Source organism: Cyprinodon tularosa, unplaced genomic scaffold (genome assembly GCF_016077235.1).
Source record: "Cyprinodon tularosa strain WSP-4 unplaced genomic scaffold, ASM1607723v1 ctg107, whole genome shotgun sequence".
Lineage (NCBI taxonomy): Eukaryota > Metazoa > Chordata > Actinopteri > Cyprinodontiformes > Cyprinodontidae > Cyprinodon > Cyprinodon tularosa.
The window spans coordinates 3,119,480-3,263,658 of NW_024037860.1; the positions used below are offsets into that span (position 1 = coordinate 3,119,480).

At 39.8% G+C, this 144,179-nt stretch overlaps 2 protein-coding genes across 3 annotated transcripts; one reads left to right on the forward strand and one right to left on the reverse strand.

The window, feature by feature from the left end:
- Window positions 1-21,018: 21,018 nt before the first annotated feature.
- Window positions 21,019-69,809, reverse strand: LOC119786225 (teashirt homolog 1-like). Of its 2 annotated transcripts, XM_038289442.1 has the most exons (4): window positions 69,661-69,809; window positions 67,419-67,529; window positions 66,663-67,204; window positions 21,019-25,854 (listed from the first exon to the last, which is right to left on the reverse strand). In XM_038289442.1, the coding sequence occupies exons 3-4, from the start codon at window positions 66,700-66,702 to the stop codon at window positions 22,319-22,321; spliced, it is 3,576 nt and encodes a 1,191-aa protein (XP_038145370.1). In that variant the 5' UTR covers window positions 66,703-67,204; window positions 67,419-67,529; window positions 69,661-69,809; the 3' UTR covers window positions 21,019-22,318. The 2 variants fall into 2 exon arrangements, with proteins under 2 accessions (XP_038145370.1, XP_038145361.1); XM_038289433.1 differs by lacking the exon at window positions 69,661-69,809 and having other exon boundaries at window positions 67,419-67,784.
- Window positions 68,935-73,186, forward strand: LOC119786237 (prostaglandin reductase 3-like). The gene is made up of 2 exons (XM_038289453.1): window positions 68,935-69,572; window positions 72,121-73,186. Exons 1-2 carry the CDS (start codon window positions 69,283-69,285, stop codon window positions 73,052-73,054), a joined length of 1,224 nt encoding a protein of 407 aa, XP_038145381.1. The 5' UTR covers window positions 68,935-69,282; the 3' UTR covers window positions 73,055-73,186.
- Window positions 73,187-144,179: the final 70,993 nt, after the last annotated feature.

The following is a 144,179-nucleotide window of genomic DNA, read 5'->3' on the forward strand; positions in this document are numbered from 1 at the left end:
AATTATCTTGGTGAGGTGACAAGGGAAGTGACAGGCTGTCCATTAACTCAACACCCAACTGCAGCTTCCTACCTTAGTATTGCTATGCTGGTCATTAACTGGGGTGACTGCCAATCTGTTTTCTCCACACCAAAGCTTTCACTCATCCCTCCTTCAGCAAAAGCAATGAGGAATTTTAGGTGTACATCATAAACACTAACTCTCCTCCAAGATTAGATGGCCAGAATACAATCTTTTCTATACAAAGGGAATAGGACAAGTTTTATCTAAGTATGCATAAATATTTGTGTTTTTTGTTTTTTTCTTCTTTAGCACATAGCCTTGCACATTTTCACCTCATCTGTATTTTGTTTCTGCATATTTACAAGCTTATTTATTTTATTAATATTTTATTTGGTGTAAAATTTGAGTAGGAATCAGATTAATTGTGAAAGAAATTCCAACATAATATACATACATTTTCTTTATCTAAATGACTATAAACTGATGTCTGTGTTTAAGTTGAGTTAAATTTTTGATTTTTTTTTTAACGGACACCTTTCTCTTCCTTAAAGCTTCAAGTCTGTTAACATATGTCTGTCCCAGCTTTGCTCATCTAAAGACTAAGGCCGTTTCTCAATAAGTTTACTTGTGTGTTTTCATGTTCTCAGCCCTAATACTGTTCAAATTCACAAGAACACAAGGCAGAGAACGGACAAAGTCCTCAGATGTTGTTCTCGTCCCTCCCTCTTTAAAGAACATGCATCAGAGCAGACTTTCCGTTGTCGAGATTGACAGCTGTCCCAGCATGCACTGCAGCAGCTTCCAGGGGAGTTTTTACAGAGCTCAGAGTATTAAGTTAAAAATAACTTTTAAATATCATTTGAGGTGAGAACATTAAACCTTTAGGCGTCACTATATGGTCCATTTACCGATTTAGTACGTACATTTAAAAAAAGTTCTGATGTTGAAAGGACCGTGGTAACCAGCGGACCTCCGAGGCTATCCACAGCCAGGGCCCGACTGCAGCAGCCCTCTCTCAGCAGAGCCATGTGTGAAGTACTGCTGGCTCTGATGGAGGTTTTGTGTTTTGTGTTAGGATTTGTGTTTATCTGACTGTGTTAGTTATTATTCCCCTACTAAATGAAAAAAGTAAGAATTTATTATTATCTAGAGAATATTAATAACAAGAGGTGAAATGCAGCTCCAGATGAGCCGAGCGTGTGGTGAAGTCACGAGTACGCTTCTGTTCCAATTGACCAATATTTATGCTGCATGCTCCTGTTCTCCTTAAAAGGCTGGTTATACTTCAGTGTGTCGCAGTGGGCTTGTCGCAGGTATGACGCAGACATTTTTGATTTATGTTCAATATTGAAGCGTGTTCTGCGTTATATTTATTCCACACCACAACGCAAAAGGGTAAAATCATGCTGTGGGTCTAGATACGGCCGAGGTGGTGAGGAAGTGGGGTTAAGAGGCATGTGAGGGTGAAAAAAAGCGGGGATCCAGGTGGAAACAGGGTCCCAGCGTTCTCGTGCACCCCGCTCTTGTAGCTAGTCCAAATTCACGAGTCGTTTTCCACAATGGCCGTCATACAAAAAAAAAAACAAGCCGCTAAGGTACCAAACAGGAGACGCTTAGCGTGGAGAGGATAAAGATTTGACCAATCAGAGGCCTCCTGTCTGCGGCACTGTCTAAGGTCACCTACATTTTGGGAGAGGTGCAGCAGAGTGTCTGTGGAGGGGGCGGGGACATCTCTGGGATCACCTCAACACCTACACAGACGACCTGGTTTCGAAGTATAAATCATCCTTAAGTCCATACTTTCTTACTTGGTGAGGACACAAGTCCATACTCGCATTCTTGTGAATTGAGAAATGGCCAAAGGTTTTTGCCTCTTTTTTCTTTTTGCAGTGTAGTTTAATCAGAGGAGTGTATCTGTTGACATTAGCCATCAAGTCTAGTTATAGGAATCACTTATCGACTTCGATTAGGCCATTCGTATCCCGTAGGATTTTTAAATCCTAAAATATATATATTTTTCATCCTAAACCTTTCAATGTCTTAACAACTGTTTCCCTGACTTGTCTGTCCTGTTTCTTGCTCTTCGTGAAGCTGTTTGTTTACTGATATCCTCTAACAAACCTCGGAGGCCGTCACTGAACAGCTGGATTTATACTGACATTAAATTACACCCAGCTGGACTTTGTTTATCAGTTAGACACGCAACACATTTGGTTATACTAAACTTTATTTACCTCGGAAGGGGGCTGAATACATATGCAAAATATTTTTGATATTTTGCTGTCTCACATAAATAAACAAAAATAGATCATTTTTCTTTTATTTCACAACTTTGCAAAAACTTTATGTTGGTTTTTCGCCCTGTATCTAAGTTTGTGGTTGTGACATGGTTAAAAGCTGGGGGAGAGTTGAGTGGTGATTACTACCTTAGCAAGGCACAGTATGAATGCAGACTTTATTTCTTTTTTTAAATCAGCTTTACCAGAATGTATGGTTGACTTTTTCATTCAGAACTAATTACAGCAGAATTATTCCAGAAAATAGGCAGAGTTAAAAAAAAACGCCTTTTTGTAAAATTTATTTCTGTTTATAATTCCGTGGGCACATGTAAAAAACAAGTTGATAGATTAATGTTAATAAGGATCACAAGGGAGCAGTAACTGAGCTGGAAAATGAAAGAACCCATGGTTGAATATGAATATGGGTGACTGAAAAATCCCCTCTGTGTTATCATTATTGTAGCAATCAGGAAAGACATTTTGATTGGTTGTGGTGAGGGGGGAAATAAATTGAGGTCTAATAAACATCAGAATGTCTCTACTTTAGAGCCATGCAAGTTACTGTGTTAATGTTTTTGCACAGGAATCTCTACTTTGATGTTTTGGCATAGGCGGTGCAGTGGTTAGTGCACACGACTCATGTATGCAGGCCTTAGTCCTCAACGCAGGCGACCTGGGTTCAAATCTGACCTGTGGTCCTTTCCCGCATGTCTCCCCCCCTCTCTCATACCACCTTTCCTGTCAGCCTACTATCGGAAAAAAAACGAGCCACTAATGCCGTAAAAACTCAAAAAAATAAAAATAAAAAATACCGTCATTCCTGTTTCAATTTGAAGCTGAATGTTTAAAGGTCTATCAATCCATATCACAAGCAAAGCATCTTTGGTTAATTATTTTACACACTTTGGATAAAGAAAACATTTGTTGCAGAAAATTATCTTTTCCTCTCCAGAATCCTAGCGGGTGGAATAACTTCTATTCCTACCATCACAGATAAAATAACAGGATTTAGGGGCTTGAAAAGGAACATCACGCTTTTGCAGGCAGTTTAAAATCCTTCAGATAGGTTTGGCATCAAAAAATGATTAATATATTAAAATCACCTATTTTTAGGTATGGTAAGGGATCTGTTATGCTATGGGCCTCTCATTAGGAACTCTTTGTTAACATGCTGGGGAATTTCAGATCAGAATCTGAAGGAAAAATGTGTTAAACTATGAAGATTGATTACATATCTTAACAATGGTGCGAATAAATGTATATTTCTAAATGTTTTAGACATTTGAAAGAATATTGCTTAGATTATAAAACACAGTTGATCTGGGGCTGAAGGTATAAGAAGCATGACTTATCTGAAATAATGTGTCCTCCTTTTTTTACTTTCATAAACTTACAGGAGCATCACTGTTTTGCAAAAAAGGAGAAAAGGAGAAATGAAATTACTTCTGTAACGTCTGTCTAAAATGTTTCCACCTTAACCCACCATAACCAAGTCATGAAAGCCTGGTTTAAAGTAACAAATGTGAGGAGGTTGATTCAGGTGCTGCTCCATCCCTCCTCCTCTCACTGTGGGTCCACCCTCCTGTTTTACTGGACATCACAAAGGTTATTAGCCAAACTAAGAAGAAAATGGAAAGCTGGAAAATTTGGATGATGAAATATTCAGAGAAGATAAAACAAAGTATCCAGATTCTATTATGCCACTTTTTTGTATTGGTGTATTTTCTTTTGTTTTCTTTCTTTCTTATGGTGTATGTACTGTATGTGGACTGAGTACTGAACTGCCCACTTTATTGCTTCATTTTAAATGACCTGAATTCATACACTGACAAACACAAAACATGGCAGTTAAGGAGTATATGTGAGAGGAAGAAGCTGGATTTGCACCTTCAACCTTCTTGCTTTACAACAGCATTGTAGTTGTATTGTTTTCCCACTTCTGTCTAGTTTTCTCTAAATCTTTTTTATTGGGACTTTCTTTGAGAAAATGAAACCTCTAAAGTCAACCTCATTGTCTTCTGATGGTATCAAAATTTATTATAGTATTGGTGCTCGTACTTCAAAATAAGAAAAAACTTTTGTTAAAGAGATTAGGCATTGACGCTACGGATAATCAGGGTCTCTATACTGATATCTTTCAAACCTACAGTATTTGTTTACTTCCGCTGTAAGATTTTGTTCAAAAATGTTGTAATAGTTGCAGTGTCCAAAGGGTGCCAAATTCAGCTAAGAAGATCCTAAATATGGCAAAAGGAGTGCTCAGCTAAACAAGTTGAAACATCCCTCACAAAAATTATGGTTCCTGCTTCGCTTTGTTTTTAAATTGTGACTCTTTGAACTTATATTTGTAGATCAGAGGAACCAGTCAGGATAAACAGAAATAGGCGAGGAAAACCCCATCTGCTCTGAGAGTTTTGATCGCTAGCACCAAAAGCTATTTCTTTTTTGATTATTAAATGTCTAGTCCACCAGAACTTCTTGATTTGTGAAATATTAATCTAAGAGCAGAACTGGCCTAAAATTAATGATGTATAATCAAAACTATAATAGAAATTGTTCCTTGCTGTTTTTTGAAGTCAAAAGTTGCCAAAGTTGCAGGACGGAATGATCCATACATTTGTGACTGCAAATCATTTGTTTTATTTTTCTGTGGCATCATTATGTTTCCACGACCATACAGAATGAAACTCTCCCCTAAAGACCTCTAAAAGATGCTCCTCTTTTTCTGATTGTTTAGTTGTAATGGCAAAATAATTTGCTTCAGGAAAACTGCCACCACTGCCGTTAACAATTGCAGTGAATGTCTATTCATAATTCAGCTCAGACTTATTAAAATACACTCAATGAGATCCAGAATATTATTGCTTGTCTGGGTGGATATTTCCTCATATGATTGGGTATCATTATCTGCAACATAATTATTCAATTCCTTATAAATGTACACGTTCACCTCTGAATGTTTACCCTCGCTCTCTTTCTCAGATAAACCTTGGGACTGAAACTCATATTTTCTGTTAGACACCAGCACCAGAGTGGTAATATAACTGGACAGGTGACCTACGGGGCCTTCAGGACCTCCTGCCTGTCTGCCCCACAGTGAGGGCTTGTCCAGGAAAATAAAAAGGCCTCGAGGGCCTGCACTGTACATCACAGTCACGTTTAATCTGGTTACCATGGAAACAACAGGGATTAGGGACTGTGATAAGGGGGGGGGGCTTCTAACAGACTAGTCATATGCATAATTCATGTAAACGAGTCAGGCTGGGGATGTGGATGGGGGGGGGATAAAGGAGAATTTGATGGTTGATGAGAACATTCAAAGACACGCACCTAAATGCTTTTTACCAATAAGGCGCATGTTTACACACAAGTTGAATGCGCTCGTCTCCTAATTTGTAAATGCTGCCACAGTACATAACCTTGTGCTGATGTGGCTATTTGTGGTGCGGCTTTTATGGCTAAACAGTATAAACACCACTACATGTTCAATTGCTGTGCTGATTAAGTGAAGCCAAAGTAAAGCGGGGCTTGATGAGACGTAGTGTCGATGGAGCAGCTCTAACGACGCGCCGCAGCTGACGCCTGGAAAACAGTCCCATCCAATGGAATGACACAGGGTCATTTGAACAATATTAGTCATTTTCACTCATGAACAGATGTCTTAAGGGACAAGATTATCGCTGCGATTTCAAGATGGCTCAATGTGCATGTCAGCAAAGCGTGAACGGGGGCCTGTGTCTTTATGTGATAGAGAGATAGAGACAGTCTGGCTGTCTGCATTAGTGGATTTGAATGCACTTGTTTATGTATATGTTGCTTCTCAGTGGACATGACAAACGTGTCGCCCCCTTCAGCGTGTGCTACACCAAGACGATGCTTCAAACCCCCCACCACCACCACCACCACCAACAGGCACAGTACAACACAAGCCACCTCTTCGCCCTCGCTCTCCTCCTGCCCTGATACTCCACCCCCCCCCCCAAACCACCCACCTGCATAATAACCGCCCCTTCTGTCTTCCCCTGCCAGAGCGCCCATGTCCAAACCAAACACAACAGATCAACAACTCGACATGCAGATCGTGTCACGGGATAAATTATGCGCGGCGTGTCAGCTTCATACGTGGGCTCTTGGCTGGCTGTCCGTGACATGTGTCACGGTGCCCCTGCATCTCCGCCATGCAACGCTAATGAAGGGATGCCGGGTTAGCCTCCACCCCGGCTTTTTGCATGCCCCTACAACCCCAACCCCTCTACCAACCCCCCCACCCAACCCATCATCTGTGATAAGACAGTGTGTCACCTCCAAGAAGGGCAGAAGATTCGAATGAAAAAAAAAGGAGAAAAAAATAATGCAGGTTTTAAAAGAGTAAAGAGGGAAAACAGAGTGGGGCCCTATGTGTGTGTTTGAGTTGGGGCCTTTCAACAACTTTGTTTGATGTAAAAATTGAGAAAAAATGGACATTATTCACTTGCTTTGCAATATCAGATGTCCTAATTGAAGCTCAATTTATGTTCCTGATTTATAATAATTTATGCTTACAGTTTCCAATTGTTTACCACTAAATGGCAACAACACAAAAGTTTTAATCATGACCATCAATGTTTATTTAGTGATTTTATTTGATTCACTAACAGATTTCTCATTAATGGTGAAGACAGAAGGAAAGCTATGCCTTTCAAAATGTTAATAAACGTCTCTATTATTCTGCTTGTTTAGTACTCTTCAGTCTTTTTCGTTAGTTTTACAAATAACTGAGTGTTCAGTCTGTAAACATCAGGGGTCAACTATTACCATTATCGGTTTATTCAGGTCAGCCATTCAGTGAATGCTCTGATTGAAATTATCCGGATATTTGTTAAGGATTGTTTACCTTTTAAAACATGCTAGTTGTCTTCCAGGATGATCCTGTTGTTACCTCCACCCCCTTCCTATTATTGATGAGCTTCCCTCTCTATGCTGAAGACAGTCATCCCCTCAGCATAATGATTACACCTTCATGTTTCACAGTAGCCTCTCAGGCGGATGTATAGTGTTAACTTTCTATCACTTTTCTATGTACGGTTTTACTTTTGTTCTCTTCTGACAGGAACATCTTGCATTTGTTTGCTTTATTACTGAAATGCTTAAGCACAAAGTGCAATGAGGAAGTAGAAAACATGGATGCCTCATTTTTTGGTTTCTGATCAGGATCTAATCACTTCATATCTATGTGCTACTTTGAGTTTGCGTTTCACAAAAACATCCAGAGGTAATTTATAGAAAATTGCAGTTAAACATAATAACATTAAAGGTCAAGAACTAGTAACACTTGTAGAAGTTACTTTATAATAGTATATTTATTTATATAAAATGAGATAAGTAATATGTTTATATTTTTAGAGTTTACCGGTATTCCTTACCTTCCTATGCTCTTTTCTTGCCCAAGATAGTGCATTTTTTATTTATGCCCTCTTTTTGTGGTACTCTTTGTATGCAAATCCTGTCTGACTTGTCTGAATTATGTGTGTCTGTCCGGGAGCTTTGGTGATTTGGAGTGACTGAGGATTGCACACACGGTGATTGCATCCACTGGGCCCACTCTGAGCCTTGCATAAGTAATTGAGATGTCAGTATGTGTTCTCATATTCTCACAACAAAACTCCACGAAAACATGCACTGTTGAAGGTCATTTGAATAATTCCTTAATGGAAGGCAGGCCTTGTTTTTTTCCCCTTTTTTTCGGGATGCATGAAAAAGCAAATGTCAATGATCAAAATCGAGCAGCATCATATCTCACCAAGGCAGCACTGATTCCTGGAGCACTTCACCCTCCATCTATCTCTCTCCCTCTCTCTTATTCTCTCTGAAAAGATAGATAAGGGATAAGTGTCTTTTTTCATATCAAACGCAGCACAAGCCACTATTTCTCAAGGGTCTTTTTGAAACACAAATTGGTTTTGAGACATTTTCTGCGTTGACCTCTTTGATTCAAAATAGGAAATGACAGGAACATGGTAGTTGTTCTCTTACACAAAAGAAAAAAAAAATCCCTGAGAGGTCAATGATTAAATCATGCAGACACACATACATATACAGACAGCATTTGGGGGGAAATATATCATTAATCTTTCATGTGTGCATTATTACTGTGGCTATAGGCATGTCCCCAGGTGAGCAGACAAATAGAGATGGATTAGCTGCAATACAGGTCTACAAAGAAAATCACATACAGTAAGGAGGCACAAGAATTGTACGAAAACTTTTGACTATCTATCTATCTATCTATCTATCTATCTACTGTATCTATCTATCTACTGTATCTATCTATCTATCTATCTATCTATCTATCTAAGAAAGGAATAAAAACGTCGTACCCCCACTGCTGTTAAACATAGCATATGCTGCAGTTACAGTATATTAGGGTTTTTTAGGATAATAATTACTTAATGTAACAAATCAATGCAATCAAATAGCATTTATTCTTTTATTTAGATTTATGAATTTAAAACATCAAATTTATATTTGGTAGAATACTATACTTCTTTTAACCACCTTAACTGGTTAGCTGTTCAGGGAGATTTCTCTCTGTTGAGTATACAGCTCAAAGATGCTTTTTTAAATTAAGCAATAAGGGTTTCTTCTTAAATTTTAACAACATGCCTGTCTATGGGCCGGATTTATCAAAGGTTTGCGTGTATTAAAACGTGAGCTATTTCACTGCGCACGCTAAAAAATGTACAAACTGATCTATCAACAGCGTGCTAAAAGGATTTGGTCTTTAAAACGTGCTATAGCGCCTCTTATCCATTTAGTACTTTTTCTGCAATGAATATGCAATATGGGGCGTTTACACGCAAAAGTGCGTCTTGTGGGAGGAGAACATGTAAATATATTAATTTAGCACTCGCAAAGTGATTTATCAAACCTGAAAGCAATTTTGCTAACGGTATCTGACTCTATATTTAACACGTTTCAAAAGAAGGTGCAAATGGTCTGTATGCGTAATTGCGCACACATGGCAGCGGTTATTGTCGCAAGAAGGAGACATCGAAATGAAGCAAGGAGACGCAGAGAACGCATTTTTTCCACATTTATCCAGCATTGCCATTTTGGAGCTGCAATTCCAGTGATTTGCTCCTCACAGAGCGTCAGCTGTACTTGTTCCTCAATGCTGGTCAGAGGCATCTCATCTACTGTGCCCCCTCCTCTTTTGTTCGCAGATGTTTTGTTATATGCCAGTTTTTCTTTGGTTCACCTTCTAATATCCTGGTATCTTCTTTTTACTTCATCCACTGTTCGCAAGGTTTCACCAACAGCGTTTACTTTATTACAGATTTGTTCACAAATAGCGTTCCATTTCCATGGGGTCGAATTTCCTTTTGCGCCTTCTGCTGTCCAAACTCGCCATGCCGCAAACCACAAAACGCGCAAAACCATAATTTAAATAGGGCGTCTCCAACAGTTTTGCACCTGCCACCAGTTACGCAATCGGTCTTGTTAAATCACCCGCAAATCATGGTTCAGCCCCTCGCGCAAAATTCCAGTTTGCGAGCGCAAATTACTGCACGCAAAATTGGATCTTGATAAATCCGGCCCTATGTGTTTTATATATCCGGAAATATATCCAAACACCTACATTTGTTTAACTTTTTTAAACTAAAAACAGTCATGGGAGACGTTTCTTTAAAGTTTATTAACACTGAGAGGTCTAATGTTTGGCAGTGTTTCAATTAAAGTGATGGTAAATAGGTAGGATTTGGACGTTTTTCAAGGTTTATTTGTTTAACAATAGCTATGTGTCTCCATGCATGAATGCCAGACGCTAATGATCCGACAGACTTTTTTTTGTTTTAGAAAACATTTTATGAGGCTAAATATGTTGCCTCCTGTTTATTTTTCTCTGAAGGAATATAAGAAAAATGTTAAGAGAACAATTATACCCCTATTTAATTAAAATTACTGAGACTGTGATAGGTACAATTCTGATTTATGTGCCTGACTGTATTGGATTAGCTTTTGCTTGTTTACATCATGTGGTGTACATGTTAAAATCTACATGAAAAGCTTTCAAAGCAGAAAAAATATTTTAAAGAAAATATATGCAATCAATATGTAAATAACACTGAAATGTTAAAATATGCATTATCACAGTGTAAATAACAGCTTTTATAGAAAAGGTTCCTCTTTATTTTATTTTAATGTTTTAAAAGTATTTCCCTTCTTTTTAAATAATAAATAAGGGCCTAAGAATATGCATTTTTAAAAATGCTTAAATTTTTTAGACATTGTTGCTAATAAAAATCGATTGTTAGCTTAAAAAGTGTCATAGCTGTCAATTATTTTTGTTTGTTTTTTATCTCTGCTTTTGCCAATGCAGCGCTGAAAGAAGATGTCCCAGAGTTAGACGATAGCAGAGCTGATTTGCTTTCACAAGCAGACCCTTATAACTGTGGCCATAAGGTTCTACTCTGCACTTGTATATGAAACTTTATTGAAAATTATTTAGGAAGAAGAATTCTTTCCAATGGACACAGAGACCGAAAGGGAGGAAGAGAGAGATATAAGAACTAAGGGGAGAGACAGAAAGATATGCAGGAAAGACAGCATGACAAGATGAAAAACAAAACAAAACAGCAAAAGTAGACCACACAGAAGATATACAGTAAATCCTACAAGTCTGCTTCCAAACCTGTTTGAGACCTGTGTGAGAACAGAGAACATTACAACAGCAAAAAGAAGAGAACAAACAACCAAGGTATACATAAAAAAAGCTTCAAAAGCAGCAGTTATCACTTAGATATTTATGTGTGTAGAGGCAGCACCTATAGTGATTACACAATATAATTAAAGGTAGTGTATATCTGTAGTTGCAACTTAGTATTTAGTATTAGTGTGTATCCATGAACACCTGGAACCAAACGCCTGTATTATGCATTGGAATTCTCATTTATAAAGGATTTATAACGCTTTTCAGAAGGAAAATATGCTCAAGAGTAGGTGTGGGCGGCTCCAGACTTGCTCGACAGCATCCAGGGTCAATAAAGATATGATGCCAGTCCCAGATAGCCAAAGGCTGCCAGGCAAATGCAACCCAGGGAGTCCACCCAACTAGGCAAAATACAGCACGCCAGCCACCTGAGCCCAGGCTGCAGACACCCCCCAGCACCTGGGTTCACCCAACTGCAGGCACAGCTCACGTGCAGGGTTAGAGCAGGCAGCTGGGAAGTGATCACAAGGTAAGGTGCATCCAGGCACAGTGGTTGTTTCCCACCTGCTGTAGAGCCACACCATCCAGCCGATCTCAGTAAGGATGGGGCTAAAATCATCCAATGTGCGAGACCCCGCCTAATGCCAGGAACCGGTATTCTCCATTCCAGGGGATGGACAGGACATGGGAACCATGTTGGTCCTAGGAGCACCAGAAACCCCGGCCAAGCAATGACCAACCCCAAAGGCCACCCCCATCCGAAGGCAGAATGGAGAGAACAGAGGTGCTAAAGATCCAAAGTCAGCCCCCCTACTGCTTGGGTGTAGTGTTGTTTCCTGCAGGACTGCTGTGTATTAAAAACGGGGTAGGGTAGCTCTCCCACCCTAAACCTAAGTGTCTAAGTGCAAGCCTAAGTGTCTAAATTCCAATAACCACAGGTGGGCGTGCTCATTGTAAGCACTGCCAGAAGGGTTGATCCACCTTCAGGGCCCCAAATATGTCAACCCTGATACCCTTCATATGTATTTCTTGGAAATGTTATACATGATGCTGACTAGGGTTTTCATTAAAAGTGGGGTATAAGCCACCACCAGTATGAGAGCACCCACCCTGGTAATGTTGTCTTCCCAAAGATCCTACCTGTGTGGTAGTGGGATAGAGCAGGTGAGGGGAAGCTTCTGAGATGGTGAGCAAAGAACTGGGGAACAGGGTTCTCTAAGCAGTACCACCACCACTCGCCAACCATGAAGGAGAGCCAGTCCCTGGAAAAATGGAAAGCAAAGGACAGGGTGCACAGGCGGTAGAGCACAAGGCCCACCAACGCAGAGACAGCATGATGCAATCTTACCGCCAGCCCGGGTACAGCATCAGAGTCAACCCCCAGCCCAGACCAGGGCCCGCCACAGCCTGAGCAGGAAACAATTAGAGCAAGACCCGCACCTATGCCAAGGCAGATGGCATGCCACACCCCACCCATGACTGTCGGCCAATCAGATTGCCAGCAGCCACACACACACACACACAGACACACACCCACACACACACACACACACCCATCCAAAACCCAGGGGTAAATAGACACAGGCAAAACTCTGGCCACTATACCTTTTTCACTAACATCTTATTAAAATATTTGTGAACACATTCTAAATTATAATTTCAGCATTTTTCTAATTTAGTTTTTTTTTTAAGAAACAAAGAGTAACTCGTCAAAAAAACAGATTCAGATTATGCCCATCATTTATCTATTGTACTCCCCCCTCCGTGCCTCCCAAAAAAAGAAAAATGACAGGGCAAGAATAGAATGGATAGGTATCCTATCTTGTTTTGCAAAACCACATCCCTCATCCGCCAGTACGGAAGAAACATTTCATTCCCACATGCTTTGTCCGGACATGTGATGGATGAAGGGCCTGGCGACACACACCTGCAGATCGCACCCAGCACCACATCATAACTAAAGCCTCTGCAAACTGAGAGGATCTCCTACATCCGTTAGCCTGCCGCCGTCAAACACCATCATTCTCTAAAGACAACTCTGTCACATCAGCCATCCCACAGCAAGATGAACTCAACTTGATGAAAGACTGCTGCATGTCTATCAAAAAAGAAAAGGATGAAAAAAATACACTGCGACTGACAACAGCTGCTGTATGAGGATCAGTGTGTGCTGCCTTGAACAATGTGGCATGGCTCTGATGAAAGGAGGAATATTTTTCATTTAAAATAAAATCCATTTAATTAAATCTATTCTATGAGCAAAGGAAAGTTAATTATGAGCTGAAGCTATACCACAAAGGAAAAAAATCAGATTTGAAACATGATTTTATTTTGAAAATGTAAAATTAGACTATTAAGGGAGGGTAAACCCACTATTATCTTTGTCGTCGTTTTTTCTTAAAAAATGAACAGCTGTTCTTGGAAGCTGTGAGAAGCAGAAAAAATAAATAAGTTTAAAATAATTTCTTGAAGAACTGTAACAGAGCATTAATTAAAGAGAGTGTCTGTTATGGCATACTAATAAATCCTGAGGTATCCGTCCAAATTCTTAGTTTATGCTGTTGTTATAGATCAGAATCATATGTAAAGCTTTATAATTCTGCTAATGCTATTAAATTCTCTTTTTTTACTTTGGGTCATATAAAGGACACATTTGTTTAACTTCAGGACATTAAAGCCTTTTAGTTGCTAATTAGTGAAAGAAAGCTATATAGTAATTATTGTTAACATTCACATCATATTCAAAAGCTTGTTCTTTAAGTCATTACTTACCGGGTTTCTGCAGGGCGCGGAAAAATATAGATACTAATCTGTACATTTGTCAACTTAGAAAATAAGAAGTTTTCTGCATTTATTTTCTTAGTGGGTTGTAGCTCTGGTCGGTGCTGCAATGCTGTGATAAAACAACAAACCCCATGATGCAGTGCAACAGACAGCCCTGTTTCATGGGCTTTATGGCTGGACATTCAGGAATCCCCATACTCTTATATAACAACACTGCTGCTAAACCTGCTCTATTGAAAATTGTTTTGGAAAATTTAATCCATGACAACTCTTCTTAGTAATAATAATAGTGATAATCTTATTATTATTTATTTTCTTTTCGTCTGATTGCAGAGGTTTCAGTAAATAACTTAACCTGCTGTCAAACACTCTTTTAGACTTATACCTTTGTCTTACTATGGTGTATCATCCCTGAATTCAAATACTGTTGGAAGCCATGATTAAATAACAAAATCTAACTGCTTGATCATCACATAATGCACCATCGTCATTTCTAAATTGATCCCCAAAAATTTGCCATATGACTGCCTCAGCTTTTAGATGTAATATAGACCACATATACACAACACTGTTACAGTAAATAATCAACAGGACTGTGATGATAACATAAAAAAGTTGCTCTCTCTATATGCTATTATAACAGTATATAAGTATTTGGTTCTACTTACTAACCATGATCACAACAACTGAATATTTTCCCAAATAGTGTAAAATTGAAAAAAAAGTATTTAGTAATATGCAAATTCTGATGTTTCAAAGAATAAGCCAAAAAATAAAAATATAACATACAATAAATACCTAAATGAAAATATGTAGGTAGAAAGAAACACTCTTCAAAATATTTTTTTTTATTTTTTGACCTAAAAAACTTTGAAAATCTAGAGTATATAGAGTATATGTAACAAAGGGTTAAATTACAGTATACTGTTTACTGTATTTTTCCTCAACCTCCAAATAACAGACTTGAGTAGAAGATAGAAAATAATATTTAACCAATACGCCTCACAATAGATGGAGTAGCCAGACAAGTGATTCAAGCAAGAGTAGAGATATGTTTTCATATTTTTACGAAGAAAAAGTAAAGAAGAAATAAAATGCTGTAAGTTTTTCTCCCTTTAAACCTAGAGGTTCTGTATGGAGCTACATTGGTGAAGTGCAGGGTTAACCAAATAAAGAAAATCAGTAAATATTCAGAGACATTTTTAATTATAATCCGTTACTTTAAACAAAATTTAACACTGAAATAAAATGCAGGTGTTTATGTATCCATGTTATACATTGAATTTTAATATAAAAAATATAAAATTAGAAAGTTTTTCCATTTTAAAATCTAAATTGTTTTTGACGTAGAGAACAACAGTCCTTCAGTTTGGTATATAAAAAATTTCATGACTCCTGTTTTTTTTTTTATGGTTCAATGAGAGAAGTGGGCTTTAGGCTGCCCTGCAAGGCTTTAAAACTGGGTTTTAATGGGAACAAAGCCATTCTCAAGCACATATCAAGGTGTTCATTTTGAGCCTGGACCCATATTTATTTCTGATTCTGTTCATGGTGGAGAATCCTGCTTCACAGCAGCTGGTTGAGCCAAACATACTCAAAATGTTCAGGGTCATCTTTGAGCACGCCATTTCCCTTTCTTTCACCATTCACCATGGTTCTTCCAGACTTCCACACTTTCTCTGCTCTCTTTTTCTCATTTCCTTCTATATCTTTCCCATCAGCCGGCTTGCCACAGGTTTTCTTAATGTGTCTAAAAGTAGCAGCAGCAGCAACCCAGACTGACAGCTCATTGGTTAATTTGTATAACGTGTAGCCTGGTGCCCGGACACTGTGCATGGCTTTACCGTACAAACAGGGAAGCAGCGACACTGTCATCGGACAACATGCAGTAATTTATAAATGTTTTAAATCAGGTTGGATCCGGATAAGCAAGCAGGTGGGTCCGGATCCGGACCCTGGTCCGCTAATCTGTGACCTCTGGTGTAGTGTGTACCCCATGCTTACTTCCTGGTTCCTGAGCCAATCATATGACAATTAAAAACAAAGTACAGCATATCATATTTTATGTTGGTGAAAGAGCAGCAACTTCCAAACATAGCAGCCAGAGAGAAGCAGACTAGAAATTGTCTCATTAATACCCAAGAAGCCTCGGCATCTTCCAGAAGTATTTACACGACAACCTTCTGTGGCTGAATCAACACTCACTGTGTTACGTCCTCGTCTCCCATGACTTGGCAACCTGCAAACAACTTTCCAAAAGAGGGTTTTTTGTTCTGATTTAAGACAGTAGATATCATTAATATTTATTCTTCCTGAATTATCAAATAATTGTAAGAAAATTTAAACTAGCGTTTAAGTCTTGAAAAATTAAATATCAATTTACACATATTGGTTTCAATTTGTGTACCAGGGGTGCTCAAGTCCAGTCCTCAAGAGCTACTATGCTGCAACTTTTTGATGCAGCCTATTTTTAACACACCTGAATCAAATGAGTGGCTCGTTACCATGTCTCTGCTGGGCTAAATTGAGTCTTTTAATTCAGGTGTGTTAGAGAAGAGCTGCATCTAAAAGTTACAGGATGGTAGCTCTTGAGGACTGGACTTGAGCACCCCTGGTGTGCATGGATTTTATCATTCATTTTCTGGTCTCTGCAAGTGTCTTTCATGCACACATCAGGTTTATCAAATTAAAACATTAAACCGATGATATTAAGGTTTGACAAACTCATGTAACAAATATGATCAGAGCTCAGAAAAGACTTAAGATTCCAAGAAATCCCTTCATTTCTTAACACTAAGTTTAAATGCTCTAAATTCAAATTCAAGGGCCAAAAAAAAATAAAAACGAATGGAAAAAGGCATATTTTGTTTCCTTAACTTTCAGGCTATGTTAAATGCAAATTTTATAAATAAATAATAATAGTTTTAATAGTTTAAAATAGTTTAAAATAGTTTTAATAAATAATAGTTTTGTACTCAACAAAGTAAGAAGTCTTCTAAAATTGTCACTAAGGATCTCTTTATTAATTATGTTTTCAATGCTGAGAAACAACAAAAGTAATTAATTCTAACAGATATTTCTTGCTTGGGTTTTTATTTTCACTGATCCATCTTTGTTATTTTTCTTTTATCCCACTCTGGTAACTTTAATGTTAAACTTTACTCAACTGAAGCTTTTGAAGGCAATTTTGAGTGTTTTAAAATTGAACCTTTAATCAAACCCCGTTGTTTTAAATCAAACCAGGACTTCATCAGTCCATGTCTGACTGGGTCATAAAAAAAAAGAAAATTTTTTTTAAACCTGTAATTTTTGTGGTAGAAGTAGAAGTGGTGGATTATATATAATGTAGCAAATTTAATGTATTTTTAAAAATCTGACTATTTCAAAACAAACTGAAAGAGGATTCTGTTACCAAACATGGCTGCTGACACCTGCTTTCTCTAAAAGGTGATTTCCACAATGAGACATTTTATCAGGAGCAAAACAGATTTGTTCAACTTTAGTTTCTGATCCGGAACAAAGGCTCTGTTTCTCTGTACTTCTGTATGTTGACTCTGTCAGGCGTTGTTTAGTCTGAGATACTTTGAAAGGGTATTAACCCGTACCTCGGAGCTCTGCTGCAAAGTTGCAAGCTCTAAAGACACGGAACAAGCTTTTGTCTTTCAGGTTTACAATGATTTTCAGGCCGTTATCAAATACAAGCCATGAATAACAACCAAAAGCATAAAAAAAAAAATACGACTAAAGATATTACAGGGGAAGGCACAGGTGTGTTTTCCATAACCATTCATCTTTTTTTAGGTAAACCCACACCTTGAAGTTTTAAAGAGGGACCTCCGAGGGGAGATCAGACATCACAAGATAGACACACCCTCTCCTCTTTTATCCTCTGTGAGCCTGAGCTGTAAGGTGACACCTCTCCATCACTGCCTTCAACAGATAACACCTGTTCTCGGTGTAATGTAGTGAATCAGAGTGCACGCATAAACATAACCCTGTTCTACCTCAGCATAAGCAACTTATGGAGGTTAATGCTCCCACCAGTCTGGGTGATTTTGTTATTCCGTTTGTGCCCTCTGCCTACTGCCGCCCCTGTCTGTTGAACATAATGGTCCCAGCCCAGGGAGGAAGCAGGCATTTACTTATACAAAACCTAGAGGAAATCCCTACCAATCCTCAGGGCTCACGTTCAGAGGCACCCAAAACACAAAGGCTATGCAAATCTGCCCAGCCTGCGTTTATCTACCCTCGGTTTCCGTTTGCACCACGGGAACCAGCATTGTGCCGTGCGTGGCGATTATCGCATGTAATTTACATAGAATACGTGCAGGAAACAGGGCGCTGATCTCTAACAATGCAGGGGGAAAAAGGAGCCTCTATCGGCTCAGGAGCTATCTGACGGCGCAGCAAAATTACAGGTTTTAGCTGTGGGGTATTAAACCTACAAGTTTTTTTTTTGCTGTCTTGGGAACACTATCTCTTCCAAATGTTGCTTGTTTATCTGCCTTGTTTGTTTTAGAACCCAAGACGGGCGGCCCCTCCGTTCCAGGAAGGCTGCATCTTCAGCTGGGCTAATCTGCCCTCTGCCTGTGTTTCCTTTGTCACCGAAGCCATGTATCAACACAGCGAGGTGCAGCCAGATTGAGGAGGTGTTCGGAGCGGCATAAAGACTCATGCTAGTGTAGTTGTGTGTGTTTGAGTGCGTGACTGACCCAGCTGACATGAGACATATTGTGCGAGGAAAAGCAGTCATAACACTGCAGCATGGCTTCATCCATACAAAGGCCAGCACTGTAAGTTCTCCATCAGGAACTTGAGACATGAGGGTGGGATGAGAGATCAAATTGCTGATGTGGAGGCTTCACCTGCAGGGCCGCCTTGAGGAAGAGGAGAAAACGGCCGCTTTCCTCTGGACAGGGATCAGATAGAGGTCACTGTACATAATGAGCTAACACATCAGCTGAATGTTAACATGCCAGCAAGAATCTAATCCATTCAGGCCTGTGAAATTATAAATAAAATAAAGCTGCCAAATATATATAAAAAAAAAACACTCAGGCTGTAACATAGAGAGTGCTCATGTTTGTGAAAATCTGATAAAATGAATGCATGCAAACATTTATCTATGTTTGCATAGTTTCCTCCCAATTAAGTGCAAAGGATTGATCTTAATCTGGAATTTGGGGGGAAATTTTCTAACAAGCTCTTATAGTTGGATTTTTCAGATATTTAATCAGATTAATAATTATAGTATAAAATCGCATACCGTTCAGATAAAAGTATTAACACCCCTGATAAAGATGGGGAGGGTGGTTTAAAATAATATTTATTACATGATCCTACAGAGATAATTCTTGAATTATCAAACCTTTCATTTAACAATGTTTAGAGTGATTGATATATATATATATATATATATATATATATATATATATATATATATAGTCAAGCTTTCCCAGCCATAAGAGATTTTTCTGTATGGGTCTTGCACTATTAATTCTTCTTTCGTTTAGAGAAATATAAAAGATGGTAAATAAGTATATCTTAAAGGTTCCTTGATCCAGTTATTGTACCAGAGGATATATATCCCTAATCTTTATCTGATTCTGTTTACGTTTTGACACATTTAGAGAATAAATGAAAATGTTTTCAGGATTTACCCATCTGAGATTAGATGTAGTAAAGGATGAGTTGGCAGAATGTGACCAATGGCAGATTAAGTATCCAGTTAGCCTCTCTGCTAAAAAAAAAAAACACTTCTAACAAACTACACTGAAGCATTTTTAAAATCTCTTTTAAAGTTGATCAGTGTTCCTTGGAACCTTTATCAGCAATTCACGATTTCCCTTTTCTCTGTGGTTAATCATGTGACACAGAGGTCAATTATCTTGTCACCTAACACAAGACTAAGCATCACATGTAATTATAAGGATGATAATAAAGGTAAAACTATATCTAAAGCAAATTACAGACAGTCCTCAAGGCCCCTGTCCTGCAGGTTTTAGAGGTTTCTCTGCTTCAGCACAGCTGGTTATAATGATTGCAGTAGACCAAAAGCCTGTTAATCAGCTTTCAATTAAAATCAGCTGTGCTAGAGCAAGGAAACCTCTAAAACCTGCAGGACAGGGGGCCTCGAGGACCGAGTTTGGGGATGCCTGGGATAGTGTAATCTTGCAGTTTTTGTAACGATGATTAAATGCTATCTGTATACAAAGAGCTTGTTTGGAAGTGGGGCCAGAAAAAGAGGAAATAGACTTCTACCCTTCCTTTTACTACTGTTAAGTATGGTGGAGGATCTGTAAGCCTTGTTTCCACTCTTAAACTCATGAAATCTCATCGAACAAATAAAAATCCACAAGAAAAATAAATAAATTAGGAAAAATTAGGTGGCCTAAAAGCAAACTGAAGATGTTCCTTTTTTCCTTGTGTTTTCTTTACACTAAGTATTAATTAACATAGGAAAAAAAACACCTAAATTCTTCTCCAGACTCAACTTTTCATGGGAATCTCAGTCCCCAGACCTGAATCCAACAAACTACATGAGCGTTTAAGAGATCCTAAGAGCAGGACCTGTAGAGGTTGGTCAAACATCCTCCTCCACATTAAACTTATTTCAATTTTTTGTGTGTAATTATGTTGCACTAAATAAATAAATCTATGTATGATTTAACTTTTGTCTTTACCAGGACTCCCAACTAATATGGCTGTTTTTTATTATTTTGTTCGATAACCTCCTTACTGCCAAGTATGTCTTAAGCTGACACCAATCTGAATCTATTCTGAGAAGAAAGGCAAAAGTACACAGCTTTCATTAATCTAACACTGATTCATTCAGAGTGGCCCTCTCAAAGCCAGTCACAAGCTTAGCATGGGTTTCTCACAATACAATAGGCCCCCTTAGAGGCTTATAATTCCCGTCATCTTTATCATCATAATCATTGGTGGTATGATGCAGCTCTGTCATCAGTTAGAAGTATGACACTACCAACTTCCCCCTTTTGCATTGTTTTTTTATATAAAATTTTTGATCTGGCTAAAAGTTAAAAGCGGGGCAAAATGTGGGAAAAACTAAATATTCTAAATGGCACCTCTACAATACCCTTGTTTAAAATAACCATGAAAAGAAATCCGGTTACACTGGGTAAGGATTTGACATGGATGTGAATGCTTTCATTTGCCTGAGAGCAAATTTTTTAAAAGCTTAGATTTATACATGAAGTGTTTCCTGCACCACCGTAACGAAAGAACACACAACCACAAATATGACCGTTAACAACTGCTTTGGGGTTTATTTTACAATTGAGAAAGAAAAGGAAACAAACTAACTGGTGCTAAAAAGTTTGATTTGTTTCTTATTTTTTACAATATCGTCAATAAAACATCAAAATGTATAGTCATTGTGCATCGCTTATTTATTTTTCCACACCATTTCATGCATCAAATCGGATGCAAGTATAATTAAAATCATTTCTGTAAACCGAGCCAAAGTAGCTTAATTTGTATTTTTCTTTAAAAAATGACATTTTGTAGCTCTACAGCATATATTTATGTACACCATCTGTTTTTATGTTATTTTTTCAATCATTTTCCTATATAAAATGACAATATAAAAGTTAGAGAATGCACACACCTTAAGATACAAAGAATGTTGAGCCTTTTTAAATGGTATAAGATATGTCTCATGGAGCACTGACAGTTCACTGGTGGTCATTTACATGTAACGGACTGTTCTCTTTACAGCTGAAGAAAGCGACACAATTTAGAAAGAGAAAGTTGTAACAAACCATACAACTGGAAAACTGCTATAAAGTGATACTTCACAGCAAGGAAAGTTTCTTTTTTTGACAGCAAACTTGCATACTGATGGCTGTTCACTTGTAACCAAGAAGCAGCATTTTAGTCTTCCAAATAATTTTCTTTAAATACACCAACAGATTTGTGAGCAGGCTATCCATTGTTTTCAAAAAAGTGGGAAAATAATAATATAAATGAGACAAACTGGAAAGGTGGGAATGATAATCCTAAGATCTTTCAAAATCAGATTTTAAGAATTGTAAGATACTTGAAAACACGTCTTCTTCACAAATTCAACTGTCTAAGGTGCTACTGTACTTCAGTCTTTCAGAGTATCCTTTTTTCCTTAGTTTGGTTTTACACATTTAATTCATTTTCTTGATATCAAGTCTTAAACAGTCCTAACTTATACCAATTTATGCCACTTTAACCATTGAAGCAGTAGTTGCATTTTTGCCATAAAAGGATTCATATGTCGTGTTTCACTAAAATACATGCACAGGTCAGACAAACAGCATATAAATATTTTACAAAATAAGTGTAAAAAAGCTTGGCAAAACAAAAGAAACAACATTGAAAGAAATGGTCCAGTCAGGCAGTCGTCACAACTAAAAAGAGTAAGACTGATTTTTTTACTTTTTTTTTTTCTTCTGGCGGCTCAGTTCGGCCCAGTGCAGTAACTGTGAACAATGTCATTTTAGTGCAATGAAATTCTAGTCAGTTCCACAGCTGTCAGTCTTTTCCCTCAGCAGCTCACAGATTGGCTTGGTTAAACTTTCTCCATTTTGTCGAGCTTCTCCAGTTTCTCCAGAGCAGTGACAAATACCAGGTGGTCCTCTGGAGACTTGCCATGGGTCTTACTGAGGTGCAGTTTGACTGCGTGTTTGCTGACGAATGTCCGATTGCAAAGTCTGCACTGGTACACAGAGCCCGTGTCGTCCTCCTGCGTGGTCAAGGCTGACAGTGGGCTAGCGAATGTCATTTTGTCTGTGATCACCTTTGAGGCAGCCTGCTGCTCCCGTAGGTGCTCCGTTGACAGTTTGGACAGGTCCTTCAGGCTAAAGCCCAGGTGAGACTCCAGGTGGTTGATGTAGGAGGAAGGAGTCCTGAACTGAGAGGCACAGTCACCACAGAGGAACACAGGCTGGCATGAGTCCATGTTCTTGAGAAACTTGGTGCCCCCGGTCCGTCTCAGCTGATATTTCACGTTTGCCAACCAGTGAGATATAGTTGTCATCGAGAGTCCTGTAAATTTACAGATGTGAACCCTTTCCTGTGGGCCAAGGTCAGTCATTGCGTAACGGCCCTCCGGGGTCTCCCTCAGGCTAGAGGCAAACTGTGCTTGCAGGATGAGAAGATGCTGAGGGTTCCAATTGGACTGCCTCCCTTTCCTCTTCTGTACCGGTGAGAGGTCCTCCAGGGCATCCTCAAATGCGCTACCATCAGCATCAGACTTTTCTGAGATAGAAGAAGGAGTTGACGATTTAGGTGTCAGTCTTCCTGTGAGGTTTTTTACCATATCGGAAATGTCCATCAGAGCATTCTCTCTCAGAGGAGAGGAGACAGATTCTGAGAGGGATATGAGGGGTTTGTTGCCATTTACACTATTGTTGGTCAACTGTATACTGCCGCTGTTGCCATTGTTACTGTTATTAGTGGTGGACTTATTCTTACTCAGATCTATGGGCTGGTCGTTGCTTTCATACAGCTGAAAGTGGTTAATAGGTTCAGTTGGCTTGCCCTGAGAATTTGGAGTGAAGGCTGGTTTTTCCATCATGCTGTTGCTGATTTTGTAAAGCATAGACAGCGGATCTGCTGTTGGACTCACAGGTTTGGAGGCCTTTCCCAAATGTGTGTTCATAATTGACTGGAGTGCACTAAGAGGGTTAATAAAAGGACTCTCGGGTGAGTGATCAGTGATGATGCCAAGACTGTTACCATTTGTTATTGGAGATTGGGATGCCTCTGAGCCATTTTTTGAAGGGTTGCTGTGGCCATCCAATAGAGTCTCTTTGGGCTCCTTCTTACAGATAACTTCTGAGTCTACGCTACCTGGACTGATACTTCTCATTCCAGATGGTTTACCCACAGAAAGGTCATTTGGAGATGGCAATTGCTCTCTCTGCTCTCTAAGAGCAGGAGAGGGAGATTTCACTAATGATGGTGGTCTACATCGCTCCAGGCTGACCTGCTTCTCCTCCTTTTCTTTCTTCACAGTGGCAGCCTTTCCTGTTACTTTCTCAACAAGCTCCTCCATGGCAGTGACATTGCTCCTGAGGGGAGTAGGGGAGGAAGGACTCCGAGGGGAGTGGATGACGGAGTTGGGGTCACTCACAAGACCTCGTAGCCCACTGTTAAATATTGGCTGCATCTGGACACTCTGGACCGTTGGAGGAAGAGCAGTAGCTGAACTTTTCATAGCACCTTGCAGCTGGTAGGCAGCGTGAATGCTAGGATAGCCACCCCATGTGGGTGTACCTGTCTGGGCCTTACTGATGGCACTGGATACAGTGTTTTCAAGAGATTTAAGTATATCTAAACCCTCTTTAGGTGTTTCCTCTAGGTCTTCTTCTCTAAGGTATTTATAAGATGTAGTGTCTGTTTCTGATTTTTCACTTGAGTCATCTTTCTCCTCCTTTATTTTTTTCACAACAGGCTCACAGCCATCCACTTTTTCATCCTCTAACACCTCCCTCTTATCCTCTGAACCAGAGGAGAGGGCAGGTGATACTGGTTGGGATTTGACAGTAGTGGGTAGAGGGAGTCTGGTTGTGGTTGGGGGTAGTGGGATTGACTGAATCTTTTCTTCTACAACTGGATCGAAAACCAACTGTTTACCCTTCTTAGATGCAGAGTTTGTAACCTTCAAAAAGTGACCTGTAACCATCATGTGGGCAGTAAGCTGTTGTAGTGTGTCATGCGAGCTCCCACACTCCATGCATTTAAGAATCTGAGCTTTACGAGCCTCAAACTGCCATGTGTAGCTGGCACCATTTTGGTAGCCATAGCGGTTGTTTGGTGTTACATAGGGGTTAGCTGCAGCTTTTGAATCTTTGCCCATATCCACAAGAGACACAGAACCACCACCACCAATGCCAGCGTGGATTGAGTCTGGGGAGCAAGGAGAGACTATAACATCTTGGAGAGCTCGTTTTTTAGCTGTAGTTGGCACCAGTTTAGTAGCCAGGGCTGGTACTGGTTCTTTGAGAGGCACTTTCTGGTAATGCTTGGTCTTAATCATATGTACGCTGAGATCTTGTAGAGATTCAAATGAGTGGCCGCAGTACATGCACTTCAGTACTTTCTGGGCATCCTCCTTCCCCTCCATCTCCATTAGGGAACGCTTGCGAGGTTTGGACCAGCGCTTCCCCTGGTCCTCCTCTTTATCCTTGTTGTCGTCTCGATAGTGGCCCGTCTCGTTCATGTGGACCGTTAGGCCCACCAGTGTGTCATATGCAGCACTGCAGTCTTTGCAGCGAAATTTGCTTGCACCGGTAAAAACAGAGCCATAGAGCTTGTTGTTCTGCCGGTAAAGCTGCACTGTGCTGAAGAGACTAGGCTCAGGTAAAAGGTGGTATGGGGTCTGCTGAAGGGTTTTAGCAAGTGCTGCCTGGTGCCAGTCATAGGCTACACCACTTCCATTGCTGACCCCACCAGCGCTGCTTCCACTGCTACTAGTTGCACTGTGACTGCTTACAGAGCTAGTTGTTGTACCATTGGCGTTAGCACTCACGCTACTTGCGTGGTTGACAGTGTTGGTGGAGCTTCTACCATTGTGGTGACTGTTAGCCATGTTCACCGCATTGCTTTTGGTTGTGGTCGTAGTTGGTGAGACCGAGACAGCAGAGACGGGCTCTGGAGTCATGAGAGCAGTATTAACACTGCCAGCTGCAGCAGGCTTCGATTTCATAATGTCCATTGTGATGCTAGACCAAGAGGCATCTGAGATGAGGTTTGCATAGACAGCTTTCATCTGTGCCAGGCTATCCTGGAAAGACAGGCCGTTGTTGGGACGAAAGGGCAGAGCAGAGCCTTCTCTCTCCTGACCATCCCTTGAAGAAGTGCTCTTGATATCTGCAAGTCGGTCGCTGGCATCGCTGAGTGGAGACCCATATCCAGCATCCGGGTTAGTACCATTGCTGAGTGGAGAGTCTCTGTAGCTGGGTGGCTGGCCCCCATCAACATCTTCTTCTTCATCATTGCACAAGAACTCTGTGTCCTGTCCATCTAAGGAGAGGCCGTCATCCTGCAGGTGCTCTTCCTCATCGTGACTGGCTGCCTTCAGTTCATCCTCTGGCATGTATGCTGGAATGTGGAAAAGATGAAAAAAAGGCGTCAGTTTGGTGGAATTAAAAAATAAATCCACAGTAATGAGGGCACTGACAGAATAACAAGGAATAAATACTCAATGATGGAAAATGCAAGCTTTTATTCTAATCCTGTGTGTATCAATATAAATGCACGCATGAGCTTCTGGGTATTTTACACACATGTGGTTCTGAGTGGCAGTGATGAAAAAAGCCTCAAAGGGGGAAATAAATCGCAGAGATTCTGACAGTTGTCCTTTTGCTTTCTGGGCTATCTATTCTTCCACACAGGCCTCATGTTCCCCAGGAAATCACTGGCAGTTTGGCTTTGTTAACCCAGCTGCATGCTTGCATGCTCAATTTTCCTGTTTTCCCCCGTTTCTCTCTTTTCAAATCTTAACTTCTTTACATATATCGGTCTCCATTAAGTTTATGTTCTAAAACATGCAATTTAATTATTTTGTAAATCACACTAGAATTGAAAGCAGTTTTAAAAGATGTATGAAGAAATCAGCTATTGAACAGAACTGGAAAATGTTCTGTTTGATTGAAACTGACCGGTGACCTATACAGACCTTTTCTTAAACATCTCAATGGATATCAGGAGGGCTTATTTCATTACACATAGCTTATTTCATTACATAAGTTGTTTCTGTAAGCAGGAAAAATTTAAGATTTTCTGAGAAGTCAGATATTGGCCAAAATCTGACAATATTTCAGACATTTCATCATAAAGATAGACAGACAGACATAAAGACTTGTAATTGGCAGGACAAACCTTAACAAAACTGGACATTGATAATTGATCAAAACACTCTGATTGATACACCCTTTGAAAAGATATGTGCATCTGCATGCTTGTGGTAGATGGACAAGCATCAGTAAACCAAAGAGTGGGAAAAATCGAGGAATATGGAAAGGTTAAGTGAATGAAAAAATGTTGGGAAGAAAGGAAAAGCATACAGGAGGTGGTGGTGAAGAGAAGAGGTGTAGGTGGAAAAAAATAGGGAGCGGAGTAAGTGAGTGAAGCAGGGAGACAGGAAAGACAGCCCCCTAGCTTCTTCCTTTATCTCCTTCCTGCATGGTGAGATGTGCGTCCTAGATGCCAGTATCAGTCTCTCCTGATGAAACAGATGTGCTGTCAACTTCAAACGGCACGCTAACCTGTCACATCATAATCTAAGTGGACATAATACCTGATATATATACACTGGCACCATTTACTGCTGCCTGAGAGGAGATGGGTGGAGGAAGGTGAGCAGCTGCACCATCAACTGTGACTGCATGATGATGATGCGCATGTGTGCGTGCGTCTTTGTGTGTGCTAGTTTGGCCGTACGCTTACCTTGCCGTGCATTTTCTGTGTATGCACTTTCTACAGCTCAAGCATTCGCTTGTAGAGCGTGAACCTGCAGCCACCAGTCATTATGTTGGCTATAAGTCTGATTTTGCCGGATACCCACTGATACATCCTTCCCCAAATGAGCAGCCCCCCCATCACATGACAAGATTTTTGTGAAATGAGAGCACTACAGGAGAACCTGGCTGCGCTTCAATCCAACTGACAGACTTAGACGGAGACAGTTTCTAAAACTCCTGAAAATCCCTAACACAGCAGATTAGCATTATGCGCTGTTCTCCCTATAACACATCTGCAGAGTGTCTTCTGTTACAGCGCCTCTCCTCTACCTAACACGCTGCCAGAGAAGTGGGCTATCAATACGCATCAGCCGTTTAAAACAAAAACACAAACGAACCCAGAAAACGGCTATCCGCTCTCCTCAAGCACGTCGGCACAGTGCAAACAAACAGCAGGAATTACCTACATAAGGAATTCATGTCTGCTGTAGCCAAAAAAAAAAAAAAAATAGAGAGAGGGAGAGCTAAAGCCCAATATTTGGCAGTGTTTAACACAAACAGGCTCAAACACTGAGCACACAGAACAGGTTGAGAGGCGACGGATCAGAAATATCCCTGGGTGAGTGACAAAAAGCAGAATGCAGCAGGGAGGGGCTTCCAGCGATGAGCGGGTCGCCAGGGAACCCTTTGACGATCCCTGTCAATCAATTCCTGTCCTGCCATGTTGTCATGGAAACAACAAAGAGGGGAGATATCAAAAGCACACAGACAAAAGACTGGCAGAAACTGACATCTGTAAGAATCACAGGCAGCAAAGTGATCGGCTTCGCACGCTATCTACGTGCAATATTAGTGATGAACTACTGTTAGTGTGAGTCTGATCGCTTCATCCGTTCGGACAGGATGCTAAAAAGTGATGTCTGATGAAGAGAGAAAATAAAAAGCTACACATCAGCTCAATCACTGCAACTTGAAGATACATGCTACTGACTGGCAAGGAGGCTAACCCCCCCCATGCTCTGGTAGGGGCAGGGGCTGGCACACCGTCCCTGGCGGTTTGCTTTGCAGAGTGGGTGATGCCTGTGAGCAGGGCCATCTGCACAGGCGCCAAAGCGCCTGTCACTTTTGCTCGGGGACGTGCCGCCATCAAGGAGACAGGCGGCAGCGTGGCCAGAACGGGACCGCAGACTCGCTGTCAGAAGCGGCAGCGATCAAGGCCGCCACCAGCCAAGCCAGATCACAACCACCACATATCTGCACCAAAATATAAATTATATCACCACCCGTCTGTTACTGATAACTTATTAATGTAATATTGATAAAAGGGAACATGAAATACAGGATATAACAAGATAAGATTGTAGATGATATTTAGAAACTCTAGAAACAACTAGCACATTCTGTTGTGCTTTTTTTAAATGTCAAAAACGGCCATTACCTTAAATAGACCAACCTTACAATGAAACGTGGTGGTGGCAGAATCATGCTGTGGGGGAAACTTTCTTCAACAGAAGAAGTGAAGGTGCTCAAAGTTTATAAATGCAAGGCAGCTCTGAGGACAGAACCTATAAGAATGTATAAACTTATTCTGGGTTGGAGGTCCACCCTCCAGTAGGACTAAAACCCAAAACTACAGCCTGAGCTGCAAGGCAAGGGTTTACAGGAGAGCATAAACTGTGTTAGGATTGGTCCATATATACAACGGACCTAAATCCTATTTAAACCCAGAGGCAAAAATGAAAAATTGATATTCCCAGATGTTCTCCATCCAATCTGAATTAGCTGTTTTGCAAAGAAAGCCGAGTGAAGACGAATGAATGAACAAATTAATCAACTTTACTTCAGACAATCCAGTAATGTTACAAATCTAACACATACCAACATTATGTATAACTAATGATACATATATAATTAAATTCTATGTAAAATTAGCTAATTTCTGAAAAGGGCTTTGAATGAGTGCAGCTCTCATAGTCATTATAGGTAGTTTCACAATTACTGTTTCATGGAAACTGAGCAAACATTAACAACAGGCTTTAAGATATTTACTTTTAAGGAAAAGTAAAACAAAGTTACATAATCTTTCTTCCACTATACAGTTCTTGCATTCGCTCTACTGTTTGTTACATAAAACCTCCATATCCCCCTAACTGTCCTGTCCTGTTCATGATCGCATGGGGGGCTCCAAATCTGCACCTCACACCGCCTCATTAAGGCTACTATCCACCATTACGATTTTATACAGCGGGCTAGACCCTACCGAGGGTTAAAGAACAGCAGCTTATCTAATATAAGCTTTTCCAGGTGTTTCAAACACGTTTTGGGGGATTCTGATGTGGCTACTTAACAAGTCAAAACATATTGAGGTTTACAATAAAGGTAAAGACTTCTGTAAATGTTTAAATGGAGCAACTGATGGGAAAATAGCTAAATGACCAATAATGTGGATAGGGAAGTCCTGATCTGATATTGATGTTGGAGATCGTTCGGATATAAACCCATAATCAAATACCGGAATACATCGGCTTGCATCTAAACTCTCAGATAGAAACATTTAGCTTATTTCTGCTTCTGTTTAAACTATAAGTTACTTACATGGTTTATAAAAATGGTTAAATTGTTCTTATACCTATTGTTTTTAACTGTGGTTCTCTGTTTTAATGTCCCTTCCTAAAGCCTCTTCTAACATTTCACTCCATAAACATGTATTAAAAATACGTATGATTCATGTTTTGGAAATCAACAAGTTATATCAAGATATATCTAAATGATGACTGTGGCCTTTGCTATCAAAGGTTTATATGCCTCAACCAACACAGTATAATAAAGCAACAGCCACATATTTTACTCTATCTACAAACTTTAAAGGAAATACAGTAGGTACATAGTCTCTTCTGACTTCTTTATTATCGTCATTCAAATAAAATGTCTTCCTGGAGAGGAACTCAAATGATGTCAAAGCTCTTGATTCCACTTGGACCAAATATACGAAACTTTACAGAATTTTAGAGGATTCTGTACTCTGGACGTCAATATTAAGAAACTGCAGTAAAGCGAAACCAGTACAGCTTTTATAAAAATGCAATTCACTACCTTGCAAAAAAATTCAAACCTCTTGAAGTTTTTTTTAACATTTCAACATCAGACTTTTATGTATTTTTGGCAATAATTGTGAAGTCAAAAGACAAAGAGATTTAGTTTTTAAAATCAGTCCTAATAAATATGCTGTAATTATTTAAGTACTAAACTGACTGTCATTTGGCTTAAATTGTTATACATGTAAAACCTCTATTCTATGTTAGCTCTGGCTGTATAGTTCTAGGCTCATTGTTTTGCTGTGGGGTAAAGATCTGCCCCAGTCTTAAATCTTTTACAGCGTTGAACAGCTTTTCTTCCAGAACTGCCCAGAATTCGGCCAGATCCATCTTTGCATCGACCCTGACCTGGTTTACTTGTCCATGCGGTAGAAGATCATTCCACGGCATGATGCTGCCACTACCATGTTCCACAGAGAAGATGGAGTTAGTTTTTAGACACACGTACAGTAGCATGTTGTCAACGGTGTCCGTCTGTTCTCATGTAACCAGAGCACTTTTAGTGCATCTTAGCAGTATTTAACTAGAGTGGCCAACAAACTAATCCACTCCACTCTTATATTTTCATTGGGTAAGTTTTCTGAAAATAATGTTTACGCTTTCTTTAGCAAATACTATCAAGTTTATTAACAAACATGTAGAAAAGCTCACCATTTTTTTAATCACTATATTTGTGAAGCACTGAAGACATGTTTTTATTATTTTTTTTATAAAGATAAAATGGGGAAAGCTATGGCTCTTTCCTTAAACTAACATTGAATCCCACACCACAACACGGTCGTGTACAGGTCACCTCTGTGACATTCCTCCTCATATGCAACGTATAAACATGCCAAATGAAACGCAATCAGCAGACAGGTCAGTATTTTGGCGTCGAAAGGGAAAAGAAACAAATCAGTCCTGTTCAAAACTTTGCTATCCTCCCGCCCTACCCGCTTTTTTTGGGTTCTTTTGCCTTTTTTTGCCTTCTTCCTTTTCTTTGCAGAAAGTCTGCTGGTTGTTAAATCAATATAACTCTCTGTCAGGCCCGAGGAGCTTCACCATTTGGCCGCTGTCAAAGCCAAACAAACCAGATAAGAAAGGCAGAAAGGCGATGAGATGGGAGAGGGAGGGAGAGAAGGAGAGTGCAAAGATGGGGATGAAAGGATTCAGCTTCCCCTCACCACCGGCCCCAATTCTCCAACACCCCTCTTTCTATTTATTTACACACATTTCTTTATTTATTTGATGTGGGTTTGGGAAGAGGGGGCAATCACTGCAGTCATTTGTGGTACTAATGTCCAATCACGCACCCCTTCACTCATGTGATTTAGGCAGTGCAGGAGTCGGTCGGTGTCAGGGAATAGTGGGTTAGGTGGTGGGCATGGAGGAGGGGGTGAGGCCATTTAGGCCGGCTCCTAATAGGAAACTGGCAGTCTTATTCCTTCCCCAGATTCTGTTTGTCACCCCGCTCTCCGTTACGTGCCTCTCAGCCCTGATGGCTTTGGACAGGAGCTGATCAAAAAGCCATCGCTTGACCTACACGCCTTGGCAGAACGCGGCTGGCGCCCCGCGCAGGCACAGGACGAGATGAGACTGAGGTGGGAGGGGGGGGGGGGGGGGGGGTGTCAGCGCATGGTGCAGAGCAGAGCAGAGCAGAGGGGGTGGGGGTTGGGGCAGCTGATAGCTCTCGGGCTGGGACAAGAGGGCTGTAAATAAAATGACATTATTATTTCCTCTGTCCCGTCATGTAGAAAAGCCAATTATGGTAATGCTGCTGCCGGCGTGTCAGAGGGAATGCTGGGATGTGCTTCCCGTGAAGCAGCTAACATGAGAGCAATGCCCTGATCAGGAAAGCGGGCCTCATCCTGACAAGACACAGAGCAGATAGGAGGAAGAAAAAAGCTAGAAAAGGAGGAAATAAAGAGAAGGGGGAAAGAGATATGAATCAAAGTGCAAAAAGCCGTGTGTGGGCCTTGTTTTCCGAACGGATAAATATTGAGCTATCTGCAGCAGAGAGCTGTTTAGTCTGAGGATTCAGAGTCAAAGGAGAGTAGTTTATTGTGTATTCACATCGTCCTAGTCATCATTCCGATAAAATCACTTTATTTTTCTTACAAAGTGAAAAGAGGTCTTGCAAAACCAACAAGTGAACAAAAAGTCCTCGAGGAAGCATTTTGTCTGGATGATTTTCTTTTTTTTTCAGATGATAGGAAAAACACAAAAGTTTAGGAATTATACTCTGTGCCACCTCCTATTTTGACATGATGAATCATGCAGAGACAACGACGACGAGAGAGCCGGATATTGAGAGTGAAGGTGATCATTCACTTTACGAGCTAATTCATTCTCAGTCTCATCTGAAGGCTTCTCCTGCAATTCCCCTTCTTAAAATTCCTCCTGCGCTTGATAGGAGAGGCTCTTCTCAAAATAATTCCTCAACTACCTTCCTCCTTTTCACTCCCCTCCATTACCCCCACCTCCCCTTGCTTCAGCTTCACTCACACGCCCACATGAGCCCCTCCCAAGCGGAATAATGGGAGCATATGGCCTAGGCAGCACCTACAGGGCCTTAAATAACTGCTGCAGCATTCCAGCTTCGCTGTACCAATTTTATCCCCCCCACCCCACCTCGATGCCACGTTTGCAAACACTCCTAGCCTGAGTTTGAGTCAGTGAGACGGAGCTGGATGGGACTCATTGCTCTTTAGACACATAGCTACAATTATGGACTGACGCGTAGAGTGGTGTGAAAGTGAATAAGTGCTGTGCAAACAGGATTAGTGTGGAAATGCTATTTTATTGGCAGATATTCCATGAGTTAACCGCCGGCTTTCCTGGTAATCGTTTGCGCTTGGTGGCTGAATGCAAAAGCTTCAAGTCATGTTGTGTTACACTGGGTCTGTGGCATTATGTCTCGTCATACCGCGGATGCCTCTGACAGCAGGCTGTTGGTGTGTTTTCCCTTGCAAGCAGCAGGGTGTCAATGGGCTAAAGCCGGGCTGCGAGCCTCTAAAACTTTTCCCCATATCGCGAGCAGCAGTCGCAAGCAATGCAAAGAAACTCGAGATAGATGTTGACATTGGCTGAATTATACAAATGTCACAGAAAGGATTCAGGTTGTTTGAAGGTTTAAGTCCTTTTACAATATTGTGGACAGACAGAGTCCCTAAATTATTTATAAGCCTTGAACTTTTCTCTCACTACAAATTTAACATGCAAGAGGAAGTACGTGATTATGAGGTCTGAATTCATAATCACACACTTCCTTTTATTTTTATGGAAACAAAGATTGGAAAAACACACTTTCTTTTCTTTCAGTTGCATAACTGTGCACTACTTTTTCTTCGTCTATTACAAACACTCTCTGATTTTTGGGAATGTGAGGAGACATGATTGGTTAAAAGAGATGGATTTCATTTTAAACAAAGTGTCAGACAATCTGAACAATGCTGGTGTGCGTCATGCAGTCATGTAAATATGTCAATAAGCCCTCAGACTTTCTTCTTTGTGACCTTTACAGGGTGATGCACGGATGAACTGCAGATTATAGATGGGAGTATTTGTCTACATGATTGCGTCCGGACAGGTGTGAAATCCATGAGGCAAAAAGCCTGGACTCGATGCGTGTGTTTTAGTGTGTGTGTGTGTTTTAGAAAGAGAGAGAGAGAGAGTGTGTAAAAGGTGCTGCTGTTTTATTTATAGAGAGAGCGCTATTTATACTCAACTCAAAGATCAGTTCAGAGAAGCTAGTCATGGGCCACAGCCAAGATCACTCTCCATTACAGAGCAACCCACACACTAATGCTCTCACACACACTCTTTTAGCCTATATGCAAGCTGCAGCCTCTGCATCTAAGAAATGTCCACAATGACGGCTGGGAGAAACAAAACACGCAGCGTACACAGCGTAAGCATGTGTTAATAGGTGGAGGGCTTTCTGACTGAGAGTGCAGGGAGTACAGCAGGCTTTAACATGTTCAGGAATCAATAGAGTGAACCAGCTCCAATCGATTGCAATTCATCTGTCTCTATTTATTTATTTTTCATATTTCATTCTCTCACGCTGCACAGTGAGCTGCAGCTGTCCTGCAGGGCAATACATAAATAAGCGGACACGGATTTGCATACATAAGGGTGCACAACCATGCAATACACAAACACCTGAGGGGGGGTGTACAAACAGCACCCTCTTGAAAAAAAAAAAAAAGCGTTGTTCAATAAACCCCGTATGGAATTTATTTATTTTTATTGAGCATATCACCTTATCCTGGTCCTCTCTGCATAACAAGGCTCATATAATTAAACCATAAATTTCAGCTCGCTCCTTTAATTACCACAGACAATGTCAGGAGGCAGCAGAGTAAACAAATGGCTTTGAAGTGAGCAAGAAAAAAAAAAAAAACAACTACAAAAAAAAAAAAAAAACTCTCCGACAAAGCAATGGAGAAGCTGTTCATTTTTGGTTCGATTCTTGTTAAACTTGAAAAGTATGAAATGTTCAAAAGGACGGGGGGGGGGTTCACAGTCTATAGTTTTTCTCCTTTGGCTTTATCTATGCTTTTGAGGGATGCAGTTATGCCTCGGCGTGAAGGGAGGAGTAATCAGCGTATCAGTGCAGACGTGACAATGTGGAAACATTCATACGTGGATGGGACTGGAGTGCACCTCTAATAAATATGTGTGAGAGTGCGCCATCTTTTTTTTCTCCCCTCCTCAGCATGCTGAACCCCTGTTTGTGTTTGCATGTAATTTAAATCGACTCTTGTCCCACTTGAAGACTACTGCCATGCCTTGTAAAGTGTTTGTCTGATTTAATATATGTGAGCCTGTGTGTACATTGTTTGCGCATTTGTACGTTTTAGGTCAAAGTCAACACACGGGCCCCGCTTCTCAGCAGCTTAGCTAATTACACAAGAGCCCCGAAGGCCACTTAGAACAGGTTAGCTAATTAACAAACAGCCTGATTGCAGATTAATTGAGAGGTGTTCTTAATCTTCACCCCTAAATGCAATGACAAATGCTAACTGGCGCTAATTAGGCTGGTATGGGGAGCAGGGAGTGGAGGTTGTATTTACAGTTGCTGCGGCTCGTATGGCTATGATCGGCTCCCCCCATCAGATCACTGACAAGTTAAAGGTTTAAAAAGTCAAGATGAAACAGCTTTGTGATGTTATTTAATAGTTGTTTAATAAAGGGTTAGAATTTATTGTTGATACTGGTAACTATCAACAATAAAATGAGCCTAAGGTAACTGTACCTTAGGCTCTTCACTATGTTATGAGACATGACATCGGATAAAATCAATATATATATATATAAAATATATCTTTAAAAAGTTTGATTTCTGCCTTATATTGCAAACTTTTCTAAAAATAAACAAAAAAAAGTCTGTATCAATGCATACTGAACCAATCCAAGTTTTATTAGTCAATATATATGTCTTTATGCTTTCATAATTTCATCGTATGTGAAAATATTAGAGATGTTCACTTTGTGTGTTTTTTTTCTTCAAAATAGCAAAAAAAAGTGAATCTTGATCAGTAAAAAAAATAAAAATCTCTACTCAAAACGAAAAGCTCATTACCACGTATCTTTCCTATTATGACTTCCACCTCAGATTTACACCTTTATTCACAGAACCATTCAAACAAATTCCTGGAATTCCTGGAGATTCCTGGATGGTGATCCGAATCCTCACTAACCTTTCACCAGGTGTTGCCACACACAATACACAGTTTCTCTAAAAACTTCAGCATAAACTATCTTTAACTTTTTTTTTTTACGTATTTTGAAAACCAGCAATCAAACAGACTGAGGTTGATGAAAACACAACCTCCTCAGCAGCGGCAATAAAGTAATCAGCTTTGAAATATCAGAGGATCAAATGTAATCCAGACTTATAATAAAACTTTGGTAACCTGTTTAAGCTTAGCATGGCAGATTCTTAGCAGCTAACTTATAGATCCGTCCTAACCTGTCAGTTGTCACTACAGGTGCTGGTCATAAAATTAGAATATCATGAAAAAGTAGATTGATTTCAGTAATTCCATTTAAAAAGTGAAACTTGTATATTATATTCATACATTACATACAAACTCATATATTTCAGATGTTTATTTTGTTTAATTTTGATGATTACAAATGACAACAAATGAAAATCTCAAATTCATCATATCAGAAAATTAGAATATTACTGAAGACCAATAAAAACAAAGGATTTATAGAAATGTTGGCCAACTGAAAAGTATGAACATGAAAAGTATGAGCATGTACAGCACTCAGTATTTAGTTGGGCCTCCTTTGGCCTGTATTACTGCAGCAATGCGGCGTGGCATCGAGTCGATCAGTCTGTGGCACTGCTCAGGTGTTATGATAGCCCAGGTTGCTCTAATAGTGGCTTTTAGCTCTTCTGAATTGTTGGGTCTGGTGTATTGCATCTTCTTCTTCACAATACCCCATAGATTTTCTATGGGGTTAAGGTCAGGAGAGTTTGCTGGCCAATTAAGAACAGGGATACCATGGTCCTTCAACCAGGTACTGGTAGCTTTGGCACTGTGTGCAGGTGCCAAGTCCTGTTGGAAAATGAAATCTGCATCTCCAAAAAGTTGGTCAGCTGCAGGAAGCATGAAGTGCTCTAAAACTTCCTGGTATGTGGCTGCGTTGACCCTGGACCTCAGAAAACACAATGGACCAACACCAGCAGATGACATGGCACCCCAAACCATCACTGACTGTGGAAACTTTACACTGGACTTCAAGCAACGTGGATGAAGTGCCTCTCTTCTTTTCCTCCAGACTCTGGGACCTTGATTTCCAAAGGAAATGCAAAATTTACTTTCATCAGAGAACATGACTTTGGACCACTCACCAGCAGTCCAGTCCTGTTTCTCTTTAGCCCAGGCAAGACGCTTCTGACGCTGTCTGTGGTTCAAGAGTGGCTTGACACAAGGAATGCGACAGCAGAAACCCATGTCTTTCATACGTCTGTGTGTGGTGGTTCTTGAAGCACTCACTCCAGCTGCAGTCCACTCTTTGTGAATCTCCCCCACATTTTTGAATGGGTTTTGTTTCACAATCCTCTCCAGGGTGCGGTTATCTCTCTTGCTTGTACACTTTTTTCGACCACATCTTTTCCTTCCCTTCGCCTCTCTATTAATGTGCTTGGACACTGAGCTCTGTGAACAGCCAGCCTCTTTAGCGATGACCTTTTGTGTCTTGCCCTCCTTGTGCAAGGTGTCGATGGTCGTCTTTTGGACAACTGTCAAGTCAGCAGTCTTCCCCATGATTGTGTAGCCTATAGAACTAGACTGAAAGACCATTTAAAGGCTTTTGCAGGTGGTTTGAGTTAATTAGCTGATTAGAGTGTGGCACCAGGGGCCATCAATTTTGAACCTTTTCACAATATTCTAATTTTCTGATATGATGAATTTGAGATTTTCATTTGTTGTCATTTGTAATCATCAAAATTAAACAAAATAAACATCTGAAATATATGAGTTTGTATGTAATGTATGAATATAATATACAAGTTTCACTTTTTAAATGGAATTACTGAAATCAATCTACTTTTTCATGATATTCTAATTTTATGACCAGCACCTGTATGTCAAGTTTCTACTGAGGAGCCAAAAATCCTATACAAACAATTTAAAAATGCTGAAATGATCCTTCATGTTCGGATCTCCCAGCCAGACGGTCTCTTTTTATAGCAACAACTAAAGATCTACTTCCTTTCTTCCTTTAAAGTAAATCCCTGACATAAATACAATGAAATAAAACATTTTACCTCCTTCACCAGGTGATGTCATATGATGTCTCTGAGTAGACAGACTAGAGCTAACCTGATGGGGAATACTGGGCTGTGTTAATGCACTGAGATCTTGTTACGGCTCTAGGAGCCTAAATAGGAGAGAATTGTTCTATTTGTTGTTTGCCATCTGAGCGGAACATGATCCCACCTTTCTTTCAAACCCTCTGAAAACCTTCATCCAGGTTACAATTTCCTTCCTTTTTTAAAACGTCCTCACTGATTCCCAGTGAAAGCGGACTGTTAAGGGCCTGTTTGCAGCCAACCTTTCAATGAGTGTGTGTGTGTGTGTGTGTGTGTGTGTGTGTGTAAGGGGTACTGACGTCGGCAGCATTATGAATGTTTTTTGTCAAACAGGAAACCCGATACGGTATCAACCCAACGGGTTTCGCCGGATTACAATGGCCAAATGAAGAGGAATGGGCCCCTCGGCAGGGATCTGAACCAACACCCATCTGTGGATGATCAAATGCCAGTAGGAAATACGACTTGCTCTCTCACAAACACACACACATAAAGAGAGAAACCAAATCTTGTAATTTTCACTGCCATGCAAACTACTCCCCCAAGAATCGACTTCTTCACACTTCCATCTGCTTGGATGAATTTATCACCCGACCTCCCCGTCTATCACCACACCTGAGCCTCATAAGCCGCCCCCTCCCTACCCATCCCAAAAAGAACACACACTCAGACTCCACCTGGCCTCTTTCAACCTCTGACCCCACCCTCACCAGCGTCTGCCTCCTTCTGATTATCCTTACCTCCATTGACTAACCGTTGTGTTGCTTCTACCACCTGTGCTTTTAAATCCCTGAATCAAGGCAAACACACTGCCAATAAATACACCGCACGTAATAACCCCGTGCACACATCCCTACTCACGTCCCATGAAAGACACATAAACACAGGTATGTACAAATACACACAGAGACCGTCCCCGACGAGACAACAGCCAGCAGCAGCTGCTTCCATCTCCTAGCAACAGCAAGCCTGATAGATGACCCTACGATGGATAATTACCGTAAATCACCACAGCTCACATACTAAAGGCGGGAGAGGGCAGAGAGAGCTCCACAATAAGGTAAGAGGCAGAGAGAGAGAGAGAGAGTAAAGACAAAAAAAGATCAGAGCTGGAGGGCTGGGACTTGTCATGCGTACTCTAATGCACTTTGATGAGCTGGTTTTCAGCTGTCTTTTAAAGCTCACAGATGCTAAGTGTTGACTGCACAAATGCACATATTCCTGCATGCTTACATGTATGACTGTTTTTCACACTGAAAATAAAGGTAGTGGTTAGAAACCTGTTTTTCTACACATTATTTACACTAAAATATAGGTAAACATCTATATAACCATAGACAGTATCTTCACAGGTATTGGTACCCAAGGAAAAAATTAGTAATATAATCTCACACAGATAAAAAAAAAAAGATGAACCTAAACCTCTAATAAATCCCGTCCATAAATGCATCTGAAAATTCATCTAATAGGTATTCTGTCACTCATCTGTGGGACACAAATACGAAATGACGATGTCAAAATGGGAAAAAAAAAAATAAAGAGAAAGAACACACGATTCGACTGAAGTAGATGTGTGTTCTTCATAAGTCATGAGATCACAGAAAGGAAACTGTCACGGTTCTAAAATCGTCCCCAATCAATTTTCAGATAATTGGAACATTTAAAACAACTACTGTTACTGAAGCCATGGAAAGACGGCAAGTTTTATTTGCCATCAACCAGAGCATGTGGTTTACTGAGGAACACGGTGAAGAATGTGAAATAATCTCTGCAGCTCACAGTTAGAGAACAGCAGCATTTATTACAGATGAGATTAAACCACTCTGATCTATAGTAGTATTTTATAAAGATATTAAGAAAGAAAGGGTGCTGCATAAATGTATTTAGTCACAACAAGGTATTTAAACAGTTCACTTTGGGTTAATAAAAGAAAAAATACATAAACTGGAAAGTGGAGCTGAAGAGTATTACCAAAACCGTTTTTTTTTTTCAAGTTTCTTTTTTATTTGTTAACATTAAGATCATAAACATGAACTAAAAAAAAGTTTAGAAATAATACCACCATACATAGCTGTATTTCCTATGTGAACTGGGAGTAATATATGCATTAATATTATATTGAAATAGTAAAAAAAACATTTTTATTTCATTAGCATATATGAAAGTCTACTAAAAATAAAATAAAGAACATTTTAGCAGAGTTGCAGGTTCAAGAGACATTATGTGTATTTACTTATAAAATCTTTAAAATAGCCTTTTTATTTGATCATTTACGATTAAAACATCGTTTGAAAAGCCGACTCAGTAGTATGACCCTGTAGCCTATTTTCCTTCATGTACTTTGGATCAGAAATTCCGGCTCTGTTCGTGTGGATCAAGCGCATCTATGTTAAAAAGGTTCAACCATTGCAAACAATCCAAGTGTTATATTCAAGATGGATTCTGTGGATACTCAGAAGTGACCGCCATCGAGCTCAACTCAGACTCGACAACTCCAGGTAAGGTACGATCATGAGCCACGAGAATGCGCAGATGAGCATGCAATTCTATATTTTGACCACAGGTGGCAGCATCATCAGAACACTCTGTAATGCCTGTTTAACAGTGAGGCAGTCAACGTTTTCTCACATTTTTTTTTATCACTCATTTGTATTTTATCAGTCACTCTTACAGATTTCCACTGCAAAATCATAATGCTTCCACACAACATAAGTCTAGGAAACAGTTTTTAACTTGTGTCAAGTAAATTTCTCCACCGTGAGATCATTAAAATCTATCTTATCTTCACTTGTGGTTAGCCAGTCAGAATACTACTTTGATTGCTCATAGATTCACAGTAATCCACAATTTACACTGTTGATAGTTTATTTTTTTCTATCAATGGTGTCAAATATAAAAACTTTAGGTATGAATAGATTTAGATATGAAGCTACATGACACAGGGTGAAAAGATTTGTTTCTTTTCAAATTAGAGGCACATGTTGGCCACCAGACCATGTGATTAAAAGACAGTGTTAAATCTGCTCTACAAACAAAATTGCCAGACATCAAGCTCCCCTAGAAGGTTCACCTCAACCAACTTTACATGCACATGCAGCTGCTCCAATAACTTCATCTTCAGCGCTCTTCAACAATCCATCCCAGTCCTTCCCTTCTTTCTTTCTCTCTCTCTGAGCCCCCCCTCCTCTCCCCTCCTGCTATCCCTCCCTGTGCGAGCCCTGGCTGCTGCAGACATTTGATCTGGCTGCCTTGTGATAGATTGACAGGTAATGAGGAGGTTGAAGGGGCGACGGAGACAGGAGCAGGTGTTCAGCACAGTGTTTTTGGCCAGCGCTAAGCTGCCATGTCCTTCACTGCTTTACCGTACCACTCCACTTCCTCTCCCTCACTCGCTTATTCTTTCTCTTCTTCTTCTTCTCCATCCCCCGCCCCCCTTTTTTTTTTCTTCTTGAGAGAAGAAGACTATGCAATCCATCACGCTGTGACACGGTCAGACATAGACTGTCTTTATATTGGGAGAATGCATCGGCCGTGGAAATAAATAGAGAAACATCAAGTCCCATGCTGGCAGCAGCAAACTGGGCCTTGGACGGAGCAGTCACACCGAATGGAGGACAGGAAGCTTAAGTGACAGCTAACAATACTTCTACGATGTTCATATATTTACTTTTCTGGTTCTTGGGTCTGTTTTATCCACTATATTATTTCAAAAGTCCCTTGAAATCCTCACATTCAGACAACCAGGGAAGTGTTTTTACACATGCATACTTAGCAGCTGTCAAGATGACATTATATGAGAAGTGGGCCGACTTACAGCATTAACAGTGTGTGGTATATCTTTGCTCCCTTTTGTAAGTCACTCTTTATTTTGACCCGCTCACTCCGGCTGACACAGTAAAGTATGGCTTTGTGTCGTACATCAGAACAGTGGAAGGAGAGAGGTGAAAAACTGGGATGAGAGTGTGGAAGGGGCAGAAATCTCAGGGGGGGAACTGAAGTCAGAAAACAAGGAGACACAGGGAAAATCAATATTTTGAAAGTTACTTCAATGTGTTAATATTGTTTTCCAGGCATCTAAGGTGGTTTGGCTGCTTTTTCTGGTTTAAACTCAAAGATATTAGTGGAGGGGAAAAGCAAAACATATAGAAAGAAAGAGGATTTATTACCTAGAAGCTCAGAATTAAGAGGCGCTTTTTGTTCTTGAGAAAAAATAACCCAATTTAAAGGAGTTTTCACATTAATTGACCTCATATTTCTCCTGCTCTATAAAACTTTCTGAGTGTCATTTCCCAGTGAGTGTCTACAGTAGACAATGGGCTACATACCGTGGCTGCATAAACATTTCTCCTTCAAACACACTACATATTTGGCATCTATTATAAGGTTTAAAATCCTTTTCAATTAAATGATGAAGGTGACTGTAATTAGCTGTTATAAAGAAGCGCCACACTGATTTTCTCCCACCTGTTGCTGTGCACCAGTAGTATGCAAAAAGGAAGCTCATCTCTATTCCTATACTTAAAAATTTGAACTTTTTCTTAAAGGCACACTATGCAACATTTTTCAGTTAATTAATGTGTTCCATAACGTTATGGATGACTAAATGAGTCATTTCAGGTTGAACAAAGGTATTCTCGGCCGCCCTGGTGGTCTGTGGGGGAAATACTGCACTTGCAACTGCAGGAGCACCGACCCGCACCCACAGGCTCAGAAGTCTCGTGAGAGTCAGTCTTGCTTTACGGCGAGAACTGCTACACGCCCCCAGTTAAAAGCATGCTCGTTGCTAGCACAGTGGCAATCTTTGTGCAGTAATGCTACGTTCACGCAGCAAAAGCACTCTGCTGCTTCATTTTTGCTGCTTGTACCAGTTTGTTCTGACGCGCGGCTGAAGCAGCTTTGCTGCTCTGGCTGCGCGGTGCAAAAGTGTGTCTGAGGCGCATTGGGCGGAGCTTCACTAACCTTTCTCTGCCTTGCAGCTATATTTGCTGTGATCAGTGGGAATAAAGTAGTTTTAATATGTGTTTAAGTGAGAAAATACACCTGAAAACGTAATCAGTGCAGTCAGTTCATTCAGATTATTATCCTGCCTTCAATATTTTTTCTGTCGGAGCCGCTCAGACCCCCACATACCAGGGATGCGCCGACAGTATGGATCCCTTCATCAGCAGCGGTTCACCGCGGCAGCTGGTAGGTGTTTTTCATCTAAATAATCCAAACTGCATATTCTGCCGGCAGATTTCTGCATTTTAAGTTAATTTAGGCGTCAATAAACTGTTTAAGAGGAGTGATCATCAGCGCTGTGTCTCTCTCCCTGCGTTAAACGCGCCCGACGCGCTGCTTCAGCTGCTCAGACGTGCTGCGCCTGGTGCTCAAAACGCGCCGCTGGACCTTTTGCTGCGCCTTAACGCGCGTCAACCATTGACTTTGCATGTAAACTCGCTGCTTCTGTCGCGCCAGCTACGTCCAGTGTGAACGCAGCATTAGTCATTCGCTGCTAAGCTCAAAACAACCGCGCCTGGCTTGACGGAGAAACCAGGAGAACAGCTGAGCATATTTACGACAGTGCACTTTTACTTTCGCCCTCTGGGGGGAGCCTCGCTGGAAAATCAACACCGGTTGCATAGTGTACCTTTAAGTTGGAATATTCTGATGGTGAAAAACATGCGCAACCATGTGAAAACCTCAACTTTACCTTTCGTGTAAAAACTAAACCAGTGGCATCCATTAGTTTTGGTGGTTTCGGCGACAGTTGGCAAGCCATAAAGGAATGTCCGTCAATCCGTCCAACTCCAGGCTCTACCCAGGCAGTTTATTTATCAAATGCACTAATCAGGATTTGGGGACCGAATGATGAAATTTGCACTCCTGAAACAGACTTTGGCCACCTTCATAACTTTACCAGGAAATAGTAACTTGGATGATTATGTATTTTTGGGGCCATCCTGCAGTGAGCCATCCCTATTTTACATTTGGATCTGAGTCATGTTTCCAAGAGAGCAGTTGCTGTAGAGCAGAGTTTTATTTTAACACAAAACTGAGAATCAACATTTTAAACTAGCCTAATCAAACACAGCAGTCTCTGCGTACCTGCCCATGGCAAAGGGAACTCTTATCTGAATTTATGAAATAAAAGAAGCCTGCCAACATGTCTAAATCTACATTTAAAGAAGGAACTATATCTGGTCTTTGTATTATCTCCTTAACCTCCTGTCTTTTTCTGTTTGAATGACATGCAGAGGTGTTTTAACTTTAAGGAAACATCCTACTTTCTTTGACTCACTTCTCAAACACATTCCTGATATTGAAAATGATTATCTTTATTTCTTCTCTCAGTAACAGCATCTACAACGAAGAGTTTCCTTATCTGCTTGACCTAGTACCTCTCATGCATTTATCATTATTATCTATTTATATTATGCGTAAATGTGTCTTGCTTGTTGTTTTATCATGTTTTTGTTTTTTGGAGAAAAAGTTTTTTTTTTTAATATATCTTTAGAGTAAAGTCATGATTCCCCAAGGTGAAGAGTGCTATGTGAATCCCCTTGGAGTCCAAGTGTAGTCTAAGGTGAAACCTTTGTTATTGTCATGCGGGTGAGGGGACAGAGTCACTGAGGGGAGAAACAGGGCTTCAGACTATAAATCTACCCCTCCAATTTACCACCCGACATTACAGAACATGTCCCCCTCCTAAATCACTGCACCCAGAGGAGACAGGTGGGCTAAAACAGGAAGCACTCACATGAACCCTGAAACATTCCTGGGAGTTGAACTAACAACTCTAAATATAAAAGGAAAACCACAATGAAAGGTTTTTCATAAGTTAGTCAAACCATCCAGCTCTACCTGGACAGTCAGACAGTTGAATTATTTAACTTAACGCTAGAAGAGAAGGAGGAGAAATAAAGAGGACGCCACCAAGCTTAAATTTAGCCTTTCCCAATTGTCACCTAACTCAAAGAGAACCTGTTTCCTAACATCAAAAAAGAGAAAAAAAAGAAAGTCATTGACGTGCAATCACATTCAAACGCATTCGCCTGTCAGTTTATAACTCTCCTGCTCACGCACACACCCAAAGACAAACTCGCCTTACGCGCAGACCAAACGCTGTCCAACACACACAGGGGAACCGACACCCACACGTACACACTTTTTAAGCCCTCGGCTGGCATCAGCTGTCACACAACCTGTCTCGGAGAACTAAGCGGAGACAGACGCTGTCAACTTAGAGTGCCTCAAATGCCCACATCCAGCCAGGCAGAGGAAAAATCAAGCCCGTCTCCCAGTATAATTTGCGCTAATCCTTCGCCGGAGATAGTGAAGTCTATGGCATATCTGCCTAATAGCATCAGTCACTGGCAGGTTCTAATCTCATATTTAGACCTATTTCCATCACAGACTGACGACAAAAGCACCAGCACAAAGTGTGATTACCTTCCTTTTCTTTTTTTTTTCTTTTTAACATTTCTGCATGACTTGACTTCTGATAATAGTGTTGGTGATGGGGAGGGGAAACTTTAAAAAGTCCAAACTTTAAGGCTCTTTTCTTAGAAGAAAGTCATTTTAGGCGACTATGAGAGACAGGTGGACACAAACTGTATCAAAAAGTAAAAAAAAAAGTGCATGAAAAGAGGGTGAAATCCTTTCAGTTCCAAGCTTGCACCCTCACACACACACCCTTAACTCACTCACATGCAGACACTCCTTTTCAAACCGTTTACAACCAGTGGTGTTTGTCCTGCTCTGCTGGCTGCTTCACCACGTGCATTTGAATGCCGACTGGAGTGCATCCCTCTCTTTCAGACAGCGCTATAAAAGACGACACACACAATAAGGGGCTCCTTTCAGCCGAGTGGGGCTGCCTTGGGGCAGGGAAGCACCTCCAAAATCTGCCGCAGAGCTTCAACTCTAGAGCTACAATGAGGTGCTAAGCCTTGACCAACAATGAAAGATTATTTATAATGATGATGACAAACAAGAACTGAAACAAACTATTGAAAGTGCCAGAATGAAAAGTACTTTAGCCGCAGCTTTCCTTCAAGAGAGAGTGGTGTGTTGACCGTATGGCTGGCTGTGCTTTTTGTCTAAAAATGCGGCCGCACAGAGGGAGGGAGACGGAAAAAGAAGGCGAGGTAGCGCCAGGATCCTAATGAAGCCGTAAATCATAGTCGAGTGAGAACAGACTATGAAGGAGGATCACATCAGCGGAGATCAATGCAGACGGATAAACTCTCACAGACATGAGAATGTTAATAACTTTAGGAAAGGCAAAAACATAACCAGAGTTTCTTATAACCGGAGCTTAAGAAAAGTGTTGGTAAATATGTTACAAGGTTACCTAACCCTAACCCTCTTTGTAGTTTTAATACCTGAAATAGACTGGTACCTCCAGAACCACCTTGCATTAAATGTTTCAAACTATCAGTGAGTCATTTCCTACCCATCTGTAAATAATTGTTTCGGCATTTGATGATTCCTATTACCCATATTAATCTTTTGAATCTGCAGCACTTTTTTATTCTTTTTTTTACTACACTGTTAAAAAAAAGACAGGTCTGACCTCAATCTGACTAAAATAATCCAGAATCAAAAACAGCCTTTTTAAACTATTGCATATTTAAATCAGATTACAAGTGAGATTGGAGGATTTTTATGAAAATGTATCTTTATTTACTGCAAATAACAACTGCTGATGAAGTACAGGTGTGTTCATGGGTGCAGTGGGTACAAAGACTGGGTATTAATTGTGTAGAGGGTCCTCAAAAGCCAGCCTATCAACCCCCACATCCACCGCTGCCTCTCATTTCACTGAGGGCCCCACTTCTTGCTTATTCCTGCTCATCTGAATTAAATCTACAGTGATGAACGGCACCAAAACGCTGATACCCACAATCAATCCCCGCTTGAAGGAAGCATCCATCTTCTAAAATGCTGAACTGGTTGAAGGTGATGGTGGAGGAGAGAGTGTGGTTGGTATCGGGGTGGGGGGGAATGCTTGCTTCAGTCAGAAAATGGGGCATTTAAAAGGCTCGATGATGGCTAGATATGAAGGCTGTCGGGTGACTGAGTTATGTCTATCAGCTCACTTTAGCTGTAAGCATGACGTATAAGACGGAAATGAAATTGATCAGGGGTGATTTCAATAAAGTAAAACAAGAGGAGAGGGTATAAAGAGGAATCCTCCAGCATTTATGCAGATGGCTTGTGCTTGCTCATCCACTCACAGTTGAGCAGTTTAAAGCCAGCTAATGGTTGCATTGCAGCAAACTCCACCTACACCTGGGTGCTGGTGAAGGAAAAGGGACAGTAAGGACCAAAAGTTGATCCCCATGCAAGTGAAAATCTCCAACTTTGTCTCATAGTGTGCACAGGGTAATGGGGGGGAGGGGATTACAGCATTAAAGGGTGAACTATCCATGACCTGTTTGAAGGGTCACTCCCCGGTAACACTGAATTTTCCCCTTAATGATCAACCACGTCTTTTAGCCCCTGGAGACAAAGCAAAGAAGCGTCATACTGTCAGGAGGCCTCACCCCCAGCCTCTTCTTCTTCTGCTGCTCTTTCTCAGCCACTCTCTCCGTCTCCCCTCCTCTACCTCGATCTGCACCGTGTTAGATTTTGAATAATTAAAGCAGAATTCTACACAGAGAGCTCTTCTGCATTTCTCAATGCTGTCTGGTCTGCTAGAATGAGGCTGTCTGAACTGCTAGCGACATTTTTTGTTTGGAGATGAATAAGCGTTTGCAATTGCCATCAAAAGTTAGCAAATTTCTTATGGCTCTCAATTACATTTTTCTCTCTCTTTTTGTTTTAAATATAAGTGTGACAGCTAGAGTTAGCTAACAGCTAATTCAACTGAATAAAAACAAAACTAAAGTAATAACCTTTTGACCAATAGAGGAGAGATCTAAAGTTAGCACACAGCTTCAGTCGTTTCTGCTAGTAACCACTGATCAGGCCCGAAGTCTAGATGTAGTGCTGGATTCTGACTTGAACCTCCAAAAGCATTTAAAGACAATTACAAGGTCTCAGCACGATCTGGAAAAACTAATTCATGCATTTGTTTTTAGTCGAATTGATTACTACAACAGTGTTTTCACAGGTCTGCCTAAAAAGTGGATCAGACAGCTGCAGCTGATCCAGAACACTGCTGCCCGTGTGCTCACTAAGACTAAGAAAGTAGAGCACATCACCCCGGTTCTAAAGTCCTTACACTGGCTCCCTGTATCTCAGAGAATAGACTTTAAAATACTTCTGTTAGTCTATAAATCCCTGAATGGCTTAGCACCTAAATACATCACAGACTTGCTATCACTGTATCAACCCTCCAGACCACTCAGGTCTTCTGGCTCCAGCCTGCTCTGCATACCTAGAACCAGAACTAAACATGGAGAAGCAGCATTTAGTTCCTATAATCAAGACTAAAAACACATTTGTTTAGGATTGCCTTCGACTATTCTAGTTAAACAGTTCAACCGAAACGTCATTAGTTCAACTTTTTCATTTTCTTTAGTCCAAGAGTTTTTAATGTTCTTTAGTTTTTAATGTTCTTTAGGTTTCTGCATTTTTTTCCTACTTGCTTTGATTCTGTTTTATTTTCCTACATTTCAATCATATAAAGCCCTTTGCATTGTCTTTAACCTGAATTGTGCTATCCAAATAAATTTGCCTTTTTTTTACCTATACCAAGGTATCTTATAGCAGCAACAGTGATTAATTAACAGTCAGATTTAACATTAAAGTTTCAATATAAGTCTAAATGTCTTGTTTGTTGTAACGTCCTGCTGACTCTTCTGCTAGCATTACCTTTATGTAGCCGTAGGATTTTTCTCTACTTCACCATTAATGTTTAGGCGAGTGCTCTTTACTGGTGAATATAGTTTCTTCACCATTTTGATGCAAGAAGCATATCTAATTATGTTTGGCCTTAATATTTTGTTTCAATCAGATAAAAAGCAAAACATGAATGTCTGTATATAGAAAAAATGTCTTTAAATTCTGTAAATCAAATTTATAAAACAGCTCAGCAGCCTGATAAGAGGAAAGAGGAGCTAAAATCCAACAAATGTCAACACAAGTTGGACTCTTAATTCTGGAGATGCCAATGCACTGGAGCCTGAAGGTCACACATGAAGAAGCAAAAGTTGTTGCTTCGGCTTCAACATTAACAAGAAACTTATTGAACAGTGGATGAAAACAAAGTTGACTGGATATTATGGAATTTATTTGATTAATTTGTCTTCACCTCACAGCTTCCTCCCCTCGACTTGTTTTGAAAACATACTGTCGACTGATTTCTTTGGATAATTCATCCAGCGCATTATCAGGTGTTACATTACATCCTTAAGAATAGAACCATATTTTATCAATATTTAGTATTTTAAGGGTTGTAATTTAGTCACAAAATGAGTTTCAATTAATTGAATCAGTGTAGAAGATTCCCAGCCCTGATTTCACTCCTCCTTATCTTGTAGTTTTTAGATTTGATCAAATCTAATCAAAATTAACATGTTATATAAGAATGAATTTGCCAAATAAGTGTTTTTTTCAGTGAAGACCTGTTGAAGTATTCGATTTCTAAACTGATGATAATAATAGAATGTAGCTCAAATTCATTAAAAACCAAAAAAGCAGATTTTTCTTCAAATGCTGGCAGGAAACTCTAAGGTAAGACGAGACTTTCGCATTTTTAGCATATAATGGTAAGTCGGCATTTTCATAGAGCTTATAGGGCAACAGCTAAAAAATGCTTTGCAAAAATGCGTACATTTAACAAGAAGTTTTATGACTTTTAAAAATAATTTCAAAAAAATCTCAATAGATTCCTACAGATTTTTCGCAAAGACATGAAAAGGGGATTAATTGTGATTCGGATCTCTTACTGTGACCTTATAAACTTTCTATTTAAGTGCCTATCTGGTTATTTGTTTCACTTTGCAATGTGTTGCGATTTCAGTAAAAAAGAAGAAAAAAAAAGTTGCATGTGGTACAGTTTTTCCAGAAAAGGAAGTTTACAAGTAGTTCAGAAATGATCAAAAGCCTGTCAAGGCTGATGGTAATAGCAGATAGCTGGGCTTGGAAATATTGGAAAAATAGATAACACCCAACCTTTTAGTAGAAGCAATCAAAAAGAAACTTTCCATGAAGCAAGAAGCAACCTCCTAGAGAACAAACATGAGTGTAAAGCAGGTTTACAAATAAAGGGAGAGCCAGCAGTGGTGAAGGGCATGCAGGTAGGGCAAGTCCGTGATTCAGGAAGTGGCCAGAATAAAGTCTACCCCAGCAGAGGCTGGCTGTGGGGGTGGATGAAGGCCCGGGATAAAAGGTGAGCAGATGATGGATGAGAGGAAGTCGGGATTGGAGTCTGTGCACTGGGGTAAGACGTCGGCAAAAAGAAAAGGCTAATAAATAGACATGCCAGGACTGGTATGAAACTGTTTCTTCTTGTAGGTGCCACACTGTATACAGCAAGTGTTGCTGTGCACATACAGTTCTTATTGATGTAACGATGCTCTTAAAACAGGGCTGCTTTTCCTAATATGCCAGGAAGGTTAAAAACCTTAATGGAAAAAAGTTGTAACTTTGTTCCAAGTTGTGACTTGCAACTAGTAGCTGATTATTTGAAACAGTCTGGCAGTAACCACAACTGATTAACATTAGATTATAGCGGTTACAAAACTATGTGACTTTTCACATTTTTCAAATGATGTGAAAATAGACACTAAAAAATAAATGCAGAGTAGAAAAAAATCTAACCATTTGTAAGTAAATGTAAGCAAAAGATGTGAACTGTACTTTATTTAGCTCCGTTTACTCCAATATCCCCCATTTCCTGTCAGAAATTACCTAATAAATGCATGGCCAGTGTGTAAAATCCAAATAGTATTAATTTGTTTTTGTTTTTTTCAAAGAACAAGTGTTTTGTCTAAGAACATAAGTGACTGGGAAGCATTACAGTAGCAGTCATTCAAAATGGCCCATCCCAGTCAAATGCCAGCTGAATGGCAGCAAAATCCCCTCCAACTTCCAGCCACTGGGTGCGCATATTTTTTTACTCTGACCTCAACCTTGCACTGAATTACAGGGTATGACCAGGAGATGACGCTTCTCTTTAGATCTTTATGTTCACAAATCATGACAGAAAGAATATTTTAGTACAAAGATTTTTGTTTAAAAAGGAATTGTAGGGGACCAGCCAAGAGCCCATCAAGGAAAGTGAGGACATTTTGAATGGCTACTACTGTACAAAGACCAAGGAACACAGTCAGTATTTCCCATTACATGAAGACCTAAATCAATTCAATTCAAATACAGATTTAAAAAAAAAAAAAAGGTTAGGAGGCCCTTTGTAACTCTGGAGGAGCAGCAAGAATGCAATGCTCAGGAGGGAGAATCTGTCTAAAAAATACAACTTAAAGCTTTAAAAAGTTCAATTTGCACTTTGAAGGAAAAAAACTTTAGAAATTGGGGAAGGGGAATCTGGACAGAGTTTAATAGAAATAAGTATAAACAATAAGCTAAAGCATAAAAAATGAACTATAATAGAAATATTTAAATCAGAGTATATTAATGTGTTGGAATGACCCTGGTTAGTCCGAAATCCAAATAAAAACCTTGACTTAAACATTAACGTCCAACAGACCGTTTCCAACCAATCAGACAGAGCCTGAGCTATTTTACACAGGAAAAACCTTTAGTATCTGAATGCGTAGACTTTGCTTGGGCTTGTCACCTAAAATCTTGATAAGGCCTACTTAAAATTGTATTTGTTTTAATCTGTAGTTTACTGGGGGTAATTAGTTGTGGACATAAGAAGAACGTATCACATAAAAAGTATCTGTTCAACTTCATGAAGATAGTGTATCAGGATGAGTGGTTTATAAACTCTCCCTCTTCCTTCAAAGTTAGGCAGACTTTGGCTCTAAGGTGCAGCCCGGCTCTAAGCTCAGCGGGGGTAACCCTGCATACACACAGACACACAGCTGCTCTGAAGACAGCAAACATTACAGGGTCCTTTTTTTTTTGTTACAGCACCAGGCGAAGTGGGTGGGTGGGTGGTGATGTTAGGGTGGATGGGGGGGGGGGGGGGGTTGTAGAGAGGAGAGAAAACGAGGAGGAGAGTGAACAGTGGGGGCGGGCTGAAGGAGTGGAGATGAGGGAGGGAGGAAGGGAGGGTTGAGTGTTGGAATGAACTCTCTCAGGCTTTGTGGTGCACGTTTCCCAAGGCCCCCGCCTGGCCCCTTTGATAAATGACACATGTCATTCTGTCAGCTTGTGACACTGCAGCTGGGAGGCCCGGTGATATATGGCTCTGCTGAAAAAGGAAATCAACTTTTTTCCCCTTCTCCCTCTCCCTCTCTCCTCCTGATTCTGTCCCCCTTCTTTCTTCCCCTCTTTCCATTCCCGGGGCCCGGGCTGAGTGCATGGCCTTTTTATATATAAGGATTTAGGTTTCCTCTGGTCCACTGAGCTCCCTTTACACACATACACACACACACACCGGCAGACAAGCTCATACGTAGACAGGTTGCGCCTGGTTTGTACTCTCGCACACACACACAGTCGCCATGATGCAGCCATTATGATCGCGTTCAAAGCCATAACCTGAGGAAAAGAGGGCAGCGCCACATAGGATGTGGATCCACGATTTATGGCAATAAGCCGAGGAAGTAAACAAAGAGCGCACTTTTTAATAGGCAAAAAGGGAGGGGGGGAGGGAGTGTGGAGAGATTCCGGTTGGGCAGGATGGTTGGTGTCTCCCACTGGGTCATCTGTCATCCATGTGTCTGACTGGAGTAGGGAAGCACACCCACACACACACACACACACACATACACAAAAAGCTCTGGAAATGTTGAGCGTACACGCCCACAGACACACTCACGCTCCCACAGGAACTGGGATGGACTGAGAAAAGTATGCCACACACACACAGTTAAACAAGCAGATATGGGATATGTACGCGAGCGGATAAATATTCACACACTCAAGAGGAACTTTTCAGAGCAAAATGCCTCCACTATCAATCTTCCAGCGATGAAAGAGAGAGTGAGAGAGGAGAGGGGGGAAAAAGCAACAAAAAGACACAGTGAGATTTTATTTCACAGGGGCAAATGAATCTAACCAATGAGCTGCTCCCGTGAGGCCTGCCCTAACCCTCCCTTTCCTGGCAGATTAGCCTATCACGGCATCCTATTGACCTCTTCCACTCCATGCACCGCCCACGCTACGGGTGAGCCAACATAAAGAAAAATCTTTCCTTTTTTTTTTCCTTCTTCTTGCTTACACACTTTCTTATTCTCAATAATTACATCCTGATTCTTCCTCTTCCTCGCCCCCACCTTTTTAGTCAAATGCTCTATCCTTCCCTTTACTTTACTAGCCTCCTCTCACCCTCTCGTTTTCTCTCTCAATGGCTGACCTGTTATCAGCACACAGGAGATTTACAGCCCAAAAAAAGAAAAAAAAAGGAAAGAAAAGAAAAAATGAAGGGTGAACGGTATCAACTCAACCAACACACTTAGAATTTTGGAAATTAAATATTTCAAAAACTGTATTGCATAAAGTGGTCAAGTAAAAAAAAAAAAAGAGAGGAGAAAAAAAATGAATCATGACAGTCCAGTTGGCGGAAAATTACAGCAATGAGGAGTAGGACTCAGGGCGTTCAGCGACTTGCATACACAGGATAATAAGTAAGAGTTCAGCGTGTGTTGCTATGGGGACCGGGGCTACTTTTACTGAAGGTGTAGAAAAGAGATGCAGGAATACAGGGAGGAGAGCAGTAGGAAGGAGAGGCAGGAGAAGTTAGTGATCTGTAAAAAGGAGGAGTTACTGTAGCAAATAAAGCAGGGTGTGGAGGTAAATCCAGATCAAGAGATGATGCAAGGAGAGAGATCATCTCTGATCAGTTAAGAATATAAGTCTGTGTTTAACTATCTATTATTATTGATGTAAGATTAGATGTAGGTCCTGATGCAGAAGTGACAAAAAGTGCAAAAGTCAGCTTGCAGTTTTTAATGTTTCCCAAACAGAACCAAGGTTTCAGGAATTCATTACTGCAGAAAAATTTTACAGCAGAATTTGAGAAGTAAATGAAATAAAGGAGTTCATACTCTGAGCTATGGTTGATACATCAATGCTGTATTCAGCTTGAGTGCTAATTTAGCGTGGTATTGTTACTGCCTTTATATCTGGGTTATTTTTTGTTTTTTTTTCTTTTTTAATTTATTTGTACACTTATTTTACCGGCATCTGTGGTTCAGTTTGGAAAACATGCTGATATTTTTTTATTTTTAAAAAAATATCTTATTCCTTTAATCATTTGTCTTTGTTTATCAGTATCAATTTTCCCTTGGTATTAATATCCAGTTCGACATGTTTGCATTGTGACAACCCTACTCTGATTATAATTATACAGAATAATTAAAGGCAACCAAGCCCTGTGGTTTGGCACCAATTGGCAGGAAGAAAGTAGATGGTATTTGTAGCAATGTTGTTAACAGTTAGCCAGTCTATGCTCAGAGTCATTAGACTGCAAAAACAATCTAGAAATGAGCAAAAATGTCTTAAATGAAGTGTATTTACCATTAATTTGAGTAGATAAATGACATGATCTGCCAATGGAATAAGTATTTTTACTTTTAAAATACTTTTAAAATAAGATATCTATAAGATATCTATAAAAGCACTTGAAATAAAACAATGCAATTGTGTATTCTTATTTTAAATGTTAATCGTCTTGTTTCATTGGCAAAATGTTTCTTTAACCTTCTAAATTCAAGAACAAATGCACTTTTTTAAAGAAAAAAATTACTTATCTAGATTTAGATTTTTTTGCAGTGTGATCTTTTCTGTTGCCTGACAAATATTTGATAGTATTCAAAAAACCTTACGTTTAAAGAGTTGATAATTAACAGGAAGCGCACCAGAAGCTTTCTCCACGCAGCCAAATCAGGGCCTTGGTTAGAAAGCTCTGCTTGTATTTGGTATATCTTCCAGGCTGACCTATTTGGCTTCTGACAGCTATTGTGTGATCGCTCCAAATTTCAAATTGCTATTAGATTCAGTTTGTGCATAAAAAAAGGTGAACGTTTTCATTCCAGTTTTTCCTTGAGAAACCTCTATGAGGAATTTCCAGGACTTCTGCACTGAGTTTGTTGGGAAGTATAAATGTAATAACTACCTCAGGTATTTCTTTCCACATTATGTGCAGCCCTTTCCTTCAAAATAAGAGTCCTTAGTTTAAAGCACCCTTCGCTGGGGTTCATACTACTATAACTAACAACGCGTTAGCTGATATAAGACAATTGGAAATCATGCTGACAGTAACTGTTAACTACATGTTATGAAACATAATAAAACTAATTAAAAACTAAAAAAGAGCGTTTCAGTAACTAGAAGATCAGAAAGCGATGCTAACTCTATTTTTATGGTCGTTAATATTTGTCATCTTTTTTCCAAAGTATCAAAAATATTGCGACAAATAATCTAATATTAATGGAGGATTCTTGGCTGAGGATTTAACTATTATTGATCACCTCGTTCTACATAGCAGGTTTACTCAGCGACTTTTTTATTTGAAAAAAATAAAAGTTTTGAAAGTACAACATGAAAGATAACCGCATCGGTTCTCACAATAATGACTTTCCTAGAAGGACTTTGCTTTGACGAGAAACATTCTGATCTTTGGTCCCATCTCTGCTAGAATGTGTTCAAGGAAACAGAAAATGTAGTAAAAATAAACTATAACTGAGAGTTTTGCAAAAACTGACGCCTTATAAATCTGGTGTAAAATGTTCATCTTTGTTTTGTGGCAATTGTGAAAATAAAAAGAGATGCATCTTACTCAGGCTTTGTCTTCCACCCTATTGACATTATGAATTTAATTTAATCTTTCTTATGTGAGATAATTTATTTTATAAACATTTAAAACAAACCTAAATTAAATTAGACACCTAATTTGTTTCTTATTTGGGGTCAGTTGGCAACCCTAATCAGTGAGAAACATCTCAGCTGTCAAACTGACGTTGTTTCTTAAAGGGACTCCTGTTTGTTTGAACTGGAATTCCACCCGAATTCTGCAGCCGAGAAGAGAAGCAACAAAAGAGAGCAAACAAGGACCTGCACAGTCCAGACTGCGGCCACCTGGAGGTCACGACCTGCCTACGACCTCGTCAGATGAGTGCGCCTGCTGGAGGGTGCATGCAGGAGACGTAGGGAGGGACGGGGAGTGCTGGCGGTGGGGGTCTCTCTGCTGCAGGGAGGACACATTTATAAATGCCAGAGGGCCTTCACCATGCTGTCACCCGCACTGGGGTAACAACTTTGTGCATGAGTGTGTGTGCATGGGGATGGAGGCAGGATAGAGGATGCTGGTCGGAACCCCCACCCCTCTCCCTCACTAACAAGCTGCCTCTGTTACCCACAGGATATTGCTGTACACATGTAAACAACAAACACAGTGAGAACCTGCAGCGCCGCTGCCGCTGGAGGAGCATTCCTACCTCTGATGTCCTTCAGCACAAATAGTGAAGCCACTGTGGCCATTTTGTTTTTGTTTAGTCTCCCCCTCTTTTTCTTTTTTTTTTTTGGTGCAAAAAGTTTGACTTGAGTGGTTTGATTTAGCTCCCTTTAATCACAGCTGGAGCAGAGGAAGGAAAGAGGAAATGAAGGCAGCGATACGACAGAAGGGCCAGTGTGTGGAGGCTGGATCTGGGGAGCGTGCTGCTGTTTGAACCAGGAATTTTCTTCTTTTTTTTTCGGACGTCAAGGTCAGCTGATAAACACTACATTCACAAACTGAAGATGGTGGACATTCTGAAAGCCCCCCCCCCCAACAGCCTGTACATACCCAACCCCATTCATCCAGTCAGAACCCAGCATTCGCCTCAATTAATCACTGAAATTGTTACACCATGGTAATACAGAAAACAATCTCCATGATCACACGCACAAACAAAATTTCAAATTGCTATCATCCATCTCACCTGCCCATGTTAAAAGCAGAGGAGTGGGTGGCAGGGGGGGCTGGAGGTGGACGGCTGAACCACTCATCGGCCTCTCTCTCTCTCCCTCTGTTTCTGTTTTCCAGGCCCAACCGGTGAGCTGATGGTGAAAAATTAACGGCAGGCAGCCAAACACGTAAAGGCACCGGGGCGAGGGGGATCAATGTGCGGCATCCGTGGCGGGGGCAGCTATGTAAAACACTCGCCTTAAGTCGGCCGCATCCGGTTAATATTTAATCCCTCCATCCATCTCCACAAAGAGCGTTTCCCGTTTCGCTTTAGCTGCCGTTTACTTTGATTACACAAAACGGTTTGGGGTGGCTCGGGTGGGGCGGGGGCAGATAAGAGAGCATGGTGAGGTGATTTGCATGGGGATGGAAAATATTCTCAGGTCTGATAATCGCTCGGAGCAGCATAATGCTGAAGTGAGGCCGAATGTAGGCAGGCCTAAGGAAAGGATGAAATAAAAGAGGAGATGATAGGTTTGTCATGATGAAAACGGCCGAAGCTAGAGGAAGAAAAAAAAATCTCTCCGAGGGTTTTGCCTTATTTAAAACAAGAGATATGCAAATAAAGCAGGAGTAGAAGGAAGAAATATAGAGAAAAAGAAAACAGTGATATCATCTTCCTCGGGTATTTTTTTTGTGGCAAATGATTTCTAGGGAGGAAAAGAAAAAAATCCAAAAGTCTAACTCCCATGTGAACATGCAAATCTATCTGTGTGTTCCTGGGGAGCATTTTTTTTATTTTTTTTATACCCGCTTGCTCTCATGTTGCTTTTTAGCACTGCTGTTTTTGCTTCCTCCTTCAGCCGATTGAAGCCTTCCCATGTTTACTCTGCGCCAGCGCTGAAAACTGCATTCATTACAGACTCTGAGCAATAACTACAGAGTCAACGGGATGGCACATCATCACAGAAGCTCCGAACATGAGGGTGAATTCCATATTGTACGCAGAGCATATAGGCTTCACCCTTTATCCCTCATGCCTCCATCTATCAATTTCCTACTGACTTTCCTACTATGACTCCTTTTGTTAAGGCTTTCCAAATAAAGAAAAGTTGAACTGCACACTAACACAATGCCCAAACCCTCATTAACTCAGAAAATCAAGGAAGCACATGCCAATTAGAATAATGCTTCTTTCTTTTGCAGCAAAACCACCATGAGGCTGTTAACTAGAAATGCATCCATCATTCAGTCGGACATCGAAATCAGGTCGATTTTCCCTTGTTTGGCTCTGATCTGAGATCAGCAGGTCAAATACTGAAAAATCGGACCATCTTCTCCCCTTCAATAAAGGCATCCAAACTAATAACTCTACAATTTCTGTCACTATAGGATGTAATCTGGCATTTTACCTTTAGAAAACTGAATGAAAGTTAAGGATTAGTTTTGATAACTAAATCTGGAGGATCTGTTTAAACTTTTAACTTGACCATAATTAAAAATGATAAACTCTACGAAGGACCTGGTGGCATATTTTCATTCTCTTTTATGAACTTTAGTGAAATATGGTTAAAATTAGGGCAATTCATTTTAAATAAATAAAAAATATTATTATAAACACGACAGACAACTGATCAATATCAATCTAAAGTACATTCAACATATTTTTTCAATAATTCTACTGAAATCAGATCCAGATGCTATTATGGGTGCTAAAGATGGTAGGAGAGCTGACCTGTTTTTAAAGGTTAAAGGTCATAGGGTTACAATTTAAATTCAAATTAAATAGGTTAAAAAGAACATTATTAAACAATTATGAATATCAGCTGTTATGAAAGGCTTATATCGTGATACATTTTTATTGCTAGTTAGAACTGGGCTCTACAAATCAGACCAAACAGCATTATAAGATAAGAAATCGGTCAAAAAGAAAAAGCTTAACTGGAGCCCCTGATCAATTAAACCCAAAAGCAGGTTTGTGGGTTGGTGGATTATCAAAGGTGTGTTTCTTTCCATTTCTGGAAAGAGAGTTTCTCACTCTCTCTTTAGGGCGATCGCATCAACATATGAAGGAGAGTGGGAAAGTCTCTAAATAATACTTTGCAAGTTAAGGTAAATTTAGAAATGTGCAGATTGTATCTATAAACAAACCAGAGATGAAATGGAAATGCAAGGTTCTGGTTCTGGATGGGTTTACTGGTAGAACATGATGAGGCATCTAAAAAGAGTGGACCCTCTTTGCACGACAATCATGAAACCAGCTATTGATTAAGGGATGGGAAACTGTAGATCTGAGGGTTATTCTCCTTAAAAGTCGACAGCTGGACCTAGGAGGGGTTGGTGGGGGGTTATGGAGGGATGGAGGGACATGTGTGTGAGTCCAGAGGGGCACTCGGGCGGCCAGGCAGTAATTCTTAATTGACACCTATCAGGATAATGGCGGCAGTCACAGCTGTTGTGGGAGAATTTGTCCGTCGTCCCGTTCATCTGTCATCTTAGATATCCTTCCTAAAAGCTTTGCCCCCCCCCTGGCTCCCACTCCTTCCCACGCACCGAAACAAACCATAATAAACACCACCTCCCTTGATGTTGCCAGCGCCCAAGACCATCATTTAACATCCTTACCCCGGAGCTTCAACATCAAGAAAACGGACCCAAATTTACTCGTCCCTAAGTGTTACCAAAACACGCTTGGATAATCCGCTATTTGCGGGAAAACAGTGTAAAACCCCAAAAACTGGAATGGAAACTCCCTCTCTGTCTCGCTTTAGCTTCTGCTTGGTGAAGCACAGGAAAGAACCGGAAGTTTCTGTAAATGAAAAGTTAAAGTTTCTCTTTGCTTTTAAACATCTATCAAGGAAGAGTGGAGAGAAATGGGAAAAGCAGGAAAAAAGGAGGAGAGGGAGCGCAAGGAAACAAGGGTGTGTAAAAGAGATGGAGAGGCAGAGAGATGAGGAGGATTGGAAGATGAAGAAAATGGGGGAGAGGGAGGAGTACACAGGGGTTTTGGTGTCCCTGGATGGGCTTTTCGCTCTTCTGCAAAGAGACCCATCTCGTTTGTCTTGTTTGTTTGTCTGCATCAAAGTGCTGCCTCTCACTCCCCCTACTAACTGATGTAATGAGTGGGTAAGCTACATGATTTTTTTTTTTTTTATTATTTATTTATTTCTTTTTCCCAACGCTAAGGAATTCAAATACTTATTAGACAAAATATTCTGTAATTGCTCATCTTTTATTGATAGTGGTAACATGTTAAATTTGGTTCTGGCAGACTTGCTCGTAGCCTCTTGAGAAGACACGAGGCTGATCAAGAAAGCAAATTTACCCACAGCTAATGTAATACTTTACTTAAGAAAATTTGAAATATCAATTTTTGGGCTTTAAATGTTGCATGACTAGTTCTCTCGAACACTTCCCCTCTTATCTTCCTCATGTCTCAAACTGTGTGCCGGAGGAGGAAAAAAAAAAAAAGAAAAAAGTTTAAAAAAAAATAATATATATATATATATATATATATATATATATATATATATATATCAACGCTTTTCTATTAATGAGCTCTTAAGTCTTACATCCCTGCTGTGGACCCTTAACAAAATGTAATCACTCAGCACAACACCACTATTACATCGTAATTAAGCACTTTTCGCAGAGAGCTGATAACAGTGACTGGAAGCAATTTATCAAAGCTTTTCGCTCCCTATCAGAATTTCTGGAAAAAGTTCAGAGAAAAAGAGTTTGTTTCTGCTGCTGCAACATTTGAAAAAAAAAAAAAATAAAATAAAATAAAAAACAGGAGGAAAAAAAATCTTTATTTGGGTGGAAATTGTTTTTCTATGGCAGTCAGCAGTAAGACTGCTTGTCAGCCTGGTCCCAGAGGGCTGCTTTCTATCTGTTTCAGACTTGATTTTCTCAGACTTGGATTTCTCTTTTCCTTTTTTTTCTGTTAAGATCCCATGACTTGCTGCTGTTTTTATGTGCTGCAAGGCAGGCAACAAAGCACATCTGGCTGCTTTAATGATATGATTTCCCATCATACTAAGCCACCTCCATTATGACCTCCCACAGAGACATGCTGGCTGCACTTAAGCATTAGGTATAGGTGTGTGTCTGTGAATGTGCGACCGTCTCACAGTGTTTATGGTTCATGGTGCATGCGTGTGTTTTAAGTGTAGCGAGGACTGCAGGCGACGGAAGAAACGTGCCCCCGGGGGCAAGATTTTAGTGAGAACACCCCAGAAAGAATCAGAAATAGAAAAAGATAAAATCAGGTACCAGGGTGCAATGGGAAGACTAACCTTACTGACTGTTTGTAGGCTGGAAACCCCAAGATTAACTGTTTTTTTCCTTTTGATTCTCCATCTAGACTGACTGCCACTATCAATGCTTACTATGAAAAATACTACAACTTTTAGGTTAGATTACAAGGCTCAAGTTTAAAGAAGTCCCAGTTGTTTCCACATTTAACTGATGGGACTCTTTAAGTACTTGATGAATTGTTGCACAGAAACGCCATTTCTATTCCTTCTGTACAAGATCAGCTTCCTCACACAGTTAAATGGGACGTTTTTTTTTTTTTTTCTTAGGATCCACCCCTATTAGGGATTTGTAGACCTAAAGAAAGATGTGTCAATTACATTTCATTTGATATATATATATATATATATATATATATATATATATATATATATATATATATATATATATATATATATATATAGGCAGATCTTTGAGGCGGACAAATTTCCTACAAATGGCAACCTTTAAGATTGTTCTGAAGCTGAGCGGCGATTTCTTTTATCAGTAATACGCGAATAACCTTTAAATTTGTGGTTTGCTACAAAGAATATTAGAAAAAAGTAGCATCTCCTATATGCTGTTGCACACTGGGTGCTGTCCATGATTCCTAATATACTGACTTTGTTTTAAGATTACAGCTGATAAGTTAAAAGTGGCGTAACTGTAAAGCAGCAGACTGAAGGCTTACAGTGTAATCAACATAGCAAATGAAAAATAACATGAAATAAGTTCTTGAAATTATAAAATTGTAATAAGTGCAATAAATGACTTTATTACAACTGTAATAAGCATAATGATTTTTTTTTTCAGTAAAGCAGCTGTAAAAGTAATTTTTTTCTTTATAATTCCAAATAAAAGAATTCAGATCATGGTAGATTTTTTATTGTGTATCTTTGCAACAATACTGAAACAAGAGGATATTTTTTGAAAGTTTTCATCGCAGGCAATCTCATTCCAGCCCAAGGTTTGCAAGGGCACATGTGGTTCTTTGAGGCATTAAAAGGACCAAGCTGAGCATGTTTGACCTCTGACATTCCAGAATCCCAGATGTAAATTCAAACTATCGTTTTCAGAGGGTGGTGCAGGAGCTAAAAGTGGCTATTTAACAGCTCAGCTGAAGCCCACCTGCTAAGTACACAGTCATAATCCTTCGCTGGTAGCGACTGCCAAACTCACTCACCCTGAATAAAAGGCTATATGAAACAAACTGGAAACATACAGCGGAACAGGCAGCAATGGATCAATAGGTGGTCCAAATTTTAAGTCTTTTTCATTTGAAAGGGCTGAAAATATGCCAGACAGGAGAAAACCAAGACTGTTCCAACTAGTTTTCCTGCTCCTCTGGGGGGGTGAAGGCTGGCCGTGCTAAAGAGGATGACTAACTTGGCGTGGTCGCTGCTGCACGTTTGAGTTATTCATTCCAGGAAAACTGACACTGGTCAGCACTGAGACACACACACACCATCGTGTCTCATTCTGCTTCCTTCACACACATGCAGACCCCTTTTTTACGAGAAGCTCAAACACCAACATTTGACTCAGACACTGGGAAGCTTTTGGAAATGTCCGCAGTCTGAGACCCTCTGATTCCTTTCCAGAGGGAACAAGGAGGTAGAAAAGTAGCAGCTCATTCTAATATATACAACTACACAAAAATTTAAAGAAAAGAAAAAAAACTGCTATTTAGATGGATTGGTGCAAAAAAAAAGGTGTTGGAGTGTGTGTTTGGGGGGGTAGGGGGTGGGAATAAATCTCTACCCACTGATTATTCTGAAGAAGGACTATCACATAACAGCATCGCTGACCAGGAGCACAAAGGTCGCTGTGTAATCTGATCGGCCCCTTACATGCAAAATCATTAATCCCTGGGCACTGCGATTCTCCGGCTCGGAATAAACCGGAGGCCTTCAGCGAACCGGGCTGCAGGGAGGGAGCCTACGTGTGTCTGTTCAGCTGAAGTACATGGAAACTGTTTTGATTTACAAGCAACACATGCAAAAAAAATGTAAAAAACTCCCACTAGGACATCTACGCTCCCTATAGGATCACCCTCAGAGCCCTGATGTATCAAGTGGCTACAACAGGCCTGAGCTGGGTCATTAATAAAGAATAATAACAATAATTTTCCTAAATCTTGAGCGACAGCTGAAATATATCCTTCCTTCCAACGTAGAGGTCTTTTCAAGTCGGAATTTAAACGCGTCGTTAAAACTCCAACCTAAACGAGGTGTAATCAAAACAAAGGAGGATAAGGTTGGGGACGTGTCAGAGCAGGTCCACGCTCTCTTATTACGACCTTATGAGAGTGTTGGGATGGGAGGGGGGGGGTTAGACCGAGGTCATTAACTGGCATTGTCTCCTGATGTGATTAGTCAGGTAGCAAAGTCCATTTGTCACCTGCGAGGGTAAATTGAGTTGGTGCTGCACTAGGGGCTATGGGGACTGTATAATATCAACTTGATTACATCAAGGCAGCTGCGGACTTGACACCTTACTGAATTTGTCAGCATTAATCGTTAGGGCCTGTCACAAATCCATCAGCTCTGCAGATAATTAGGGCTCTCTCTAATGAAGCCAACAGGAAGCAACCTTACATCCAACCAACCCCCCCCCCCCCCTCCGTCTCCTCAACGAGCACCACAAGCACCCCTTATGCACTCTTTGCAAGCTGAACACACACACACGTATGCACACACTGTCTGTCTTATAATTAACCAGCATGTTTCAAAGAAGAAGGAGCGACTATCTGATCTGCACTCCTTTTCTGAGCCGATCCGAGCCCGCCTCGGATGAAAGGCAGGAGCCACTCCTTTTTCTGTCCTCAACTCGCTCTCTCGTCTTCATCACCTCGAAAACAAAGTCGTTCACCAAAGAGGAACAGCTGCAGGTGTCACACAGGAGGACACGCCTGGGCTCTGGTGGATATAAAGCACCAAGTAGGTTTGGAAAAACCAACCTGGTTCCACTTCTGTTTTGTTTGTTTGTTGTTTTTTTATTTATTTATATATTTTTAATAATAATATTAACAAAAAAAAAAGATATCCAGATATTCATTTGTTGAATCCACAGGAGCGTTGGTTTTAATCAATTCGATTCAATTTGACTTTATTAGCAAAAACACCCCCAAAAGTTCTCTAAATATATTTATTAAAAAAAATAAAGCATGTGTTTTGTTTTTGAAATTAATTCATCATTCTAAATTATAGAAAAAAAAGTATCCTAAAATATTTACTTTTAAAAGTTTGAGCAACTGTTTGTGAAATATTATCTGTATTTACATACCATCGTCATATTACTCAAGTGGCTTCGACATGAAGAGAAATCTGCCTGGAAACTCTCATATTTTTTTTATAACGTGTGACGTTTGATTTTTGCCACCGAGGCCTGTCTGAGCAGAGGCACACGAAGAGGAAGCTACAGGTCAGCGGCAGCTCCCAGAGGAGCATCAGGCTAGCCTGGTGTGTGTGAGGGGATTTTTTTTAAGTAGTGGAGGGGCTTATCCAGAAGGACCCTCGTTTTCATGGGAGAATGGAAAAGATCAAGTTTGCTGAGCTTTGACCATCAGGAGGTGGGATGGATCCGTGGTGTTTAAGTGTGTGTTTTGGTAAGAGGAGAAGGGTCAGGGGGTCACAGTGCTGTCATGTTTTTCATGCTTCCCATCTACATAACGAGAGCCGCTCTCATAGATTTTTCGCCCCCCCCAAAAAACAGCGGCAGCAATTCCCTAAAACACGCATGGAAAAGTACAGCGAGCCTGGAAGTGGAAATCCGAATCCCTGCTTCTCAGTGTGGGCCAGCGATCCCAGGAAGGCTGCTCAGTTAGAGAGGCAAAAGGAGACACCAGTGAGCTCTGGTGGAATCGTCTCCATCTCACAGTCCCTCTCATCCTCCTCCTCCACCTCACCATCATCACAATGATAAAAAAAAAACCTGCTGAGTTCAAAGTCCTCAGTGGCTGGGCCTCATGTTTCGACCCACTCTGTACCTAATATTAAAAATAAAAAAAAAAATCTCTTTAAAATTCTGTAACTGTCTTTTGTTCGCTGCAGTTGTTAATGCCTAACTTCAAAGGCTCGGCCTCATTAGCACAGAGGTAGAAAAGCCCCAGTCACTCATTTACATTTGTTTAAAGGCTGCAAGGGGAAAAAAATAGGTGGTTGGTTGTGATGGAGAGGGTTCAGATCCAAACCCAAACCAGTGCAAGTCAACCTTATGGATTCTCTACCAATCCCTGCTTCTGGTCACTTTGCAAAGATCACAGCATATAGATATAGATCAGGACATTAAATCTGCTCTAGAAAGTCTGGAATAAATCAGGAAAGTAAAACTACACACTCTGATTTATCACTTAAAGAAAAAATAGAGTATTTAGAGTTGATTGAGCAAATCACCGTATACTGTACAATATGCTGGGCAATCACATGAGCTCGTTGAATGATTCCAATGAGAAGCACAACAGGAGATCTTTCCTACCTGTGGCCGTCAAACTGTAGAACACCAAGCATATCAGACAAACAGTAATGTTGTTTTCCATGCAGAAAGACTAAAATTACATTTATTTATCTAGCAGTAACACTGGAACCTTATGAACGCACCTCATTTAGCACCAATTTATACTCATGCTTTTCTTTTATTTTCTGATTTTTCTCCAAATTCACTCCAGCATAGAAATATTATTTAGGTTCACACACCTTCCCCTCATATGAAAAATAACAGAGGTGAATTTCTTAGCAATCTATAACAAAAACAAATAATAAATAACTTGAAACTTTTAAAGGGTGTTTGGGCCTTTTCGATTCTGGTTAAAAATGAATTAGTGCGTTTAAAAAATAATGACAATAATAATAGTAGAGAGGAGGAGCTGCGGGTGTCTGGTGGGCTGAAGCTGCTGCCTTTATGGAGGGGATTTATTGATGTTTATCAGGGATGAACAGATCAAAGAGAGCCACATGACAGGCGATCAATCACGCATCAAATCAAGGATGGCAATACTCTAATAAATAGAAAGAAAGAGGGAAAAAACGACTCTCTCTCTTTCTGTGTCAATTATTCATTATTATTCATTATCCCCCCTATTCTGAACAGAAGTTTCCAAGAGGAAAGTGCCCGATTCCTGCGTCTTTTGCGCAATTTGGCACAAATAATTGTGCGTCACGGGTGAGTTAAAACAACAGGGGGGCGATTATAAGAGTGAAAATATACAAATAAACTAATGAAGTTTGATGAATAAATATGAAATGTGAGGAAACTAATAAGGAGGAAGTGTTTGTGAGGGAAGGAGCGGGCTGTACCTGCTGATCGCCGCGGCTCTTGCTGCTTTCTCCTCGGCATAGTGACCTTCCACGGGGCTTCTCATGCAGGAATTATTTAAAAGGGGAGTCAAAGTCTGATCAGATTTGAGGAATCATCCCGTTCTGAGCCTCAGAAAGCGTCAGGCTTCTCTCTTTTTTTGTTTTCTCTCTGCTTGCTGTGATGATGGCTGGGTCGGCTTCAGTGGAATCGAGGGTTCGGCCAGCTCCCGAAACCTCCGAGTCCATCAAACATCATCTTCCTTCATTTCGCCCATTGGCACGCAGAAAAAGAAGTGATTACCGGATTAATAACAGAAAAAATAAAGCACCAAAAGTAAGTTTTCAGTTCACTCCTTTTTTTTTTGGTGAAATAAAATCCCCTATAATAGTCTAGTCCTGGTTGAAGGGGATGAGGGGGAAGGTTGCTGCGCCTTTTTACGCACGCCAAAACTATATAAAAGGTGATTTCACCAAACAAATAAGGTCCGATGTGAGGGAGCGATTTCCACACCTCCTCCTGTTACTTGTCTTTATCCAGATTCCTAAAAGAAAGGAAGAAATAAGAAGAGAGAGCGAGAGAGAAGCGTTAGATGGGTTCATGTCAAGCCCAGCACACCTCAGCCCGAATCCAGCCTCACAGTCCGGCGGACACTTTCCCCTTCCCTCCCCTCCACTCCCGTTTGCTCCTTTGGAGGAAAAAAAAATTATAATAATGGTGCCAATAGAACTAAAACACACTCTCTCTCTGATACTTACGTTTTTAAAGTGGTGCGGATAATTTGAACGCCTTGTGTCGGACTGAGTCGGTGTGGCTTTTCTTTATTTTAATGATCTCAGCTTCATGCGGTGGAGAGGCGCATCCGAGCTCTGCCCAACAAAAAAAGAAAAATAGAAAACACCCGGATCAGAGCTGATCGGATCACATCGACATGATCGAAAGACGTCTGCGTCTCTGAGAGAAGAGGCGAAAGAAGAAGATGCGGAAACTCCAGGGGAGCGATCCGAGGTTGGCTCTGCCGAAAGGAGAGGAGGTGGGGAAAAATGGGGAAACGCGGTGGATCTGGAAGCTGTTTCAGACAGTCTCAACTGATAGACAGACGCATCGAGTGGCTTTTCCTGCTACAGTTTTTACTCCTCCCTCTCCGCAAGCGTCACCCCTGACAGAGGAGCCTACCTGTCAATCTTTTTAATTGTCTTGTTTTCTCTCTCTTTCTCTCTCTTTCTCTCCTTGCTTTAAAAATCACAAAACCTCCGTTTTGGAGAGAAATTGAGACCCTTTAGGAAAACAACCTGACACCATGCAGGGACGCATCCAGAAAGTTCTGAAAGGGGGGCAGCCAGAGTGGGTAGGTTTTACTCTGTGCCAATAATGAACAAACAATTGTTCCAATTTAGTCCAACTTATCTATCTATCTATATCTATCTATCTATCTATCTATCTATCTATCTATCTATCTATCTATCTATCTATCTATCTATCTATCTATCTCTATCTTCATGCATGTACCTATGGGGGGCGGCAGAGGAAGGGTCTGCCACATGGGTCCAGGTTTGTGCAGAGCCTGGCACTGCTGAGAGATTAGATTAGAATTGTTTTTAATAGCGTTTTTGTTTGTTTGTTTTGTTTATTTTTTTAAATTTTTTGTTTATATATAAAATGACTTATTCCATCCATAACAACTTCTTGCACATTGGTGGAATATGAAATAATGAAAGGGGCACCATTAAAAACCTGTAAAAGGCATGTTCTAAGATATTAAATCAGCTTATTTCTGAATAACATTAATGTGCTAGTTAGTTAGTTAGTTAGTTAGTTAGTTAGTTAGTTAGTTAGTTAGTTAGTTAGTTAGTTAGTTAGTTAGTTAGTTAGTTAGTTAGTTGTTTTGCTTTCACACTCCTCTGGCCTCTATCTTTGCAAACAGTTTAAAAACTTAGGGGGATCTCACACACACATGATAGTTTAATATAATAATCTGACGCTTGAAGAAAATGAGGAGCAGATGACAACAGCATGATAGTGAAATGGAAAGTGATCCCCAGTGAGAGAGCTCTGGTTGCAGGTTTCCACGCTCACTGTTAGAAAGCATGAGCGCCTGTGAATGGTTTTCATTTTGTTATTATAGGAGTTTGATTTGAAATGAATCTTTGCAGTTATCCAGAGGAGTGAGAGGGTGTGTTTTCGGAGAAAGCACGCTGGAAGAGGTGCGGATGGATTTGTTGCACCTTTGCCTGCACTAGGAAGTGAAAGCTGTGTCCGGGAAAGGAAAGGAAAGGAAAGGGGAGGGACTCCGATAAGTCAGGGGCGCTGCTGCTCCTCTTCCCCACTGAGCTGCGGCGCTGCTGCGTTTTAAACCTAAAAATAAAAACAGACCTTTATATTCAGAGATTTTAGACGAAGATGCCGCGTTACAAACCGGAACGATTTATCTGATCGTTTATTTAATTCGTTTAAATGCGTTGCTTCAGATCCAGACCGGCCTGATGTGATCTGCGCGCCGTGGGATGCGCAGAGGAGGAAGAGGAGGAAAAGAAAAAAACAAGAAGCCTGTAGCGCAGGCTAACGGCAGCAGGGATCATTGCTGCAAGTTTGGCTCCGTGAACTTTGTCACAGTTCGGAGGCATGTCCAACCCGCTGCTGCTGCGGGGGAGCAGAGCCGCAGCCGCGCTTATCGGCCGGAGGCGCGCAGGAGGGACCGACGGGCTTCCTGGAGTTCGCCCCGCGGTTCAGAGGCGCTTCATCATCGACACGTCCTACTCGACGCACTTCATGGATTTCAAAGGCTCCTCCATACCGAGCAGCATGAAGAAGCTGGTGGTCACCAAGCTCAGCCAGGATTTCAGAGAGGCCGTGACCGTGCGCACCGTGCCCGTCCCCACGCCCGGAGACGCAGAGCTCCTCGTCAGGAATCGGTGAGTTGTTACCGCTGTCCTGGGGGGGCGATCCGATGCCGATCTACCAGTATGCTGTTAGGGAAGTTACAAAAAGCTCTCTGCTTACCTCAAATCCGACGACAGCGATCATCATCCCCACTATCATTATCAATAGATGGCCCAAATAAAGAAATCTAAATCAAAACACCACGCAGATACTCCAAGTTCCGCCTTCCCTGCATTTGTCTATCAATCCATCTCCCTTTCTCTCCCTCTCTCTCCCTGTCCTCCTGTCTTCCTACGTCACCAACCTGCAAGTCGGTGGGGGGGCTCAGACTGGCATCAGGAGATGAGCTGCAGCATCACGTCTCTAATTCAAAGCACCAAGTGTGTTGTGGTGGAATCATGCATGTTTCACACTAAATGCATAAAAAGCATTAAACTGAGCACTTTGATACAGGACTAAAGGCTTGGTTCCTGGATCAAAGTGATCATATATGATTTTGTCCTATTAAAATGTATTTATTCTAAAGATTAAAGGGGAAAACCTGCTGCCACTGACATAACCCAACACATGATGAAGGCGTTGGAAGATCATGGACATCTTATGCATCAAAGTGTTTATCAGATTTGCCTTATATTGACAGAAAATGTAGGGAGTTTCAAGTTTTGATGCATTTTGATGAATAGGATTTAAGGGTGATCATAAAGGGGCAAAAAATGCTGTTTTATGTTGAAAAGATTTCATCATTTTAATCGAGTGCATCCAACTGCAGTTAAAGAATCTGTTAAATCTGAAAGAGAAATTCAATCATTTTACATAATTACATTTATATCATTTATAAATCTGTGCAGGGTGATTCTTTTTTTATCTGCTGTAAGTGTTCAAGCCGCAAATACCAATCAGTGTTTGTTAGCATCATATCTAATCTTTGTATACAATAGGTGTAATCTTAAACAATGTGGATGAAAGAGAAAGGTGAAGCTAAACTGTGTAGACGAGCCATTTAAAAGAACGTTTTCTCCATAAATAATGTTCCAGATTTCACACAAATTAGACTTTTTGCTTCTGCTTTTTTTTACATTTCTGTGAATGAAAAGACGGAACAATTAATTTAAAAACTGCTGATAAAATGGAAAGATAACTAGGTGCCTCTTTGTCCGGCTAAAGGCGACTACATCACTGTGTGGATTTCTATTTACAATTATATATATATATCTATAGATCTATATATCTATAGATCTATAGATATAAACATTTTTTCTTTTTTTAAAGCACTGTAATGAAAAAAACGATTACATTTTTTTAGCTAGATTAAAATCAGTTAAAGAATAGAGAAGTGTGTTTGGATGCATGAGAGTAATCCTTTTTTAAATTATCTGTTGAATTATAAACTACTTTTGGGTATTTTGCAGAACAATTTCCCCATTGTGGAACAATACAGGGACTTTTCTATTTTTTCTCATTTGATCTCATTCATGTCTTAATTGGAAATTTGTATGGACCCGACCAAGGCCTGATCAGTTGCTTATGTTCTCTTTTTACCTATGCTGAAAGTTCCCCTACATAGCGGTTCTGTTTGCCTACTATATGACTGACTGGGGCATTTTATTCAAAAGTCTTTAAATGAATGGACAGAAATTTGTGGGCCTTTAAAAAAAACGTGATTGAAGTTTTATTAGAACATCAATGTACCTTGATGCCTGGATGTATCAAGGTTTCACTTTCTCAACAAACCTTGATATCAGTGCTGTTACATTATCTTCTATTTTCTATTAAAATTAATGATTTTGCAATCATTATCTTGGCGAATGCCGTCGAGTTTCAAAGGCTGCAGGTTGAACAGATTTGTGCTTTGTAGGCACAATAATCTCTGTGTTTATATCAATGCAAACTTAAAAGCTTCAGTAATTTCCAGCTGTAGAAATCCAAATAATTGTACCTCTTTAGTAAAACCACATTATGTCTCTGTGAGGCGGCTGATCCTACAGATGTAAAAAGGGAGTCGAATCAAGGCGTTTTGTTATATCATCTTTACCCATCTATAAACCACAGGAGCATTATCTACAAGCTCAAAGTACACGTGTGACATGCACAGTAATGAGGCCCAGCATGCGCCGCCGCTCTAAAAGACAGTAAATGATTTATTTATACATTCCTTTTCTCCCAGATTTGTTCCTGGTGTCGGTACAGAAAGCGAGATGAAAACGGCCGCCTTTCGGTGGTGAAGCTGTCTTCTGATTTAACAACGGCAACAAAAAAACAACAACAGTGGTTTCAGTTTTGTTGTGGGTGTCTCCTGAGACAATGAATTATGACATCATGTAATTAGTTTTTTGATACAAGTCTAGTCCTGTTGGTCCAGGTTTCTTCGTTTCTGAGGGAATCTGAGGTTTTGCTAAAATAAACCTGAGTTTTTATGTCCAACAAAAGGAGGTTTAAGTCCTTCACATTCAGGGTATATGTACCTTCACCCTATGACCTAGTGAGACATCTTTAGTTGTGCTTTGGTCTCACCACAACATGCTACAGCTGTCTCCTTCCCTAAACCTTTAACACAATAAACCTTTATTCTCTGTGTTTCAGCTTTGTGGGAATCAACGCCTCTGATATCAACTACTCTGCAGGCCGCTATGACCCCTCAGTGAAGCCCCCCTTTGGCGCTGGCTTTGAGGGAATTGGTGAGGTGGTCGGCCTTGGCCTCAGCGCCAGCTCTCGTTACACCGTCGGTGACACGGTGGCTTACTTCGGCAGCGGCGGAGCTTTCGCGGAGTACACAGTGATACCCGCGAAGGAGGGTGTTCCCGTTCCCTGTGTGAAGCCGGAGTTTCTCACCCTGCTGGTGAGCGGCGCCACGGCCTACATCGCCTTGAAGCGCCTGGGCGACCTGGCTAAAGGAGAGACCGTCCTGGTCACGGCGGCTGCCGGAGGAACCGGACAGTTCGCCGTACAGTTCGCCAAGCGAGCCGGCTGCCACGTCATTGGCACGTGTTCGTCTGATGAGAAAGCTGGCTTCCTCAAATCCATCGGCTGCGACAGGCCAATCAACTACTCCACAGAAGATCTCGCCAAGACACTGAGGAAGGAGTACCCGAAGGGCGTAGACGTGGTGTACGAGTCGGTGGGAGGAAGTGTCCTGGAGCTCGCTGTGAACAGCCTGGCCAATAAGGGCAGACTGATAGTGATCGGCTTCATTTCAGGCTACCAGACTGCGTCGGGTATCGCTCCTTTCAAAGGAGGGACTCTGCCGGTCAAGCTGCTCCAGAAGTCTGCCAGCATGAGGGGTTTCTTTTTGCCACACTTCATCGGGGACTACAAGGAGGCCCTGAGCAGCATGATGCAGATGTTTGCCAAAGGGGAGCTGGTGTGTGAGGTGGATTGTGGGGATATGGCAGAAGAAGGAAGATTTGTGGGCGTTGAGTCGATTTTCAGGGCAGTGGACTACATGTATGCAGGGAGAAATCTAGGCAAGGTGGTGGTGGAGGTGGCACCTCCGACTGCTGATAAAAGCAAACTGTGATTTACCTCAAAGATGTTGCACTAAAATCAGATCAATCTGTGATTAACCTCATGTGGCCTTAGAGTTTAAATTCTATTATTATAGGATCTTTATTATAAAAATGATTAATAAACATATTTTTAATTATAAAATGTGTTTTATTTCTGTTAAGATCAGAACACTCTGATCATTCTTACTTCCTCTATTTTCATGTATCATCAGTGAATTATTTATCTACATTGTGTAAGAAAAAAAAAAAAGACAAAGCTTTCTGTTTTCTTTACATTAAATCTTTAATTTTCGGCATATGACAGAATAGTAACAGAACAGAACCTGTTCATGACTTTCTGCAAACTCATAGGTTTACCTACACCAAGAAAGCTATTAAAAAAAAATTGTGTGCAAGTAAAAAATGAGATTGCAAACTTATAATGTGAAAAAAGACACGGGTGGTCTATCCCCAAGCAGAATGTGTTTTGGTTAAAATATTGTTATCACCTCTGAATTAAAAGTAAACGACCTTGAAGACTATGGCTGAAGCAGGTTAGAGAATCATGTACCAACATGGGTTGAAAATTCACTCAGTGAAGAACAAGAGGCAATGTTTCAGGCTTAGAAAATCAGTTTAAAGTTTAAAAATAATGCACTAAGAAGCCAACTCCTTAGAGTTATGTCCTGTGGTTGGCTGACACTACAAGTAAAATTTTGACAATTTTTTCCATTTGGAGGAAAATTGAGGTTGCTTGCCTAACACACTGTAAAGTGTGGTGGTGGCAGTATAATGATGTGGAATGATGACCATAATGATGGTGTTTCTCTGTAGGGATGAGGACGCTTCACAAAGTAGATTCTTTGATATTAGCTTTAAAATTAGATTATTTGATCTAACTTTAGAGTCTTTCTCTATATATAATCTCTGTAAGTACATTTGGAGATGAATGAATAGCTCATCTTAACACATGCATCCAACCATGAATCTGTCAACAAAAAAGGGAGCAAATATTAAGATCCAGATAAAATGGGAAAAAAATTCCTAAAAATTGTGGATTAAACGTTGATTTTTCTAACCATAAAGCCAAATGTTATTGCTATAAAGCTTCTACCCAAGAATTAATTACAAAAATATTTCCCCTTGACTTCTTCCCCTTTTATTTTCCAAAAGAACTGGTGTTCTTCAGATCTTTAAAAAACCATCAAAACAAAGAATGCTGAAGTCATATTCAGTAATGACATTTGTCCTGTCAGGGCTGGAAGATATTGTCAAAAATTAAATCATAATTTACTTCTTTATTTAAGTAAATATAATATGTTCTGGATATAAGAAAAAAAAATAAAAGCTGAACAGAATCCTGTTTCTGGAGGCATTTTAGAAAATGAAACTTAGCAACACTAAAAATAAACTGAATTGTATTTTAATATATCAGAAATATATATCACCAAATAAAACTATATTGTTATTATATTTTGATAATGGAGTTATTTTCCACTCCTACATCCCTTTAATAATGAAAAACAAGAAATCTCATCTTCAGTAAATAATTATTGTTTACATTTAGTTTTTACCTTAACTTCTGTTATGTAGTGAATGTTTCCATCCCTTTTCTGATGTAAAGATTAGTCATAAAAAGAACAGCATAACAAAATGTGTAGCTTTGAGGATTTGTGTTTTTTTTCTTTCATAAAGTGTATAGATATACCTATAGGATAGATAAAGGATATCAAAAAAGAATTAGGTTTGGTCTATATTTCCTTCACAGATAAAGCTGATGCTGTTGCTAGGTAACCAAAGTTATGTGAGGAAGAGGAATGGGCCAAAATCCCAGCAAACCAATGTGAGAAGATTTACTGAGGTATATCCAAATGTTCAACTCCAGTTCATATAGTTTAAAGACAATTCTGACAAATGATGATTTAAAAAAAAAAAAAAAAAACTACCAATAGCAAAAAGAAAAAGTTGTGCTAATCCCTTCGGATGCACAAATGAGAAAAGTCCTATCTTATGCATTGCACTGTATGCAAGCATCTGTTTTTCACCTGGGCTTTTTGTACTGATCCTGAACAGAAGCCGTCACGTTAGACCTTTCGAAATATTTCCAGGTTTCCTCTCATTCTGCTGCGCCCACCTACAGCTCCACGCATCAGACCCTCCACCCCTGGCTTGTGAAATAATTTCACACCTGCTGCCACAATGCACTTGTTTTTAGCACTCTTAACTACTTTATCTTCCATAAATATTTGATGATGGACTTCATTGTTTTTGTAATGGGGGGCCCGCGCGTTGGTGTGAGCTTGTCAGAAACGAGTGCCGCTCCAGGTGCGCCCGGCATTTCATTGCCATGTTAGTGGCTGACAGAAACAACGTTCTTACAATCAATCTTTTCATTCTCATGCCCCCGAAGCTGCTCGTAATAACAACAACAACAAAAAAAAAGAAAAATTAGTCCAGCTAAGCAGTAGTTGGACTGGAAAATGTTATTTTCTCTCTCAAATGGTGGGAGAAAATAATTCACTTAAGGTGAATGTTTTGTAAAATGCCCCCTGACACATTTCTTTTTTCTTTTTTGTCCTTTTTCTTTAGACAAAAGAAACATGACGTAAATAGTATTCAATTAAGGTTATTCACAAGCTGTTAATCAAGAAACAAAACAATTCTTACTTTTAGTCTAATGAAGGCTTTTAAACATCTAATTTGATTAGACTTTTTAAAGCTAAGCCCTATATAGTGACGTTAGACTTTGAATGTCAGAGCAGTCTGTGTAGTGTTAATGTGTTTTGCCGAAAACAAACACCTGTTCCTTCTTGGCAGGAAGGCCCTGTAGTCTCCATGCTCTGTGATCACGTTATTTCCTCATCCAGGTGGCTGCTCAAAAATACGACTCAGTGTGAAACACGTTACAGGTGTGACCCCAGCATGCCAAAGCTGCCATGTTCACAGAGACTGTACGGGGAGAGAAAAAAAAAGCTGTAACACTCAGGACGGAGCCATTTTGGTTTTCTGGTGGAGAGAGTCACAAAATTGAAATGGACACTCAGACATTCCTTGATAGGCCAAATGCTCATTCTGATACATCAAAAAAGTAAAGAATTATTTACTGGATATGTGTCAGCGTTTGCCATAAGTGCTGTTTGAATAGTGGAGGCAGCTAGGGAGGAGGTAGGAAAAGGAGTCTGTATGCTTCCTCTCATAGGTCCTTTAGCATAGGGAACTTACAAAGTCCCTTATTGGTGCTAAAGAGGAGCGTAAATAATCCCACAATCCTTTGATGAACAAAATGAACAAAACTGAACTATTGCTACAGGTGTAGTGTATGTGACACATGTAAATATAAGCACTTTTATATGTTTCCACATGTATACAGTATTTGTGTAATTTGGGTTTTTTTGTAACACTTTTCAGGAAAGCTGTAGTCCCAGTGTGACTAGCATTATCCATGTGTATTTCTGTCCTATAATAACCTGGAAGGACAGGTAACCTGGCAAAGCAGACTGATGTTGTCACTCAGGTTTAGTTCTTATTAATCTGGCACCGCTCCTGTTGAATCTGTTTGGAGAAAGGAGTTACATTCAGCAGAGCCTTTCGAGCTGATTGGGCAAAGCGAAGCCTAGGACCCGCCTACCATAGGGACAAATGAAATGCCAGCAGACGCCATGAGAAACCACACCAACTTATGCTTTTACACTCTTGCTGTTCCCCTTTGAAAGATGAAATTTGGATTCTGACCAAACAAATGTGGAAGCAGCAGCAACACATACCTTCTTCTGTGGAGCCATCTTTATTTTTGTTCATGTGGGCTCAGCAGGTGGTAGGTGTTCTTTTCTTAATAGCTATATGTTCCACCTTAAACCAAAATACTTTAACATAATTGTTCAACCCATTATGTTAAAGTAATCTCAAGCAGGAGCAGGGCAAGATGGATTCTCGTGTGTTTAAAAACACAACTGCAGAGAGAATTCTGCTTACAGGTAAGGTTAAGGAACAGGAGGAACAATTTGCTGTATTTGATTTGTGCAAATGTCCTACCTGTTTTATGAAACTCCTTTGGTGTTTTTATTTGGCCGTTTTTAATCAAGATTAATTGTTCGTGGATGCTGAAGTGAAATCTAAGAGGGGCAAAGGTTGAAATGGGACAGCAACTGCATCACTTCCTGTTTCCTAAAGGTAGAAGGTGAAGTGGCACTGATGATCTTCCAGTGTCATATCAAGTCAGAATAGCTGTCTTTATGTAAAAAGTGTAAAAAAAAAAAAAAAAAAAACATCTAAGAGTTCAAGAATTGAATGAGACCCCGGGAGACGCCACCAGTTCACCCTGACAGGATGGGATGGGATGAGACCACGGATGGACAGATTTATATTATATATTTATTTCTCTATTTTGTTTTTTCTTTCCTTATAAAGACCCTAAAGACATCTAAAAAATGACTTTTATTAAAATAGTTTATAGTTTTGGCACAAATACTAAATTTCTTCTGTGTAAATAATCAGCAAATGCATATGAATGGGACATTAAACATTTTTCTTACATGACTACTACATTCATTAAATTGTCACTATTTTAGAAATCTGCAAACATGCTTTGGTCTTGGGCTTCTCTTGGATTAGCTGTTAGCTTGATAATGTTTATTTAAATCTTAAATAGGGTAGAAAGAAATAAATCATATCATCATTGATATACTGTAAGAAAACACGTTCAGAAGAAATGTGCAAAGCATTTTGCAGGAAAGGGTATGTATAATGCAAACCCAGGCTTTTTAGCTTTTAGCAATGTTATAAGGCTACTCCATTTAAATCACGCACAAAGTAGTATTTCACTTGAATCATGCATGTCTGGGCAATCCTAATGAAATTTGCTCTCATTTCAAAATGAACACATTGGGCATAAATAGAGCTGCATCCTCCAGGAATCTCCTTCTTTGACTGTACTGCACCAGCGCTGTGAGCAAATGTACCCACAATTTGTACTCAAGTAATAGTAGCACTACTTTGAGATTTTTATTAACTCAAGTAAAAGTAAAAAGTAGTCATCCAAGAAATTTCTCAAGTCAAAGTAAAAAAGTATTCAGTAAAAAGGCTACATTAACACTAAGTAACTGTAATAACATCATACTTAATGTATATAATTTATGCCAGCAAACAGATTTTATCTGAAAGTTCAGATATTTTAAATACTCACATGCCTGGAGAATAAAAATAAATGGTATGAATATACAAGAAAAAAATTGGACAGAAGAAATACTTTTACCAATTCTTTTTCTACAACATAAAACTTAGAAAACTAATCCTTTTAAGGAGGACTGTATAGATGTTAGGACAGGGAAACAAACTTCCACTGTTAATATCTACTATTTGCTGTTTTTTTACCTGATTTTGGAATAGTTCAAAAAGGACAGAGTAGACAGAATTTACTCAACGACTAGCGATTTTTGCCATGAAAAACCGTTTCTTTTACGAAAGAGCAAAGCAGGTTTAAAGCAACTTTTGAGACAAAATTATAATTAATCTAGAGACTTAAGACTGTAATTAAAGCTGTAATGGAAACACTGGGAATCACTCTGAAAGCATACAACAGGTTCCTCTGCAACACTCCTGTTTGTTCAGGTGTTAGAACACAAAAGCAAGCTCCTACACGCCAGCCGCTCGGAGAGGTGACAGAGGTGATGATGCACACAGATGTTTGGACGAGTTCAGCCCACATCCAAGAGCTGGACTGCAAAGGAGGAGGCCAAGCTCTGCGTCTTCAGCAATTAGCAGGAGAGGCCTCGTCTGGGCATCCTCCTGGGGCCTACCTGTACCTCCACTGATTAGTGAGCAGTCGCAGCCCCAATTAGAGAACACACAGCATCCTGAAGAGACAACACTCTTTATTTAATTGGATTGTGTTGCAGTGTTGGTCTGCTAACTGGCATCACACCGAATTGGCGTGGAGCCGCCAAGCATAAACAAGACATTAGAGATAGAGAGGGTCTTCCTTAAGATGTTATTGTCGACTGTCATGTGAGGGAGAAACAGGTGGGGAAATTTATTCCTATTATAAGAAAATATGGATCATTTTCAGATAATGAACAGACAGTGACATTTGGTTAAATTCACTGCAGTCAAAGCGTAGCACAAGAAAACAAGTTAATTTGTTTCTGTCAAAAATAAAGACAATCAGAGTTACTAAAAAAGCAGAAACAAAAGCTGTAATTACAAGTCTTCAAGAAAAAAAGTGGAATTTTAAGATAAACACACTTTTACTATACTTATAGTGTCAAATGACCAAAGGGTCTTGCTTAAGTATTTATATCTTCTCATCTTTTTCAGATTGTGAAATACTGTGATTAAAAACCTTAATGTATTTTGTGTGATTTGTTTTATAAAATATTACAGAATTGAAAGGAAAACGATTCATAGTTTGCAAATTATTTAAACAAATCAGAGTTTTAAAAGTGTTTTATATTAAGCCTTCTATTTTCTGATATCTTTCGATATATCCAATGGTTTGTAAAAGAACCTGAGAGAACAAACAGTTGTGGAGAGAGTTAAATGCAAGATTGGGTTATAAAAGAGTTCCCATGCTTTCAATATCTCACAGAGCAGTGTCCAATCCACCCTTTAAAAATGTAAAATCAAGTATGGCAAAGCTACAAATGCTGTATAACATGATCTCACACAAACTAACAGGATGGATAGTAAGCATTCAAAACAGATTTTCCTGTTTAGCTGAAAAACCTTTTTTTCGTGGCAGACATTTAAAACTGCGTGTCATCCTGAAGACTTCCGCAGGTTGAGACATGGTGGTGGTGGCATCATGATAGGGGAATGCTTTTTTTTCTCTATATATATGATTAATTTTCTTTCCAATCTGAAAAGAAACATGACAAAGTCTGCAGGTGTGCTTAGCTAGCTGAAACACTTAAAACACTTGCAACTGTAAAATCAGCAAGAGATGGTTATTAAGTAATAAATCAAGGGAGATAACTATAAAACAATCCCACATGTTTCTGATTTTATTCTATTAGACATATTAAAAGCCATGCTTGACTAATTTATTAATATGTATTGGTCTTAAATCCCAATAAATTATATAGTTACTGCTTTTGGTTTGAGGAAAATGTAAAAGAACTCAGAGAGCAGAGCACTGTAGCACTCTTGTTGTACCTTAGGTGCTGCTGTGTGCTGACAACGATCCGAAAATAGTCTGTTTTCTATAACAGCTGAAACAGCAGCATTTTTCTTTTGCTCCATTGTGACAATTAGCATCAGTTTGTATTGTTCACAGGGAGCAGTTACAAAGGTTAGTCCTCCTGTAGCAAGAGGCTGTTCAGATCTCTTGGCTGGAGTACATCAGATTTCTGTAGTTCTGAAATTCTCAGTACAAAGTTACTGCTTTGTTCTGATTTTTTTTTAAGTTGTAGGGAAGTTTTAAAAAAAGATTCCTTCTTTTTCTGCTTTTATTCCCACATTTCCTCCTCGCTTTTATATGTGTCACCTAACAAAGACATCACCCTCCTAGTGTGGCACTGTAGTCTACCTCCCTGGCGCCTCGGGGACACAGGCTTTGCTGCCTGCTGCTGCCAGCATCTAGACAGTCCAGTTTCTTTCCCCTGCAAGTCAGTCAAGACCCCTTCCCGGCTCCCCAACTCCCCGAGCCCCCATCACTCCTACCCCTGCCTAATTACCAAATCTAAAACCCCACTCAACTAATTAGCCACAGCAGACCCAGGAGCTGTGAGTAAAGGTAAGGAGATGGCTTCATTCAGGACGACGTATGCGTGTGTTTGTGGGTCTGTGTGTGTGTGTTAAAAGAAGAAAAGAAGAAGAATATTCATGCCTATTTTTGCAAGCACATCTCCACATCCAATTAAAGTCATTTATTAAACCATTTTTTAAAATCTATTTATTCATTGTTTTGCAAATCCTGAGTCATGCATGACAGAAAGAGACAGGGATGCGTTTGTTTGCGGCTGCGTGCTTGTGCGTCTGGATGTGCCCGACTGCGTGCAGGTTGCACACAAACATCCCCACGTGTCTCAGTATGGCTGGCAGTCTGTCGTCTCTTCTGTCCATCAGCGGCGCGAGAGCTCAGTGGGACATAAATTACAATATGCGGCAGCGCCACTTGTGTGAGTCTCAGTGAAGGGGGAGGAATAACTTTCTTAATCAAGTTCCCCTGATTAATTGTAATAAAGGTGTCATCTGTAAATGTGTCCTCCTGATTGAGTAATTCGGGGCTGGAGACAGTAGGCCCGTCCCCGGTGATTGGGGAGGGTTGGGCAGAGAAGGGGTGGGGGAGGAGGAATGGGGAGGTTTGTGGAGACACAAATAGCTCCTGGGCACAGTGGCAGCCTTCGCACAACTGACAGTTATGAAATACAATTATCAGTGTGATCTGCTTAAGAATTCATCAGCAGCTTTAGCGGCCAGTAAAGATGTTCGCAGAGAGACAGAAAGAGTGTGGGGGGGAGGTGAGGGGAGGGTGGAGAAGTGGGACGCACTGATTAAATGAGGTTTTTATTTTGTCCAACAGATTGCTCACATTATGTTACACAGCTGTAAGAGTAAAACTTCCTGTTAAATATCCGTTTTATTGCACATCGCCCTAAAAATCCTCGAACCGATGGAGCTCAAGAGGTTGATCTCAAGAGCGTCTACTCTTGGACTTCCTCTTTGCAAGTCTCAGTTCTTTTACACAAATGTTCATAGCAAGGATCTTTAATAAAGATGCAAACAGTTCTAAAACTCCAATTCCATTTATTACTGTGCGTTTGAGAAGCTAAATTTGTTTTAACCAGCCCATAAGATCTGCAGATTCATAGATTCAATAAATTATGTAAATACAGATTTTGCAAAACTAACTAGGTGAACAGGTCTCAAAAAGTAAGATATTTTATGCCATAAAATGTCTTTAACATCTGGCAGTCTAGAAAGAGTTTCAAGGCTATTAGAAATCCCATTGCTTAAGGGTTTTGGACTCCAGCAAACTACAGTATGAAACATCACTCGTGAATTTAGAAAAAAATACAAAAGTAGTGAACCTTTACATGAGTCCAGTCTACCAAAATAAATCTAAGAGCACAACGACTCATCCAGGAGGTTGAAAAGTAACTTAGAGACTGTTCATCTCTAACACTGCAATCCTCAACTGGCTCAGTTTGTAATGTCTGTGATTCTTTAGAATGGCCAAAGATGGCATCCATGAGTTCAAGCTGAAAACCACTGCTGGCCAAACAATGCACATTCAACCCTGTCATTATGTTAAAGCAACATTATTCTACCTAAGAGTTTACAGAGAATGGAGAGACAAAATCAGTACCATTTGGCAGTTTTCTCATTGTATCTGGTATCAAACTAAATGCAGTTTCAAGAAGAAAATGAAAAAAAGCTTTAGTTTAATGCACTGGAAATTGTTTGCTGTCTCAGAATATGGATCAGTTCACATTATGGATCCAGTAGTTCTGCTCTCAACGAAAGAATCCCAAAGGGGAACCTCCATCCATCCTTTGTGACCTTCAAACTGTGATCTGTTGCTCATCAGCAGATTCGCATACGAATTGTTGAAAACTAAATTATGTGTTGTGCAGCCTTGTCAAAAGCCAGATTTAACTCATATTGGGATGTTTTGGTGTGAAATTAAAAATGCTGCTGATCCTTACAAACTTCCCAAAGCAGCTGAATTCAGACAAATAAACATAGAGGAGAGACAATGGAAAATTGTGACAAATTTAAGGATTACCTTGGAGTCAATGAGTCGATGCAATCGGCTGGTTTTACTTAGATAAAAAACTTTGAATCAATTTGACTGTATGATCTGATGAACTGTAAAGTGCCTTGAGATGACGTGTTTTGAATTGGCGCTATATAAATAAACTGAATTGGATTGAATTGAAAATACTAATTTCCAGTTAGAGCTTGTTTGCAGCTGTTGCTGCCAATGGTGGCACAGCCACTTAGTAGGATTAGGGGGTCATTACTTTTTTAAAAAGCATCATAATGGTTTGCATAGCTTTTTGACATTAAATAATGAAATTATCCTAACACTTTTTATTTACCTAGGCTTTCTTTTTTAATCTGGTGACATCTAAGTCTGAATCTCAAATCTTTTCGTGAATCATCCATTTTTGTTTTGTTTTGTTTTTTTGGTACCGCCAGTTTTTTGTCATGTTTTTCTTTTTCATTGATATAAGAACTTTCAATCTAATCTATTCTGTTCCCTTGTATTATATGGTTACACAACATTCTGTGACCATCATATATTCTGACCCATGTATTTCAACATGGAGTTCTTGATTTATATGATGGTTCAAGGAATATGGTGAAACGCTCTTCAACAAAGGTTGTTTTTCACTTTCATTGGGATTTTTGATACCAATTTATTTTCTAGGGGCCGTTTGCAATTTCTATAATTTTCATAAGCAAAACAAAAGCATAAAACTGGAGGGGATAAAGCTGATGCACACATTTTAAATGAAGACCTTTCAGCTCATCTTATACATATTTCCCTGTTCTTGTGTTTTGAAACTGATGTCCAATCAGTTGATTTATTTAATTTGGATATTAAGACTTAATCTATACAGTTGCTAAGTATTCAGCAACAATAGCAATAATTCTACCTTACAGCAGCCACATATGTCATAGGGTTTTCATTCTAGCAGCAATAAAATAGGGATGAGGCAAAATCACACTATTTGTTGTACCTGGTGTTCAAAAAGTCTACATTTTGTAGCCTTGTTAAATGTTAAAATTGTTAATGACTTCTGAAGGGGGACCCTGCAGTGCCTCTTCTGTGCAGACGTAGATACATATTTGGGTGAAAGGCAAGGACACCATTCACCATCTCAGGATTGATGACAACATTGTCACCATGCTGACCAAGGCTGCCTTCAATTGGCTGGATAAAGCTGAAGAAAAATGGTGGAAGGAACAGAGGAGGAAATATGAGTATTCTGTCAGCAGGATGACGGACAGGTCCTCAGTCCAGCTCCCTCAGGTCCCCTTCTGTCCTCATTCTTTACCGGCCTCAGTTTGCTATGGAGGCGATGTCTCTGCGGCCAAGGACACAAGGGTGTCAGCAGCGCGTTTGGGTAACATCGTTCATCAGGCCGCATCGGTAATGGGGAGCTCTCTGTGACAGTGGTCATCAGGACACAAAAGCAAAAGGGCCCATAAACATAACATGACAGATGGCCAGGAGGACAGCGAGGGAGGGATGAAAAGCGAGAGGTAAAGTGAGATAGAGGGAGTGGGGCTGCGGCAGACAGAGAGATCTCAGCCAGGATTGTTAAGTCTTTGGAAAAAGTCTTAAGCACCGGATAGTTTATGGAGGTACGTGTTCAATGTCAGCTAAGAATGAAAAGAGAGAGCGGGATAAACGGGAAGATCGCTGGGGAATTCTTCTGCAGCTGATGTCCAAAAACAAAAGTCTCAAGATGAGTGAAGTCAGCGAAAATAGTATAATTAAATCAGTTGAACTGGTAAAATGAATGCAAATGATTTTTTTTTTCTATATTCCAGTGAAAATATATTCAGCCATGCATATCTGCTCCAAATGAAACTCCAGGGCTTGTTAAAAAATGAACACCGCTTCAAATTATACATTTTCTTCTGTCCTTTTTTTATTTCCAGAGCTTCTAATTTCTTTCTTTTCTAGCATGCTTGTTTTTTAACTGCTTTTCATCAGTTGCTGGGCAATTAAGGAAGCTAAATCTTTTAAGCTTTAGCATCTTTCTTTGGAGTTAAACAGAAGATCCACCACGAAAAAAATGCTTTCACTGAAGTTAGGACAGACTGCTGTCGAAAAGTCACCGTAGTCATCAAGATTTACCACCTTTTGTCTCCTTGTGACCATAAATTTAATTATATTTCATTTAGATTTGATAAGGTGCAAATAAAAAAATGGGTGTTTTATCAACAGAAATTTAAAAAGTGAGGCATGTGTGTACATTTTGCCCCTTAAGTAACTGCTATGTAGAACTAGCCACTCATCATCTGCTCTGTGCCTCTACCAGTTTTGCACATCTACAGACATATTTTGCCCATTTTCCTTTAAAGGTTGTTGAGTCAGAGCAAAAAATATTATATAATTTAAGGTTGATTCTTAAATCTTTCCACAGCTTCTGTGTTGTACTTCAGTCTGCACTTTAACAAGGACATTCTCACTGCAAAAAAAATAAAATCTAAATAAGTAATTTTTTCTTAAAATCGGTGCATTTTCTCTTGAATTAAGGATTGAAGTGAGACACTTTGCCAATGGAACAAGACAATTTACACTTTAAACAAGAAAAAAACAATCGTATTATCTTATTTCAAGTGCATAATATCTAGATAGCTTATTTTAAGAGTAAAAATACTCATTCCATTGGCAAATCATCTTATTTACCTGCTCAAATTAAGGGTAAATACACTTAATTTAAGACATTTTTACTCATTTTGAGATCGTTTTTGCAGTGCTGATACATCAGTATGCTTTGATATAAACCATTCCATTGTAGTTCTAGCTAGATGTTTACACTGTAAAAATAATTACTAGTAAATGTTGATTTTCTAAAAGTTTTCCTGCTATAGACTTGTGGCCTGTCCAGAGTGAACCCCGCCTCTCGCCCATTGACAGCTGGAGATAGACACCAGCACCCCTTGTTGGGATAAGTGTGAAGGAAAATAGATGGATGGATTAAATTTTTCAAATTAAACCAACACAAAAATAAACCATTCTATTTAGAACCTACAGAAACTTGTCTGGCCAGCAAATTTCTCAAAGTCCAAACTAACATTCTCTAAACTGCACAACAAAGAATATCAACTTTTCATTAGTTTTTCGAATGAAGTTGGAAACCATAGGAAATTTCATGTGTGCATAACCTGAACAAGTCTGAACCGCTTCAAACTGACCAGACTCCGATGTTGGAAGAACTCTTGTCTGACCTTGTGAACTTTAAGCAAAGTCAACAAAAGAAGGCAAAAGTTGAGAAAACTCGAAAAAACTTTACGGCGTAAGTTTGTTATTTGATTGGAAGATGCTCCAACCAAGCCATGAATTTCAAAAAGGTTTTATTCTAGAATTCCAGAATGATACCGCCACTACCATGTTTAAAAGTACAGAGACTGTGCTGAGACTGAGGTGCAACGTTTTACAACTCTGTTATTTTCTTGAAGATCAAACAGTTCAGGTCACGTCTCATCTGAGCAGAACACATTCTTCCTCATATCAATTTGCAACATTGCTTTTAGGTATCAACACTAAATGTGTAAAAGTAAAAGCTTAGGACACTCGGGTCTGCAACATCAAGAGAAAAATGGCTTTATTGCCACTGCAGAGAAACCATCAACCTAACAAACAATGTTCAAAGAAATGCTAAAAAAACACACACATTTAAAACTCTGCAACATGTAAAAGTTAGTTAGTAATTGTTAAAATGACAGCAATAAGAAAAGTGTGAAACAGGTTGTGCGAAAGCGAGGAGAGGTGAGGGTGTCGGGGGCTGTCGCAGAGTAAACTGTAGAACCTGCTGGAGGTCCCTGCAGCGAGGAGATGATTGTTGTGTTAGCAACACCTTTGTCACCTCAGGATGTACACCTTGTCTTCAGGTGTTTACAGAATCATCTTCTCCTCCAAATAGGAGGCATCGTACTCCAAGCAGAAGAAAATGCAGCTCCACAGCCGGCGCCGACATGCAGCAGACCTCCCTTCATCTTCTTTTGTTTTGTGGAAGCAGCCCCGCTCGTCCATTAATCGTCAGCCATCCATCCCTGCGCACCTGTATATAAAAGGGAAATTAGAATATCCATCACTTGAGTGAAACATTGCAATGATTGATGGGTTAGTCATAGGATCACCCTATCCTCCCCCCCCCCCCGACAAACACACACACTGAAGTCTGTGTTTTAGGAGTGAGAAGTGAACATTATCTAGTGGAATGATCAGATTTAGTCCACGTATTTCCATCCGGGAAAGCTCTCTGAGTGGATGAGGCGAGCCAGCTCAATGTTTGTGGAAGTCTAATATCATAAAGCTTTTTTTGCAGGGGGGTTTGTTTGACTTGTGATTCACAGAGTGGGATGGCGACACCTCTGATATAACAACATAAGACAATGTAACGAGGCAGAATCTCATTTTGTTGAAGCGCTTCCGTCAAAGTGTGGTCTGAAGGATGATGGGGAAAATCTGTGCAAACAGGTTTTGAGTGGGGTGTGCTAAGACTAAAATACCAACTGTTCTTGGAGAAAAGTCTTTGATAAATAACAGGAAACGTCCCCAGAGAAGGTGACATGAATGCCAAAAAGCCCAGAATGCTCTTTTACTGGTGAGGAAGGGAGACCATATTTAAACAAAAAGAATTAATAGATAAACAAGAATAAGGCTTAAGATAAGGACTGATGACTGATATGTCTTAATACATATCAGTAAATGGGGAGAGCATAACACTGATCATCTCCTAACGTGTTAGTGGGAGGGATATATGACTTCAAAGTGTGTGTGTTGTAAATGAGGTGAGAGATTCTGATCCAAGTTGCGAAACACTGGGAATTTTTTTACCATTCGTCAGCTCATTCAGGTTGGATCATGTCTGCAGTGGTCAGCTTAGGTGGAACCAATCCTAATTAGGCTAGCCTCAAGTCTTTATCCCAGAGTCAAATATCAAGTCAAATTCCAAGTTTAAAACTTCAAATATCAATTCCTTTAGAGACATTTTTAACAATATTGAATGATACATTGATTATATTATTTCCAGTGTTCCCCAAAAGTGATGAAACATCTGCAAATAAGACAATTTTAGCTAAAATCAAATGAAATCCCTACATACCAACTTCAAATTTCCATCTCAATCTGTGATCTCATTTTTGCATGTTTTACATATTTTCTCTTCAATATGTAGTTTCTTTACCTAAAAGAAATCCATCTGCAGAGGATATTTATGTTTTTTTTTTTTTTATCTGCTTAATTTATTTGGCTTTGCTTCATGTATACAGAAAGTGGAAAGAAACAGAGACAGTCTGCATTAGTTAATATGAGGTGACTGAAAGGACTTCATGGTGCACCCTTTTAAAATAAATGTTTTAAACTTTAGATTTAAGGTAAAATATCTTGGTCTTTGAGTCCCATTCAAGTCTCGAGTCATTGGTATAAAAGCCCAAACTAAGTCACAAGTGTCTGATCTGAACATTTTGTTAAGTCTAAAGTCAATAAATTGATGACTTGAGTTTAACTTGAGTCTCCACCTCTGATGATACATGAAACAGCATTTCTCCAGGGTTCTACTGGAGTCATAATGGGTGGGTGGTCATAATGTTATCTCTGATCATTGCGCCTCTACTGTTTAGGTACTTTTTTCTGCCCTCCTTTGTCTGTTTGTTTTCCTATTTGTTTGTGTACACTATGACGAGTTGAAGACAGGAGCCCTAACGCTGCAGGATGGAGAAAGGTGAACAGGAAACAGAAGGCGCCCATGGAGGAGGTATGTGACATCTGTCAGGATCCAGTGTGGGTGGGGGATTCAGCGCGGCCCCCCTTCTGCCTGGTCGAGGGTCACGCATCGCGCCACAGTTGCTGAAGTTGTCACGACACCATGACACTTCCTTGGCAATGGTGGGCAGACAGCCTCGGACGGTGAGAACACACACATGTTCTTTGAGTAAATTTGTCTTAAGGGTAGCGGTGAAGAGGAGCGGGGGGGTCTGTATGTTACCTCTGAGCAAAAAAAGGCCTTGCTTATTCCGGCTTCTGTTTTTTTTCTCTTCCCCTTTCTGCATCAAGGTCTCGGACGGCGGAAGGTCAGCTGACATGGGAAGGTCGACAAACAAACAAACAAACAAACAGAAGGAATTAAAAGAGAGAGAAAGCAGGCCAGATGAAATGTGGCGGCATGTTTCTAGCGCAGCGAGGCTGATGGCTTGTAGCAGCCATTACTCTCTGTGGTGTCCTCTGCCCCCCATTGGTTGCAACAACACCTCCTGGCACGGCTGCCACTGTCACATCATCTCACATTTCCTCTTAACTACATGGACAATGAGGGCCATTTCACACCAGGATCGGTTCAGCGCTTCGTGCTCTTCAGGCAGCTGCGTCTGTTCAAGGTGGGAAAGGTCATTCACAGTAGATTTAATAAAAAATACATTTTCCTAAGCCCAAATGAGCTCAAATTAGATTTTACCATTTGTGTTGTCTTTGTGGAGGGGAAAAACAAGGAAAATATCACAAAAAATTACAGAAACCATTTAACATTGCCTGATTCCAGACCTTTGACTAACAGCCAAACATAGCTTTTTTTAATGAAATGACAATTTCATTTGATTGTCTAATCAGGCTGATTGAAGCGACTTCCTGTTCTTTGTAAATAGAAGAGGTCTGGTAACCCTCTTTTAACATTTCTAACACACATCTAGTGACAATACCTTGTCAAACTCAAGTTATTGTGTCATTCTGAACACACAAAATGGCTGATTGAGACCATTTTAACGGTGATTTTGGGAATCAATGCAAAGACCACAAAGCCTGCGTAGCCCATCAAAGGAACTGATGCATCCATAATTTTTGGATAAAGGCAGCTCCTTTTTTTCATTTCATACTATTAGCTAAAGTTTTAAAATAGCAACTCTTCCATTCTTTTGTTTAGACCTGCTTCTGCAAATTAAGCTAACTTGTTAGTTGTCAAACTGATGCACTATTTTTAGGTCTAAAATAATATATCCATAAACGTTTGTAGACCAGTATCAGTGCCAGCTGCTCTGTATGGTCCTACCAACAGCATGCTTTATGCTTAGCGCTGTGCTGTTAGGTTTGAAAATCTCCCTTTGACTCATGCAGCCAAACTTCTTGACATTGTTGTCAAATAACTTAATTTTTTGTCTTTTTTGACGATCAAACTTTTTTTCGTTTTTTTTTTTTTTAAACAGTGTCCTCTCTGACGATGTGGCAATAAGAATAATTGTCTTGATGCCAAAAATAGACCAACAGATTTTACTTTCAAAAGTGGAGCAGTACGGTTATCGCCATAGTGCTCCGCTTGATTTCTGCATATAAATAGCTTTATTATATAAACTTTTCTTAAAGAATAGTTTGGTTTGTTTATGTGAGTGTTATGGAGTCAATTTTAGACAATGGACTTTCTATCATGAAGCCTTCTGGGTACATTTAGATGAAAAACTAGCTTTTGTGACTGTTTACATTGGAGCTATACATGTGTCAGTTGTTAGTTCAAGCGAGACTTACTTACTAAGCTGTTAAGTACCTTGCTGACCAATTTCACTTCATTTAAGACTAATTTCTTGCACTGGATGGTGGAAACATGGGTAAAAAATCTGTTGTTCTAACTGGAAAATCCATTAGAGCTTCTTTACTATTGAAAATATGGGCTATTGAAATATCAGGTCTCTACAAAATTTGTGCATTGTATTCAAAAAGAACCATAGCACGATGCTACCACAATAACAGAACTTTTACAAATTACTCTTTAATGTGCAATTGCAAAAACAAATAATAATCATTTCCTTTTTTTATTATGTTCACACATCTCAAACCTGAATGCCTAACCGTGACCTTGTGTAAAATAAATAAAAATTCTTAAAAGAAATCTGTAGCAGCAACAAGGAAACCCTGAATGTTATTACAATTTTCATTTCAGTTATAGTGTACAAAATGCACCCACACTGTCGGAACCTACTAGTCCCATTGGCTGTCCCACAGCATCATGCTCCCACCACCATACCACCATGAGAGCTGCAAAAAAACCTTTTTCTTGCCATACTTTGAAATTATTCTGCCAAGTAGTAAGGTATAAATATCCTAATAGAATTAAAGCAAAAACTTCCTGATAGTCACAAAAAGAGAAAGGGTAAGGTGCAATTCCCAGTGGGATTTTGGTGTGTTTATGAATTTGCAGGAACAAATCATACACACCCACTAGAGAGAGATAGGTGCATGTTTAAAGAATTAGCAAAGTCTTTCTCATAGGTTGAATAGAGATGCATTTTGTACATAAGAAAAAAATCGTTTAAATGAGTTAATCTGGCATTAATATCCATAATGAGTGCATGTTAACTTCTGACCTATCCGCGGGTTTTCTAGGTGCTTTAATCTTAAAACCCTCCAGTAATAACTTAAACCAAGCTGCTTTATGCAGCTTTGAATAGGTTCAACCCAGGCTGCTGCAAGGGAAGCCTGGGCCTAAACACCTTAGATCTGTATGCAGAGTGTGCCTTTAAAAAACATGTTTCTTTTGTTTATTCTTTGCATTGTCTTTTCCTCTCTGAGAGAAGTTTTGACATTAGAGATGACAGGTGTCTGTGGAGCGGAGGAGAAGGAGGAGGAGGAAAGAAGAAAGGGAAAAGATGCCAGTAAAAAAAAAAACAAAAAAAAAAACAATCTTTGACTGCCTGTGGGTGAAGGCAGACTCCTCTAGGCAAGGCGGCCTTCAGCGTTTAGCTGGGGGCGCAGTATCAAAATCACAGCCACTGCTGTACCCCTTAGGCACTAATCTCAACCAGTTACCGTCAAGTGCAGCTTCTTCTTTATGTAATCCTTCATTCTCATCCCCCCCAACTGCCTCTCCCGTAACTCCCTCCGTCTCTGCCGTTCCTCCATTTTACCAGACCCAATCCACATAGGTGAGAAGATAAATGACAGTTTGGGAAGCTGCAGAGGAAACCGGGCATGTTGAATCCAGCATTGTGTCTTTCTTTGTCATTGAAACAAATCCAAACCGTACGGCTTAGATGAGCAATTCCTCCCAGAATTGTAAAAACCATAATTAGCAGGTTCTCTGTGTTTATCTGCAACAAACTCACCAGATGCTGAGAAGACCTCCGCCGTCACTCTGACGGCTCGATGGAGGAGGGTTGTTGTCGTTTGATCACCGGATGACTGTTAATTTAATAAGTGTTAACTATGGCGCAGCCAAGCGAAGGCAAAGAAGAAAAAACTCAGGGAGAAATTAGGAGCAAAAAGCATTAAGATTCAACATTGACATGTTCAACTGTGCACGTAATACTCAGCTTGGTTAAACATACACATGCTGTTTGTCAGTTATTTCAAAACCACAGGAAATCAAGTCTAGGTAATCTCATAAGGTGTTAAAAACTTTGTTTTTCATGGTAGCTTCATTGGATTTATTTGACATTTAGAAAAGGAATTGATCCAATATACTTTATGTAAACCATCCCCCATTTACACAAGCTATTCATTGAGTCCTACAGAACTTAAGATGGGAAATAAACATGCTGTATGCCCATAGCATGATGCTACCACCACCTTGTTTCACAGAGGATATATTTGGCAAAAGGAAAATAACACAGATGGACCTTTAGGGAGAAAGCTATTCTAATGAAGTTGTTGTGGGAGAGGTTTCCATTTTCTAAAGCTTTCCTCCGAATAAAAATACGTAGCTTTTCAGTTTTAGCTTTTATGATTGATGTTTTTTTCTCAGCTTAACCAGTTAAATATTAAACAGAAGCTTTTATTATAGCACTATTGTTTATTAACAATTTTACGGTCAGGTTCAACTACACTTTTTATGGTGTTTATCTTTACGCTCTTCAATTAAGGCCAGAGTATTGATCTCTGCAGCTCCCCCACACATTCCACAGGCCTCTCAGCAGATTTTTTTTTTTTACGCCAAATTTTTTCTGTGACTTATCATATTTATGATGCTGTTTTTGGTCACCGATGTTCCCCTACAGACACTTTCGTTAAACCTTTTAGAAATCACAAAGTAAGTATAAAACCATGGCTAATATTTCAGATTCTTTCAATTTCCAGTTTTCAAAGCGAATACAAATCACTTAGCATGGCAAATTGGGCAATAGAGAACAGTTCTACAGAAAATAAATCCAAAAGTTTTTAAGAAAACAGAAACATTGTGACATCTCTGAGTTTTTCAACTAAACCTTCAATCTGCATACTTCCTTTTATGTGATTGTTTCTTTACTTTTTTGGCAACTCAACACCAACAGAAAGCAAATTTGCCACTGCTGAAGACTGAAGCAAAGACGTCTGACAGCAGATTGTAAAGAGCGCGCCATCCACGCAGACAAGGAGACAGTGGCCTCAGGCATTTCTTATTTGGCCTTACTGGAAGGATGGCGTGCCTCGACGCTATTTAGATACACACACACAAAACAGACAGACGCACCCACGAAGAGTCTTGATGCAGACCGTAGGTGAAGGCCGGTATATGTCTGTCTTGTCTTGTGAGCAAGCGGGCCGGAGATGGAGGTAGGGCAGACATATCGGAGGGACGAAGGGGAAGAGAGGAAATAGAGGGATTAGATGAAACCTTTCAGTGCGTGTCATCATCTCTGACATTCTGTAGGGCTTGACCTTAACAGAGCAGCATTGTGTCAGATACAGGGTCTCATCACGGCTCGCACACACACAAAGCAACGCACACACACACACTTAGATCCCAACACCAGCACCCAACATACAGTATATATTCCAACATAAGCACTTTTGAACAGATGCACAAATACACCAGTAGTAAAACAGATAATTGTGCCACTAAAACTGAACTGGGCAAGCCAGAATTTTTCTCTAATTTCGTTACTCACATTTTCTTGTATTTTAAGCACGTTTCAATTATCCTCCTTTTTTATGTATTAAGTGATGATAATGAAATATGAGGAAAAAATAACTATTTTTTTAATCCAATCCCCACATTGCTGCGTGCATAATGCTGGATAGAGTGGTGTAATGCATGTCACAAGTGGACACTAGAACCATGGAGATGTGTTCCCCTGGAGTGATGTATCATGCCTCTCATCTGGCACATAATTGACATGCCTGGGTTTGGTAGTTACCAGGAAAACAATTGGTTTATTCCGTAAAAGTTTAAAAAACAATCCACTGGACTTGGTTTCCAAGATTTGAAGACGTTTCGCTACCTCTCCAGGAAGCTTTCTCACTTCAAATGTCTGGATCCGCAGTGAGTTTGAGTCTTTATATAGACAAAGCCTTGTATTGCTTGGAAACGTGCAAATGGAAACCGATGAATGGGTCGTTTGGTTCCATTGTTAGCCTGTAATATCTGAAACCTGTCTATGATTGGTTTATTCCCAGTATGGAGTCTGTATGTTGAGGGGATTATGGCAAGGGGCTTATTTTCCCAGAGTTAAGGCTTACACCCCTAGTTTTAAAGACATTCCCTCCTAATACTTCAGTAATTTCATGCCTTAAAGTTTATGAGAACTTTTTCAGTATGATGTGCACAAAGAAACATCCAAAAAGAGATGGCTGAGCTTTTGGAGGAACTTGCCTTGCTTGTGCAGATTTTTTACCCCCAACCCAGCAGAACATCTTTAGGACAAAATACAATTCAGGCTGTGAGACAGGTCTTCGTATACAACATCAGTGCTTGACCTCACAATGTACTTCTGGGAGAATACTGAGAGAAATCCTACAAACATACTTAAACCTTGTGGAAAGCATTCTCAGATGAGTTAAAGCTTTTGCAACTCCAACTCATCTGGATATACTGTAGGACAGCCTGACATTAACCAGACGTGAATATTCTCACAAAATAGTATAATTTAAGGCTAAGACGTCTTTTGTCCTTCACTTTTCAACTTTCTTTATCTGGATAGAAGAGGGAGGGATTATTATATAAGTCCTTCAGAGAAAATGGAGAACTATTGATCAATTCAGTTCATTTATATAGCACCAATTCACAGCACATGTCATCTCAAGGCACTTTACAATCCACCCAGACTTACAAAGATGAACTCTGGCTGTTTTTGAAATAATTAGTATGAAAACATCAGAGGTAAATTAAAACTTTTCTTAAAGGGGAAAAAAGGAACGTTCGCTGCAGCTTCCACATATGACAGAAATTTGCTTAGCTCCAGCTTATAAAATATAAAGCCTCTCCTTTCAGTCCTGCCCACCTATAAAGAGAGCATCGTTACTGTGTCTTATGCAGGTACCATGCTTTATCTTCTTCTCCTTCTTACTGGACAACATTCATTTTCTGAGGACAGATTTAGAGTTCGCCATCGGGCTGCTATTATGAAAATAGGGTTCACCTTTGAGGACCACGGATGGTTTAAAGCAGGCTTGTTTCTCAACAGTGCTGTTTGGACAGCCCACACCTCTCAGTCCTATTAACATATGCCAGTCTCTCTAAATGTTCTCAGTCACTTTATTAAAAAATTTAAGTGCAACAGTATAATTTTTATGACGCCTATAAAGGCAGTGGTGCAGCTCATATTCATTTTTTCATGAACAGTGAACTTTCAGAGAGAACCTCAGTGGATTACATAATTAAAACCACTCCACTTTCATATATTTCTATCTATCTATCTATCTATCTATCTATCTATCTATCTATCTATCTATCTATCTATCTATCTATCTATCATATGTCAGTATTTGTCAGTGAAATTGTTTGTGGGGTTCTGCAGAACCGTTGCACCAGTTGCAGCATGTTTGTGACCCTATCATGCTATCTGTTCTAATGATGCACAGGCCTCCATCAAAGTAGGGACCCCCCGCTGCTCCATGGGGCTCCTGGGCACAGGCGCAGTTGCTCAGACTTGATTTTTTTATATTTTATTTTTTTCCCAGCATCTAACTGCTTGAGGCTGCACACAGTAATGAGAAGCAGAATTTGAAGAAAAAGCCAAACAAAACAACACACCCCTTCTCCATCTTCGACTGACATCCAAGTCTGTGTTCAGTCAGCTTGCTCTTTTCTTTTGCTTTTCTTTTTTTTCCCCTCCCTGTCTGAATCCAAAGCAAAGATTGTTTTAATAGAGCAGTTCAGACAGACTGGGCAGCTTTTGTTTTGTCTTCCTCACACACACACACACACACCCCCACACACACACAGGCAGGAGGGATTAGAGTAGGGCGTGCACATGTATGGATTGATATGTTTCAGTTTACTGGACCGATACAAGGTGGAGGGAAAACCTATTGATTTTTTGCCAATATGACTGTGTGTTGATCCTCTGGCCACATTCATTTTCATCGCTCTGAGACAGGGGAGGAAAGCAGAGGTGTGTCATTTTTGTTATTTCTATGGCAACAGTGATCGTAGGAGTCAGGACAGGTCATGTTGCTTGAGAGAGGGGAATGCAGCTCAACAGAAATCAACGTGACATGAAATACTTCCTGACCCTTTGCTTTCTGTCTCTCTGCCTGCGTCTCAATCTTTCCATCACCTTTTCTTTGTTAAACTGGTTGTTTCCCAGGCAGCATCACAGACTTCATCCTCCCACTTTGGTGGTATCAATAAGAGCTGAGCTTTAGAAGTCCCTGCAAACATCAGTCCATCACTCATTGCTTGATCTCCTGTTCAAATAGCCGACTGGATTCTCAAGTTGTTCGGCAGCTTTGTAAGCAGACCACATCCTTAAATTCATCATTCTTCCTGATAATTCAAAGTTTGTGACACTGATTGCAGATCTGTTGCTACCTTTGTTTCCTGGCTCCTCATTTGACGGGTTAAAGCTTAGATGAAGGTGAATACAGGAGAGGCTTTAGTAGAAGGATAGATAGCTGCCAACTGATTCTCCATAGGTGATAATTGGCTGCCTAAACCCTCATTAATTATATTTGCAAATGTTACTGTGTTTATGCCCATAAAACATCAAATGTTTAGTGATTTAATGAATTAAGGTTAGATAGATATTTATAGAGATGATTGTTTAAAAAAAAAATAAAGCTTGCATCTGTTGGCAAGAGTTGGGATTTGCTTCCTTTTACCAAAATATATCTGCTGGTTGGGTTGAACATTTTTATAACTGGAGGATCAGTAGCCAAAGTTCAAACGTTCAAAAAATGGCTACTGTGTAAAAAAAAAACAGAGTAAATGTCTAACAGCTTCTCTCTAATTAAAGAAGTTGCATGCACAAAGCCCTAAGTCTTTGAACCCATAAGCTGGGAGGAATTAGACTGGTACCTTCTTAAAAGAAAAAATAAAGAACTAGAATCAGCAAATCTCAGAGTATTGTATGAGCGACCAGAATGTGTTAAATAATGGTACATTATTCCCAGCTCCAAGTCCCAACTAATGAGGCATGCTGAATGCTGCCCTATCAAATCTCTGATGATAATCCATGAGAGAGATCATAAGAAAAAAGCTGGGCTTCAACTAGGTATTGTTTTTTTCATGGACCTTCTACTTTACCATGGTCACCAGAGGTGTGCAACTCCAGGCTGCTTTTTCATTACCCCAACTTGCAATACAAGGGTCGTCATTCTGGGGAGACAAATATCCAACCACGGCCACTGCAGGTTGGGATTAAAATAAGCTTGATCAGTTTAAGACATCATTGCTGTTGAACTGTTTTATGGCGGCTGTAGCTTAAATGGTAATGCTACATTCAAGAATGCACGCTGCAGAAGAATAACAGCTGGTTTACATGCAAAGTCAATGGTTAATGCGCATCAAGGTGCATCAAAAGGTCCTGCAGCATGTCTAGAGCAGCAGGAGCAGAGCATCTTCACGCATCTGAGCAGCGCCTCATGAGCTTTATGACCATATGATGCACTTCATATGATGCGCTTCAGAGGCAACAACTGCTGGAGTTGGAAAATTTGAACTTTTGCTGCTTTACGCGCCCCATCAAAGAATTAGAGAAGCTGATCTGGGAGCTGGCAGGGAGACAGACACAGCATTGCTGATGCAGATCGCTATGATCACTCCTCTGAAACAGATAATTAATGCCTAAATTAACTTAAAATGTTGAAACCTGCTGGAAAAAAATGTTTTTACCTACATATTTTGTAAGTAAAAACTTTTTACTACTTTTACTATTCTGGTGCCTGCAGTTTGGATTACGTACAAACTGCAAAAATGCTAACAATTCCTTCTAACCGCCACGAACAGTAGCGGAAAAAAACCAGAGGCAGCTGTTGCCGGGGACTTCCAGTGACAGCGCACCTCTGGTGTACTGTGGCTTTGTGCTGGTCCTATAGCAAAATAATATTTGAAGACAGGATTCTAATCTTGATGAACTGAATGCACAGATGATGCAGTCAGTTTGTTTTGAGGAGGACTTTCCCACTTAAAAGCAACTTTTTACATACTTTTAACAGCAAATATAGCAATTAAACACAGGATGTGGACAAGCATAAAAAATGAAGCAGCAGGTGCTTTTTTGCTGCTTCCATCGGGTGCGGTCTGAACGTAGCATTAAGTCCCTCTTTGCATGAGAACTATTTGCTGCTTGTGCAGAAAAGGAGAAGGAGTCCAGGTAATCATAAGTAATAACTCAAATCTTTTATTTTTGTTTTATAGCAAGGCTATAAATGATTCCTCTGTGACAGATATTACATTTTATAACTTAATTCAGGTAACTCCCCTCCATTTTTATAAGACATTATAAGAATGGAGGGGAGTCTATATGTCTGGAGTGGTTCTCAAACCAAGTGTGTTTTTAGGATGCATTTAGTTGTACATTGGGCTGTCTAAATCAATAGGGACTAAAACGTGTCTATATTCAAAGTTTTTTACTGATATTAATTTTGATAATTGACAAAATAAAAACTATTTCACAGTCCTGTATTGGCCACTTCTTCAACTGCAAAAGCATTGAGGTCATCAACATTTTCCAGCTTGAGATCCCTTTGATTAATGGACAGACTTTGAAAGGACCCCTCCCATGTCACTCCAGGGGGGTGGGGAGTAGTTTGGGAGAACAATGTGAAATATTGGGGGGTTGGGAAGATGCAGGGGAGTCAGAGTAGGCAGTTTGGTTTATATTGTTGAAATTGTTTCTTGTGTCTGCTCAACTTAATGACTAAAAACCTACATTTAAGAAGAAACTCTAACTGCCAATAAACTGATCTAACCTTCCAGAAATTTGCTGTGGAAAGCAATCAAAGTATTAATCTATTATTAATCAGTAGAGGTACTGTGACCTGATGTTGAACAGCTGTGTAGAGACACAATGACATAACCTAATCCTGATCAGAGAATGTAAACATTTTTTGTTCTCTGTGGAAAAAAGTGAAAAAAAAAAGAAATCCTGCTTCTTTTGACTGAATGTACTAACAATACTTTACAATATTCCCGTACAGTATGTGAAAGATTATTATTTTTTAATCTACACTATATTGCCAAAAGTATTTGCTCACCTGCCTTGACTCACATATGAGCTTAAGTGACATCCCGTTCCTAATCCATAGGGTTCAATATGACATCGGTCCACCCTTTGCAGCTAGAACAGCTTCAACTCTTCTGGGAAGGCTGTCCACAAGGTTTAGGAGTGTGTTTATGGGAATTTTTGACCATTCTTCCAGAAGCGCATTTGTGAGGTTGCACACTGATGTTGGACGAGAAGGCCTGGCTCTCAGTCTCCGCTCTAATTCATCCCAAAGGTGTTCTATCGGGTTGAGGTCAGGACTCTGTGCAGGCCAGTCAAGTTCATCCACACCAGACTCTGTCATCCATGTCTTTATGGACCTTGCTTTGTGCACTGGTGCACAGTCATGTTGGAAGAGGAAGGGGCCAGCTCCAAACTGTTCCCACAAAGTTGGGAGCATGGAATTGTCCAAAATGTCTTGGTATGCTGAAGCATTCAGAGTTCCTTTCACTGGAACTAAGGGGCCAAGCCCAGCTCCTGAAAAACAACCCCACACCATAATCCCCCCTCCACCAAACTTTACACTTGGCACAATGCAGTCAGACAAGTACCGTTCTCCTGGCAACCGCCAAACCCTGACCCGTCCATCAGATTGCCAGATGGAGAAGCGCGATTCGTCACTCCAGAGAACGCGTCTCCACTGCTCTAGAGTCCAGTGGCGGCGTGCTTTACACCACCGCATCCGACGCTTTGCATTGCACTTGGTGATGTATGGCTTGGATGCAGCTGCTCGACCATGGAAACCCATTCCATGAAGCTCTCTGCGCACTGTTCTTGAGCTAATCTGAAGGCCACATTAAGTTTGGAGGTCTGTAGTGATTGACTCTGCAGAAAGTTGGCGACCTCTTCGCACTATGCGCGTCAGCATCCGCTGACCCCGCTCCGTCAGTTTACGTGGCCTACCACTTCGTGGCTGAGTTGCTGTCGTTCCCAAACACTTCCATTTTCTTATAATACAGCTGACAGTTGACTGTGGAATATTTAGGAGCGAGGAAATTTCACGACTGGATTTGTTGCACAGGTGGCATCCTATCACAGTTCCACGCTGGAATTCACTGAGCTCCTGAGAGCGACCCATTCTTTCACAAATGTTTGTAAAAACAGTCTGCATGCCTAGGTGCTTGAATTTATACACCTGTGGCCATGGAAGTGATTGGAACACCTGATTCCAATAATTTGGATGGGTGAGCAAATACTTTTGGCAATATAGTGTATAGGAAAACATTCATGTTTTATCAAGATGGCAGAAAATATAATCAGCATGTTCATAACATTTCTCTGTTTCTCTGATATGTATTCATTCAAACAGATATTCAATGGGAGTATAATCCATCTTCGACAATCTGAGTATTTAAAAAACAGAAGTATCGTCTAAAGTTGTTACATCAGACTGTTAGATTAACAACACATTTTAAGTCCTTGCTTCTGATTTAAGCAAGGATTGGATGTATGTGGAATATTTGTTGATGATACGATAAAAAATATTCATCCATACAATGTCTATAGCCCTTTATCCCTACAGGGTCAATGGGAGAACTGATTCCCAACTTCAACAGTCATGGTGGGAGGAGAGGTAACCTGCACAGGTTGCCAGTCCATCACTGGGCAACATGGAGACAAACAAGCATGCATGCCTACAAACTCTAGGAGCAATTTAGAGAGGATAATAAACCTAAAGCGGATAATTTTTTTTACTGTGGAGGGAAGCCAAAGAACATTTTAAGGGAGAAATCATTCATCATAAACAATGCAAAAGGTATCATGATAAACAAATCTAATTTTAAAACAAAGATGATTTTATTTTATTTTTTCTCATCAGCCGTACAGTTTAAGCCCCTGAGTGTCTGGATACAGTGTGAATTTAAGTTATTCTCGAAAATCCCAAAAAATTAATGTATGATTTAGAGCCTTTTTTGGGGGTAAAATTATCAAACAGCAAACATTTTCAATGAGTAATGAATAATAAATAAATAAATCATAAAAGACAACATAAAGCTGACAATAATAAAAGACAGCACAGATTGTTCATCACCTTTGTCATTTACGGACCAAATAACCAACAGATCTGTCCGGGTGTCTTTATTCCTTTTATTTCCCAGTGATCCAGTGACTGGTAACAGTAGGACGTTAGGCTTCCTCTCCAGGCTTTGTACTCGGTGACTCCCCTACGGTAGCTTTCATTTGACTCCCAGTGTGAGTCCCGTGTTAATTAGGTAAATGAATACGTGTGTACAGACGGGGCCACCCTGCACTAATAGCGACAGAGGCACAGTCACAACGAAAAGGCCCCACCATCTCAGGGTAAGTTTGTGATTAAAGGAAAGGCCTGTATAGTGAGGTGTAACAAACCAGCATAAAGCAGGCTTTGAACCTTATTTATGGTTCTTTATCTAATCCTTACCACCCGTGGCTATGGAAGAGATATGGATGTATTATTCATGATAATGTATGGTTGGTTCTCTTATGCAGATTCACAACAAAGGCAAACCTCATTTTGTGCCTTCAAATGGGCAATTAATGTATTCCTTTTAGGCTGATGTGAGGCGGATATTGTAAGAAATAAAAGGTGTTATGTTTTGGACATCAGTGAGGCATTCTTGTCTCTGGTTTTTGGATCTCTAAACCCTTCTAGCTCTGAGATTTCTTAGTACAACTTTTTAATAGCTTTTTACCACTCACCATCCCATCCCTTGTTCTGATAGTACAATTTGAAATCAATCCAAATCCCCCACATTTTACTTCTAATTTTTTTTAACTCTACATTTGTTGTTTTGCTTTTATTTCTGTGTAGATTACGTTCCAAAACAGCTAACTAATAAGTACAAGGAAACTTTTATCAGAGGTCTCAAATTTGTTTTATGAAGACTACTATGGTTGTATAGAACAGTATATTCTTAGTACATCCCTACTCTAAGCTATTTAAAAGGCAAAATCAGTCTTATGGAATTTAACATCATTAAAACTATTTAATTAACAGTCTGAGTTAATGTAATAATAATAATTAATAATAATAATAATGTGTTGTTTTCCCTTTCTTATTGAACAATTAATTATGACATATTCAAAAACCTGACTAAATTTAAACTGTTACTTACACTGTAATTTGTTGCTATCATATAAGGAGGGGTCACTCTAAACAAGACAAACACCCCCGAATGAACTACATCATTAAAAATTTAAACCTATAATCAAAAATCCCTAATTTTACAGGTATTTACTGACAAAAACGATAAGTGAGAAAATGGACAAAGTAATCAATGAGAAACAGCAAAAAGACATGACCTGTTCCTACTGATCAAAATTTAAAGAGATAAATAATGAAAGAACCTTCAAAAATGTATTTGTTCACAAAAGCCAGCTTCAGGGGCAGTAAGATCTTTTCTTCAGTGCTCTGTGGAAAAAGTTTGATTATCTGGCTTAATCTAAAATGTCCTTTTCCCCTCCTCTCCCTGTGGGTGACTGGTACCTTTGTCTACTGCTGTGTTGGTGCTTCTTCTGTAGGAGCCGAGTGCCTCCTTTTCTTACATCATTTTCGTCTAAGTTTCCACTGCATGTCTTATTTTTCCAAAGCCACTGACAATAAAGTGTTAAAGGTATACTATGCAACAGGTGTTGATTTTCCAGCGAGGCTCCCCCCAGAGGGCGAAAGTAAAAGTGCACTGTCTTAAATATGCACAGCTGTTCTCCTGGTTTCTCCGTCAAGCCAGGCGCAGTTGTTTTGAGCTTAGCAGACAGGCGAACGCAACGAATGACTAACACAATGAAAGTATGAACATGCACACAGAGAGAGAGAAACCATTCCAATGTTACTTACAATCGCATCAGCAGAAACGCGAGGTTCACGTCAACCTTGCAGCCTTCTTTTTATTTTAGCTCTCGCCATTCGGAAAAAGCTTGCCCGATGTTCACCAGTGTACGACTCCTCTCTCTGTCCAGAGCCCTTTTCCTCTTTCTTGCCTGCTCCGACATGGGCTTTCGCTGTTTTCACGCTGGTTCCGCCGTGATAACTGCACAAAGATCGCCACTGTGCTAGCAACGAGCATGCTTTTAACTGGGGGCGTGTAGCAGTTCTCGCCGTAAAGCAAGACTGACTCTAGCAAGACTTCTGAGCCTGTGGGTGCGGGCCGAGGGCTCCTGCAATTGCAAGTGCAGTATTTCCCCCCAAGGACCACCAGGGCGGATGAGAATACCTTTGTTCAACCTGAAATGACTCATTTAATCATCCAAAACGTCATGGAACACATTAATTAACTGAAAAATGTTGCATAGTGTGCCTTTAATAGAGAAATACAATGTGGAACCATATGACAACCGCCATGATGGGTCACCTCTGCTAGGCTATTATTTAGCAGAGGAACATTGATTAAAAGTGCTAAATTGGCAGTTGCCATTGTTACCAACTCAGAGCATTTTGGTCGTGCTGGACTTGTGTTTTAGGGTTTTCTGTATTAATTATTTACCTGAAACCATCACTATGTTTAGCATTGTGCTTGGGTGCTATTCCAACTCTGTACAGACGTGCTTAAACTGCTGGTCACTGATTCACTAGGGAGTTGAGTCACCAGTTGTGCATACTTATCAAACAGCGCAAATATAACTAATATCATTGCATCACTGCAGGATTTTCTGAGGCTGACTTAAAGGTTCCTTCATTGATGCCTTGTGTCTGTGTCACATATTGATGGTGGGGCAGCTTTGCGCAAATTCTTATAGAAGGCAATTTAAATGAAAACATTTGCAGTGAGCAGAGGTGATAAAAACTTGAAATTAGGCAGAAAGAATTGGTTGCAATGGAAAAGGGAGTAAAGATGGTGATAAGAATGAAATAGAGAAAGAGACATTGAGTGCATTAGCTTCTTGTTCATATATCTAACTGTGGTTCTGCAAAGTAAATAATCCACTAGACAATTCTCCACTTCATGCTGATATCAACTGCTGGAAGCATGCACTAATATCTTATCACTGTTTATCAAGATTTAGAAATACTGGCACAACTTCAACTTAGTTGATTTTCACTTTATACAAGGCCATCTACAATTTACCTCTCGCAGCACAGGTGTTTAAACACACTAAAAACAAGTGGGTCAGAAATAACTCAAACTGGTCTATTTCTAACCCAGCTGCTGAGCTAGTAAAGCATTGGCCCAACAGTAGTGGAGTTGACCCAGCAAGGTGGACTATCCTTTACAACCCAACAAATGTGTTATATTAGCAAAATTGAATGACAGCCAATTTATTACGCTGTTATGAAAATGGAATAGACAACAGGTGGAAATTATTTGGAAACTAGCAAGAGACACTTAATAAAGATGTGGTTCTGCAGGTGGGGATCACAGACCACTTCTCAGTACCTATGCTTTCTGGCTGATTGTTTTGGCCACTTGTGAATGTTGGTGCTTTCAACCTTGTGGTAGCATGAGACAGACTCTGCATCCTACAAAAGTAGCTCAGGTAGTGCAGCTCATCCAGGATGGTACATCAATGTGAGCTTTGGCAAGAAGATTTGCTGTGTTAGTCAGCATGGTGTCCAGAGGCTGGAGGTGCTATCAGGAGACCTGGAGAGGCCTTTGAACAAAGAAGAACCCTGCCAGAGCCCTGCTAAATGTCTTCCAATGGGGCCGATGATGTGCACGTTTGCACAAATAGTTAGACACTGACTCCATGAAAATGGTATGAGGGCCTGACGTCCAGAGATGGGGTTTGTTCTCACAGCCCAACACCGAGCTGGATGCTTGGCATTAATGAACTCATTCTACTAATGTAAATGACTTACAGCAGGGTTTGGCAACCTGCAATACCGCGGCTCTGCGTGGCTTGGAAAAATAAATTATTATAAATATTTAGAAATCAGTATACAGCGCAGTCTGATCAGCAGCAACTGCCACTGGTCCTGTAGCATGTTGATACTCCTTTCGGCTTTTTTCCGCCTCAATTTTGTTACAGCTTAGCCACCTGACCTGCCTTCTTTACAAGACTCAGAAATTTGCTGCCTGTCCATGTTGTTCCTTCTTTGTTGCTAAAAAATTTCATTTTCACTGCACTTCATAAATATCATAAGCTATACAGTCATTTACTCAAAGCATAAAGGTGAAAGAAAAAAAAAAACAATATGTATTCATCTTCATTTCAGATGTCAGAAAGAATTTGCAGCTCACTGTGTTTTCTTTTTCGTGGAAAGTGAGTCCAAGTTGCTCTTTGAGTGTTATAGGTTGCTGATCCCTGTGCTTAGTGTTTCACCAAACAATAATGTTTCTTCACGCTCAGTCATATGAGTCATAATAGTTGTAACATTAAAACCAGACTCTATAAGTTGACAAATCTTAAAGAAGACATCCACAGCCTAGGGCTTTACAGAAAACCAATAATGGACTATTCCCCTTTGGTAAAACTCAATGTTTGAAAGATGTTAGAAATGTATGTAACATTAACTTTTCCAGGAAATCGCCTGCTGTCACTGTGCACCCACAAGGTTGTCCTCACATGTTTTATTTTTTCCTATAAATGACTTGATTTTAACCCACTAAGTTCTCCTGAATAAAATACACAAATTAACCTAAACAGGAAGTTAGATTTATCATTCGATACTCAAATTTGACAGTTTTCCTTGGACTATTTCCTTTTTTTTAATTAATTTTTTTAATTGATCTATTAATAGATGAATAGATATAAGATGATTCTTTAAGGAAATAGGCTGTTCCAATGCTGAAACAGATGGAAAAGTTGAGGAGAATGGTGGAGCAAATGTGAAGGATGTTGGTAATCAATAAACTATTTATCTTAGTGTAGTTCCATGTTTTGAACTGGTCAATTATTCAATCTTGAAGTTTATGTTATTCATATTGCAACTTTACATTGATTAGATGAGAAACATTTACACAAGTATTGATGGACATCACATTTCATGAGAAACATGAAACAAAATCCTTTTATCCTAAAGGGCCAGGAAGAAGGGTTTGAGGGAAAAGAGGTCAACTGACATAGTTAATCTAACACTAGACTATTTATAACCAAAATAAACTCCAAAGGGGTGCATATTTGATTTAAAAGCTATCTGCTCAGGGCCCTTTTTTGTTGTGCATGCACTAAACCATTTTACCTGGGGCTAAGCCCCCCAAATATAGGGTCCTAAAGACGCCCATGCTCTGTGGCAGGTTGGGGAGAGATTGACACATTTATAGTCATTTGCTGTAAAGTAATTAATTAACCAGACAAAGTTCAAAGTCTGCTCAACATACAGCTGTCTCCTCTCATTGAATAACACACCACACACTCAAGCACAAGCACACATAGGGCACAGTGACATATACATGTATGCATTCACAAACAGACAGAAAACAAGAATGGCACGAGATTAAAGGTATAGTGGAGAATGTTCTTTTTCTGGATGGATCACAAAAATAAGTGGTTCTCCTAATTGTCAATCATTCTGGTGAAATGTTTCAGGGTTTAAAAGGTGTTCCCTCTTGGGAGTACAGGGTTGTACATGTGCACAGTGTAGCATTACTTTTTAATGTATATAGGTATATATATATATAGGTATATATATATATACCTATATACCTATGCAGGAGGAAGATGATGGCAGTATCTTCCTCCTGCAGTGGAAGATACTGCCACTGCAGTATCAATCCCACTGCAGTGGATCCAATGAATTCTTCACTAGAGGGTGTAGATTGTATAAGACCAACGGTTTGAGGGTCTTCATCAGGTGTGAAGTCAGCTTTACAGCCTGTAGCTGCTGTGGTACTTTGAATATAGGTATATATATATATATATATATATATATATATATATATATATATATATATATATATATATATATATATATATATATATATATATATATATATATATATATATATATATATATATATATATACAGTGTTGTGCCTGAACGCGTTCATTGAACGACAGTTCATGAACTCGTTCATATTTTGGGCGAACGTGAACTGAACGTACTGCATTATTGCCTGATGAACGTTATTGTGAACTCGTTCATTCTGGTGTCTGTGAACGGCACGCTCTCTCAGTTCAGCTCCGTTCAATAGGTTGCCAGATTTCTATAGAGCCCTCCAGGCGAAACCCCAGCTAAATCAAACCGTAAACAGGCCTTAATATGTAGCGGGAAAAACACCCAATCTGGCAACACCAGCTACCAGCGTCGTAGCCTACAGCCGCGTGCGTCATCAAAACAAAATGCAGCGTGGAAGCCACAGCAGCGGGGAGGCGACAAAGCAGCAGTATGATCACTTAAAACAGTTTTATGACCAGGTGGTCGGTGAGGATGATGGCAACAAGTTTGCCCGCCGGCTTTCAGTAAAAAAATCCGCACTTCAGTAACCTTAAATTCCTACCTCAGCCTGGTCCCTCAGTTTGTGTTAGTAAAATCTTCTTGAGCGGAGGTCTTCAACAGGGGATCCGCGACCCCTAGGGGTTCTACGGAGGTACTGCACAGTGTTGGGCACGTTACTTTGAAAAAGTAATTAGTTATAGTTACTTGTTACTTCTCCCAAAAAGTAACTGAGTTACTAACTGAGTTACTCCACAATAAAAGTAACTAGTTACTAGTAAAAGTAACTATTGCGTTACTTTTGCGTTTCTCGCCCCCGTAACCCTCCCCACCCAGCCCCCACCTTCTCGCCGTGTGTTTCCAAAGCCAGCTGAATAGAGCGGACGACAAAGACAAGAACCTGCAGAGAGTTTAGCATTTATTGCAACTCAACGTAAATGACATCAGGGGGGAACGCCATGGGAAGGTTTTTAACAGGACATTCAGATCTGGTGAGTATATGAAATTAATAACTGGGGATGTCTCATTCTGAAATCCTGTGTGTTTGGGTTGTTATAGATACTGCAACATCTATCTATCCATCTATCTATCTAGATGTATACTCTGTGTGTGACATAAAATATGGATCTCCATCCCTGCCACAAAGGCCATCAAATAATGTTTAAAATAAAAAATACAGTAGGTTGAGAAGGCAGAGCATCCATCCATCCATCCATCCATCCATCCATCCATCCATCTATCCATCCATCCATCCAGATTTCTCCCTTTCATTTGATCGTTCACGCTCTCCATAGTTCTCCTGTGGCGCGAGCACAGGGCGACTGTTGCGCGCCTTTAGCGAGCATGCGCGTTTCCTGTCGCTTGCGCGGTGACTCTTGCCGCCTGCGCTGTGTGGAGATGCAGAGGAAACCGTATGTGATGGGGAAACGCAGCGCGACGTAACACCGGTATTTCCATGTGGAAAACGCTGTTTTGCTGCTGGAGTCATCCTCACTCTCCATCTCTCTGTGTGTGCTGTACGTTAACACCCACCAGCAGAAACACCCACCTATTCAACTGACAGACGGAATCTCATCCTCCCCTCTCTCATGACAAGGCGCGCACCTCTGGATGACCTAAAAAATTATCTTTAATATCTCTTAAACAAAAGTAGCACAAACAATATTTTTTTCTGCACAAATCTGCACTAACGTTGCACTAACCATTCAGTCTATTTGCAGAGTTTTTTGACGTGGGTGGGGTGTCAGCTTCACGCAGCTGCGCACGAGTCCCATCATGAAAAAAGGTTCATTGTGCGACCTGAGTAACGCGCAGTAACGGGGTGTCTGCAATGGTAACTGCGTTATAGTTACAGTCAAAGTAATTAGTTAGATTACTCATTACTAAAACAAGGTAACGGCGTTAGTAACGCCGTTAGTTTCAACGCCGTTAGTCCCATCACTGGTACTGCATGAGGGTCTGCATGGTTAGTTGATATTTTTATATTCCCCCCCTGCAATTTTTTCCCCCACTAATTGAAATGTCTTTAAATACTCATTAACATGAAATCAACACACTGTAGTAAACAGATAAATGGAGACAAAAGATGTCTTTCAGTCATCAATGCACACATTCAGCGACACACAGGAGCTCTTTCAAGCTGGGCACCGTTTCCTTCACAACAACCAGGAATCAGAATCAGAAAAACTTTAATAATCCCAGGGAGAAATTAATTTCTTTACATTACTCCATCTGTAATAGAGTGACTATAGGACACAATTTCATACAATATATATAGTTAGGGGGTCTCCGCTCCATCTCGCCATCAGTTTGGGGGTCCTTGGTCTGGAAAACATAGAAGACCCCTGTTCTTGAGGGTTTTACTATCCATGTAACTTGTTTGTTAAAGCAGCCTGGTATAATTTTCCAGGATTCCAGTATTCCTTTTTAGTATGTATTGAAATGGAATTTCAAATGGAAAATTATTAAAATAAAATAAAAACATTTGCACCTTAAAGACTACTTTCCTATTTTTCTTTTAATAATTCCTCATAAAAAAGACCATTCAAGCAGCACATTTTTCCTAATGTTTTTGAGAATATACTGTAGGGGTGAAAGCTGCAGCTTCTACTAGTGTGAAGTGAATGGACAGCAACAAAGCGTTAAAGGAAAAGCACTGTACTTTTCAATTAAGATAACTTTAAACTAGTCTTAACTTTAAAGAAATACACTCTATACATTGCTAATGTGGTAAATGACTATCCTAGCTGCAAATGTCTGGTTTTTGGTGAAATATCTACATAGGTATATAGAGGCCCATTTCCAGCAACTATCACCAAGTGTTCTAATGGTACAATGTGTTTGCTCATTGGCTCAGAAGGCTAATTAATGATTAGAAAACCCTAATGCAATCATGTTCACACATCTGAAAAGGGTTTAGCTCGTTACAGAAAATACAAAACTGACTTTCCTTTGAGCAGATTGAGTTTCTAGAGCATCACATTTGTGGGGTCAATTAGACGCTCAAAATAGCCAGAAAAAGAGAACTTTCATGTGAAACTCAACAGTCTATTCTTGTTCTTAGAAATGAAGGCTATTCCATGCGAGAAATTGCTAAGAAATTGAAGATTTCCTACAACGGTGTGTACTACTCCATTCAGAGGACAGCACAAACAGGCACTAACCAGAGTAGAAAAAGAAGTGGGAGGCCGTGTTGCACAACTGAGCAAGAAGATAAGTACATTAGAGTCTCTAGTTTGAGAAACAGACGCTTCACAGGTCCCCAACTGGCATCTTCATTAAATAGTACCAACAAAACATGAGTGTCAACATCTACAGTGAAGAGGCGACTGCGGGATTCTGGGCTTCAGGGTAGAGAAAAAGCCATATCTGAGACTGGCCAATAAAAGAAAAAGATTAAGATGGGCAAAAGAACACAGGCATTTGACAGAGGAAGACTGGAAGAAAGTGTTGTGGACGGATGAATCCAAGTTGGAGGTGTTTGGATCACAAAGAAGAACGTTTGTGTAATGCAGAACAAATGGAAAGATGCTTGAAGAATGCCTGATGCCATCTGTTAAGCATGGTGGAGGTAATGTGATGGTCTGGGGTTGCTTTGGTGCCGGTAAGGTGGGAGATTTGTACAGGGTAAAAGAGATTCTAAATAAGGAAGGCTATTACTTCATTTTGCAGCGCCATGCCATACCCAGTGGACAGTGCTTGATTGGAGCCAATTTCATCTGCAACAGGACAATGACCCTAAACACACCTCCAAATTGTGCAAGAACTATTTAGAGCAGAAGCAGGCAGCTGGTATTCTATTGGTAATGGAGTTGCGAGCGCAGTCAATAGATCTGAACCCCATTGAGCTGTTGTGGGAGCAGCTTGACCGTATGGTACACAAGAAGTGCCCATCCAACCAATCCAACTTGTGGGAGCTGCTTCTGGAAGCGCGGGGTGCAATTTCTCCAGATTACCTCAACAAATTAACAGCTAGAATGCCAAAGGTCTGCAATGCTGTAATTGCTGCAAATGGAGGATTCTTTGACGAAAACAAAGTTTGATGAAAAAAAAAAATATTTTAAATACAAATCATTATTTCTAACCTTGTCAATGTCTTGACTCTATTTTCTATTCATTTCACAACCTATGGTGGTGAATAAGTGTGACTTTTCAGGAAAACACAAAATTGTTTGGGTGACCCCAAACTTTTGAACGGTAGTGGAAATATATATGTATATATATTAGTTTTCTTTATATATATATACATAATTTCACTTTCTTAGTCTATAGTTATCTTAAAATATATTCATTCGTGTTCATTTTTAATTATTGTTACTCAAGGATAATATTCTTTATAATCGAAAGGGTGGAACTGTGGTCTAAAATTTTAGATTTCTCTTATTTCATATATTAATTTATCCTATTTACTCACTATAAAAGTTTTTACTCAGTCTGTTTCACCTGCAAGGCCACATAATTCTCCTGTGTGAGGGTGTTTGTAGACCAGACATAGCTTCTTCCCAAAATAAACCAGATTCTTTCTCAAGGATTATTCATAACATGTTACTGTTAACCAAAGTGTCTGTAATTTGTTCTGACTCTGGTTACTTTCAGTTGATGTAAGTAAGGGGAACACACTCTGCCCAGGAAGAACAGGGCTGAAATATCAAGCAGTAAGGGCTGTATGATGAACTGTTCTCTCTTTGCAAAGTTAAGAAAATAAAGTGTCGACTGAGTGAAATCCATCGATCTCTGTTTATTTAACTAGGGTGGATAGTTGGATACTTTTTTTCTCACTACAAGTTCTGAGCAATTTCAAAGCCTTTTACCTCATCCAAAAATCAGTTTTAGACTTTGTTCAAAACAGTTGAGAAACAGTGGTGTGAATTCTTCCGCCATCTTAAAAGAGGAGCCATGCCTGAGATCACAACTCTGGAAGGCATGGGCAACAAATGAACCTTTGATGTCTAAATTTGTTTTTATTTTTGGCATCCACATTACATTTTTCAAACATTAAAAAGAAGAATTTACCAATTTAAAAACAAGTTAATTAAATACATAATGATAACCTATAGAATAACAGTTCAACTTGGCCTAATGACAGGATAGAGTGGGAACTGCTCAGGATGGATAACTCAAAGTCGAAAAATCACGTTTGCAAAATAAAAGCCTGTCATTAATTCAAAAGGAGTTAATAATGGATGAGGGAAGGAACCTCTGAAAGCTATTTACAGTTTGAGGAGGCAGACATATGAATAGATGACCCTTCCCTCTCTCGCAGTGACAGTCAAGGTTTACTTTACAAAACTGCTGGCAGCAGAAGATCTTCCTGTAGCAGACAGACAGAGCTGCTGTCACTCAGCACCGAGCTGTCACCCTGCGAGTGTGTATGTGTGCGTGTCAATATGACAGGTCTGAATTAATGAGAGGTATGTGTCAAGGGGAGAGAAAGACATTGAGGAGTAAAGAGGGCAAAGATGGCGGCTGAGTGGTAGTGACTACAGCGTGTGTGTATGTAGCGACGGTACTTCAAATGATAATTTCACTATTTCCTGCCTGCTGATTTCAGGTGAAGTCCTAGTCAGATGGATCTTCAGATTTACCAACCCTGACAGTCTAATGTTAAAGCCATATCTGATAGTCTATACAGTATCAAGTATGTACCTTAGATTTACTATCTTGCACTTTTTGACAGAAGCAAAACTTGAGAACAGTGTCACATATACTTGGGCTAAAGAGGAAACCATCTTAAACAATCTACTGAGTACCAAAGGGGTGGTAGATGACAGCGACACAAGACAGATGGTGAATTCTACCATAGTGTCTTAAAGGGGAACGCCTTTTTTTACGTTGGGCCCTTGATTTTACGTTATTACATCATGTTCTTCTCACCCATATAAGCTTTGTGTCATTTGGAGCTGTTCTGAAGATATTCCGTTAGGTTATATCCAAGTAACGTCTTCCTATGGGCAACGACTTGAAGGCAAAAACTAAAGGGTTCATAATGTATTCTTTATGCTATGCCAGCATTCATGACATGTAGGCGAATCACTGTCCCCCAGACATCCACGGTTATATTTTTTATATTTATATGTTTTAAAAACAAAGCATGACATCATCCGTGCATGCGGACTGGAGTTGTAACAGGCAGCCCGGGCCACAGGTGGCTACGCTCTAGCCTTTATGGGCGTTTCTCAATATGCGTTCTTGAGCGTTCTCGTGTGCTCGTGTACTCGTGACACGTCATCAGCCTCAGCCCGAGTACCGTTCCAATTCTCGAGAACGCCAGATCGAGAACGCAACAAATCCCCGGATGTTGTTCTCGCCCCGCCCTCTTCATCGAGCATGGATCAGAGCAGACTTGTGCGTTCTTCAGACTGACCGCTTCCCCAGAATGCCCCGCGGCCGCAGCTTGATTCGAGACAGCGCTCACAGTGTTAAGTTAAACATTCCCTTTTCTGCTGCTGTTGTTCTTCAAAAGTACGTTTTGAAATTGTTTGAGGCAATAACATTATACATTGAAGCCTCCCTGTGTGGTCTGTTTACAGAGTTAGTGCGAAAAAAAAAAAAAAAGTCCGACGTTGAGCGGACCAGAGTGACCAGCAGACCTCCGAGGGTAACCGCAGCCAGGGCTAAATTTACCCCGTCTGTAGTGCACTTCTCTCGGTCTAGTTATGTGTGAACTACCGCTCGTTCTGATAGCGGTTTTTTGTGGTTCGGTAATTTTTTTTAATGTTTTTTAAGCTTTAGAAATTAAAAATATTGGTTTCAAAATGTTTTATGTAGGGAATAAATAGTTTTGACTGTTAAAGAAATGCTAAAGAACGTTGCATGTGATGACGTCACGAGTACGCTTCTGCTCCAATACACATACGTGCTTGTGTGCTCCCGTTCTCGTCAAGTCCGATCTTCCTGCGTTCTCGCTAAGAACGGACTTCACTAGAACGCGAGTACGTACTCGCGTTCTAGTGAATTGAGAAATTCCCTATATTTGTTCGGCAAGCTAATCTGAATCGTTCAATTCCATTTCGAGACTACTAGACATCTAGTAGACCTGGGAGGAGCCATGCAGCTTGTTTCCGATTAATTGCGGCTTAAACAGCTTTTAGCTCTGCTTTTTCAAATACTGTAGCTCTTTGTAAATATAAAATGAACTATTTTCTAAACTGTAGAAAAACAAAAGTAGTGTGATAAACAACTTAGTGCTACTTTTTCCTCCTTAAATATATAGTGGAAGATTTTTGAGCTAGACATCTTCCAGGCATGTGAGGAAAACTACCAGCAGTTCAGCGGACAGGATGAATGGATGGTAGCCGGCGCCCGCGAATGACGTCATACACACTCAGCTTTGTTTTTAAAACATATAAATATAAAAAATATAACCGCGGATGTCTGGGGGACAGTGATTCACCTACATGTTATGAATGCCTGCATACCATAAAGAATAAATTATGAACAGTTCAGTTTGTGCCTTCAAGTCGTTGCCCATAGGAAGACGTTACTTGGATATAACAAAACCGAATATCTTCAGAAAAGCTCCAAATGACACAAAACTAATATGGGTGAGTAGAACATGATGTAATAACGTAAAATCAAGGGGCCAATGTAAAAAAAAACGGCGTTCCCCTTTTAACCTAACTGATCACTATGACAACAGTTTCAAGCTAGAATCATTGTCTTGTTTGAAGACATGGATACAGGAACTACTGTTGCTGTCTATTTTAAAACACCAAACTCGTCCATGTCCTAAATGGCAGAGGGCTGATAAGCTAATAGACTTCTTCGGCATTTGGCGATGCTAACTTAACTAAGGTTGTACATCTTATTGATCACATCATACAGGGTGTTACTGGATGATCGCTCATGGTTTTCCAACTGTACTCTTAAACATGCACACATTTATTCAACGATATAGAGATTGGAAGGAACTTTTGTTTATTTACTGGTTGAAGCTAAACTTAAGCCATACAGAAAATGGTTTCAATTATGTATCAGGTTAAAAAAAGAAAAACATGGAAAAATGTGTTAAGCACCAAAGAGACAAATAGTAAGTTGACAGCAACATGTTAATGTCACAGTATAGTAAGAGTGAACAAACTCAAGTGGTCGAAGCATTCAGATTTGGTCGTCAAATATGGAAAACACGCTGATGTGCTTCCACCCTACCAATGGTAGTAGTAGGGTGGTTTGGTGGAGGTATATGCTGCCGCTCTGACTGGGGCAAAGCTTTAGAGGGCATGTAGGAAACTGGCAGAGGAGACTGAAGAGGCAACCTACTGGTTGTGGCTCATAAGGGATGTCACATGCAGTACAACAGCCCAATGACATGTACATCTGAGAGTGGAGCGGAGACATGCCCGTTGAGTCTTTGTTCCTCCATCTGGAGACCTAGTGGATAGAGGGCAACTTGACAAGTTGATGCTTAAGTCATGACTTTTCATGTCATATTTAGCTAAATATATAATGAAATGGAACAAATCAGAAGGATATGGTTTCCCATATAGATCTCGGTTAAAGTCAACACCTTTTTTTAAAATAATAGCTGTATTTTCTTTAAACTGGCCGCTATGATTAACACAGCCATGAAATATTCAATTAAAGAGTAAACCTATTGTAGCTGCAAAATCCTGAATATATATTATACTTTAATCTATCAAAGGTTTTTTTTTCCATTAAATAAATGCATTCCCATAATGTACTTCTTTGTTTTGAGTTTCATGCAAAACCATTGAATGCTGGGGACACATCCTTTGATCCATAAATAGGGATAATTTAGTAATTCTTTTTATTTTTTTATTCAAACCCTTCTCTACTGAACACCCTGCAGCACAGGTATTCTCTTTGATACAGTAGAGCTCCGTACAAAATACTCCACCTCAAATTGGAAACAACAGGTTAGACCTTAAAGAAATTGATTTTGGTGCAAACAGGCTCAATTGGTAGACTTGATTACATACAGACGTAATGTCTGCAAAAAAATGAGAATGTTTTTAGAGTGCCTTGACTAAGCCCTGCACAGCTGTGTGTAAAAATTAAATTTGATCCCCTGCAGTAGATGTAAATACAGGATCACGCTCTTATATGCACTCCTGCTTAAGATATGTAAAAGCTGTTAGGTAAAGCTATCTTTGAGACCTTTGAGGGTAGTATCAACATGTTTCACTAAATAAACGAGATGCAGTTTAACAGTGAGCTTGGAAAATCTTTATTTAAAGTACTTACCTATCCTCCTCACAGGTGGGACTAAACATCTAGGTGCTCTTCCAACCTGGCTTTACACAGCTGTTATAAATGTTCTTACAATTACTTAATTACAATAAATACTTAGCTATTTGTTTTATAGCTAATTCGAAGATCTACCATGTTCCCTTGTCTTTTCCAGGCTTCCCTGCATAGTATATTTTACAGGTATATGATAGATAGTTGACAATCCCTCATGACTGATCATTTAAAAAATCTTAGTATGCAGATGAAAAACATCTTTAGTTCAGTTCAAGGAAATGTTACCACTGACAATGATTGTATCTCTGGTGATTCAGTTTGAAACGATAATTGTGGACAAGTTGATTGTCAGATTTTTGTCTGAAGTGGTTTGATGTCAGTAAAAGCTGCTACTGAAAAAAAAAAAAAGTTATTTTAAGGATTTTCATACATTTTTAACAGTGATGGAGAAAACATGTAAGGGGTTCGTCATGTGGATGAGAGTTTTAATAAGCCAGAAAATCAAGCATGTTAGCATAAAAAAAATCATCTTCTAAAAAATTGTGAAAGATGTTAAATATTTTATTTCATCAAAAGAGAGGAAGATATCCAAATGTTAAATGTCGAGCTTTAGATATCCAGCAAATAACCTTTTTCTCTTTCCTCTGCTTAGAATTACCAATCTAGATTATATTGTTTCAACCTTTTTCTACGGATGTTGCCTCAGAGGAGCATTAAGTTAAAAATATCCACCATTACCATCTCTGTGCTTTATGTTAACGCTTTGTTTCTAAACAACACGTCAAATATGATACCTTGCTGCTAGAAGGATGAAATGCTTCACAGAAAGAAAAAGATGCATGCTCGTGATTCAGATGAGTAAACCTCCGTTTGTGTGTGTGCGCGTGCATTAATGCGTGCCAGTTTCCCCTCCTGACTGAAGGAGAAAAACAGCCAGGGAGAGTCTATCAGCGTGGCACCCTGCTCCAGAACATTCTTGATGAAGCAAAGGTTGTCTTCATTAGGTGCATTAATATTCATGACGAATGGTAATTTTGACACAGAAAAGGTCTCAGTAACCTTTTCTCTTGCATTTTTTCCCTTCTCAAGGAAATTACATTCCGGCAATGACTTAATTAATGCTTGGTTTCCTCGCCAAGTCGTTTGAGGGCCTGTCACTTTGAGGTTGGGGTATCTGTCTCACTCTGACAGCGATTGAGAGAGAGAGACAGAAGTGGAGGGGAAGGAGTGCAGGATTTTGCAGAGATAGAGAGGGACGTCATCTTGCACACACCTATTTATCAGTAAATCATTCTCTACTGTTTTTCCTCATGCAATCCACTCCTTTCCTGGGTTCCTCTTTTTTATCCACTTGTTTTACTCCCTGTATTGTTGTGAAGAATATAGAGAATGTCACCCTTAAAGCTCCACAATCCTCGCATTTCAGCCAGGAGGTCATGGGATGTGACAAGGATTTGGCTTTTCATTTCCTCTCTTTATCATCCAGGGGATCGTCGTTGTACAGCTTTAACGCCACACTCTGATGCCTCCACAGAGTAGGAGTCCTCAAGGGAACAAAAACAATCTGAGTCAAATATGAAGGTCACGGAGGAGTGCCATTACAGGTGCGAAGAGAACAAGGAACTTCTTCACATTATCTTTCGTTACAACCAAAAAATAGCACTGTTTCTTTGACAAACACAAAGGAATGAGTGAAGCAAAATACAAAGATTTGTTTTAAAGTCTTTAAAAAAAACCTCTAACCCTTAAAAGACTGTGACTGTGTGTTGTATTTCTATCGTCCACCAATTTTTTTCTTTTTAAATATGATGAGAAGGAACAAATTCAAAGCTATTTGAAATTCAATTCAATGCAACTTAAAAGACTTTCATCTAAACTGAGGCTCGGCAAGGAGAGCTTTAATCAGAGAAGACAACAATGGTAACTTTGGAGGAGCTGCAGAGATACCTGCTTTGCTCTGAACAAATCTGTTCTTAATAGGCATTGACAAGAGATGTCAATGTCAGGACAGGACTCAGCAGTTCACCTACATCCTAAATCATTTGAGGACAACAGCGTCCATATTCTTGCAAAGGAAGAAAGACGGTTTTAGAGAGGGGGCTAAGGAAGCCATCTTTGTTAACCTGGAAAAACCAAAGGATGTGGTCATTGACATAAACTTTGACTTTTAGGAACAATACCCAGAATGAGGCATAAGACCGAAACAACTCTGACGACCCATAAAAACCCCCCTAATGAGCATCAACACCCCCCATGATGGGATCAAAGCCACCTTTTGTCCCAATAATTCTTTGTTAATCCTACAGGATAATAATCTCAGTGCTCCCCAAACCTCGTTAGAACTGAAGAAACCTCTTGGATGAGAGGTGAAACATCTTCCAGAAAACGCCACTCCAGACATTTTGAATTGAAAAAAGCTTCCTGGATGGAAAGCAAATTCTTTTAGAAAACTCCAGTTTCATAGACTGAACTTTTCAAGCCTGACAATGACATGGATTACTGAGAATCTTCACAGATGTGTTACTATAGACAAGAAAAAAAGCAGATGGAAAGAATAAAGCTATAGTGATAAAAAAAAAAAAATAAACAAACTATAGAAGGGAACACGGCACACGTGGAAGTACAGTAGGTGCTAATGTTGGATGATAGAAAAATTTGAATTCTATCATATCTGAAAACTTTGTGTGTGTTCAAAGATGCACAGGATTGTGCTGTGGAGGTGTTTTATTATCACCAGAGACATGGAACCTGGTAATGAGAAGAAAGAGTTAATACAAAACAATCCAGGAGGCAAATCCTTTCAAAAGGTTTCAAAAGACCTGAGAGTCAGAGATTATCCTTCTAATATGACAGTTATACCAAACATGCAGCCATAGAGGAGTCAGTTCAAAGTGCAACTTAAAATGAACATTTTTGCATGTACTGGATGTACTGCTGTAATTTCAGCAAATTATTGTTCTATAAAGTATTTACACAGTGAAAAGAGTACAAATCTGCGTTCTCCTTCCACTTCACCATCGTGTTCTGCTTTGAGTCGGTCTGTACCATAAAATCATTACCAAATTAAAGTTTGCGGTTATAGCATGAAGCTCATGAAAAAGTTCAGGGGGATAAATACTTTTACCAGGCATTGCACATATAATAACACAAGAACGCAATTTATCCTTATTCTGTTTTTTTTTCTATAGAATTAAAATAAAAATCTAAAGACAGTTAAACAACATTTCCAAGTATGATAGTCGATCCCTTAAGTTTGTCAAATAAAAAAAAAAGAGTAATAAAAAAGTCATGTAAAGATATCACTTTTTTTAAAGTTTTATATCTACCATTAGCCTGGTGTTGTTGTTTTATTTATTTTTTTTAAACAACTACTACTCCAATTATATGGCAGTGTATTGCATTTTAAATGCTTTATTGTGTTTTAACCATATAGGAGCACATTTTTATGAGATTGCGGCCAGTTGTTGTGCTATCCATCAGAGGTAACACTATTGGTTCTCTGCACAGACATGAACACAAAGATCAAAACACATAGCAACCTCAAACACTCAATCCTTCCCATTTTCCCCACGACGGTAACGTAAGGCTGCATTTCCTTTATCATGTCCCATAAAAATAGTAATTTGCTGGAGCCCCTTGTAGCACAATATGGTAGGCAGTGTGTTTTCCTGATAATGTAGCGATGACAGATAGGTCCATACTGTGGGGTTTCACTTCACTCTACCACTGTAATAAATTGCAGAGAGAAAGGAGGAGAGCGAAAGATGAAGCACACAGAGAGAAAGATAGGGTAACAGATAAAGAGTCCTCCGACATCTCTCTTCTCTAGCCAGTGGAAGGCTGCACTGTGGGCAGTGATTATATGCTATGAAAATGTAGGATTAATTAGGCCGGCAAGGGAAGGCAACCCTGTCTCATTACTGGCACACTATCCCCCCCTCACAGATATCACCGCTAACACGGCCGTCGCAGCAATGCCAGCAGACAAAGTCCTCGTTTTTTCTGCACATCCTCCTTATTATCTTATTTAAGGCCACTTAAGGAGGGCTCTAAAGGTGGGCGACGGCGTGGATTCCCTTTCCCCGTACGCCACCTTAATCAGAGCCTCTCCTTTGCGTCTCTTTCAGAAATGAACAAGTCTCTTTTTTTTCTTTTTACAGTTTAATGCTACATGTGTGACTGGGTGAAGTAAGGACCACAGTGGCACAGTTTCCACTTTGTCACAGGAATAATTAGTCTATGGAGACTTTGCCCTCATAGAGTCCATCCCTGGATCTTCTTGCTCTTTGCGTTTTCATAGCTGAAGTGCCGGAGCCTTCTTTTTACCAGAACATCTGTCATACAGGCCTAATCTTCACAGTCTGTTGCTCACTTTTATCAAAAGGATCATATGAAAGGACATGCTAACCAGAATCTCTCAGGAAACACATTATTTAAGTTACATTACCAAGAAAGCTCACCTCTACTGTTTTGTAGCACAAAATCATCTGGTATTAAAATGCTATGATATTTCTGTCTTGCACAGACCAGGGTTTAACTAGTTTTATGAGCTTGATATAAGATTATTTCTTTAGGGACTGAAGCCTTACACTTATGTTTGCAACTTTTATTTTGAAGTAAGAGAGGAAATTGAGTTGTCTGGTAATTTTGGCAAAGTGCTTATCAGGATGGATGGCAACAATCCTTAAAAACTTCCTCAATTAAATGGCATTTAAGAGATGTTAAGTAATCTATGTAGCAGAATTACGGTTATTTGGAAAACAAGGAAAATACAAAAGAGGGACACAAAAAATCAGTGTGGAAAAAAACTGTGGCTGGCTAACTGTAAGCAGTGTTTCTTATCAGTGCTAAATTCTTTTTTTGAGGCTCTGATTGCATCTGGTACGTTAAGATACTCAAATTTGATTTTAATAGAGTTGAAAATCCCCTGAAAACAGGGGTTCTTAACCACAATCCTCCAGGCCCACTGTTCTTCAGGTTTTAGATGAAGCACAACAAGCACACTTGATTCAAAAGATTGTATTACCACCTAGGCTGTCCTTAAATGCTGCAAAAGTCAGTGTGTTGAGGCACTGAAACAGCTAAAACGTAGGACATACGGCCCTGAGGACAAGGGTTAAGAAACACTGGATTAAAGGGGTCATAGAATGCAATGAGTTTACATTCACATAGATGAATAACGATAGTTCAGTGGGTGAAACGGATGTACAGATAAGTTCAAACCCCATCGACACCTAATTTCTCTGCAAATATCACAATTATAAACCTCCACCATAAAATGGGCGAATTGAAATGAAGCACAGAATTGACGTCAGTTTGGGGATGTTGCCTTATTTGGTTCTGGCCTGTACTTTTATCATGCCCTGAAATTGACATGCAGACCAGCCCACTGGTCCACTGGCCCAAGAACATGAATAGAGGTATATGTAAGACACCAGTTTAGGTGTTAAGCCTAAAGTTTGGTTTATTTCTACAAGAATTACAAAGCAGGCAGTTTCTCTATTGAAAATTAGCCAGAACCACTAGCGTAAATGCAGTGTTCCAGGCTGCACTTAGCCTGGGTGCCATTCCGAACTTAGTCCCGCCCACAACGTTTGAGGTCGGGAAGTTCGGTCTGGCATTGCTCAATAGTAGCGCGAGTATGCTCGCACAATATCTGGCGGGCCAATCAAATTGTCAGGGCGGGCTTTATACGATGATGGACAGATGATCAAAAGTAACGTAATCAACCACGTCACCAAAGCGCATGGGTGACAACAACAATGGCTGCCGCTGGAGAGTTGAGGTGTGTAGATTCTGCTATTAGGTCTGTTCTAGAAGATATCGACAGCAAATTAATTTTAAAAGAGGAACAGAGAAACGCGATCAAGGCATTCGTTGAAAAGAAAGATGTTTTTGGCGTCCTTCCTACGGGATTCGGCAAGAGTTTAATTTATCAGCTGGCTCCCTTGGTCGCTTAACACACGTCACGCACTCCGTTGCTCTTATTGGTTTTAGGTCTATCCAATTGAGTGCAGAGGCATTTTTTTTCCTGGTTCGTTCGAAACACGCCCCATAATCACAGCTCTATGGAGCAGTATCAGACTCATATTCTGACTAGAATTGAGTAGGACTGCCTCAGGCTATTTTAATTTTAACAGTGTTCCCAAGGATCCGAACACTCGACAGGCATGGAATATTATAGGGGGTCGGGTTCGGTCACTCCGTCCCCTGCTGGGTCTCTGCACCGGACCAGCCCCAGAGCTGACCGCTTGGTTCTGCTGCAATGTAGTCGACCAAAATCCTGGACGATTTTGAAATTCCCCCTGGACATTTTTTTAGGTATGAAAAGTAGGGCATGTCTGGGAAAAAGAGGACATCTGGTCACCCTACCATATCAACAATCTCGATGTTTCAGTGAGTGAGTGCTTGTTGCTATGATGAGTCTTTGCTCAGCAGCTTCGCTCGTTGTAAACCAACCAATCAGCGCACAGCTCATATAAATATTCATGAGCATACCATAAAAGGAAGAAAACCTGTCGTTTCATTCTAGGACTTATAACCAGGCTTGCATTAGGACTCATAGAACAGCAAATATGCCATTTTCAGCCCAACCAATCTTACACACCATATTCAGAGACCTTAAGGCCCGGCACCAAATACCCCATATAATCATTCTATGACCCCTTTAAAACATATTGGGACTATTATGAAATAAAACAACAACAAAAAACTATAGTGACATGACTACATGGTAATAGTACCACTTAATTGGACAGATTCATTATTAATTTTGTTGATCCATTGCACAAGCAAAATATTGTGTATTACACCTGTAACAATTGTATCACATTTCTATTATTTTAAAAATGTGAAATTTTTGTTTAAAACATTTTTCCATATCAGCTTCTAAAAGTCAGAGGTCTCATTCCTTCTTTTTTCAATTTTGACCTAATATATCGATTATTAGAGTTGAATTGTAGCTAATTCTTAAATACAAGTTTTAAAACACATAGAGATAGTCCCCAGTTTAAAACTCGGCCATGCAGGACATACTATGAGGAATTGGTAGAGCCTCCTCGTAAAAACATTATCCCCTGGTCTCCTCCTACAGTCTGGAAGCATGTTTGTTAATCATTCGAAATATTGTAAAATTTGACTATTTAGCAAGTTTTTCTTTGTTCAGTAATATTTGTTGTTTTTTTCTGTGGCTCTTTAAAAGCACATGCAAAAAGGGTGTTATTATTGCTAGAATCATCTTCATGGATGGCTAGTTCTGACAGGGAAGCCCAATAAGCAAAGATGATCTCATGAGAACGCATGCAATACTTTGTGCTTCAATGTATAGGCAGGGTTGCAGAACAATCAGGCGAGCATTGCTCAAACCTGCAGGGAGCAGCTACATCACTAACATGGTGGATTACTCACAGCTGGAATCACAGATGCAGCATATAATCCCAAAATTAGGAGCCTGCTGTGGTTTCAAGTGTCTCATTAGTTGAATCAGTTGACATATCGCTGAGTCAGCAAAATAATGTCTAGATGTTGTGGTAAATTTCTGATTCAAAATTACATTAACTGAAATTTAGGTCACTACCATCAACAGGTAAACAGAGGAGATGGTTACCCAAAGCAATGAAGATTAAATTTTCCTTATGTCACATTTAGATCTCCTAAATAAACAAGGACTGATCGAGAACAGAGCGGTTTCTCACAGTGTGCATTGTGTGACTTCACTAAAGTCTCTCATATGTCTATTTTTCCTGACCTCAGTTAAGAGAAAATTTGGACATGTTATGCCGATTTCAAATGTCTTAATATGATTTCCTTATTTGGAAGCCCTATCTCAGTTATGTCTGTGCTGGCACAGGGGCCATGTGTGACCAATGGACGGAGATCTTGATCCTAAAAGCAAATGTTGCAGGTTTTCTCACTCATCCTAATTTCCTATCAGTTTTTTATCAAATAAAGGCTACTAGAGTCCAAATAAATACTCAGATTCCTCTTATGTTAAGTTCTTTAAAGCTCCTTCAAACTAACCAAGACAGGACTGCTATTATGAGATCTCTATTTATCCTACTTCTCATGTATTGCTAATGATTTTCTCAAATCAGCCTCCCTATGTCTTGGTGATGTCTTGTCTCCATTTAGCTTATCTCGGGCTCCTAAAGGACCCTTAGGAGAAGTAGTTCAGGAACAGATTTTATGATCCGAATATAGGGTTGTCACGATACTAAACTTTTCAACTCGATACCGATACTAAGGAAAATATTCGATACTCGATACCATTTTCGATACCACAAGAATAAAAACAAAGACTCCAAAAGTCTACAGAAATATTTTCATTAATAAATAAAATACAATAAATAAACACAATAAAGCTTGCATGCTGTGCATAATATTAAGCAAGCTTGATAAAAAAACTTCAAATGAAGTGTTCCTTCCTTGGCTATGCTTTGCACACATAACAATGACGCTAGCCAAACCGGTTAGGAAACAAAAATAATTCTCAGCAGCTGCACCTCTTACAAAAAAAAAGTCTGAAACTGAAAAGAGCACAGAATTATTCAATGACACAGTGTTCTGAAAGTGCATTGTCCTCTATTCTGCACTTTAGATGAATGACTGCTTAGGTGCCACTGGTGACGGCACTGTATCGATACTTTTAAAAACGAGTATTGTATCCGGATACAACATTTCAGTATCGATACTTTTTTGAGTTTCGATACTTTTGACAACCCTATCCGAATATGAGAAGATGAAATCAATCTCATTGAGAATGAACAACAAATGAGCAACACGTTTTTCCTGTAGGTAGCTAAAGGAATAATTTGGTGACTTGGCCCTGACATTGACATTGAATTTCAGGTGTAATCTTTATTATGTGTAATTATATACATTATATATATATTTTTACTTTATATTTGCCTGCAGAAAATTTACCTACAAAAATTAAGTTGGATAAATTTGCAAATGTTTTGGCTTCAGTCTACAGCTAATTGTTTTAACAATCAGCCCTAGAATGAGTCAAACTGCTTTTAGACAAAACAAGCAGGGGAATTCTGGCTGTTATTTTGTATTTCAGGTAGTTTTTTTGGTCTTTTCTATAATCTGTTTTTATAGTCAACTCCATGAGCAAATGTAGGCTGATATAACCTCACCGAATACATATTGTTATTTTCTAAATCCATAAAAAAAAAGAAAAGAGAAAAAAAAAAACGGAAAAGAACTGGAGCCACATTATAAAACAGTTAAATCCTGGTAAGCTGTTTCTCTCCTTCTATACCATAAGAGCATCGCTGCTGATTGTAACATGTTGCCAAGCCGTATAACGAAACCTAATTAGACTGTTGAGTCAATCAGCATCCCACAGGTGCATAACATGGCTGCAGAGAACAACAAACCTGTCTAATTGCCCTGAACATGATTACACCCCTCACCAAGACTGTGCTTGTTTTTGCTTTTGACAGCAAGGTGTTACGTTTGCCACTGGCGACAGGCAAACCTGCCCGACTGTCAGCTGTTTAGTTGAAGTTTGGCTTCATAAACATTTTAAATGGTAAATGGTGGTCTTAAGAGCTCTCCTGACAAAGAGAGCTCTTAGGCTGGGAAATAAATCATTTCCTATGACTGTACATTTGTCTAAGCTCTGCTGTTTGTAACTGCTCTGAGAGGCTCACCTTCTTCAGATGTAATTACCCAGGGCGCACTACGATAACGCCTACTGTCGCCTCTCATTTACAGAGCCTTCTGGAGCTCCACTGAATTAAGTAATAAAACACAGTCTCTGTTAATATGTGCACCTTTCAGTAGGCCATGCCCATCATTTACTTTAGTTAATATTCTTTTAAATTTGGCAGGAAAGTTGTTTGAGAATCATCATTTAGTCCAAATTCAGATATGTTGGTTTTCGTTTATTCTTTAACTGGACGCAAGTTTTACTTCATTTTAATTGGGCAGCTCCTTAAATATTATAAGGTCTGCTTACTTTTTTCAATATTTCTACTTAAAGCTATTGGCTCTATCATTCTGAAACTGAACTGATAAGTTCCGTAAAAATTCAAAAAATATCCACTGGATTTGGTTTTCAAGATTTGAAGACGTTTCGCCACCTCTCCAGGAAGCTTTCTCGGTGGCGAAACGTCTTCAAATCTTGAAAACCAAGTCCAGTGGATATTTTTTGAATTTTTACGGAATGACTATGACCTGGATGACTGAGAACCTTCATCAGCATATTGAACTGATAAGGATACAGCCAGTAAGAAAATGAATGATTGTATGTAAAGAAAAATGTATGGAAGATATAGAGAGATATCATATTTAAATCAAGTACCTTAGAAACGTATTTACACTCTTTACCTTCTCTTAGAATTTTCTGCAGCTGCCAACAAGGTTTCTGGTATTACCCTGTAATTTGCTCTAAATATTTCCAGGTTGCTTTCATAGAAACTGAATATTCTCCCTTTAAATCTTTTCTCCAGGTACTTGATGACCTGTTGAAGGTGTTTGTTTCATTCTTCTTGTCTCTCGATTGCAAGATAAAGGCATCAACGCCAAACCTCCCTCATAAACAGGTATAAACGATATTTGCTTTATCTGCCAACTAGATTTCCCCTTCTTTAATTTTTTCAAATTCATTATGTTTTTGTTGATAAACAGACCTAAATTATTCAGTTTGCATCTCTGCAGCAGCATAGATATGTTCGAAGCTATGAATATTGTTCTTTTAACTTTCCCTGCTGTGTTAAATGTGATGCTGATAAATAATATTTATAGATGTCTGACTCTTTACAGAACAGATATGTTTATACTTAAATAAAATTACACTTCGGTTGACTCTGTTTACTAGTTCAGTTTATGGTTTTTGTTTTTTGGTTACTCATATAAAGTCTCAATTAATACAAGGTTGTAACATGATGCTTTTAAAAGGTTAAAGGTGTATCAATATGTTAGCAATAAGTTGTAACACATACTAAGCTTGTAGAGCTAAAGTTATAAGATCTTTGTTTCCTGATGGTCAGCAAACTGCTACATGCACTTGTTTTGTTTTTTAGACACACACTGGTGTGTTGGACTGAAGGATTTGTGGTCTGATGCAAATATTGCCTGCTCCCCCACATGCTGGCTGGGATGCTTGGTCAATTGTGTCTTCACAACTTGAGTCAAAAAAGTGATGGAAGTTTGAAGCTGACCAGCAGTCAGAATATTTAAGTTGACCCTGAGGCGTGCAGCGGACTCCCTGACAGCCACCTCCAGTACAGCGGATGTTCTGTAGTCGCTCTGCTGTAGGAGCTCTGCTCCTGTTTTCTAGGAGGAACTCTCCTGGGCCCTCACTCCCACCGTCCTCGTTTGCCTGAAGTGATGACTGAGGCCACCTTCACAGACAGTTGCCACACCTAGATGAGGCAAGAGGCTTTTCTATTAACTTAGGTAACATTTCATGCATATTGCCTTTAGGTAGCTAAGGGACCTGGTGTGAACAGGTTTTGAAGGCAGAATGTAAATACGGCCGCTATAAAGAAATAGATTATCTGCCTATGCTTGTTTTCTAGCTGGATGAAGAGCCCATAACCAAAACCACAGGAGCAACGCTATGAATGAATGATTTTGAATGATTAGAAATGTTTTTCTTTAAGATAACTGGTGCATTTTAAGCTTGTAGGATACGCAGGCGACCGCATCACACAGCACCGGCAGATAGACATGTAATTGGAGTTAAACTGATCTGGTTGCATGACAACAGACCAAGACAGTGATAGAAAACTATCTTCAGCACCCAGAAGAACTCCGAGTCCTGCAGCAGATGGCGTGGCCCCCACAGATCTCAACTTCAGCAGGACCATCTATATTTACACACACCGACAGGAGCAGCTGAGACTGCATTAAGTCACAGAAGAACTCAGAAAAATCCTTCTAAGCTCGGACCAATCTCTATATATTTATTCGTTTTAGAAGCAAATATTGCAGTAAAAGAACATTTTATGTTTTCTGGATCCTTTTTTTGCAAGGATTGCCTTTTTTACCCCTTTCAACATGCTTTTGAATGTATACTTTCACATCATGAAAGTGCAAAAGTCTCCAGATATCAGCATTCATGGAAATATTTCCTCTGAACATGTCAAACACCTGCGACACACAGTTCAGCAAAGTATATCGCAGCTGTAGGTGTTCTTTGGCTTTCTTTCATCATGCAGAGCAAAAGAAGGATTAGATGTCAAAGATCACCAACAGTCTCCCGTTTCCACTCAATTTAAGACCCAGCATTGAGTCCTGAGAACACAATGACCACATCCATGCATCCTGAGTTTCTGTTTTTATTTCATTCAGTCTCTTATGACAAATGTGGCACATTTTGGATGTGACAATTGGAAAGTATGTGGGAAGTGACTCAGTTTCCTCCTAACAAACTCCACTGTGTAAATAAAATGGATACTTTTTTCCATAATACTCCAAAAATGTTTTAATCAGCGGGTAAAAACAAATAAGCATACTATTACAACTGCTACAGTTCGACAATTTGCACATGGTGTAAATGTTGAGAATTGCTTTTAACACACATGCATACGTTTACACATGCAGTTGCTCCACTGAAACAGAATTAAGCCTAAAGAGCCGTTTATAAACGTTCATTTGAATTATTAACCCAGATAATTATAAAACCATTCATATCCAACAAAATTTCTCCCAGTTTATAACATAATTCATAATTAAAATCGATTTCAAACAGATTTTACCCAGTTTGTGAATGGCGGAAATATAAAAATGTGTTAATAAGCTGAAGGAGGCGGAGGTTTGTATTCATCCCCCTAAATCAACAGCAAAACCAATCAGCTTTTCCTGCATTTAGGATGCTGTTATGCCAGACCTTTGGAGAAGTTATTACTGACCCTGTGTACGGTTTACGACGCAGATCTCGGGGTGTGAACCTAGTCTAGTACCCTTGAATGGAAAGTTAAACCATAGTCTGGCAAGGTTGCATCTGTCAATCTTGGCCCGGTTTATCCAGAGCCTGTGGCAATTCACATGTACTGTGTAGTCTGTCTGTCTGTCTTAACCTACTGAACTAATAGAGGGAGGAAATGACACAAGAGCAGCACATTTGTGAAGAAGGAAACAAGGAGGGTTAAGAGCTTAAATCTGAAGACAAATACTCTGGAAACACATTGTTGAGTAAACAGCAAGGTAGCAACAGAAACTCAGTGAGACAGAATTATTTTCTTATTGCTGTTTTCCTTCTCTCAGCACAATTCTGCCACAGTAGACAATTCATTGTGCCTGCATGATATTGTTTAACCTGGTCTAAAAATAATTATATAATATGTGGTCAACTAATAGATATGCTAACCGTGCTGTTGGCTAATCTCTGGACTAGGCCAGTAGTTTGAATGCAACCCAACTGTCGCAGGTATTTAAAGTGGTAGGAAAATTTTATTCAAATGACAAATCATTCTGGCTTAAGCAAGTATATAAATTTACTCTTTATTGGACCAAATTTTTCTAAAATTTAGAACATTTCTATTTAAAAAAAAATCCTGTCTTAAAATCTATGGGTATTTTTTGTTTGGTGTTTTTGTTATCTTATGCAGGCCAGTTAGTTATATGTTAGCCTTTACACCTAAATTCGACGTCTCTGTCTAACAGAATTGGCAGCGTTGCGAAACAATGACCTTCTACAACAAACGTAGCTTCTGCTTCGTCCCCACTTTCCTCCTCTAAACAAAAAATGTTTGACAGAGGAGACTCATCCATGACCTCCGACACAAAACTCTCCTCCTCTTGCATGTTTCCGCTGTCCATAGCGTTCCTTGTCGTTTCTAAGTGCTACTTGGTCCCAATTAAATTTACCATTGGGAACCTACTAGCACTAAGTTGCTAGGAAGATGCTTCCGACAAACCGGCCACAAGCAAACCTGCTTGCGAACCTTCCACCATAACAATCCCGCCCCCTTGATAAACGACCAATCATTCGCTTAAATCACTCGTGTAAAGTCGCGCACTACTTGGGAGAATTCGAAAATGCAACGGTTGGAACGGCCGTTTCGCTACGACTTTAAGTATATGTGTACAACAGCATTTTGGGTCTGTGCTAGCTTGCTTACTCTACTTCCTGTTTATTAAAACCAAGTGCAACCTAATCATATCCCAAGATTATGCTTTGTAATGCCTGGTTAACTTTTGTTTTACATCTAGATGCCAACACGGGTACTAACTGTTTGGTTAGTTCTTCCCTGCAAATCAGCACAAGCACAAAAATGTGGATCGAAAACATCAATCAATTGTCAACTTTTTAAACAGATTCTCACCTATTGTAGATATGTAGATAAAGCTCAGTGCTTTAACTGCTCCATTCTTACACTTGAATATGCTAAACTATTTCCCTGCCTCACTGGATGTATGGTTAATGTCATCCTGATGGATGTAAAACCTTCACTTCAGTCTCAGGGTTTCTGCAGCCTCCAACATGTTTTCTTTCATGATTAAAAATTCAAACTAGGTTAAAGGAATAGTACACCCAAAACATGATTAGCCTTCATTTTCTACTCACCTCCATGCTGAACAACACTCTGGAGTACTTTTTTGATATCTCAAATGCATCTGGAGATCTGGGAGGCTTCTTGCTGTCTGCTGACATTCAAATAATGGAGGTCCATGGCGCCCGAGACAGAAAGGTCCATAAAAGTCCACAAAAACGTGTCAATATTCCTCCATACTGCTCGTCCAATGTAATCCAAGTGTCCTGAGTGGGTAGCATCCAGAATTTACTCGAAACGAAGTCATTTAGAATGTTTTTAGAGCATAAACAGTAGTGTATAGGATTTCCTAATAGCGCCCCCATGCGCGCTCACGATTCTACGGAAGCCGGCAGACCAAACCGGAAGGAAGTGCGCATTCAGCGTCTGGTCTGCCGATAATGCAAGCGTAGAAGAAGAAATGTGCTGTTTACCTGTGCAAAGAAAGAAACAACGAAAGAAAAATGTCTGAGGACTTCAGTGTTGAGGAAGAGCATGAGTTCTTTGCCGAGCTGAATGCGCTGGTTTGGTCTGCCGGCTTCCGTAGAATCGTGAGCGCGCATGGGGGCGCTATTAGGAAATCCTATACACTACTGTTTAGGCTCTAAAACGTTCTAAATGACTTCGTTTCGAGTAAATTCTGGATGCTACCCACTCAGGACACTTGGATTACATTGGACGAGCAGTATGGAGGAATATTGACAAGTTTTTGTGGACTTTTGTGGACCTTTCTGTCTCGGGCGCCATAGACCTCCATTATTTGAATGTCAGCAGACAGCAAGAAGTCTCCCAGATCTCCAGATGCATTTGAGATATCAAAAAAGTACTCCAGAGTGTTGTTCAGCATGGAGGTGAGTAGAAAATGAAGGCTAATCATGTTTTGGGTGTACTATTCCTTTAAGATCAAGGGGAATGAATACTGTCCTAAAATGCTCAAATCTTTCTTTCCACTCTATTCTTTTAGCTGCTGTGCTTCAACTAAATAAATGGGTGCCAGTTCATTCCTCTGAACATCTGAGTGAGCATGAAGTGTGTTTTAGGAGGTACAGGATCTGCGTGTAGATTACCGAGTGTGAGAGCGAGCCTTTGGGAGTGCACTCAAAAGGCTGGCTAAGCTACCATTGATGTCAGCGGCATTTGGTGTTGAAGCCAGAGCCTCGGCATTGCTGCATACTAAGCTGCACTCTGACTGCTGTGTGTTTGTGTTGGAAGTTGCCCTGGGATGCTTGATGATGAACAGATCCCAGTCTTATGTTAACACGGTGTAATGAAACTAGTGGAAGACCCTGAGGGGGGGATAGGTAACAACAGCCAGGACCAGGAGATGGATCATAGCAGCTTTTCATGCTTTTCTACACACTGTATTTATATTCCATATTGACGCTGTGCAGCTGTCAAAGTTGACATCAGAAAGAACATATGACACACACGTATGACTGGATCGGTAAATATTATTGCAAATGAGTAATCGGGAGTTTGAACACTGAATGAAATATCACTGGCTGCAATTTAGACAGTAACTCATTTTGTTATGCCCTGTTTTATGTTTAAGCTGATTCAACACGATTCTTTTAAGAATGCTTTTATTGCTTGCATTTAATGGCTTCTTATGTAGAGCTACGTAATACAGAATTCCACTGGATCGATTTTATCATGGTAACATTAATGTGCAATTAACAACACTATTTCATGGTGAGGATTGGATCCTTCAGTTGAAAAGAAAAGAACTTGAAATTCTACATTTAATATTTGATTAACTTTAAATGTATAAAGGAGGATGTTCTTATTCTGGGTGAATTTTCAATCATTCTGGTTATATGTTTATATAAGGCTGTCCCAAGTGCTCGTCCCGTTAGCTATCTTTTTCTGTGCATACGCACTTCCAGGCATATATGTGTGGTGAGCTGCGGTTTCAGACAGTCATTGAAGCTCACCTTTCTCCGCGCGGTTCTTTGAAAATGGCAGAGGGTCGTGAGAGAATGAGTGTCTACGAAGTGTAAGAGAAGAAAAGAAAGGCCTCAGAAGAGGCAGATATATCCCAGAATGCTTTGTGCGCAGAGCTCTACATGCAAAGCATTATGGGATTTGCTGTAACAGCGGCCCACAGGCACCGCTCGGTGGAGGAGGAGTTACGTGACCAACGGGGAGCGACAAGCACTGATCATAGTAAGTTAACTGAGTTTGCTATAAAGTCACATATATAGTCCCCCTCTATATATTGTGATTGAGGGATTTAGGCATCAGGGCAGATGTTCGGACACAGTAAGCTTGCATGAGCTATGAGAACAGCAACTTTTAAACAAAGCGTGCATGAGAAAAAAAGGCCTTGCGCATGAGCTGGCGTGCATTTAATAGTTTTTTCTTCTTAGGAGCGGGTACAGGGTTGTGCATGTGCATTTTTTTGTTAAAGTGGAGAGAGGAGGTCTTTTAAAAATTTGCAAAAATCCTCCGCTATACCTTTAAGGTGTGCAATAGAAAATTGGGCTTTCTTTCTTGAAGTTATTGAAATGTTGTTTTAGATTTTATAGAATAAGATTTTGCCATAAAACAGTTCTATTTTAGCATTACTGTATGTATGCATAAGCTGGTGTCAAATATGGGTGAGTATTGGTATGTGTGTTGCGATACATGACATGTCACGATAAGTGACATAGACTCTTTCACTGTGGGGATAGGTGAACAGCAGCCCGCCCACTCCGCCCCAAACACATAACGGTTTTAGATTTTCCTCACATAGCGCAGTACAAGCATTACCAAAAGGTAGGGCGGCTCGTCGGATAGCACGGACCGTCACAACACACCGATTCCAGAGCTGCGTCTTTTCTCCTTATATGGCAAATTAGCTCAATACAGCATAAGCAATAGGATTTAGAAATTTGGTATGATGGAAGAGAAAGATGAAACGAGTCTGAGTGTTTTACAGTTGTGAGGTATTGCTGGTATTTTTAATGTATTTAACAGGCTGCTGAAGCACTAACCAACCCTTTGATGTCACTGCTTGGAATACTACAACATGGTGACACCTTTACCTAAAAATGATAAAACAATGCCTCATTTTTTCTTTTACGTTAATTTTTTTGACTGTTGTAATATAATTATTAGTGTTATGCCAATGCCATTTTTTGGCCCCGATACCGATACCTGGCTGTGCAGTATTGGCCTTAACCGATACCATCTGTTTGAACAACTTGGATGTAAAATAATTGCCATCATGGCTAAAAGACTAATACAAAGTGAATCCAGTAGAACTTTTTATTGCCTACCTGGAATGACTGACAATAGTTGAATAAACTTTTGGCTCTCAAAATGGTATCAGTGTTCTATTTGTTGGTAATCGCTGATACCGATACCACCATTTTAGTGCTGGATTGGGGCCCCAGCCGATACTGGTATTGGTGCAACACTAATAATTATTGATAATTGCAAGACACACTCTACTGAATAAGGTTAGGTTGGTTAACATTTCGATTTCCATTTCAAGGACATCTAATGATCAGAGGTCCTTGAAGTGAACCCTGTTGAGTACTTGCCTTTTAGCACATTAACATTTTTATTGTTTCATAATTGACTTTTTCTGGTGGTTCCTTCCAATGGGATGTTCATATAAACTTATAGTTTTTTCCAGTACTATCTAGGCTCATTTTGTACTCACTTTGATGACCAATGAATTTAAAGCAACCCTATATAAAGTAGTGGACAGTGGAAAACTGTTTCTAACAGCTGGGGGGAAATAGCAAGCTATGTGTAGGAAATGAGTTTAGGGAGAGATTCAATGAATAAGAGATTATCCTATAATTGCTAACAGTTTCCAGGATACAAACTCTTGGACCTGATATGATAAATATATAGCTTGTAGGTTATGCTGAACCTCTGATGGCCTGGAAACGTGTCAATGATGTACTCTACATGCCTCCTGCTTAAGTCACTGCTGGGAAACTCAATTGTTTCTTTTGAGTCCTAAAACTGAAACTGAAAAAGGGGCTGAAGAATGCAGTTTTATTTCTATTTATAGATTTAGATCTTGTCATTAGGAGTGCTACAATATCTAATTTATTTTGATCTATAGATAAAATGTTAGTGTTTCCAATTGTGTTTCTTGTAATTTTGTAAATAACTTTGTAGTAAAATAAGTTTTAGCTTCCATTACAAACCTATAATATCAAAGTAAAAGTTAAACACCCATCAATGTCTGAGACTCTTGTTTCAAAACAAGGAAAATATGCTATTCATTCCTTTTTTTGTGCTAAGAAGGCAAACTGATAAAAAAAAATGCCTGCTGGAGTCTGTGACAACCCTTTAAAGAACTGATCACCTCTATTTAATAATTTCTGTGTCTGCTTTTATACTACTGTAATGAAAATGAAAGAAACCACCAACAGAGCTCTGACAATGATTTGTTGGAGCTAAAGAAAATCATAACTGGCTGATGGTTCTAAAGTTTAAATTAACTTAGAGATTAGAAACCTCCAGCAGAACCAGGCTCAGTGTGAGCGGCCATCTGCTGAGGCCGACTGGGGTTCAAGGAGACAGAAGCAGAGAAAACGCAAAAAAGCAACGAGCCAACTCCCATGTCACAGGATGAAGAGAGCACATCCAGCCTGTCACAGTCAGAGAAACAGGACTACACTGGAAAACAGGCCGATCTCCACCATCTATAAACAAAGGTTTTGATGGCAGCAGCACAGCTGATATTTCTCTCCAGGATGGTGTCACAGCCAAACACGAACAGACGAGGCAAAGCTACTATGAGTAAGAGAGCAGGACTTCAGAGATTGAACTAACAGATTCTGCAGAGTGTGAGAATAGAGATAGAATGAAGCAGAATGATGAAATGGGGGTCCCTATGTCCTCCAGAAGTCTAAGCCTATAGCAGCATAACTATAGAGATAGCTCAGGATAACCTGAGCCACTCTATTACTACTGTAACTAGATCATTCTTCACTCGAAAGATAGTCATTAAAAGACAGGTTATTATGTTTTTTTTGTTGTTATTAATAAGTAGACAACATGATTAGAAATAAGAGCATGATCAGACCTTTTTTTGCCTAATTAAATAAAAATCAAACCAAAAGAACTACAGATTATTAAAAAAACATGCTTCTTGGTTATTTGTCAAAAAATGCACTGAAGTTTCATCAGTAGCAAACAAGGTCTTCAGCATAACAAAGCAAATGAAACCAAATACTCTGGCTTCCTATTGGGCCCATGGGGCTTTCAAGATGGAACTTCACACAAACTTTAGCGCTATGTCACAAAATCAAGCTTTAATACAAACTGGTAATCAGTACACCATTATTATTCATTACCACCGCAGATCTGGGAAGATAATGAAGTTGCTTGTGGCTGCCATGATAACGAGCCCCTAATGACAAGAAGTATTAACAGAACCCACAGCTTCTTGACACGTCAAAGCTAGGTAAGGGGAACGGCATACTGCTAGTAAAAGATACACACTCAGGCACTTTGTACAGATAGCTGTGAAAACATCTTGAGGTGGTAGCACAAAGAATTAAGGCAGGAGGGAAAAAAATAAGATCTGAATCTTTTGGATGGAATAGTGGTGTGGCACATTAACAGCTTATTGTATAACTTAAGAGTCTTTTGAGATAGTGTTTTTTTTTTTTTTTTAAGAAAATCTTGGGTCTTAAAAACGGTAATTTCGCTCCGGTTGATGAGAGCCCTCAGCAGATGTAGAATAGCCTGGTATTTGTGTGTGTGTGTGCATTAACACAGCATCTGTCACACAAACGCGTATACACACTTGCATCGGGAGGCTAATTACTGTAGCTCATGCGTTACTGATACCTTCTCTTATTTTTCTCTGCTTCCATGTCTAATGGTTGTGACAGTAAATGAAGAATGCCTAAGGGGGGGCATTTTCATTGTGACACATTTAAGAGCTCCAGAGCAATGTGCAACTTGAGAGCGTGCATGCGTGTGTATGTGTGTGAAGCTTCACAATTCTTCAAAGCGCAGTGACGACACACACAGAAGCACACAATCCAGAGTGATATGATCCATCAAAGAATCCCCTTTAATTGTCATCTGTCAGAGAGGTGGTGTGAGGACAGAGTCAGTTGCATTTCGATCAAGTTGCTTCTAAAGGAGCGGCTGATAGGCTTTGACGGCTCCGGGGTGCTCACCGCGTCTCGGGGGCATCTCTCCACCCGGAATCAAGCCTTCATTGTGGGGAAAGTAGCTCTCAGGGCCTCCTTCTAATCTGACACCCATTCTCCTTCTTGTCTCACCTGCAGGTGGGAGCTCACACAGCTAAAGGCCTGTGCACAATCAGTGCACCCCCGCCCCCCCATCTCCTTTTCAACTCTAGTATCCATCCATCTACCGGGCTGTCTCCTTGCAGGTGCTGTCCTCCATAGTGGCTCACAATTAGCAGTTTCCTTTTTTTTCTGGCGAAAATGTGGCCCTATTGATTTAGCAAAATCCTTTCAGTGCATTTTGTTTGGGCTCATTCTTCTCTTCTTGCGTCTGTACTTTCTCTTCTTTGCCCTCCTTATGCTCCGCGCTCTCTCTCTCCTACTGCTATACCTATCTATCTATAGTCCAGCAGATGCTGTCCCATTTGTACTCTCCCCCATGACATTCCTACGGGGGATTGCTTAAGGATTCAGGAGACTCTGTGCTCATGGATCACACTGACACTTGGTCAGCATCAGCAGATTATGAACTATAGGCGCCTGACACCCCGCCATTGTTCCTCCATCTAAATATGAACAATAAGGCCCATCTAACGCCCACGCTGACAGCTTATTGGCTCTTATCACTCCCGTGGAGTCGCCCGGCATGATACGAGTGCGTTCCCCTTCCTCCTCCCCTTTTCTACCCTTGACCCTCCCCGGTTCACCATGCTCCAGCCTCGTCTTGGCCTGGTTATGAGACAGCGGTGGAATAAAGGAGGAGTGAAGAAAGGGAGAGGCTGAAGCTTATGCTTTCAGAGATACCAAACATGATGGGTTAAAGATTAAAAAGCCTAGTGATGCCTAATTTGACTGATTTCCTTTGACCAGAGAAGGGTTCCAGTATAAGTTTCAGGGACACTTTAGAAAATGAAAGCATCTTGGAAAATCTGCCTCCTGATTGTCTTGACTCTTGACTAAGGCACAGAACATCTGGTTTTATTTCGGACCAAGATCTTTTTAACTATTACATGCAAATTCTAACTATCCTACTGACATCTAGAGCTATCAACAAGTATCATTTGTTAGTTTGGGGCCACATGTGAGCCAGTTAGGTAAAGAAAAAGGTCTAGAACAAAAAACACTGACATTTGAATGTTGGACTAAAGGGAAAAAAGTCAACTAACTCATCATCTATTATTATTATTTTATGTTCACAATTTTTCCCCATTTTTTCTTGTCATTAAAGGGAGTGTTTTAAGTGTTTTGCCCTAATTCAGAGTATACTCCCAAGTCTTTGGACTGGATCAACATTTTCTCAATAAATCCCAACATTTTTATTCAACCCAAATTTTTTAAATAAACATTTCATAAACGTGTCTCAGTTTTTAAAGCCCTGAGCAAAAATGCCAATGAAAATCTTCTGGTGATGCTTATATTTTTCATGAGCTTAACCCAGACATTTGAAAAACTTTCTCCATGTAGACAAAAGACTTATTTCTTTTAAATATTCTTTACATATCTATTTAAATCTGTGTTACTGAGCTCTGGGTTGATGCGTGCAGCAGTGTGTTCCACTTCCTGCCAACTTTGGACTGACATTGAAGAGGAAGAGCTCAATATTCAGTAATCAACATCCTGGTCAACTGTGCGTAAAGGGAATTAGTTGCAATGTATGAGTCAAATGGTTAAAAAGAAAGTGATCATAACTTATTTTGAATTTCTGAATAGAGCTACAGAAACAGTTTTTATCTGTTTATCCCCGTTTATATCATCTACACTCCATTGATATTAGAAAGCGTTCTGAGAGTTTTCTTCCCTGTAAAATGAGCAGGACATGATTGGGAAATAATTTTCTGAAAACACATTTAAAACTATTGTTCTCAGTTCTAAAAAGAAAAAAAAGACACTTTTGGGCAAAAGTCTGCTTCAAATCTTGAGTCTGTTTTAATGAGTTAGGAGTGACTCAAGTTGGAATGTTAAACTTAAGTGTTTGTCTCCGATATATACATTCCCCCCCCCCCCATTTTGAATCTCTTTAGGCACTATTCAGTCAGGATACTTGGCCTCATTTAAACTAGTTTGATTCCTGGCCTGTGAAGCAGAGTCTAATACAATAGAATCTGTTGGGGTTTTGGGCAGGCTATTCTGTAAGTATGGTGTTGGTCTCCTTTTCATTCAAAATGTGTGTTTTTCTGCATCACCATAATGTTGAAATACTAACCCAGATATATGAAAGTTGCAATCATCTACCTGTTGATTTAAAGTCACCCTAAGTTTTCATTTTCCTTTAACATTGCACAGCACTAAGACTTCTAGCAATGGACGATCCCTGCAGCATGTTGCCACCTCCCTACTCTGCAGTTTATACAGTGTTCTTTGGGCTTTTTTTTAAGTTTATACCTAGTCTTAGTGGTCAAATAGCTTGCACGTTCTTTCTTGACCATAAAGCCTTATGAACAAGGCTTTTAAAGTTGGTCAGAAGTCCTTGATGGTGTGAAACTGGTTTCAATATGGACCCTGGTAGTGTTGTAAAAGTAGTTTCAGTTCATGGCAGGTTGCAAAAAGAGTTCTTGTGGGGGGTCATTTGAGAGCAAAACTATTGTTTTCCGATATTTTAATCAGTTTCATTCATTTTGTGAGTCTCCACTTGTTAGTTTTTCAAAGAGTAGTAAAATAGCAACACAAACAGATGACTTGTATTCAAGCTTAGTTGTTTAGACATGGCTTTACGCCTTTTTACTTCCAGCTTACACAATTTATTATTTCACCTTGCCATATTGAAAAGAGCACCATGGTCACAAAGAGATCCGATATGGGGGAAATTTCCAGAGACTCTAGGGTAATTCCAGATTGTATTTCAACCACATATCAGGAGTTTGGTTAATGGAGTGTTTTTTCAACCGTGACACTACCCTGCCACTGATCTGCACATCTCTGTCACCATCACAACCTCCACCAGCTCTTTAATGAGTCTGACCAAGTTCCCTGTTGACAGCACACCTTCTTACTTATGGAAAAGAGAGAGGACGGTTAAGATGGGTGGAAGAAGAAGAAAAGGGAGAGTTGCAGTACAAGAAGAAGGAGGAAAAAAAGAGGGCAGTGAAGAGTGGCAAGGCACTCTGAGCAGAACAGAAATTAACAGGGCCCCTGGGACAGCCAGATCAGAGCCTGGGTCCCCTGAGTGCACTTACCACAGGGGCCCCCTGTGCTTGTTACAGCAAAGCAGGGGCCACCAGGGGACTCCCAGGGCTACATTTCACAAATGTGGGGCTGAATGCACCATGCAAGATGGTTAAAAGCCGACAGTCAGGGAGCCTGAAGAGGAAGTTCACTGCAATTATGTCCTGTTTTGAAAGAACCTATGATAGGAGAGCTGAAGAAAATTATGAGAAAATCATGATTTTAAGATCAGCTTGGTAAAAAATATAACTCTTCCCTTTTTGGAAGAAAAATAGGTTTGAAAAAAAGAATATAATATTTTAAAGAGATAAAATCCAACCCTACACCAAAACGTAAACCTGTTTCAGTAGGTTATTAGCAGGTAATAATATTTTTCTATAACACCTCGCTACTGATAAATCAACTCAATTAATTGGTCTCTAACTCTTGAAGCAGTGACAGCTTTGGTTATTCCAAAGAACAAATCCTACTTTACTTAACAGCTGCCAGAAATAACATCAACAAGAAATCCACTAAACCAGCATTATTAGGCTGTCATCAATAGCAATTTTTACAAATACACATATATATATATATATATATATATATATATATATATATATATATATATATGATTGATCATGTTTTAATTTCATGTCACTTAAAAAATTGTAATTCATTGTTTTTTAGACTAAGTTTAGCCTTTTGTTTTATTCTCGTTTATCATTTATGACTTTTCAGTTTATTGATATCTTCCTTCCTACCATAAACACTTGACAATAACAACCTTATTACATTTAACAAAAGTTTTTAGTTTGGTTCTTTAAATAGTTTTCTTTTCTTTGTCCAATAACTGTACCTACTAATTGGTCACAGGGCGAGCTCACTTACAACTAAGAACAATTTAGGGAGACTGCATTTAGGTGAGAGGAAGCTGCAGTACCAGGAGAGAACCTGCAGCACACATGCATGTGGAAAACATGCAAACTCCCAACAGAAAGACCTCAGGCTGGGATTCAAACCGATGACCTTATTATTTCGAGGCAACCATGCTGCCACCTATGTCACCTGTTTTATTTATTATGCTACCCTGCACCCTAATGGGTTGCTGCCATTATTTATTCTTTATTTCATTTTTAAAAAACTCAGACATTAACATGGGAGACACAGTTGTATTGGACGTATTAACCATATAAAAAAAGAGAGTAAAGTTAAAGGAGTAATAAGGAGAAATCCATTTTAGATGGAACAAAAAGATGTTCATGTGAAGAACTGAAGGTATTTTTGTAGATAAATGTGATGTCACACTCCATTATACTCCTCTGTATTGTTCTTCAACCTCCTGTTTCCTAACTGGGCAGGCCATGAGTGCATGCATGTGAATCGCTGCCACTCAGGGATCAGTTCCTGCCCACCCATAAAATACCACCGCCAGAGCAACACAGTGCAGGAGCAAAATGGCAGGAGGTCTGTATAGGTTTGGATCTGCATGGATCCTCCTGATCAGCTCTACTGCCTGCTCTTAGTCTGAAAGAAGCTGAGTACGCCTTTGCACCAAATACAACAACACATTTGTTTTTCCTAGCATCACTTTTGTGTTTTCAGCACTGTTTGAATTTGCTGTGAATTCATACACATGCAAAGCGTTTGCATCCCTCAGCTAACATTGTACAGCCAGATCAATGGTTTGTCTTGATCAGTTATAGGGTACTGTTCCATGACAGGATTGTCCTGTTAAATTCATATTTATTAAAGTAAAAATAAATCTACTAACTCCTTTGGATTTAAATTCACTCAGACATCAAGTGAAGCCATGCCTTTTAATGTTGGTGTCATGCATCTTGAATCCATATGTCAGATATAAACCAATATAGCATGATAGGTTGTGTGATATTTTGATTGGATCACTGGTGCAGAGTTTAACTGCTTAACTAGAGTCAAAGCTACAGAGTCAGATGCTGGAGCTTTATCTCTCTGTGACATGTCTTCATACAGCATTGTTGATGTTAGAACATCCAACCAATCAGGAAACCCTTAATTCCCTCCACTATTAGAGCTCCACTGAAAACATTCATGCTAATAAATGAACAGTTATGTGTATTCAGTGTTGTTTGTGGGGTAAATCTAAAGTCTTTTAAACTAAAAATCTCCAAAAAGAACAATAATTGAACCAAAGAAACCACCCTGATCCCAAAACAACAAAAAAGGTTAAATAAATTTTTAATTTCTGACAAAAATAAACAAAAGATCACACTGTTATTTTTTTTTTATTTGCACTATATTATATAAAAAAAGGAAGCTGGGATGTCCATGAAGACAAACTATTTCAGTCACTTCTGATCTCTATGTTTATTTGGTGCATTATTTCCATCGAAGCTACACGCCGTTACTTTCCGTTTTCTACTTGCCTAAAATACTTACCTCTTAATCAACCTTCTTTTTTTGGACCAAACTGTAACACTAGACTTTTTTGGTTTCTGCTGACATATTTTTGGAATCAATAAATTCACATCAGGGGTTTTCTCTCTTCGTCTGTCATGGTGTTTGTTTTGCTAAAGCGACTAAACCAACAGAATTAACCCCTATGCGGCTGTGTTGATATGAAGCAGATGGCTGCATCAGCTCTGTAGAAAGGTGTTATCACAGACTGACAGTGAAGATCTGCTATCTAAACAGAGTAATGTGTTGGCGCCGCTCAGGATGTGGAATTCGCACAAGCGACACACGTGAATCAAACTGTGTGAGCGCTTCAAAATTCGACTCAACTCGTTCAAAATGACACCTTCCTCAGGTTTTTCTGTTGTCCTTTTAAAAACAAGGAAGCAAAAAAGAACTGACCAACTTACAGACATCTGGGTTTTGCCTCGTTGAATTCCATTGTGTCAGACCATAACATGGATTTTCATCACAAAAATAAACAGCATCAGTTTCAGTAGGTAATATTTGACCATCAGTAAGTCCATCTCTGAAGGCTTCTTCTACAGGGTTGGGAGGGGGTTAACTGGTGCCTACCTCCAGCTGTCTATGTGTGATTGATGGGGTACACCATGCACACACACACACTCCCACACAAACTTACCTAACAGTCGTGTTTCTGGACTGTGGGAGGAAGCAAGAGTACCCAGAGAGAACCCATGCATGCAAGGAGAGAATATGCAAACTATGCAGAAAGACCCTGTTGGGATTCAAACCAAACTTACTTGCAGCAAGACTGCAGTGCTACAAACTGCACCACCGTGCAGCCCGAGTTATTGACATACAAACAAACAAGGATGGTGGAGCAACCCGATCACATTTTAGATTCAAATCCAATTGAGAATTGTTGCTTTACTTTACAAAGGTCATTTATGCTTGGAAACCCTGCAATCTGGTGGAATTGAAACTATTCTAGAAAAAAAGTGAGCTAAAATCCCTCCATATTGATGTAGACTGACTGCCGGTAGCCAAAATGCTGAATGGCGGCATATTCTGCCAGGATTAATAAAGTTAGGGGAAAAATACCATCTTACAACACTGAGTTGAGAAACTGGAGGCATGAAGAAGCTGAAGGATGTATCAAGGTCCAGTTTCATGGTATGTGTGGTCCTGCAGAATTGATGTAGTAGGAAAGGCGGTGGGAATTCACTCTCCCACTGATCCACTCTTTGCCTTGTAATCTCAGCGGATACACTTCTTTTTTTTATGATTTAAAGTGGTGTTTCGCAGTGTTGTGTGCCTAATTAAACAGCACTTACAGTAGTTTGTGGTTCAAGGCTGAAACATTGCTATTTCCCCATAAGCAGCTAATCAGATCCCCTTTCAATCACTGCGCCTCCTTAATGAAGTGCTGCAGACTGTCAATGGGAACGCCTGGCTCCCAAGAGCTTTTATTTTACTCCTTCATTGAAGCTCTTCAATGCAAGGAGGAGGAATGCTTGCCATTTTGGAGGTGGGGTCTGGGATAGAGTGTTGTCAATTTCTGTCGACAATGGAGGTCTATGCAGCAGGGAGAGTGGTGGGATGTGTGTGTGTTGGGGGGGGCTGAAAGGGATTAACTTGATCAAAGACACAAATGCGGAGGCGCATAGTAAAACTAAGAGAAAAAGAGAAGATCCATGCAGGGCTCCTCACATAACAACCATGCTCCCTCTTCTCTGTTTTCCCACGAACCGTAACTGAACCATGGCTTCCCGGGGACTCCACTGCAGCCTCAAACAGCAATCGATGCATAGCCCTCAAGATTAAATAACAAACAAACACTGGGTTTTGAATACATAGGCCTACCGTTAACACGGCCGTACGAACCGACCAAGAACCGAGCTCCAAGCCGAGC

Excerpts from the sequence above, each read along its gene's own strand:
- LOC119786225 (XM_038289442.1), bottom strand. The coding sequence starts at position 66,702 with ATGCCGAGGAGAAAGCAGCAAGAGCCGCGGCGATCAGCAG. Across the intron at positions 25,855-66,662 it reads AGAGCCGCGGCGATCAGCAG|CATACATGCCAGAGGATGAA; the intron begins GTACAGCCCGCT and ends TCCACATTCCAG.
- LOC119786237 (XM_038289453.1), top strand. The coding sequence starts at position 69,283 with ATGTCCAACCCGCTGCTGCTGCGGGGGAGCAGAGCCGCAGCCGCGCTT. Across the intron at positions 69,573-72,120 it reads GAGCTCCTCGTCAGGAATCG|CTTTGTGGGAATCAACGCCT; the intron begins GTGAGTTGTTAC and ends TCTGTGTTTCAG.